The 144,179-nt window shown below is 44.7% G+C and overlaps 2 protein-coding genes across 2 annotated transcripts; one reads left to right on the forward strand and one right to left on the reverse strand.

Moving 5' to 3' along the window:
• The first annotated feature begins 696 nt into the window (after window positions 1-696).
• Window positions 697-68,062, forward strand: TFAP2E (transcription factor AP-2 epsilon). Its single transcript, XM_035118584.2, has 7 exons — window positions 697-990; window positions 2,090-2,545; window positions 6,193-6,244; window positions 54,176-54,404; window positions 55,610-55,728; window positions 62,135-62,276; window positions 64,454-68,062. The coding sequence occupies exons 1-7, from the start codon at window positions 964-966 to the stop codon at window positions 64,740-64,742; spliced, it is 1,314 nt and encodes a 437-aa protein (XP_034974475.1). The 5' UTR covers window positions 697-963; the 3' UTR covers window positions 64,743-68,062.
• Window positions 68,063-78,725: 10,663 nt separating this feature from the next.
• On the reverse strand, window positions 78,726-105,163 carry PSMB2 (proteasome 20S subunit beta 2). Its single transcript, XM_035120031.2, has 6 exons — window positions 104,957-105,163; window positions 100,616-100,738; window positions 99,154-99,224; window positions 82,789-82,951; window positions 79,947-79,996; window positions 78,726-78,876 (listed from the first exon to the last, which is right to left on the reverse strand). The coding sequence occupies exons 1-6, from the start codon at window positions 105,045-105,047 to the stop codon at window positions 78,769-78,771; spliced, it is 606 nt and encodes a 201-aa protein (XP_034975922.1). The 5' UTR covers window positions 105,048-105,163; the 3' UTR covers window positions 78,726-78,768.
• Between the last annotated feature and the right edge of the window lie 39,016 nt (window positions 105,164-144,179).

Raw genomic sequence — 144,179 nt, forward strand, 5'->3', positions numbered from 1 at the left:
CATGGAGGTGGGAATAAAAGCTAAGATCAACAATCAAAGCAGAATTTGAATTTCTGGCAAACAGTTGTGCCCAGAGATAAGCAGATCTACTAGCAGGGCAAGCCTATACAAGTCTACTCGGAAGCAAGCCCTACTGAGCTCCATGGGCCATGCTCTCAAGGAAGATTGTGCATAGGATTGCAGCCTTAGGTGATAATTAACTTAGCTTTACTGCTAAGGGATACGCTGCAACCCTAACGCTACTCGCCCGAAAGATGCGTCCCAATCAAAGTGTTTAGTGAGATTTACTTTTAAGTAATTATACCTAGACTAGGAATACAGATCCTATGTCTGTTACACTCTGAATTAAATTCCACTATATTCAGTATGGATCTATGTGCGCGTAGGATCGCAGCCGATCTTGAAATGATTCCTCGGAGATAAATCTCCACTCTGTTCAGCGAGGCTTATTCCTCCTCAAGCTCCCCGCTACTTATTTCCACTTGGGCTGCCATGCGCTGGGTCTCTCTTCCTCCGCGACCCCGCGCGTTCAGACGCCGTTTTGAAGTCTGCGGAAGCCGAATTCATCCTCGAAACACCCAAGGCGACGGCCGTGCGCTCTGTCTCTTTAACGCGCGCTCCCGGCGCTCTGGGCGCGCTCCCGCCTCTATAACTGGAGTCCATGGAGTTGCATTGGGCTCAGAGGGAGCAAGAACTCGGGAGCATAGGCTGTTAAAGGGAAAGGCTCGCGGGGAAAGAAGAAGCCACCATCCCACCGCGCCGCTCGCTGGGCTACCGGCGGGGGAGGCCATCCATGGCAGCGCAGATAACCACCAGATTTTGACGGATTCTTTCGCCAGGGTTGGGGGCTGCTTTCGTCGTTGTTATTCTCATCCACCTCCAACAACAAACACCGCTCGCCCACCGTGTTTGGGGACATTTTCCTAGAAGATTTTCGTTGTTGCTTTTTTGGCTGCTGTCCAGATGTTGGTTCACACATATTCCGCCATGGTGAGTTGGACTTTGTGTGTCTGCGCGCATTTGCGGGGGGGGGGGGGCGGACGGGGACGGTGGGAAGGAGGAAAAAGAGAAGAAAATACGCTTTCCGCTTTCTCTATCAAGCTCATTCGAAGAGAAAGTTAATTGAAGGAACCCTATACCTCCAAATTAAGAGAGATTTCACCCTTTAATGTCGGCCAGATGTCAGGGCTCCGCAGCGTCCCCAGTTGATGGTTTAATTCTTTCCTTTGGAGGATTGGGAGGAGGGGGACACACCGAGGCGGCGGAGTCGATTACAAAAGCAGGGGGAGAGAGGAGGAGAAGCCAAGGAGACCTTTCCGACGTGCTGCTTCTGGTAGTTTGCAACTAGCAAATAAAAGGCGCAATGTCTATGGAGAGAAGGCTTTTTAAAAATTAGTATTGTTTATGCAACGGCTGCGCATTGTTGGTTCTCTTCCCCCTCCCCGTTCGGATTTCACTATTTTTCTCCTTGCTGAAAGCAAAACGAGATGCCGGAGGGAAGGGGTTCAGTTGCTATTGGGGGGGGGAGATTACAGTAAACAAAGCAAGGACTGTCTCCCCAATCGGGAGCGAAAACGGCCGGGGATGCCTTTGCCGGACACCCTCAACAAACTCTCGTGCTTTTGTTGCGTCTAGGGTGCTTTCCCCCTCACAGTTAAAAAAGTTAAGTTTGTTTCTAAGCGAAAAAGTCAGAGCAGCTGCAAAGAGGAGATTGTTAGAGGGTGGTTTCCCCCGCTCGCCGTCGAATGCCCAAAGCGGTGCGCTTTTTGTCGAAGGCAGGAGCTGCGTTTTGGCGCAGAGGCTGCTCGGCTTGCCCTGGGGTGGGGTGGGGGGAGAAGGCGAGGAGGAGGAGGGCTCGACTGGCGGGAGATGCGCCTTGCCTGCGGCTCAGGTGTTTCTGAGGCAGGACGCCCTTGGGGAACTGCGATCTTAGGCCCGGTAACGCGCCCTTCCCCGGCGACGCTGCGTCCCCGGAGGAGCCATGCAAAGAGGGAGGGCAGGAGCAACAGAGTCCCTGGCAGCGTGGCTCTCTCCGGTGACCATTTTTCTTTCTTTCTTCCCTTCTTCCTTCCTCTGCTTGCGTGTCTAGGACCGCTCCGATGGACTGAACGGGAGCTCTACCGGAGGCCGCCTCTCACAGCTGTCGTCGCTCAACCAGGCGGCGGCGTACTCGTCGGCTCCCCCTCTGTGCCACACACCGGCCTCGGACTTCCAGCCGCCTTACTTCCCGCCGCCTTACCCGCAGCCGCCGCTGCCCTACTCACAGAGCCAGGAGACCGGCTACCCGCACCTAGGCGACCCCTACACCGCCATCAACCCCATCCACCAGCATCAGCAGAGCAGCTGGCACTCCCAGCGGGCGCGCCAAGAGGAAGCGGCCGCCGGCCTCCTCTCGCAGACGCACCGCGCGCTCGGCCTGGACCCGCGCAGGGACTACCCCGGCATGCCGCGCTTGCTCCACGGCCTGGCCGACGGGGCGCACGCCCTGAGCGACGGGCCGCTGGGACTACACGCCCTGGGCCACCACAGCATCGAGGACATTCAGGTAAGCACGCAGTTGGCTCGGGCGGCTCCCCAAAGGGGGGGATCTCCGGGAAGGGGAAGAAAATTCGGGTCCTGGTGGCGAGCGCTGTTGTCGAGGGACGCGCAGTAAAAGTGAAAGTGGCAACCACCTGGGGGGAGGGGTGCTTTCAAGCCCCTTCTCCAGCAAATATTGCGGGCTGCTCGGAACTGCAGCCGGAGCCTGTCTGTTGATGCAGAAAGAAGTCCCACCGAGTTCAAAGCCCTCCATCCTCCCCATGGGAATCTAGCGTGTGTGTCTGCTTACGTCGGTGGTTGGCCTGTCACTGACTTGGGAAGCCCCCCGGGAGAAAGTAAGGCAGGAGAAAGGGATGGGGTACTACAAGCAGCGGAGCCTCCCACTCCTCGTCCCACAGTTCAGGCCCGCCATCCCGTCCCCGCGCCTATCGAAGTCGAATTTCGATTAAACCTTTTCCGATTAAAAAGAAACAAACGCCGCTCCTCTGCCGAGACTTTCCCGAGCCGTCCCTCTTCACCGCCGGGAATTGTAAAACAGTGGCGAATATATCAAACGAGGGTTTGATGTCAGCTTTAAACTTTAAATGCCTCCTTAGGTGATCCCCCTCTTCTCTCCACCCCATCTAAAAAAAATCGTAATACATTGCCCCTTTCTTCCTCCCCAAATCACTGCCTGCTTCAAGAGAGGCCGATGCGTCTTTCACAATTCCTTTCTTTAAAAGTCATTTTACTAAATACCCCAAAGCGTTATTATTTTTAAAAGACGCAAGCTTCACTCCTGTCATTACCCAAAATCTGATCAGATGCGTTTTATTTATTTTAAAATGAAGTGATGGGACGTATATTTCCAACACTTTCAAGTAAGAAAACGGCGATAATAACTGTAGTTGACGAAGATGAAAACTAAACGCGGGAGGAGGGGGGACACAGAGAAAAAAATGCCTCCCTCAATGCTGAAGTCCTATCTATACCTACCGGAGAGTAAGTTCTATTGAAATCGGTGGGACTTATTTCCGATGAGATAATGGTCAGGATTCGTTAGCTTTCCGCAAGTGGACGGTTTTTCAGAATATTCGACCCTTCTTCCCTGGAAAAAATGGTTTCTAGAGTCAAACCCAGAAGTCTGTTGTTGGCCATTGCGAATCCTCCGCTCGCCTTTTCTGATTCTTTCTTTCTCTTTCTTTCTTTCTTTCTTTCCGCCCGTCGCACCATCGGATTTAAAACGGCCAAGAATCGTTGAAACGGCTAACAAAAAAGAAAAAAGGGTCTTGATCCGGTTTCAAGCAGAACACACCGCTGCAAAAACAACACAACACAATACAAAAAATACCGTTTCGGATTAGGCTGGACAGGACACATTAGAGTTAGACTGAGGGAAGCGTAGAAAAGGGGAATCCCGTTTTGGATTACGCAGGATCCCTGCTTCAAGAAGTGTCTTGAATTATTTTAATCCTTTCCACCTACTTTTTGCCCATCCCCAACCACCTACCTGGCCATGTTTGCTCCCAAGTAAGGGACTTTGGCTGCGATCCTAACCATGTCTACTCAGAAGTAAGTCATGCTGAATTCAGTGGGGCTCACTCGTAGATAAGTGGGGTTAGGATTGCAGGCTCAGGGTTTTTCCTTACTGCACAATACTTTGCATTGCTGCTCCTTCAGACCTAACAAAGGGCTCGATCTCTAGCCGGAGGAGTTTTGCATCCCGTGGATTTCCGTGGGAGGTTTAAATAAAAACTGGCTTTTGTTTTTTACTCTCTCCAGTTGAATTCAACTGGATTTTGAAACGCTTAATTCCGGATGGCTCAACACCCCCCCCCCCAACAATAAGAATATGTCCCTGTATTTTAAAAATACGCTTAAGGCTGAGAAGTTACTAAGGAATAAAAAATGAATAAAAATCCTTCCAGTAGCACCTTAGAGACCAACTAAGTTTGTCATAGGTATGAGCTTTCGTGTGCATGCACACTTCAGATACCTTCAGATACAATGAGAAGGAATCTCATTGAACTCGGTGGCACCTACTTCTGAGTAATCTTGCGCAGGATCGCGCTACTTCTGTGTATTCGTGTATGTGGACTTGAGGTCTTTTGCTGCTGCTGCCGGTAAATTTGGTTGCCTCCGACTAACTTATACCTAGAGTAGACGCATTTAAATCAATGGACCGAAGTTAGTCATGCCCATTCATTTCAATGGCTCTAAAGCAGTACACAACCCATAGCTCCCTGATTTATTTTTATTATTTTAATAAGTGAAACACTTAAAAATAATAATAATGGACCTTTCCCCAATCATCTGGTCGTTTTTGTCATTCTTATTTTCAACAATCTTTCCTCCCCGGGGCATTTTGCCATCTTTTTGTTGGCTACTACCAACTGAGTCTCTCAAAACTGTTTACAAGGAGAGATGACAATCAAGGTCCCGAGCAATTATTGGGCCGTTTTGGGTACATATCTACAGGCGGGGGTGGAGTTGTTGGCTTAGTCGAGGACTTTCTCTGCTAGGAACCAGTTTGAACAACTTGTCCAGAACCAAAAATAGGAAAATGACATTGTGGGGTGGCTTCTTAGTAAACCAAAACAAAAAACCTTTTAGGTTTAAAAACCAAACAAACGAAAGCCATAATTGCCCTATTGATGTTTCGCAGCAATCACTTTCTGAGTTTTGAAAAATACTCAAAGTGCAAGGAAGGGAACTCCCAGTAATAGTTAAGTAGAAGTAAGATGCCGGGAGGGAGCCCCTACTTGGATGTTTGTTTTCCTCCTGAACACAGCAATAATTTAGCTCCTGGTGCCAGCAAAAAAGTAAATAAGCAAATACAATTCATATGCTCTCCTGAGTTCAAGTTTATTCAAATAAGGGCTTGCTCCAAAGCTTGAATCGCAGGGTTGGGTCCCAGTTGTTTCCACGGGAGCTAAACAGATGAATAAATCTCTCCCTTTATGGGCTTAATGGGGGCTCAATGGGGTTTAGAAGTTACATGTAGGTAGCTGTGTTGGTCTGATATAGTCGAAACAAAAAATAAATAAAAAATCCTTCCAGTAGCACCTTAGAGACCAACTAAGTTTGTCATAGGTATGAGCTTTCATGTTCATGCACACTTCATTTAGCTGAATTATGCTATGTATCTGGATACATAGCATATATGTATGTTCTGGATTCTCTTGAGGTTTATTTCCCCCTAGAAACAAGGCCTTCGTGGTGTGTGTGTGTTTGTTTCTGGTTGCTTTTGAGTAATAAAAGGGGGAGGGCCTGCCAGGTTTCCCCCCCCCTTTCCTTCTCTCTCCCTCTGAATTATGAAACAAAGTTTCTCAAAATATGAAAAAGTTATTTAACGATTCCAACGCCTCTTTAAAACTCCTGTTTGAGAGAAATGTAAGATGTTGTAAGGAGATAGTTTCATTTCCTCTTACAGATATATATATATATTAAACCATGTTTAATTTCTCTAGGAAACCCCTATATTTGATGGAGATGTGGGTTGGCTTCTTCATCTCCCCCTATCCCACCCACCAAGCCCCACACAGCTTAAACTTTATATTCCCATCTAGTGTCTCGAATGTTAAAAACGCTTCATGTGGATACTTGCAGTAATCCTTGCACAACAACTCTGCATGCTAAGGCCACGTAAATAATCTTTGCCCGTTGTTCTTTCAGGCTGTGGATGAAACTGGCATGAATCTCTTGGACCAGTCTGTGATCAAGAAAGGTAAGGAAACTTGTCTCATTCGGGGATGGTTTCATGGTTTCACGAACAGGAGGGGGGGGGGTGCTTTGGCATAGCCAATTGGTGTTTGTTTGCATTTGGATGTAGTAGAATCCAGGCTATTGAGACGATCCCTAAGACTTTGGCCTCTCTTCAGATTCCCCATCTTTGCTCTTCAACGTAAGCCCATCCGGCTTACTGCTGTTTTCAGATCTGGGATTTGACGGAAGCTCTGCTTTTGTTGAGGGATACACGGGGACCCTAGTACTGCTCAATACTTTTTGGCACCTGAGGCAAACTTCACAATGGTGCCCAAGGAAGAAAGGGGTCAAGGGGGAGAAAGAAAGATTGGCATTGGGATCTGCTGCCCTGGTGGACCCTGCCACCCGAGGCAGTCGCCTCACCTTGCCTCATGGGCAGCCTGGCCCTGGGGGACCCCTGCCTTCCCCCCCTGAACATAAGTAATTAGTTCAGGGAGCCTTGACCCTGTGGCCCAATACATTATCTCATGCTTCTAGATGTATATGAAATAACAGTAACGTGTGGACTTGTAGTGGAAGAGAAAATGGGGGTGTGAGAGGAAGTGTACAAAATCCCCCCCTCTTTCTCTTCTCTCTGCCCATGTGTGCCATATCGATGCCAGTTTAGGCACTCCTAATGGGAATGCCAGTCTTCAGATTTGGGGGCACTCCAGAAGAGAACAGACCCTGAGAGCTATTGATTCACCCTTATCTCTGCTGCTGTGTGGGAGATAAGGGCTTCGTGGTGATGGTAGTGGCTTTTAAGGCTTGGGTCTCCCTGCTTCTTTACACGCACACCCCCAAGGCATTTTTGGCTGGCCTCTGTCTGAGTGTACCCACCACCGCTAGAGCTAAATGCACCACAGTTACTGAGGCAAAGACATTTGGATTTTGGAGTAGAAAGCAAGCAAGGAAGGAAGCAGAGCTTTCCAGTCTAGTCTGTGACTGTTTCCTTGGCTCTTCCTGAATTCTCCTCTCAGATATATTAAATACAGTATATTATTCCCTGGGCAAATTATTGATTTTGTTTATTTATGCAAAGGCTTGCTCATCTCCAAATTGTAGAAATAGCTGTAGACCTGAAATAGTTTTGGAGAAGTGAGGAAAGGACTTGTAAGGCCAGTGGGCAGTATTTTGTGTGTGTGTGTGTGTGTGTGTGTGTGTGTGTGTGTGTGTGTGTGTGTAAGTAAAGCTAGTGCATTTTGTACAGCACACCCTGTACACTGTCAAAATGATCATCGGAACAGATGCCACTTAATATCTCATGCAATAGTCTTCAATGTTTTTCAGACCATGGGACCCCCATTAGCCCAAACATGCATTTGGAGACCCACTTCCTAAATTTATTTTTATTTATCCTACCACACATTTGTATGATGTTGATGCTGCTGCTGCAGCAGCAATGCACTAGTGAAAACCAAATATCAAGAGGATAAAATTTGGTGACTTGAGACAGGGATAAGTCCACACCATATGTTTATAGCACATTAAAAGCATACATCTACCTCCAGAATTCTGGGAATTATAGTCTACCCTTAACAAACTACAGTTTCCAGGATTCTTGAAGTGTGGGGTGTGTTTTAAATCTATGGTGTGTACAGAGCCCAGGATGGGCCCTTTTGTATTTATTTCAGTCACACCTGCCTTGGGATGAAGCCCACTGGACAATAGTGGGACCTTTTGAGTAAACATGTCTGAAGTCAGGCTGCACAAACAACAAAATGAAAGAGGAAAGAGAGTGATAGGCTCGACATTTTCATCAGTAAATTTGTGTTGTTTGTTTGTTTTTCCCTGGGGTGGTGAGGGGAATTTGAATGCTTGCTTTTCTTGACTAGAAAACTCATTATTAAATCAAGCCATTGATTAATGTGCCCTGGTGCTTCTCTGAAGGCCTAAGATAAGGATCTGCTGTTCCCTACCTATAAACTCCTAGCACATGGCAGGGGCGGAACACGGCATTGTGTGTCTCATAGGCTGGAAAGTTTTATGTTCTAGGAAAGCATGATTAGTAAGCATAGTGATCTATGCAGTTTCTTAAGGTGCTCAACCTCCTGGAATGGTGTGGTTTGAGTGGGGTGGTGGGAGCAACAGTAGAGGGATCAGTTAATTCTCCAATTGAAATCTCATCAAAGCAGACCTGGAGTCGGCAAAAACTCTGCCCAGCTCTTCAGTAAAAGTGAGTGGGTGTGAGAAAGAACACCTGTAAGATCAGAATAGAGTTTTCAGGAGGTAGAATCTGGGTCCATATACTCACCCAGCTATTTGTCTCTGTTAGTGAACAGTTGTAATGTTATTTCACAAACATCTTCCAAACAGTGTATGTGTCTTTGTGTATTACTTTTTTTTAAATAACACTGATTCTTAGCTTGCTTTTTTATTAATCATTTGACCCCACAACTCTATGATCCTATGAATTCAGGCTGCTAAGAAGGCCAGCAATGCACAGCTTTGCATTAAAACAAATAGCGTAAAATTAAACCGGCAGACTACAGCGGTGTTGCAAATCACAAAAGGAGACATGGTGTTAAAGCTGGCTTTACAACCAAAGTCATTGCAATCTTTTGAACACTCTGAAAGGATCCAAACAGTCAAGAAGCAACCCCCCCCCCCAAAAAAGTCTTGCTTCTGGCAGGTGTCACTCTAAACTTCCTAGGTCAGGGTTTGCTAGGTTGGTCCTTACCAGATGTGTTGGACTGTAACTCATCAGCCCCAGGCAGCTGTTAGCTGTAATCGAAAACATTTGAAAATACCAGGTTGGGGGAAATGTTCTAGAATCTAAATGATGGCACAGTTGGTGGTACAGTATCATGGCTAAGAGAGCTAACTGGAAATCCCTTGTTCATACTGTATGTCTGCCACAAATCGCAGGCAACTGTCCTTTGGTAATATTGGAATAATAATACCAGCCAACAGACACCAGAGTGGTGTGGTGTACAGAGGACTGGATTTGGGTACAAATCCCGACTCACCTGTGAAATTCTGAGGATGCATTTGTCCATACTAACCTACCTCATAGGGTTGTTGTGAGGACAACATGAGGATAAGTCAACATATGATGCATTGAATACATTGGCAGAAGGACAGGGAAAAGAGGAGACAGTTTGTTCAATGTACATTGATATGGGGGGAAAGAACACTATAATTATTTAAAATTATCACATTTTGATAGGAAGACCCTAGTATAAAATTCCTGCATGTGACATAAATTTTGAAGGGCAGAGGTGTTTCCAGGCTGGATTTCCCTTTTAAAATACATGGAAGAAGTGGACTTACTGGTATACATTTCCTATTTTGTATAGGTTTGGTTCACATGTAACACTAAACAGTGGTTTGTTTAAGGCTAAGCCATGGTTTGTTGAACAAACCACGAGTTGTCCCACAGACAATCAAAGAAACCATGGACTGTTTGTTTTCCAGTTCCTCTAGCCTTGTGCCTTTGTGGTATTGCGAGTATGTCAGGTGGAGTGGTTAGGGAAACCATGGTTAAGGAAGGGTGCTGGGTTCGTACATAATGTAAACCATAGTTTAATAGCTTTCTCTGTGAATCAGGTCTGTGTACTTTAAAGCGGAAAGGTATGACCTTCATAATGTGGTTTATGATACATAGATGTATTCTTATCTGTGTCTGAGGACAAAATACCAGTAGCACGAGTCTCTTGTGTGTACATGTGTAGATAGCAGAAGGGAGACATTTTAAAAGCTGAATTCCCCACTCCAGCTGATGTTGTGATTTCATGTGAATTTCAGCAGCCCATGACTTTTAGTAATGGCGTAAGATTTAACAATTTAAGTCAGGGCGTTAATCAACTGGTAGAGTTACAGTTGATTGATTGGTTAGAACCTATTTGAATAAGTGGGGCTGAGAGGCATCCTTTGAAGATACTTGTTTTTGCGTTACTGTAGCATTGTACAGTGGTACCTCGGGTTACAAACACTTCAGGTTACAGACTCTGCTAACCCGGAAGTAATACCTTGGGTTAAGAACTTTACCTCAGGATGAGAACAGAAATTGTGTGGCGGTGGCGCGGCAGCAGCGGGAGCCCCCATTAGCTAAAGTTGTACCTCGGTTTAAGAACGGTTTCAGGTTAAGAATGGACCTCCGGAACAAATTAAGTTCGTAACCAGAGGTACCACTGTACAAGGAAATGGGGGTGAGGAGAAGAAAAGAAATGGACTTTCTGTCCAACAATGTGTAGCGGTTTTTGTTAACTTTCTCACATGTTTAGTGATAGGGAAATTTGTTTACATTTAATCAACTGGTTTAAAGGTAGATGACTAAGCGACTAAAAATGTTGTAAGTGGTGAAATGTTCCCCACTGCCCCCCAAAAGGCCCTAGGCTGATCTAACAGATCTTGTTGAGATAGGAGAGAAATGTACACAAGCCATGCAGAAAACTAGTCCTATACATGAGAATGTACAAGTACTTCAGTCCAATGTCTTTCTTTCTCCCAAATGTACCTAGTTTCTAAACTCCTAAACTGAACTTTCAGCCTAAGCCAGAATGATGGCAAAACACAGACATTCATCCTGCTACCCACAATTAAATAGCAGGGAACTGGAACTAGGTCTGTTTCCCAAATAAGCCAATATTTGCTGATTGATTAATCAATTTGCTAAAGTTGCACACTAGTCAATACAATAAGCCTGGAGAATAAAACCATACTACTTCTGTTTTGGATAATGCACAAGGTATTTCCTCTTGGGGGAAGGTGTAGGCTGCAATGGCCATGTACAGCTTTTAGAAGCAGTTGTATTTTAAAATAATAATTAAACTGCAGCTCAGTTAACCAAGGTACTTTTTAGTGGGTTGAAAGTGTTTCCCTTGCATCAGTTCATCTAATTGATTCAGTGCTGCAGCCCTAATTAAACCTATTTGCTGCCAAATCCGATTCTGCTATTCAAGAGTAGAGGCCAGGCATCTCCCAAAAGAATGACATGCAGTCCAGTCCGAATGAAGGAGAAATGCAATCCGTTGTCAAGAAGCAAATTATATATTTTGTGGGGTGGGGGGGGGCAGACGAAGAATATTGCTCACCAGAGATCAGAAGTCCAAGAAATGGAATGAGCTTGGCTTTAAAATGGTGGTTTGGGAAAACTCCAGTAAGCTTGGCTTTTGGCAGGCAGGCTCAAAACCAACACCCTTTTCCCAACCATGGGAGAAACTGTTTCCCCGCCCCTTTGGAGAGAAAATATGTTTCAGGCCTGAATAAGGAGAACCTGTGGCAGAGAAGGGGGAACCTCAGGTCTGGGGGCCAAATGCAGGCTTCTCTGGCCCTCAGGACACTACACAGATGAGCCACACCCCTGACCAGTCCTGCCTTGCAACCTCCTGGGGTGTTTTGGTCTAGTGAAAGGTGTCCTTGCGCTCCTAAAATGCTGCTTGCTTGCCTAGTTGGAGCATGGGTAGGTGAGGCCTGTGTGTGTGTGTGTGTGTGTAGATACTACTAGCTTCTTGTAGAAAGGTTAAAATGGGCATTCCTTGCTCTGTCCGCTCCTGCCTCCGGCCCCTCCTATCACCAACACATGGTTGTCCAGAAAAGAGTGTGGCCCTTGGGATGAAACAAGTTTCCCCATCTGGGGCTATGGGCCATCATAAGCCAGGCAGGTTCTTGAGTGGCAGGAACTGGAGCAAGCCAAGGCAAAGAAGTTTGTCACTGATTAAAAAAAACAAACCTGGCCTAAACTGTGTTTTTGCCACTTACTTCAGATACAACCTAGGTTGCACAGAGTGGTGCAGTCCACCCAAATATTGCAGTATTTATCCATCACATTCACACCCCACCTTTCTTTCATGACTTCAAGGTGCCTCACATGGTTCTCTCCCTCCCCATTTCATCCTCACATTAACCCTGGTTAGGCTGAGACCCAGACCGCCCAGTGACCTTCATCTCTGAGTGGGGATTCGAACCCGTGTCTCTGAGGTGGAGCTAGAAGCTCTTCCCCTCCTTTGCCTTCTGTCAATTGGTTGTGCTGGTGAAAGACAAATGCACTCTTTGCCTGTGCCAGCCTCCCCCAACCTGGCGCCCTTGAGATGGCTTCCACTACAACTCCCATCAGTCCCAGCCAGTACAGCTGTAGTCCGGAATATTTAGTTGGCACATGCTAAACACCACCTCACCACCATGACATTACTTGAGGCAGAATCCTCATATGGAAAGGTTCCTGAGGCGACTTAGCTCCAGCTCGAAACCCAGCTTGGAGTTGGGACATCTGCCTTCAGGTTCCTTGCTCTGCTCTGGCTTTCCCTGGTAGGCCTTGGTTCAGCTCCCTTTCTGTAAAATGGGTACGATGAGTGATGGACCTCATCAAGCTGAGATTATATTGATTACCATCTCTGGAACACGATGCCTTACAGCGCGTGCTAATTAACACCACAAGCCTGCTTCAGGTCCCTATTTCCAAAGATTTGACAGGTATGGGGTTCAAATGCTGCCGCCTCCGTTTGGCTGGATCGCGCTGCATCTTGTACAACAGTCAGCGAGGGAGAAGAGGGAGGAGGAGACTTTGTCCCCCGGCCTAGGACACCTTTCACATTGCCTTGTGCTAGGCAGGCAGGCAAACTGCTCGATCGCAGGCGAGGGCCTCCTTGGATGGAGTCGACTCATGGGACTCCCTCTTTCCCCCCCCGCCCAGATTTTTGCTATGGCTCTCCTCCCCCACACTTTTCAAAGTCCTAAAATGCCCCAGAAAAAAATACGCATCTGCCCCCTCCCCAAAATCTGTGAAGCAATTTCCTTGGCACGTCCAGGTGTTCGCCAAGCATTTGTAGCCCAAGGGGAGATGGGTTTCAAAAATAATAATCAAAGATGACAGGCAGTGCTTTTTAAACGTCTTCACCGCACGGGGAAAGGCGGGGGGGGGGGAGATCCCCTCGCTTCTATAAATAAAAGTTACACTCCAAAACGGTCTCTTTTCCTCCGCTTCTGCCCAAGCTTACTCCCGAGTAAATGTGCCCAGGATCGTGAGGTTTTTTTTTTTAAAAAAAATGTTTGTATTAAAATATTTTAATGGATGAGAGTTTTAAGGTTTCAACCGTAGGCACGCTTACCTGAGAGTAAGACTTGTTGCACTTGTCAGGACTTGCTTTAGAGTAGATATGTGTAGGAATTGTGCGGTGAGGCTGCGATTCTATTGAATTTGACACGTGTGTGAGTCGCGAGTGTCCGAAGAGAAAAGCTCAATACTATATTGTATCGGTTTGCTTGCATTTTCAGGAAGTCCAAAACTATTTGACTTTCGAAAACGTTGCGGAATTAAGCTGAAAACTCGCACCCCGTTTGGGGTGGTGGTGGTTTTGCTTTTTTTTTTTTGCTGGGGGAAATAGTTGGAGGGGTGTTTTCTCTTCTTTTCTTTTTACACAGGATGGTTGAAAAGATGACAGTTAAAAGTGTCATAGAGAATTTACATCTTTAGAGAAGTATTCGGAGACTTAGTGAAGAGTCACCGGTTAGTAGGAGACGCCCTGCAATCAAATGAGTGTCTCTTAGTTTACTCATCTCAACGAGTCTACTCGGAGTAGGGCTTTAATGGTGGCTGACACCCTTAAGGCAAGGAAGGAAAGGCATAAATTGCGAAATGCGATCGCCAAAATAGAAAATTCATAAAAAGTTCCTAGGTAACTATTAAATTCTCTCCAAAGAAAAAGAAAACGCACACATATTTTCCATAGAGAAACTGAGCCTTTCGGTTGCCCCCTAGGTTGACAGCCCGATGCTGCGCCCATTTGCTCTTGAAGTATTGGTTTATTTATTAAATTTGTCAGTCGCCTTATCTCGCCTAGGGCAACTTGCCTAGCGACTTACAAGTGTCCAAGTGATTTCAGTGGAGAATTCGCCATGGGGAATGTCGAGGGAGTGGCAGGCAGCCTCTGAATCTCCCTGTCTCTCTCTGCTGTGGGTTGTTGGATGTGTTAGAAGTGAATCAAACAAACCAGAGAAAATGGTAGAAGTGGAACGGATTTAAATACACGGTGAAATTTACCAGCAGTGTTCATAATCGTAGCGGCGAGACGCGCAGAGCGGGCAACCTCGGGTTTCTCCTCCTTGCATCCGGAGCGAAGCTGCTCTGCGTCTTTGAGCGCCCGGTGGCTGAGACTCTTTTCGGCCTCTTCTCTGCCAGGAGAAGCTCGAGGAGAAGCTGAACACCGGATCGGAGATGTAATAGAAAGAATCGCCGAATTGTAGAGCTGGAAGGGACTCATGTGCGTAGCCAGGGGTGTGGTGGGAGCAACTGCCCCCCTAAATCAAGTAAATAAATAAAAATACTTAACTAACTGACCAACTGCATCACAGATCACTCGCTTCTGTTCCCCCCCCCAAACATAAAGCCTGCCCCGCTAAAATAGATCCTAGCTACGCCCATGAAGGGACCCCCAAAGGTCATCTATTACAACCCCTTACAATGCAGGAATCACAGCCGAAGAATCCCTGGCAGATGGCCATCCAACTTCTTTTTAAAAACCTCCAAGGAAGGAGAGTCCCCGCGAGGGAGACCGTTTCTCTGTCGGATCAGGGCCATTTCCCCACCTCAACAGTCACTTTTACTCAGCCAGAGCAAAGTTCCACGGGGTTTACTCCCAAGGAAGTCTGAGATTTTAGTCTCGTTTATCTGGGATTCAGCCCCATGGAATACAGTGGGACTTCTTCATAGCCGTGACTAGGATTGGGCTCAAAGCGTGCCTAGGGGTTGTTTCCAGCACTGGTCATACCACTGAAATAAATGAATATCTTAGGTCCATTCATTTCAATGGGTTGTATCTAAGTTTTACTCAGAGTAAGCCCACCGAAATTAATGGAACAAAGTCAAACGTGTCTGTTAATTGCAATGGATCTGCTCTGCATTGGCTGCAACCCGTACAGTGTGTAACCCCTATACATGTGTACTCAGGAGTAAGTCTCATTAAGTTTTTCATTGGATACAGAATCCCAGCCTTAGAAGTATTTCTTTCTTTGCAGCAAATGCTTTCAAGGTCTCTCACTTTTCCAATCGGTATACCCGATTTGGGGTGGGGGAAAATCAGGATTAATTCTCCTTGGAACCAACCCCATATGGATCCTGATTCTCTGCAGTTCTACTCTAAAGCAAGTTGTCCCATTGACTTAAGTGAGGGATCGTTCCCATTTTATGATTGCACAGCCTACAAGTCTAGACACATTAACTTGGAATTTAAGTCCCAGTGAAACCAAGCAAGTTTACAGTTCTATACACACATATATCCAAGTCTTCAACCCTAATCTGTGGATAGGATTTTACTGTAAATGTGGTTAAACTCAGACTCCAGTACCCATGTGCATTAGTTTGGGGGTAAACTCAGCTGAAGAAAATGAGGCTTGCATGCGAGTATACAAACTTTGAATTGGGCTGTACAGCTCAGGTAACTGTTCCTGGATTCTGGTTACAGGTAGGTAGCCGTGTTGGTCTGAGTCGAAACAAAATTAAAAAATTCCTTCAGTAGCACCTTAAAGACCAACTAAGTTTTTATTTTGGAATGAGCTTTCGTGTGCAGGCACACTTCTTCAGATACACTGAAACAGAAGTAACCAGACCCTTATGTATATTCAGAGGGTGTGTGGGGTGGTGGTGATGGGCTGATAGGAGTGGTAAACCTGTTGATGACTGTTAACGACTGTTAGCTGTGCTTTAGTTTCCTCACCCTCCAGTCAAAGCCAGGCCCCACCTCCCTTCTTGAATAAGCAGTATTTTGCAGAAGTAATCCCTGGATGTATTGAGAGACAACTGTGTTGCAATCTTCCTTTCATCATTTCTTACCCTGGCCTCTCTTCTACAGGGTGCTTGAAAGAAGTCTCGATATCTTTGCTTTTTCCAAAAGAAAAAAAATAGATTCCAAACACCCTAAAACAGCCCTACCCAGACTGGGTGCAGCATAAAGTATCTATCTTCCTGCCCCCCCCCAGTAAATGGTAGTGAATAAACAGTGAGATGGGATGGAATGCGTGGGAAGATGAAAATTTTGGCTGAAAGATGTAACATAAATATATTTTAAATATATATATATTTAGGTGTGTGAGAGAAGAGAAAGTTTGTCTTCTTAGCTTGTTTGATGCTGTCTTCCTGCATCCATATAACCAAGAAACCCATCATGGGGAAATATTAATTGAAAATGGTCTGGACAACTAAAAGCGACACAACCCTGCAGTGGTTAACCACAAGAGGTTCATGTTTAATAGCTTTTTCAGAGCGGCTGGTTGCTTGACTCTTGGAAAGAAGCAACTCAGGGGTGTGTATCTCCAAGGCGGAGGGTGCCTATATTTGCAATACGACAGGCATAAGTGGTACTATCTTTTTTTAAAAAAAAATGGACACAAGCAATATTTGTCTATTTGTGCTATGTTTTAAAAATAACTTGCACGTGGGCAGTAAAAATTAGTCATGCTGTAGGACGGCCAGATTATAAAACTTGCAAAAAGCGGGGGGGGGGGGGAGGAGGGGAAAGAGAAAGTTCATACTATTTCATCTGTTGCACATCAGAGCCTGGGCTGCTCTCTCTTCTTGCTCATGATATTCTGCAAAGTGCCTTGTATACTGGGGCACTGCATGGGATCAGAATTGTAGAATGCGAAGAGTTCCCAAGGGTCATCTAGCCTAACCCCTTTCAACACAGGAATCACAGCTAACAAATCCCCAACAGATGACCATCCGACCTTTGTTTTAAAACCCTCCAGTGAAGGAGAGTCCACCACTTTCTGAGGTGGTCTGTTCCATGTTGAACAGCTCTTACCATCTGACAGTTCTCCCCTCTGTTTAGTCAGAACAATCTCCTTTCTTGTAATTTGAATCCATTGGTTTGGGTCCTACATCCTGCAACACAGGAAGAATTTGGCTTTCTGCTGCTTGCAAAGTGAATTGCAGTTTGGGTTGTCAAGAATCATTGCACAGTAATTTCTGTAAAAACGTGAACTTTCAGTCCCACCTTAACCAGCTTAATTGCACAGCTCGTTAATCTATGCATTGTGTCTGTAATAATAATAATAATAATAATAATAATAATAATAATAATAATAATAATTTATGCCCTGCCCATCTGGCCGGGTCTCCCCCACCACTCTGGGAGGCTTCCAACACACATCAAAATACATTAAAATATCACAGACTAAAAACTTCCCTAAACAGGGCTGCCTTTAGGTATTTTCTAAATGTCAGGTAGTTGTTTATCTCTCTGACCTCTGATGGGAGGGTGTTCCACAGGGCGGGTGCCACTACCGGGAAGGCCCTCTGCCTGGTTCCCTGTAGCTTTGCTTCTCGCAGTGAGAGAACCACCAGAAGGCCATCGGTGCTGGATCTGAACGATGGGGGTGGAGACGCTCCTTCAGGTATACAGCACTGTATTGAAGTTAAACCTGCTACCTGTCCAGTTCAGCTGTACATTAAAAAGAGGGAATGTGTGGCTTCACTATCTCAACTGCACTTTTGAACTTGTAAGCCTTTATCTTGTCTCCCCAATTCCCAGACCTGGGAACTGCCTCTAGACAGCACCTTCATGTTATCAGTATATGGGCCCTCATCTGGACAATGCCTGCTTCTAGGCACTGGTCCACAAACACATATCCTCTCCTGATTCAGGTGGAATGGAGAGCGAGTGAAGTGGGAGCCACCTGCATATATTGAAGACTCTGTACTCCAAATGCACAGGGCACAGTGCTCGCACCTTCAAACCCAGAGAGAGAGCCGCTAGGGGTGGCAGCACTGAGCACTACTGAGAGGTTGAGCAGAATTAGTAGGGTACCACTCCTCTTCTCTCCCAGTTAAGGTAATCTGTTAAGGTGGCCAGTGCTCCAGACTAGAGAATCCAGGTGCATTTGCAGTTGATAGCATTTGATTATGCAGGGCCACCTCCTCCCTGGCTGCAATCACTTGCACAATCCTTTTTACTACTGTTACTTCAGGCAGATGAAACGACAACTGTTTCACATCACACAATTGGAAGATGTACAAAGGCTGCTAGTGAAACATCTCCCATTGTATATAACAATGCAACTTGCATGTTGGATGTATGTGCAATATCCGTACCTGTGCATGCCAGATTCCCACAGTCATTCCAGCTCCGCCCCACCGCCCAACAAAAGTGTGGGAGGACCATAAGAATAAAGCACCCCTCTCATACAGGTGTGCACATCAAATGTGTGTATCAGAAGACAGAATGCACAGGGACATAAACCATTACATATACAGGTTTGCGTGCATCCTATGGTGTGTCCTGCATGAGCAGAAGAGATTTCCACTCATGCATTGAGCAATCACCTTCCTTTCTTGCCCTCTCCAGTCACCTGCACACCCTCAAACTCTGCTCTAGGAGGCTGGGGGACCCTCCAGAGCGTATTTTTGGGATGCACACAAACTGCACCAAGAGAAGAGGAAGCTACAGTTCAGTTGCACGACTGGAAGTTCTGCTCATGCATTGTTGGATTCTGCCCACCGTATTTCTGGCCATTTGGACCAGCATCAGGAAACGGGTGTGTGGGTGTGTGGGTGGGAGCCATGAGCATCTAATTGAGGTGGATTTCCAAGGCTGCATGCACACCAGACATTTTAAAACACAAAGCACTCCTCTGCCAAATTGTGGAAATTGTAGTTAAGGGTGCTGGAATTGCAGCTCTGCAAGGGACAAACCAGGATTTTGGGTGGGTGGGTGGCTTAAATGTATGGTGTGTACGCGGATCAAGCAACATTAAAATAGAGTGTATCTAATGGTGTAAAAAGTGCTGCTTAATGTTCACTTAAATGAAATCGAAAGATAGTGTGTTTGGTTATGTATATGCATCCCAGCACCAAGGTCCTCTGGGCAGCATCACATTGCAATGAAAACACAAACGCAACAAACAAACAAACAAAATAGGCATCAATAAACCCCACATAAATAAAGCCCACTAACTGAAACAGAGGAGCAATGAGATGAAAGCACAGAGCCTGATCACTTCAGAGGGGGGTGGGCATCTAGCTTATTCGTCCTTGGCATGAGAAAAGGGTTTTCTTTTAGGAAAGGTCAGGTGTATATATCACCTACTCTACATGCAGACGGTCCCTGCTAGCATCTCCAAGGAGGGCTGGGGAAGACCTAGGGATCTTCCCCTTGTTAGTGGTGTCACTTTAGTTGTATAACTTTAGCTATGATTTTATGGATTTTTGAATCTGTCTCTTGTATTTTCCCATGTCTTACCTTGCTTTTCTGGTACAGCCTTCCCCAACCTGGTGTCCTCCAGAGATTTTGTGCTGCAACACTCATCAGCCTCCAAACATTGGCCAGGCTGCCAGGTTACAGGAACTGTAACCCCAAATATTTGGGGAGCACCACTAGTGTCTTTAAGGAGTTACACTTGATATGGCCCCTGATGACCAAAGAGCAGGTGAAGGGGGGTGGGAAGGCACATGGGCTAAGCGCACACCCCACCATGGACGGGCGCCACAGCCATGCCTCTCATTGCCGACACACATGGCAGAAACACTTTCCCGCCATCCAAAGGTTTGGATGTTGTGGGGGAAAGGCACTCTCAGAGTACTGAAATCTGTGGGGAGAGTTCCTTCATGGGTCCCTCCCTACTTCTATTCACATATATCTGTAGCAAGGGAAAGCTGTTTCCTACATCATTCAAACACATGGATAATGAAGGGTTGCTTCCATGTGCCCATGTAGCTTGAGGCATGGCTGTGGGACACATTAGTGTTGTGGGAGGAGCTAGCCCACGCAGCCACATGACCATATCAGGTTATGTGCATGAGGGAACCTCCCCTTTGTTTTAGAGGTTTTTTCCAGCTCATCCTCGGACAAAAGGAGGCCTGCTGTGGTATTCACATGTCAGTGAAGAAGGATTTGTCCTTTTATTCATGGATGAACACATTTGTTATTTTTTATGTTTCATTTTGTGTTTTGGATTTTACATGTTTGATGAGTCGTTCGGTGTTCCCAAGTTTTGCAAGTTGAGGAGTTTTGTAAAAAGTGATGAAAGAATTCAGGGTGATATTCAATGAAGCATTACTCAGGGAAGGCATACTGAACTTTAACGGGCCTAACTTAGCCACGTTCCATAATGGCAATGGGTCTGCTATGAGTAAAACCAATATTATTATTATTTTTAAAAAATCCATAGGTGGGGGAAACTGACCCCCTCTCGAGGGATATTTCAGCCTCCTTGCCTAGTTTTTCTGCTTCCGTTTTAAGAAAGCAAATCTCTAACTTGTGGGGATATGACGAAAATCCTGCAAGGTGAATATGCCAATTTTGGTTTCCTATGGCTTCTCCTTTTTCCAGCCTTAAATTTGGTTCTCCTAATTTCTACATCGGTTTGCATCTTTCTTTAAAAAAAAAGTCCATGAAAATCCACTAGCCTTTTAGCACAATTTTCTCCTAATATACACATGTTTGTGTTCAATTTCATGGAATTTCTCAGTGAATTAATGCAGGAATTGTCTCCTTGCAAACCTACCACTCCTTTTCCACTAATACTTTCAAATGTGCTAGAAGCCAGCTGCCGCTTTTGAGCACTGTTTTGCCATTCCAAGCAAAAAAGCTCAGCGCTACAGCACCTGCTTGGCATGTAGAAGGTTCCAGGTTCAATTCACAGCATCACCAAGTAGGGCTGGGAAAGGAAGCCCCCTGTCTGAAAACCCCTGGGGTAGCCACCAACAGTCAGTGTAGACAGTGCTGAACTAGATGCTTTGACTCGGTATGAGGCAAGTTTCTATGTTCCTTTGTTCTCTTATTCATTCACATCGCCCTCACTTGCCCTCAATGATATCTTCATTCAGATTGGCTACTTAGCACTGTGATGTCATCCTGTTCACTACGTGGTCCCTGTTGGGGTGGGATCAGCCAGGATGTGACGAAAATGAGCAGCACCTGGGATAAAATGACACCGACACCACAACAGCAGCCCAGGACCAAAGTGGAGTGGGAGAAAAGTTGAGTATTTCACACAATCTCAGAAAATGCACTGTCCACAAGAACTGCTAGTTTCATCTCTCAAAAATGAAAACTGGGAATGTTGAACATGCAGCTGTACAACCTCAAGTACACCCAGCATGCATTGCTTCTCTCGTTTCGCTAATTTGCTTCCTGAGAAGCTCAGGAAAACTGACAGCGATGTCCATTTTCCAGTTAAGGGCAGGTTATAAATGTTTGCTGCTGTGCAAGAATTCTGAGAGATGACATGCTACATAGGCAGAGCAAGCAGGATGAACATCTGGGGCATGGCTGCATGCTCCTATTTACTCTCTGCTCTCTGGCGGCTACTTGTTTTGCAGCAATCTGCTTAAAGCGGTGCCAAGCCCCATCGTTGGAGCAGCCCAGCTCTCTGTAAAATATTTACCCAATTTCTAAAAAATAAAAATACTTTTATTGAACCATCATTGGGGAGGGAGTTAAGGTGGAGGATTGGTTTATGCTGCAGCACGAGGAGAATAGCAGGCCTGAAATATTCGAGCCCTGCCTTGGGTTTCCCATCAGTGGTTTTAAAGAGGGCAAATACACAAATATGTGCAGGGAGCCAGTGTGGTGTAGTGGTTAGAGTGCTGGACTACAGCCTGGGAGACCAGGGTTCAAATCCACTCTTGACCATGAAGCCCCCTGGGTGACCTTGGGCCAGTCACTGTTTCTAGTCCATTCTACTTTGTTAGGGTTCTTGTGAGGACGAGATGGAGAGAGGGAGAACCATGTATACCACTTGTGAGTTCATTGAGGGAAAGATGGGATATAAATGTGGGATACACACCCACACACTATACTCTTAAAGCTTCAAACAACACTTCAGACAAGTTTATGCGAGATCCCAGAAGGATGCAATTAATCACCATAACCATATATTTATGCCAATGACTAACATAACAGAAATATTAAAGTCTTCAAGCAAAACAAAATGTTTTGCTCTATGTCTCTCTCTTATGTTAGTCACTGTAATAAATACATGTGGGTATTAATATATATATAGCCACAGGCCGGCATAAATCACAGAACTGGGAACAATGTCCTGCAGATCACTTCATGCCCCCACAGGCTACCAGTTCACACTTTGTACATTAGATGTGTCTGTTGCGTGTAAGTGACATGTCTCCTAGTGAAAGGCATAATGTGTGAAGGGCAGAAGTGTGTGCAGTGGTAACTCAAGAGAACAGGTACAGAGTGTGCTCAGGGAGCCACCCTTGGTCACGGCTGCCTGGCATGGTATTGTTACAGATATGCATCTCCCCCCCCCCCCCGCAGTTTATTGTGTTGAAATACTGGTGCATATGCAGCAAAAATATTTGCCCCCTAAATTGTAGATTTGTCTGCTATCTCAGGCAGTTGTCTGCTATAAGCTCTGGAACCAACTGGTGCTTGGAGGTAAGATTCAAATTCTGTTGTGTGAGCTGGAAAGTCCCTCCCCTTACCTGGCCATCCCCTGGCAACACCTCCCCAGGCAGGATTGGACGCTGGGCAGGGGTAGGCGGAGACCCCTGACATCCTATCTGGGAAGGCGGTGTCAGCCCCGAACTACCAGGGAGTCGCCCTATGGGATCAGGGGCTGTGCGCGACCATGCAAAAGTCCCCCCCCCCCCGTTTGATGTGTGGAGTGGTCATTGTCTGCTATCTCAGGCAATTGTCTGCTATAAGGGTTGTGCCTACACCTTAACCCCCCCCCCCCAGTAATTACAATGCCATGCCAAGAAATCCTGAATCTCATCAGTTGTACAGATTTTGAAAATTGATTTTATTTGCGTCATTTATCATATTTTGAACAATTTATTCCAGCTTGGCTAGTTGAGTGGGGAGTAGGTGAGCAAGGAGCTCTGCAGGCCACTCTTTAGACTACTGGTTATCATGGTCAGAGGCCCCCTTTGACCTTGGAGGTTTCAGGTATACCCTTGCAGCCCTAAAGCCTAGAATCTTGTGCTTTTTGAAAGAGAGAAAATTGCTGAGGTTCTCAGAAGGGTGAAACCTGGACACCTTTTCCCGCCCTTCTCCTGCAAGGTAGTGACAGGCCTTCTACCGCTATGAGGCCCTGTCTATGATAGAAGCAATTCTGTGGCTCACCACAACAACCAGCTCCATTCTTGAACTGCTCTGCAGCTTGGAAGCTTCCACTTCCCCAACACTTAACCTCCCCAACACATCATCTTGTCATTTAAACCCCGGGCTCTGTGTCCTGCGATCCCCAGTGGATACCGTAAAAGATAGCCCTCTTTCTTCTTTCTGACATTCTTTTAAATATTTCATAGCTATCAACATGCCCCCTTCCCAAATTCCACCCCCTCCCTGGGCTGAACAGACTGATTTCTTCCACGTTTCCTCCTAGGACAATATCTTCCAGCCCTTTTAATCATCCTCCTCTGAGCGTTTTCCAATTTGTCTTAAGGCTTAGCAATCTCAAAGTGGACACACAAGATCTCTCAGAGGGAGTCTTGTCGAAGCTGAGTGAAATGGCTGTTTATCATACCAAGAGGTTGGCTTTATTTTTAAAATTTTCCTGTAATAATATTCATATACTGCTTAGCATTAATGAATCATCTCATAGAGGTTTACAAGATTAAAAATGGCAAAACTGATTCATAGGGGGAAAGGGGGCAAACTCCTCATATTAGCAATATTTTTTATTGCATTTATTAAACTTATACTGTACTCTTCTTCTTAAAGGAACCCTATACAGGGCAATCATGTTAGCTCTAATGATCAGGGGAAAGCTGATCAAACAGGTGGGTTTTTAATGAACAACAGAAATGGCCAGTGGTTGGTTGGTTATGATTAGATTCATGCTAATCAGCAGAAGTATTGCCCATTCAACCATAGATGGCTTTATAAGGAGATTAGACAAAATCATGGCGGCTATTGATGACTATTAGGCATGGTGACTATGTTGTACCTCTGCTGTTGGAGGCAGTATGTACGCTTTGGAATACCAGTTGCATCTTCCAAGCATATTCTGCATCCTGATTCAGATTCCAGAGTCCCAGGCCTTCAGCCTACTCCACAGGGCAGGTGGGGTGGGGAAGGCGCCCTAGAGAAGGTTGGGGAATTTTATAGCAGAAGGACCTCAAGCTAAGAGTGGTGAATGAGGGGGAGTCATTGTGGAGGCTGCTCAGGTTCTGTGATCCTTGCGGAGGGAGAGAAAGATGAGTTTAATACCGTGGATGTTCCAATAGAACTGGAGGGGGTCATACGTCACAAGCGCACATGCAAGAGTGACAATTTGGGAGGGTTTCTTCAGGAACCTGAGGAGAGATTGGCAGCAGCGCAACACTCTGTATGCCGGGAGGGGGGTACTTGGAGAGGAGGGGATTCTCCTCCTCCCCGATTCCCTTTTCAGCCCCACCAGTGCCTGGAGTTGCCCTCTGGCCGACCTCAAAACAACGTGGTGGGGGATGTTAGAACAAGGCCCTTGGGAGCAGGGTGTCGACAGCTCCTCCTGTCTGTGCAGTATCAAGCAATGCACTGGATTTCGTGGAGGAAAAGGCTGTCCATGGCTACTAGCTTGGATGGCTATGTTGCACCTGGTTGTTGGAGGCAGTAAGCCTCTACGGATACCACACAGTAATCAAAGTACTGGACTGAACATAGATTAGAATCTACTGTAAATCCGATGTGACTACAGTGGTGCCTCGCAAGACGAATTTAATTCGTTCCGCAAGTCAATTCATTTTGCAAAAAAATCGTCTTGCGAATTGCGGTTTCCCATAGGAATGCATTGAAATTTCTTTTTTTTTGCCCATAGGAAAGCATTAATTAACTTCCAATGCATTCCAATGGGAAACCGCGATTCGCAAGACGAATTTTTTGCAAAACGAATTCGTCTTGCGAGTCACCATCAGATCGCAAGATGCATTCGTCTTGCGAAAAATTTGTCTTGCAGGGCATTCGTCTTGCGAGGTACCACTGTACTAGAGTTTTGCATGCTGTATCTAGAAATAAAAGTGTTCAGAATGAGAAGAAAAAAGTAGCATTGGTCTGATAGTGGGCAGGCTGGCTTACCATAACTGATGTCCCTCCCTGAGGAACCCCCATATAAGTTTCTAAGGAGCTGCATTTTCCATGGAGCACAGCTTGAAAACCACAGTGTTCTGGTTGATTCAGGAAGGGAATATAACAACATTCAAATAAGATTAATTTGCATAATTTAGACAGGATGCAGACATCAGCCTAATCCACATGACTTTAGTGCAGAAGTTTGATGTCTGGGTTTTGTGACACAAGAAGGCGCCCTTCCTGCTTCATGCCGACTCCTTTTCCCTAGTTTGCACTGCAGTGTGCAAACTTGTTCCTCACCTGGAGTAAATTCACGAGCCCTCCAGGGGATATGTGGAGCAGGGCTGTCTCACCTGGGGATTTCTCGTTACCTACCTCAAACTTTGTTAGCAATGCTGACCTGCGAGGGGGAACCTTGCAGTAAAGGGAGTGTTCGAGAAAGTCCCAAGTTTATTGAGAACAGGATGGCAAATTTTCAGTGCTAATTTTGTGCATATTTCTAACTGTAGTGCATTCATACTTACACAAGCACGCTTTTTTGGGGGGGTGGGGAGCAGCACCAAGTGTAGCTTCTTAGTATTGCGTTGGGATGTGTGGAAATCTTTTGATATTCTTCACGGCCTCAAATGGGTCTTGTTGTTCTCTAGACCCAAAGTTCTTAGCAATCTTTATTCTGGGATTTTCTGTGGGTCGGGTTTCTGGGTTAGGAAATATCTTCCCATCCACTGAGTTAGTAAACCCCTCTCTAGCTGGTTATCACACAGATGGCTGCACCTTAGTACATAGTTGTTTCCCTGTGGTCACCATTGGCTCCTATTGACCGTTTGTTTGTGGTGTCCACTATCCTCGCATTCTAGCTGATGTCATTGGTTTCTTCACTGGCAGCGGAGCGACTCTTAACCTCTTTCCCTTTGGCCTTATTAAAGAAAAGAAAAACCCACAGACTTGCCAGTTCATACTCTCACTCTGTTTCTTTAATGCTATAATCGTTTTTCATGTGTCAACATCATTCCAGACCAACACCCGCCGATGATGCAGGAAACTTGCTGCTGTTGCATCCCTGCTAGGTGGCCATCCAGCCTGTGCTTAAAAACCTCCAAGGAAGGTAGGAGAGTCCGCCACCTTCCCAGGCAGCCTGCTCCACTCTCAAACATGTCATGCCACCAGGAAGTTCTTCCTCCTAACATTTAGTCAAAATCCCCTTTCTTGTAATAGGAACCCATTGCTTCCTGGTCCTCCTGCCCTCTGGAGCAACAGAAAAGAAATCTGCTCCATCATTTGTGTGTAACAACCCTTCAGATATTTAGATGAGGACCTGGCTAGCAGGTTCTGATTCACCATTGTTGTATTTATTAGAACCCACTGACTGGAGGCAGACAAAAAAATGGTGACTCAATGGGAAAGAGCCAGTTAGATACTGCACCGCATGAGGGATGTGCACTTGGGGTGACCAGCATATATACATCTATGTGTGAGTTCCTAGAGGTCAGGGATTCAAATGAGACACTCTAAAACTAGCCAGTCAAGCTGCCCAAGGAATGAGGTTGCTGTAACCTGCTTATTGTGTGTTATCGTCCTGATTTTTTTTGCACAAAAAGTTTTTGGAGAAGTTAGATGATGTCTGCTATTTATTATTTGCAGGGAGGTTATATGACATTGCATCAATCTAGTGTTACCTTGCCAGTGCATTTCCCTGTCACTTTCCTTATTGCAAAAATTTCCGTTTTTCAAAGAGAAGTGTTTTTGTTGTGCAAGACTGCCAAATCCCCATTTTATTTGCGCCACCTGAATTGGCCGGATATGTGATTAAATCCCATCTGAAAACAGCGACTTGAGTGAAAGGCAAGTGATGAAAACTCAGAATTAAGGGACAGGGTATCTCCGAGTATTGGTGAAAATAACATACGAGATGGAAATTGCTTTACAAAAATACTAGAAGAAATTTGCAAACTGATGTAGAAATGTGGAAGAGAAAGTCAGACTGGAAAAAATGAGAAATCGAAATTGGCCTCTGCCCATTCCTAGTCCCAGAGCTGAGCTGATCATCTTTCTTTGGCCACTTCAAGACTGTCACTATTTGAAAACAGTCAAGTATGACAGCATGATTAATTCATATGCCAGTAAATTTAATGCTGATTTTAGCGTTCTGATACAACAAGCCCACTTCCAAAACAAACAAACAAACAAACAGACAACATTTTTGTGGTAAGAAAATTGATGGGAAAATGTCCTGGAAAGTGTGGGATAATGACAGCATAATATATCCTTCTTATGAACAAATCAGAATGGATGCTCAAGAAACAGCAACATGCAATAGCCTCAGTGCAATTTTTGTGCAAACACATCAGGATGAATAACTCATCTGGAAGCACCCTTCATTTCAGCAGATGCTGCGTATTTGTGTGTGTGTGTGTGTGTGTGTGTCAGAAACTTCTGCTGTTCTGCTGCATATCATCCAGTAGATCTTGATCTGCCCCTGTACTGCTTCAGATGTTTGCAGGAAAAGTGGGTATCCCCTGCTTCTCCAGTTCTCCACAAGGAACTGGAGTGAGGCAAACCTTCCATAACTCCAGAGAACAGCTGTGAAAGATCAGGCTGAAATCCATTTAGCCCAGAAAACACTTTCTAGAGGCTCACTAGTAAGACATGAAGATGATGTCCTCCTTGTTTGTCCCCAGTGCACTGCTTCTCTCTATGAAGTGGTACTCAACAACCTGGATGGCTTCAAAAGAGGACCAGACAAATTCATGGAGGATAAGGCTATGATTCTAAGATCTCCAGTCTGCTTAAGCCAGCACCTTCACCCTCCAACCTTAGACATTTTCACACTAGGAAGGGAAAACCCCTAAAAAACTTAAAAAACAAGGTAGAAATATGACAGTGGATGTTGGAGGCACAGAGAAATAAGATGAAATTGCTGTTGTCATTTTGCTTAGCCTTTTCTGGTTACACAGGGAAATTGTTTTTCTTGCAGATTAAAAAAACAAACCATTATGTTACATTAAAAAAAAGACCAGAAAAGGAAAAAAGCAAGCTGAGTGCTAACAACCGTAATGATTTTTGCTTTAATTAGAACATAACAGGCTTTTTATTAAATACCGCTGAATAAGAAATGCTTTACCAGCCGGGTACACAATGTGGGTTTTTGTGCATTCATTACATGCCACCGTTTGCTTGTTTCTGCATGTGTGCCAAGCGAGCAAGAGATAATATGTAGAAAATGTGCTCCAGCAATATATTTATTTTTTATTACGAGGCTGGAAAATTTGGCTGTAATCACAATGTTGGGGTTTGTCTTTTGGTTCAAATCCTTGTCAAAATTTGCAATTTTGTAGAAAATCAACACGCCCATTATTCCATCAGATGAGGCTATGATCCATTATCACATGTCTCGAGGATTTATTTATTTTTTGGCACAGTCTTTGTTTAAAGAACTGTATGTTTAGCGAGCCCAGGGATAAGTGCCTGTTTGGTTTCTCTGCCATTTCTGCGTGTTTTTAAACATTCACTATTTTTAGACTAAGTAAGTTCTCAACAGGAGGGATTCTGTCAATTTCTTTTTCTCTCCGTTTCTCATTTTTCCAGCCTTAAGTTCAATTCTTCAACTTTCAGAATCAGTTTGGGGATTATTATTCTTTTAATTCTCATGAAAATTTATCCTAATTTTAGTGCATAGTACTAAAAATTTTATGAATATAATGTATTTTATATATTTTCATCAACAGTTTTATGTACAATTTTCCCCAATGGGATTTTAGCTGCGTTCTTTCCACACTTTCTGTTGCGTGTCATTTAGAGAGCAGTTTGATCAAGCAGTTTATAAATCTTATATTTATTTCAGAAAATTTATATGCTGCTTGGTTGTAAAAAGAAAACCTGAAAAGAGGGTATTAAATTTATACTGATATAATATATACTGCTTTATATATTGTATTGATCAACAAATGTATTATATAATTACACCCCCATGACCCCTCTATGAGATTTTGGTGGATGGAAATGGTGGAATCCTCCTATGTTTTTGTCAAGTCTCTCTCCACCCCGCATTCCATGGCAGTAGAAAGAGATCTGTCCCAGTCGAGTTACATTTATATCAAGAGAAAACACAGTTCTCACTTCTGACCAAATCTGGGGTGCCTTTTGTCTAGGCTGCTGTAAAAGGGCCGAGATTCCTATTTATGCTGTACTTCCAGCCAAGCCCTCCAGAAAACGTGAACAGAGAGACGGAGCCTTAATTGGCAGTGTGCAGAATTAATTCCCTTGCAGTCACGTTTATTTGGGTGTAGGATATTGCATCATTCTTCCCTCCCTTGCTCATCTCCACCTACACATTAGAAGCGTTGTCCAAAAGAGCTGCTGCTACACTTTCCCTAAGGAGATGGAATCCAATTCTGGAAGGGATTTGGGGTGGGAATGGGGTCAGAAGCAGGCACATGGGAAATTAACTGAGGATGACTACAGCCCAGTGGGGCTGCTGCCCGTCAGACTCTAGTAAACCAGCCACTTTGTGCTGGTGGGTCGAGCGGCTGGTTGTGTCCGCAGGTGAGGAAAAGCTTGATGGTGGACTGACTTTTGTGCTTGGCTGGCTCACATTCGAAGCCAGAAAGCAAAACTGAAGTGTTTGCAAATTTACTCCTTGGCCATTGGGAGTTCAGCGACACCTGGAGGTTCCCCCGCCTTGCTCATCCTTAGTCTTCTCCAATTTTGACAGCGACATCAGGGCAGGCAGCTGATCCTTGACAATGATGGGAATTGAGACATGGTGCAATCCTCTTCCTAGCTCTATAAAATGTTGGAGGGTTTGCAAAGTAGGAGGGTTCTGCAGTCCCCACACAGGAGCATTTCAGCAGGTGAATTATTACAATTGCATTTTTATAACTTTTGATTTTTATGTTGTATAGATATTGTGTTATGTATTGGCATTTAAGTTCTATGCCCTGTGGTCTTTTGACAAAGGACACTATACAAATTCAATAAAATAAATACATAAATGGCTGCAGAAGAGGTTGCAGTGTGTGCATGGCAAGGAGAGAGAGGCTCGGAACTTGCTGTCCCAGCCAATTTATAGCCCCGACATTCCAATTACAGATGTGGAGAATGTACAAAACGAGTTGGAGTCACGTTTGAAAAGTGTTCGTCTTTCCTCCCTCACTACAGCTCCATCTTCTCTGTTGCCGATTGCTGATGGTTGAAATCTCCCTTCCTGCCCATCCCTGTTCCTCCCTTTGTCAAGCAAGCCTAGCTGAGGACTTTTATTTTAAAGGGTGGATAAATATCTGCCAGGGCTGAATTATGTATAATTAATTAATTCTGTTTCTGCATAAGAAGGAGGAGGAGGCAGGCGATGTCATGAGAGCACTGCACTCTGAGCAGGTCTCCAAAATGAGAGAGGAACCAAGGGAGAAGGGGGGTCTGTATCGGTTTAGTCACAATCTTGCACTCTTTTGAGCCAGCCTTGCAAATTAGAATTGCTGACTCTGGACTCCAGAGGCTTTTTTATTATTATTTTAAAGAAAAGGTTATGACTGTCACCTCCCTAGTAACTGAGGTACCTGAAAGATGGCTGCCTTTCAAGCCAGAGAGGCATTTATTGCAGCAACAGCAGACCATAGCTAGGAAGAATGGGAACTCTCATTTACTGACCTCTGAGCAAGCTTGTAAACAAGAAGACCTGCCTGGCTGCGAGTCCCCGGGGTATATTATTCCCCATCTCTTTAGTACAGCGCTGTAATTATAGATCTGGTTGGAGCGGATCCATATTCCCATTGCACAAATTGATACTTACACTGAGTCAGTGAGTATTTAACACAATCTGTTTAGCAATGGAGTAATTGAACTGCGAGGCAGCCATGGAAGGCTGGAGAGGTGGAGCTGCCAGCAACTTGCTTAAAGACCTTGTAACAGAAAAGTCAGTTCCAGGCCTTGCAGTAAGCCCGGCAGTCTATTGTAGATCACTGTCACAACTTCCCCCAGGTTCCTAGTTATGGTGCCTGTTCTCTCAGCTTTTCATACAGGCTGCTGGCCTGCGCATTCTTGACCTTGTGCCTAATACTGGAGCATCTTCTAACCTACAGCAATACCTACTTGGACCCTGCTAGACTTTCCAAACTGAAATGCATTTTCACAGCAATCTGTAATTTTGTAATCCCATCCCCACCTCAGACATGGGATTTCATAATCTTCCATGTTTTGTTCAGTTAGCTTTAATCGTTTAGCCCGTGGCCATTACAAAACTCCTCACCTTCTGAAAAATTTCACAGATCTTTGCTACCAAAAAACCTGAGTTAAATGGGAGGTAAGGAAACGGTGCCTTTTGAAGCTTTCTTTCATGGGTTCTGTGGTTTGTAACAAGACGCCCTTGGCAGGAGTTTGGTGAAGCAATAGAGCGGAAGAGGTGTAGCTCAGTGGCAAGGCATCTGCTTAACATGCAGAACATCCCAGGTTCAATCTCTGGCATCTCCAGTTACGGTTGGGAGGGAACCCTGCCTGAAGCCCTGGACAGCTGCTGCCAGTCAGCAACACCAAGGTAGATGGATCAGTGCTCTGGCTCTGTATAAGGCTGGTTCCTGTGTGCAGCTTGCTTGCTACCCCCTTGTGAGTTAATTCTTCCATGCAGGCTCAAACAAGACGAGGCATAGTTGTGGGTAAAGCAAGGACTTCTTGGTAGTGGAGGGAAGGTGGCGGTCTCATTTCAAGGCTAGAACTATCACACCCCACAACTTCCTTCTTGCAGTCTGTATTTTCCCTTGAATTTAAGACTGAAAAATGAGAAACCAAAATCATCAGATCCCACCCACCCTTGGTTCAGAATTAAGGAATTTGAGCATCAGACTGTCAGGAAGTAAGCCACAAAATGGGAAACCCTTTGCCCTCTTTGTGCTTAAAATTCAGCCTTTGTCTAAAAGAAAATGCTACTTCTTTAAATTTGTCAGGTATTGGAGGGTATCTCGCACTCTTGGGTTGTTTAATTCTCTGAGGGTTTCCCAAGACAAAATAGAGACTATGACCATCTTGTGCCTTATACTGGGTTCCTTTAACATTCCCCACACCACAAAATATAGTGGTTTGTTATTTACTGCTGAAACATGAGAAAATGTGGCTTCTTAGAGATCCAAAAAGTTTGCAGTTATAATATAATAAACTATTGTACTTTAGCTATACTCTTTTGCAGGATCTGACACCAAGGTGGAATCTACACACACATTAAAAACACTGTGAAAATGCTTTTTTAAAAAACGTTTCGAAAAAAAATATATTGAATTTGCCATAGCTCACCATCACCATCTAGTGTCACATTTGCATATTGCACTTTATGGATGCAACACGGAAGCGACCACTGTACAGCGCTTCCGCTTCTGCCAGGGAACAGACGAAATCCTGGACATTTTCTATTAAATTGAAAATTCCCGCCGGGGACTAATTTAGCCTCCCCCCCCCCGACATTACTGGAATTTTCCAATATATATGGCGACCCTACTTATTCAAAACAACAAATGAATTTGTTACAATTTCCCCCTCATTTTACAGTTAAGGAGACTGAAATGTAAGAACAATGATCAAGGCAGCAAATAGAAAACAGAAGCTATGTCTTCTCACCCAAACCATGTGCAAACCACTCCACTCCACTCCACTGTACCACACCACACACCACACGCCACACCACACCACACCACACCAACTTGCCACCGAATTATTCGTCCTCCACAGAGCTACAATTCTCAGAGTTCCCTGGGAAGATTGTTACACTACTCTGAGAATTGTTCTGTGAGGGGAACAGGGCCTCCTACCTACTCTCAGCACTCTTAACAAACCAACCACAGTCCCCATGATTCTTTGGTGGAAGCCATGGCTCTTTAAAGTGGTATGATACTGCTTTAAATGCATGGTGCAGATGGGGCTCTGTCTCAAGATTTAGCCACCTACAACTTGAAGGGATGTGGGTGAGGGGTGTTAAAGGGCTTTATTGCGAGTTGTCCTGTTTCCATTCAAAACTGAGCACTGTTCCATATGTAACGCAACTCTCTTCATCTCCCTCTCGTGTATATTTCGCTGCAGTAACTCTGTATAAAATTACCTAATCAGCAAAACAAAGGAAAAACTTAAAAGAGAGTTTACTGCCCCAGGGCTAAGCCCCAACAGCAGTCCCTTTCTTTAAAATGATATTTATAATGCTTAATTAAGGAGAGTGTAGAATTAAGGTGTGTGAGTGTGTGTGATAAAGCACTCTGGGCCATGTGGAAGGCTGTGAGCTTTTCCTCTGCCCTCGCCACGCCTGCAAGGCACCAGTTATCGCAAAGTTCCACATACTTTGTTACGACTTGCCTAATTAGAGGTGTGTGTGTGTCAATGAATCTGGGTTGTTGGTTTTTTGTTTTTGTGTTTTTGCTGCAGTTACAGCAGATTTTTTTTAAACAGTTCTGCTTTTGGGGCGCAGACTCTCATTTGCTTTCCTTTGTGCAATGCAGGCGATTCTCATCTGTTTGGCAAAATGGGGTCTCTGGTGTTGTGGTGCTTCAGGGGGAGCAGAACATGTTTTCTTTGTGAGGGGCAAAAATCCCGACAGGTCGGTTCTCGCCTCTTGCGTGCGTCTGCATTTCTCCAGTGAACTTGTGTGTGTGCATGACAACTTTGGGCCAAATTCGTTAGAGCATCAGAATCCCTTCTCAGGTTCGTTACTGTGAGTGTTGGTGGTTGTGGGGGAGCCAGCAAGCGGTCACAGAGGAGCTCCGTACAAATTTTCCAGTGCAAAGGTTGAGGGCAAAGCACGCTGCAACACCCTCACACCCCTCCAAGTGTGTGTGTGCATTGTATCCTAATGAAAGGATATGTTTTGGTTCTCTGTTTCTCATTTTTGCAATCTTAAATACAGTTCTCCACATTCTGCAGCAATTTGCACAAAAAGGGTGTGTGTGTTTTAAATCCCCATGAAAATCCATCAGCATTTTGGTTAGAATTTCTCCTAATAAACACATTTTTATAACCAATTCCCCGTAACATAATGCATTTTCCGAGTGTTAGCTTCACTAATACTTTCATTTTTATGCACATGTTCTCCTAATGTGTGCATTTTTATAAACCTTGGTTGGAGAACTGCATTGCAGAATGCGGATAAAAGCATATTTTGAAAAACATCTGCGTTATGCATACTGTTTGGGAAAGTGCATATTTGATCGATTTGGCTTCAGATGTGAACTGAATCGAATTTCTCCCCCATCCCTACTTGAAAGTCAGACTTATAAGGATTTCTAACCTACATGATTTTACTTAGAACTCAAAAGTTAGGGTCAAGCCTTTGGAAGTTGTTCTTCCTGGATGGCGGAAATTGCAGCTGTTATGGGAGTTGTGCTGTTGCAGCCACATCTTGCTTGTGGGCTTCCCATCGGGAATCTGGTTGGACACTGTGAAAAAGAATATCAGACTAGATGGGCCTTTGGCTGTTTTAATGACTAATAGCAATGCTGGGGAGCAGATAATTTTGCCAGAATTGTGGCAGAAAGTTTGAGTTAACTGTTAGTGCTGTCCCAATCCTGCCCCCGGCATCCATTTTTCTAGAAAAATAGCAGTTTAGGATTATTAGGGGCCTAATCCTGATCCTCCTCTGGTTTCACTTCTGATTCTACTGTACTCATTTGCCATTAATGCAATGCTTTTCTTTTGCAAACTGTTATTATCTTTATTGCGTTTGCCCTCAAAACAACCCTACGATTTAGATGACTGTTGTTGCCATTTTGCAGATAAGAACAGCCTGAGGTCTTGGTTTAAATGTGAGCCCTGATTTAAATGTGACCCTGCGGCGTGAGTAGAAAAAGGTATCCGTGCAGAGCAACATGTGCCTGGCATCACATCTAAACCAAGTTGCTGGCTGCTGCAATCGTGTACAAAGTTGGCACACTAGTAGTACACCTGCCTAGGGATGGGCAAATCTCTCTGTTTCAGTTTCTCATTCTTCCAATCTTACCCTTAGTTCTTCACATTTCCACGTCACTTTGTGATTTATCTTCATGGAAATTCATCAGCATTTCAGTGCAAATTTCTTTTACACGTCTGTGTACAATTCCATCTAATATACACATTTTTGCAAAGCAATTTCCCCTAATATAACCCATTTTTATGCACATTATCCTAGTAATGTGTATCTTTTTATGCACACTCTGTCTTAATAATCTGCATCTTTTACACGTTACTTGGGTGGAGAACAGATTGCAAAATTTGGAGGAGTGTGAATTTCAAAAGATGGCTGTGTGTTTTAGAAACTGCAAATTAGGTACCGTAGGTTTGCCTTTAAATGTGAACTGAATTAAATTTTCGCCTCATTGCTTAAATCTGCTCACAACACAAACCTGTGTCTCAGGCAGTATCCAAAAACCTGGTTTAGACATGACACTGAGAATTCAGGACTCTGCATGGGTAGGTTTCTTTGCACATACCCAGCATTATTAGCTATGATTGGGTTTTTTAAAAGAAGTTTTAATTTGTTTTTTTGATGTGTTTATCACCCTGGGTTCCTTTGGAAGGAAGGGAGAGTAGGAAATCAATTAATTAATATTTTATGAATGTTAAAAATTCACCCAGGGTTGCCATATTTCAAAAAGTGAAAATCCGGACACAAAAATTGTCGAGCCATTATCTTCCGACATTGGGCACAGCACACCAACTTCTTTTGAATAGCAGAATTCCCAAACTTCCCTGTTGTTGTTGTTGTTGTCATGGCAGCCTTAGGGCCAAGGAACTCCTGCCATAAGGATATATGTCCCATCTGTCTCTGCATCTTGTTTCCACCAAGAAAAGGCAAAATATATACAGTAAAGGCAAAAGCCCTCTCCCACTGTTGCTGCCCAGCACCTGGCATTTGGTGATATCCTGCTTCTGAAAATGGAGGCTCCGTTTATCTATCACGCCTACTAGCCATGTACAGACCCATCTTTTCACAGATTGGGCGAATTCCCTATTAAAGCCAGATATCCCACAAAGTATCTAATTCTAAACCCTCATTGTAGCCGCAGGAGGCATGGCTGGCTCCCAGCCTCTGGGGAATGAGATTCGTCCAGAAATACACTTCATCCCAGGAAACTCCCTTCAGCTACTCAAAGCCACCTTGCATGCCCTTTGACATACCTGTTTGCCTTTGGTGTCAGACTGTCTGAACTAGCCCTCCCTGCCACTGCTTACCATTTTTAATTTGCCAAGTGTTTGCAAGTCTCCGTGCATCTGCCTCACCTCTGTGGCTCCCATTTCACAGGCACAGACCTGGAAGCTGCAAGACTCTTGTCTAGGGCCAGACTGTGAGTCCTAGTAGCAAAGCTGAGTGTTGTTCTGTAGGAGGGTAAGAAGAGCCCTGCGGGAATCAGGCCAAAAGGGGCCTATCTAGTCCAGCATCCTGTTCTCAGAGAGGCCAACCAAATGACTCTGGGAAGCCTGCAAGCAGGACCTGAATGCGAAGGCAATTCTCCCCACTCAGGCTCCCCAACAACTTGTATCTAGAAACATACCGACACTGGAGATAGTAACAGCCACCATACTAGCATCCACTGATGGTGCTATCCTCTGTGAATTTATCCAATCCTCTTTGAAAAGCATCCAGGCTGATGACCACAATTACGTTTTGTGGTAGTACATTTCTTGTACATATTTCTTGTACATTTGTATCTTGCTTTTCCTTCCAAGGCTGTGTACATTGCCTTTCCCTCCCCCCCACTTTATCTTCACGACAACCCTTTGAGGTAAGCTAGGCTGAGAGTTGTGAAACTGCACCTATTTATAGTATTTATTGCTTGTTGCTATTTATCAGAGTTAGCACATTTTTGCTGGTGTTTTGGCTTAAATATCAGGACTCTGAAAAATTGCTGTTAAAGCAATTTCTGGCATTTCCTAGCTTGGTGCATGTTTGTCCATGCTTTTCATATGGGAGTTGTTCCAGCTCCATGTTTGTTTTGGTTGCCCTTTTCTGAAACTTTCCCAGCTCTACAGGAGCCTTTTTGGCAACCAAAACCGTACACAGATTTCCTGGTGTGGTCACACCATAGATTTGTGCAAAGAAATTATGATAATGGCTCTTTTATTTTCAACCCCTTTCCTAAAGATATCTAACATGGGATTGGCTTTTTCACAGCTAAACACATTGGATCAATATTTTCATTGAGCTATAATAATAATAAATAATAATAATAATAATAATAATATATTACTGTTTTATGCATTAACTATGATATCCGATGACTGTGCACAGTTGACCTTGCATTAGTATGCATTCTCCTTTCAATTTACATTTACTCCAGCATATGATCTACAAATCAGAACTGATCCATGGTTTGAAAACAAACTTTGATGTAAACAAGGCTCTGGATTACACTCCTCCCAAACTGCTTCCTCCAGAGTAATCGCACTGAAGTCATTAGGGATAACTAGGGCGCAGTCCTGGAAAAAGAAAGTTATGGATTGCAGTTCAGATGGTTTTGCAACTTCTACCCAAGGTCTTTTGCCTGGAGTTAATTTCAGCCAAGAATTTCCAAAATGGCAGGTGGAAATTCGCATTTTGCATTCTGCCCGCAGAAAAGTATTGTTATGATTGCTGCCATTATTATTCGCCAAGCATAATCTCTGCTGTAGGGCCTCTTGGCCCCAACAAATCGAAATATGTTTGAACAAATGGAGAGTGACACTAGCATGGCTTGTGCAGAATACAGAGCCTCCCCCAAAGAACAGCGGGACTTTGTTCCCTGCTGTCGCGGTTCATGTACACCCAAAGCCGAACAAATCTAGGCCTTTCTGCAAAGAAAACAGAATGTCTCAAGCACACGATTTGTAAAATGGATTATACTGTTGAACAGCCACATAAAGAGTCCTCCTATATACCTTGCCAAGAGGCACCTGGTGCTTTTGCAAGACTGAATGACTCAGCTAGGCAAACTGGAAGCTCTTGGAGAGAAATGTAGGAAGAGCTTGGCTGCTGGATCAGACCGGAAGCCCATCTAGTCCTGCATCTTGTTCCCCCAGTGGCCAAAGATGGGTGCCTTTGTAAAACCCACAAGCAGTCCCTGCTCACATTCCCCAGCAATTAGCACACCAGGGTAAGAAATTATAGCCAGGTTTAATGCTCTGTGTGGGGCTACCCTTGGGCCTCCAGCTGGTACAAAATGCTGCAGCTAAACCATTGATGGGGTTGCTAGCATATAGCCCTGGCGCTTGAAAGCTTGCACAGCCCTCCCATAGCCTACGGGGCCAGGTTCAAGGTACTTGCCTTAATTTCCAAGGCACTTAACAATTTGGGTCCAGGATACCTCAAGGACCACCTGAATCATTATAATCCTGCCCAGTCTAAAGTAGGACGCAGGGCCACCCTGAAACTGATAATCTGCAGGCTTTATTGATTACTTGTGCCTCTAGCCTGCCTTTCAATGAATAGCGCTAGGTCTTTGTTTTGAAAGCAAAAAACCACAACTGAAACAGGCTTTGCTTGAGAGTTTTAAGCTTTGTTCTGTGTTGGATGACTCAGGGTTGAAACAACGAAAATTGAGTGGCTAAGGGGGCTTCCAGTCTGTTTTTGAGTGGGATTCATTCTACCACATACTGGCAAATTCGGATGCTGCTGTTATAGTTGATTGGGAGGTCTTGCGTAGCAAGCCCACTTTCCCTCAAGATCATACTTCTAGCAAGAAGGGAAGTAACAGGAATCTTGTGAAGTGCCATTTGTTATGATGACTGGTAACTGTAGCTTTGTGAGGAGTCAACTACAGTTTCCATGATTGTTTGGGGGAAGCCGCACACTGTAAATGTGCTTTAAATGTATGGTCTGTGCATACATTGCTTTGATGCAGTCATATCATCTCCCCATAGTCGGGGTGAATGCTCAGTTCACAGGTTGGCTGGAAGTGCCCTGACTGGCTCCAAAAGAGCTATGGGGCAGCCACCCTTGAGGCTGCGTAGCACTTTCCTGTCACCTCAGGAGTGTATAGTGAGGGAGGATCATGGGAAATAGATATTCCTTTTCTTTGCGGTTGTAGGTTTTTATAAAAAAAAATGTTATACAAAATGAAAACACACATTTAGCCCTGATCTAAAAATGAAACAAAAAGATATGTATGTTTGTAAAGGGAATAATTAAGTAAGACAGTAAATAAATGTTTAAATGATTAATAATTAAATAAACGAATAAGCAACAGCAAAAACATTTTACTTAAATAACTACTTAATTAAGAAAAATGTCTATAGGCATGCTTTCTACACATACTCACAAAACGGAACGACAAAGAGAGGCAGGGGAGGTGAATAATGTGGAAAGAATTGTAAAGTAGCTCTTATAACTTGTGTTCGATATTACACATTTGGGAAATGGGATTAGTGGGGGTTAGCAGTTGTGGGAGGGGGGTTGACGTTTCCTTTATACATACAATGTTATGGTCTGGGTAGTTTATGCTCATCTTCTGGGTATATATTTGGGTTTGTTTTCATTTGGTTCTGTTTATGAATGCAACTTTTAGAAAAAATCAATGTACAGTGGTACCTTGGTTTAAGAACAGCTTAGTTTATGAACAACTTGGATTAAGAATGCTGCACACCCGGATGTAGGTGTTTTGGTTTGTGAACTTTGCCTTGGAATAAGAACATGTTCTGCTTCCTGATGAGTGTGTTCCATTTGTAAATTGAGTCCCCCGCTGCCAAGGGAAAGCACGCCTTGGTTTAAGAACGCTTTGGTTTAAGAACAGACTTCCAGAATGGATTAAGTTCGTAAACCAAGGTACCACTGTATAATAGGGGGAATTGGAAGAAAAAGCTGTATTTTCCCTTGCATTACAATTGGCACAAGGGAAGGGAGGAGGGGTCTTGTGTGGCAGCTGGGCCCTTCAAAAGATCCCAGTGCATCACTTCAGCAGCTAAGGTCTATGTCAACCTTCCCCAACCTGGTGCCCTCCAGATAGTTTGGATGACAACTCCTGTCAGCCCCAGTCAGCAAAGAGTTACAAAAACATTACAACCAAATTGTCAGTCAGTCAATTTATCTTTTTTGTTTCAGCCACACGTCACAACAAAGAACAAAAGTAGTAATAATTGCAACAGAAGGAAATATTCACAATAGCAATATAGTCTAACTTTATCTGAAGAAGTGTGCAGTGCGCATGCACACGAAAGCTCATACCAATGACAAACTTAGTTGGTCTCTAAGGTGCTACTGGAAGGAATTTTTTTTATTTTTTTTATCTCATGACTGAGAATTTTAAAGTGCTGCAAAGGCGAATCCTGCAACAGCTAAAAGGGTAACCCTTTCATGAGAATCCAGCAGGAAATGATTTTTATATATTGTATTTACCTGAATTTTTATATAGTAAAAAGAAGATAGATTAAACACTCCAGCGGGGGAAATGTGCTACAGAGGCAGGAAAAAGCAGCTTCATAGCACACTTGCTGGCCATCTTGAGCTCAGGTCATTGGAGAAAGACAAGATGGAAACATACGGTAGTTCAGTAAATAAATGGACAGCTTGACCTCAGGGGAAATTCCTCCTCAACCCCAAACAGAGTAATCAGTTAGCCCTAAACATTGTAGCAAAACTTGTTTGACAAGGTTCTCCCCTCTGCAAAGGAAAATTCCCCCTGATCTTTTACCCAAGTCTTCTTCATCTGATAACCTTGTGATCAGACCAGCTGTGATTATTCCTGGTGTCAAATAAAAGAACCAAACTCCTATACCTGTCTACTTAAAAGTAAGTCCCACTGATTTCAATGGGACTACCAGGCAAATGTGTATAGGATTGCAATCCTAATTTATTAATCGTTTTAACTCTCTTGTTGTTGATTTGGGAAGCTGCTCTGAGGATGTTTGTTCTGGTGAGGATGCTAAATCTACCTGCCTATAATATATACAGTATTTCCTGGGCTGGTCCTGCTAGTAGGCAGAATGAGGCAGCTGCCTCAGGTGGCAGATGTTGTGGGGCAGGAAGCAGCAGTGAAATGTCGGATGGAGCTTTATGTTTGTCACATGGCCTGACCTGAACTGCCTGAGCTAGCAGGATTTTTTATTTTTTTATTTTTATTTGTCAATATTTATATACCACTTAATCAACAAGTGGTTTAGCATAAAACAATACCAAGTAGGGACCCAGGTGGCGCTGTGGTTAAACCACTGAGCCTAGGGCTTGCTGATCAGAAGGTCGGCGGTTTGAATCCCTGTGACGGGGTGAGCTCCCGTTGCTTGGTCCCAGCTCCTGCCAACCTAGCAGTTCGAAAGCACGTCAAAATGCAAGTAGATAAATAGGAACCGCTACAGCGGGAAGGTAAACGGCGTTTCCATGTGCTGCTCTGGTTTGCCAGAAGCGGCTTTGTCATGCTGGCCACATGACCTGGAAGCTGTACGCCGGCTCCCTCGGCCAATAATGCGAGATGAGCGCGCAACCCCAGAGTCGGTCACGACTGGACCTAATGGTCAGGGGTCCCTTTACCTTAATCAACAAGTGGTTTAACATAAAACAATACCAAGTGTAGTGGCAAACACTGTCCTTTCACCAACATGGATGGAGCCTCTGTAATTTGCACTTTACAAAACATTATGTGAAGTGAAACACAGACAATCCTTTGAAATTCACACTTCTTCAGATTTTGCAGTACAGTTCTCTAGCCAGGCAAGGCATACAAAAATGGACATACTAGGATACGGTGCATATGCATGTATTAGTGAAAATAACACACTAGGCAAAAATCCCACTAAAATGCTGGTGAATGTTCATGAAGTAAAATGAATAAATCTGAAAATTAATGTGGAGGACTGTACTTAAGATGGAAAAATGAGAAGCTGAGAGGAACCAAAAGTGACAGATTTGCAAATCCCCAGTCACCCGTATTGAAATAAGATTCAATGGCTGGTCCAGTCATCCTCTATACATGGAATCTGAAGGTGGGGGATGGGGGTGTCTCATCTTGCCCTTCTCAGGCAGCAAAATGCCTTGGGCCAGCCACGATATTTAGGAACAGAATTTTGAAAACAGTCCAGGCTGCACCAACTGCAGTTTCTCTGCATTTTGTACACTCACAATTTGCACACCTGTGGAGTCACCGCTTTTCATTACCTGAATGCGTGCTACAACTTAATTCGTTACTCAGGAGCAATTGTTATGGAGGAATTTTGTAACGTGTCATGAAGCAAGCTGCGTCACACACTTCCTCCTTCACCTGGTGACATTTGTCTTATATTTTGTTTTCCCTCCTCCGTGCACCTGAATGACAGAGCAGAATCTGGGGTGATTTTAAAGATTCTGGAAGAATCTAAGCAGCCCCTTCCATTTCAAAGGCTTGTGGTACCTGAGAGATCTCTTTGACACAAAGGCCTTGCTCAGGTTGCACATTCAAGATAAGACAGAATACCTGAGAAATCCCCTCAGGGAACAAAGCTAATGACAGAGGACACCTTTGAAATATAGCTGAGGGTTCTGACCTCCTCTGCGGGTGCTGCCATAAATACCTTCTAACCTGGATCACAATTTGAACTTTGAAGCACCTTTGGATTGAAAAAAAGAAGCTACTGGAGTTATTGAGAGGAGTATATGCCTGCGGGGAAACCCTTGGCACCTTCCTACAACACTTCTGTAATAGTTCTGGCTAGTCCCCCAACCTGCCCTTTTGCCTCAGTTGTCTATGGAGTGGCTTTGTGCAGGGGGCGTTTTCTTTAAGGGCAGAATATTAGCAACTGAGGGGCTAACTATACATAAATATGGCATGAAAGAAAGTCACTCTGTGGGTTTTGGTTTTAAATGAGAAACTCTTTCGGGAGAAGGAAATTTTGAACTGAGAAGCAGCACCAGGCTGTGTGTGAGAGAGGTAATACTTATAACTTTCCTGTCACTTATGGCCAGAATCGGCCCCTGGCAGCTTTGGCCAGCTGCCAGAGTGCCAACTTCCTGGCAGGGCCAGGAATTTTTACATAATTTTTACATATTTTGTTCCAACTTAAGAGCTCTGAGTGGTGCCAAGCAGCTGGATCTAACAGCATTTTTAATTTCCCACAATGCCCCTACACAATGCCCACCTGAAGCATTGTGGGAAATAAAAAACCACAGTTAGGCCCAACTGCCTGACATTGCCTGGAGCATTGTGGTTCTTTGCTCAGATAAACCCAGCGGGACCCACCCAAGGAAGGAGGGGGCCCACCAGATAGCCCCCATTTTGCCAATGACCATCTCAAACTTGGAACCACTGCTGGTGCTGGCCCTGCCTGGCCCTTAAAACTGAGCTCCCCCTCAGAGGAGCGGGACCAGGTCCAGAGTTAGCCCCACAGAGAGCATGTTGAAACTATGGAGCCTTGAGGTTACCGATGCATGAATCATTGCAGCCAGACTGTCACTGCCCAAGAATGTAATCGGCATACCAGCCATAGCTGGTAAAAGTATCTGGCTGGTGACACATGATGCTAGATGGGAAGGAGGGGAGAATGTATGGCTGACAGCCAGGCAGGGTTAGACCCTCCAGAGCCTATGTTAGTACCCAGTCTGATCAGCTGAGTTAGCAGTTCTTATCCCAGTTCCAAGCTCCAGCCACCCCGACTTAGTGAAAGAGACACTCACCCACTGGCCTACTCCATGTTGCCCACCAAGGGACTATTATACAGGAACATAGGAATGTGCCTTAGATTGAGTCAGGCTATTGGTTCACCTAGTATTGTCTACAATTACTGGCTGTGGCTCTCTGGGTTTCAGGCAGGGGTTCTGGAGACGTCAGGGATTGAACCTGGGACCTTCTGGGTGGTAAAGCAGATGCTCTACCACTGAGCTACAGCCACAGCCGCTCCAGAGGGAGATTTGGAGTGGAGAAGTGGTGTGGGCAGAGGAAAGGTGACTTGCTGCCATCCATGCAGAATCTCTGTGTTCCACATTCTCCTCTCCCAAAGCACTTTCTCATTTTGTAAAATGGCACTGAGGCTCTCTGACGTTTTGGCATGTGACATGTCACTAGTCCCCTTAGGACGTCTTTGTTAAAAGAAACAAGGGCTTATTTGCAAATTGGATGTGAACAAAGATGTCTAGCACCAAGAACAGTCATGCAAGTGAAGGAATGATGTCATAGTGGCAAAATTCTGTCAGTTATGTACTGGTAAGGAAGGCAGACAGAAAAGAAATAATATATATTTACTTTTAAAAAGGGGTTTATGGGGATTGTACTGACATTCCAAGAAACTGAAGTTTTCTACAATTGAAACTGAAGAGTGTAAGGCTCTTGTACCGGTATGTATGTATGTATGTATGTATGTATGTATGTATGTATGTATGTATGTATGTATGCTTGTTTAGTTGGTTAGGTTCTTTTGTTTTTGTTTTTTTGAAAGAAAATTCAGTCCAAAACCAGTAATTTTGCAGAGAATTGGGGTTAACTGATGGAATTTTCAATACAGAAAACTGTTGAGCTAAACTACTGTTGTTGTTTATTGTTAATATTTCTTGTATCTCTGCTTAGAGGTGTTGTTGTTTTTACAACCAAGTAGCTTAAAAAAATTGCTGAATAAACAAACAAATTTGTATCCCCCAGAGCAGCTTGCAAATAGCAATGGGAAGACAGTCCCTGCCCTCAGGCTTACAATATAAAAGTCACAATACAAAAGGAAAAGTAATAGGGAGGGAGGAGGAAAAAAGAAAACCCCAGACACTATTTCTTAGTTATGCATTTTCTTATCATGGTCAGCAGGAATGGAAATATTTCAAGGAGAGATGGAGCCAAAAATTGCTGGTCTTTTAGCAGAGCTGATGGAAAGACCCTGCAGTCCCATCTTATTGACTCTCCTATGGCTGGAGAGTCAAGGCCCCACAAATAGGGTAGGTCCTGACATCAGAAGTATTGCACCATTAGCAATCCCACTCGCCACCATTATTTAATCATTATTTTCAATTGGTCTTAAAAATTAAGTTGGAGAAAGATTGGGATTTGGGAAAGAGGAAGACAGACCAAGACTGCATTCACACAGCAGTTTATTCTTTTTCTGTGACATTTGCCTAACTGTTAATTTCTGCGTTGTATTTGAGCTTTCATGTGACATAAAAGCCCATTCCATAAATACAGGATTAGGGTACAATTGGATCAAGTTAAATATACTCTGTTTCAGAAAGCTGTCTGTTCACCTCTTAAGATAGCATAAACAACTACAGTATAGCATGTTGGTTTGTGACATCAAGGAGCAGGTTTTTTTTTGTCTCTGTCTGTATACAATTGGATGCCATTTTGAATCAAGCTGGTGGACTGAACCTTTTGAAACCAGTTTTGAAACTGCAGCGATTTGGGGGTTCCTTGGACTTCCCAAGCAATGCCAAGTATGAGGCTGCTGGTAATAAATAAAATAAATAACAGTGGTGGGAAGACTATGCCCCTCCAGATGTTTTTGGACTCCCATCAAGTCTAGGCAGCATCACCAATGGTTAGGGTCAAGGATCTGGAAAGCCAAAGTTTCCCTATCTTTATTATATAAAGAACTGATGCGGTGGAGTTTAAAGCTGACAACTGTAAAACCAGAGAGGCAGATCAGCTCCCTATTGTATCCTTCAAATGAAGCCACCACTATGGCCATTGCAGCCTGGGGCCCCAGTGACAGAGAAGGAAGCATAGCTTTGCATGTCAGAGGCTCCATGTTAATTGCCCACCTTTCCAGCTAGCTGTACTGCAAAAGACCCCTCCTTCAGACCTTGGTCTATACCAGATGGACCAGTGGTCTGATTCAGGAATAAACAGCTTCAGAAGTCCACTGAGTGAAATGTGTTTGATGCTCTGGACTGCTTTAGCTCATGCAGGAAAAGGCTAGGACACAGGGATGACCTGTATCATATGCATGTTAAGTAAGCTGGGTAAGGGCATGAAACTTGTTTAGATTAGATTAGATTAGATTAGATTAGTAAAGTTCATTTTTAATAACACTAAGTATAGGAAAATGCAAGCCAATGCAGGCAGTGCTTCCTAGTGTCAGGACTGAATCAGTGCAGATTCTGAAGTCCCACAACCTCCGAACACTCTAGACCAGGGGTCAGCAACCTTTTCCAGCCGTGGGCCAGTCCACCGTCCCTCAGACCATGTGGGGGGGCTGGACTATATTTGGGGGGTGGGACAAATTCCTATGCCCCACAAATAACCCAGAGATGCATTTTAAATAAAAGCACACGTTCTACTCATGTGAAAACACGTTGATTCCCAGCCCATCCGTGGGCTGGATTTAGAAGGCGATTGGGCCGCATCTGGCCCACGGGCCTTAGGTTATCTCCCCCTGCTCTAGACTGCCTTTCTCAAGCCTCTCTTTCCTGCATTTAAAATAGTAAAAAAAAACAGCAACTCCCTTTGGCTCCCACCACAACTGCCTGGGACCTTGGGGTCCTCCAAACTGGTGGTTTTTTGGTGGGTGTGTTCTGCAACATGTCATTGACGCGATAAAAGTGCCATTAGTGGTGGATTTAAAGTGGACCATCCATGCATCATTCGGCTTTATTAGTTGTTCTGTGATGGTTCCCCAAATGCTACCCTTTCAAAACTGCTTCCGGGAAGTGACTGAACATGTTAACTTGCTGTGTCTTTTGGGGGGACTCTGCAAGCAGAAAAAGATGGCCACCCCACGCAGGCCCATCTTCAGCATATCCAATGCTGTGGTGCAAAGATCCCTCCGGCGCCCCCCGCCGTTTCCCAAAGTTGCAGACCTTTTTTAGGGAGGACGGCACTGCTGGCAATGCGCCCAGCTTTGCAGGACTGGAGGAGGTGGGCAGCGGCTGGAGGGCAGCTCCTTTGGCGGGGAAGAGGTGGAGGCTGGACGCGGCGGCTCCCGGCTCAGCTGGCCGCTTCATGCCGTGTTGGCCACGGCAGGCGGAGGCTCCAGGTGCAGCGCTGCTTCGGCGCGGCATGGTGGAGGCAGGCAAGGGCAGCGAGCTGGTGCCGGGAGGCGCCTCTTCTCTGGCGCCCTCCAGAACCTGGCGCCCTGCGCCACTAGCCTCTATGGGTAAGACGTCCCTGATCCCACGTACCTGTGGTAGCAGTCATCTTTGGGCTAACGTAAGGGCTAAGATTGAAGAAGTGTGCATGCACACGAAAGCTCATACCAATGACAAACTTAGTTGGTCTCTAAGGTGCTACTGGAAGCAATTTTTTTATTTTGTTTCGTAAGGGCTAAGAGAATGAGTAACAAATAAGGAAATATTATGTCTGTCATAAGTTTACTAGGTGGCCTTAGGCAAATTACTCCTGTATTCAGTAGTCCCTCCATTATCTATTTATATGATAATAGTATATTATAATAAATATTATTTATTTATTTATTTATTTATTTATACATACATACATACATACATACATACATACATACATACATACATACTCTACCATTCCATTTGTTACCATCTACAAAGTGGCTTAACAGAAGCACAAAATGATATAATTAAAATCATGACAAGGCAAAATCGTCATAAGAAGTACTGTACAGGAATAAACAGCACTGCAGAGCCAAACAGGACACAGGGATGATTGGTTATCAGATATTGTTCCCAAATGCTCTCTGACTAAGCAGAGTCTAAAACTTACTTTTGATGTTACTTAATGAAAGAGACAGCCATGGTCCCCTTGAAGTTTCAATAGTTCAATATAAAGAAGTCATCTCTCAATGGTTTTGCTATTATGGTCTCTTTTGTTTTAAATGTATTTCAGTATATTGCATGTTGTCAGTCTTGTTGTATATTTTGTTTTGCGTTCTGTGATTTTTAACGAAGGGTGGGATATTAATTAATTGTGGACATTCAAGTTTATCCATTGCTAACAGTTGCTATCCCAGAGGCATATGCAACCATTTAAAAAGCTGTTTCAGTTCAGTCCAACCTTAGAATGGCAACCTAATCTACTGAGCATTAGTAAGATTTTAGTCTCTTCCCTTTTCCAGTAAAAAGTCAGGGAAGGATGACAGCTCAGTGGTAGTGCACCAGTGATTTGCATGCAGATGGTCTCAGGTTCAGTCCCCAGCATAGAGTTGGAAGGAACCACAAGGCTCACCAAGTCCAACCTCCTGCAATGCAGGAATCTTTTGCACCAGCTTGCTTCTTTGCATTAGGAATATTTTCCGTTTCAGTTCTTTGAGACCCTATATGCCCATTCATTTTTTGCATCTCATTTCTATGTCATTATGAAAGAGGGCCCATCCAACTTAGCATCTTCTTTCTTTTGATATAGAAAAGGAGGGTGATTCCTGACCCTGGACTTCGTTTAATTTGCTTAGACAACTTAAGGCAGAAACAAAAGAAGTTCCCAATGCTCTCTGGCAACACGTGATGTGCAGGCATCCAATCACCCATGACAAAAACAACTTACACAACTCAGATGTTCATAGATAGCAACTAGCAACTGATGAGTTCGTGACTAACCAGAATTGCCCATTTGCAGCTACCAAAGTAGTCAATTGTGAATTCATGAGCACCTAATGAATAGTGATTTATGAATTAAGAATTCAGGGAGGACCCCGCCTGCACAATGCCATTTTCCATTTCTTTTTTATTAAGATTGATTACATTAGTAGTAGTGAATGAGTCATAACAGCAACCCTGGACTCTTCTTCATAGCGATGCCTGACCTTTCCAGCTCAACTACCGGTATCTGTGGATGTGATTTCTGGATGGGCTCACATACCGTACCTGTTATAACAATTTGGTGGCTCGAATCAGATTATCTTGGATTAAGTTATCATTAGCATCAGAAAACAGTTTGGGTGCTTAACCAGAGCTAATCTGAATCAATTCAAACCCCATTGCTCCTCTGATCCATGCAATCTGGTTCAGGGGCAGAGGAAGTCGCTCTGGCACCTGGAGCGGCACCAGGGGTGTGCACCTGGGGGCGGGACGTTGCCATGCAGCATGCATGTGTCATACACAGCGGCACCCCACATGCACGCTATGCAATGGCAGCGGCAAACCGCCCCAGCGCCGCACAGGGATGGGACCGGGATCCTCCGCTCGCAAGTGCAGTATTTCCCCATGTGCCGCTGCTGGCAATCCGCAAGCAATCCGCGGAGCGAGGTTTGTTACCGGGCGGCTTGGGAGGCGCCGTTGCCCTGCCGCCTGGTAAAAAGCCTCACTCCGCAGCTTGCTCGCTCACCTGCTCGGCATGCGCTTTTCTTCTTCCAGCTCGGGCGGAGGTGAGAGGCGGGCCAGGGAGGGGCGTCAGTAGCTGCCGCTGCCGCCCCTCTCTGGCCCACCCCTTGTCTCCGCCCGAGCAGGGAGAAGCAAAGCGCGTGCCAACCGAGAAAGTAAGTGAGCAGCCAGCCGCCGAGCAAGGCTTTTTACCAGGCGGCGGCTTGCTCGCGGGGAGTGGGCGAGTGTCACCCCCCTCCAGGGTGGAACCCGGGGCAACCCACCCCCTACACCCCCTTGCTACACCCCTGATTTGGTGTGATTCATACTGCCTTTCCAGCCGGTAAGCAGCCAGCCCCCCAAACCTCCCTCCCTTCCCACCCAGTTACCTTCTGCTACTCCATAGAAAGTAAGTGTGAGAGAGGAAAGAAGGAAGGGGACTTCATTTGCTCTCTCCTTTGGAAAGTAGACCTGGGAAATGTAATTTCCCAATGGGCTTCTAGAGGTTCATAACCCTTTGGCATATTGCATTTTCCAAGTTTCATGCTCGCTACACTGCACCAATTCTTTGGGCATAGCTATGGGCCCCTTCCCCCTCTTCTGCACCCATTGGCCAGATGAAGTAGAAAAGTATGCCTCATAGTCCTTGAATCTGGAAGTGTGACCTGTGGCCACCAGCTGCTTTTGAACCACTCTGCCAGCTCTACCCTTTGGTGAGATCTCAAGCTGAGTAAGAGCTCCGTACTTAGGGATCTGAACAAAGTTTGCATTTTAAAAAATTTAGTACGAAGTACCACATAATTAGCTATGTTGTGCCCTCATCGAAGTGAGTGCACATTGAGCACAATTCTGTGACTGTTGGCGGGATTACAATGGCCTGGACTGTATTTAAAAAATATATTGATAAACTTTTTTGCAATAACAAACCCTGCTAACATTAGCTTCACTTTACACAAGTACCACAATCTCCTTTCCACATACACATCTATTACAGGTCTGTGGAAAAATTACATGAACCAAAACCTGTTATTGGTTATGTGGCTGGAATCCATGCCACATAGCAAAGTTTTTGAAAACAATCATGAAATCTTAAGAAACAGCATCAAAATACCAAGAGTGAAGAAGCTGCAAAATGGGGTCGGCTCAACAATGCACAAAAAAATGAATGAAGTGGGACGACATCACCAGTTACATCACTTCTGCCTGCCCCTCAGCTGACTTGCATTCATCTCTTTGCCCTGAAAGCATTTGCCCGTTTTTATGTAACATGTGCTGGCTTTTTATAGTTCTGCTAACAAGTTGGGGAGCTGCTGGTTCACAATGTACCGATTGTCATGGCCCCCTTAATGGGTTCCCGCTGCTTTGCCTTTTCCAGTTGAGTTTTGAGGCTACTCTTTCCAATTTGAGCATTTGCATTTCCCTTATTAAATGTGGTGATTGTGGTTGATCTGCCCATTAAGCTTGGCAATGTTCTGGAGCTTAACAAACTGGAATGAATGCCAAGACTTCGATGATCAGGAGCAGCTACCAGAGGCATAGCGTTTGGGGTGCTGTGAGGGCTATGGCTGTGGCCGCAACTTTCAGAGAGGGTGCAAACAGGCACCCCCACAGCAGGCTCTGTCCCTGGTGCAGCTCTGCCACCCTGGGTCACATCTGAACCCAGGCAGAGAGCAGCCCTCCTCCGCTGCCAGGTCAGGCCTGACCCGGTTGGTGTGCCACTGGCAGCTACGTTTACAGCTAGCAAGGATGCTTTTGGAAACCTGCACTGAAATTAGGCCTGATTTCCAAACAGATCCTGGCATCAATTTTCCATTCTGGCTTTAACTAACTTTTCTGGGTAGTGCCTGAAAAGGCTTAAAAAACCCAAAACAAAACACAAAAGGGGAGAAAGAAATGAGCTGGTGTCACTACACATGCAACATTCAGCTGCCAAATCTTTCGATTTAATTGCAAGTCTTGTGATTTTAGGAGTTTCTCAAAAGTGAAAACCACAAGGGTCAAAGACAGAAGTGTGAGAAAGTTAAAACGGTGGTTGAAGAAAAGCGATCCAGTGTTTGGCCCACCTGGGAGGGCTGGATTTTCATTTCATTCTCCCTTTCCCCATTTGTAAATTGGGAATTAAACCAACCTACCTTATAAGGTTCTTGTTAGGATGAATGTGAGATAAGATGGTAAAGCTAAAATGAAAAGAGCTATGTAATTGTTGTTAGTACTAAAAATTATGTGTTTTGGAGGGAAGTGGGGGTGTAAGCGTAATAATAAAATAAGATAAAAAGAAGAGTACTGATATAAGCATGTTGAAGCCCTCCACATACTGGCCAAATGGGTGCTGCACAAAACATCATAATAACCCCCTTCACGTGCTCTTTGAATGCACAGGAAAGTGATGAAACCCACCTGCTCCTGCTGCTGTTAGAATACTTGGGAATACTTTTGTTTGTATCATGTAATTCAACTTGGTTCTATTCTAGTATTAATTTACATTTATAGACTGCTACCGTAAGCATTTAACAATGCCATAGCCAGGTACAAAATTAAAAGAAAATACAGTACAACAAAATGCATAAAATACAGTTCTCATAAAACAGTATCAACAAATACTGTTAGTGAATAGACTTCTCTCTCCAGGAAAGCCTGCAGAAAAATCTCAAAGTCTTTAACTAACCGATGGCAAAAACTCATGACTTTCAGTGCCTGTTTGATTGTGATACGGACGTGGTTGCTGTGTTTTGAATTGTATAGTAGCAATTCTGATTCTGCCCATCCGCAATTGTTTAGGCATTGTGATTTTGCATATTAGTGTGTCATACCACAATAAAATGTTGCAGTCCCTTGTCACATCCAAACATTGGTGACTGGTGCCCAGTGGAACTGGGAGGGAAGAAGACCCAACAGGAGAGGAGGCGAAGCCAAAGACAGGCAGGTCCACCTGCTAAGGGATCGTAAGAAAGAAGGCAGGCATAGGGGGGTTGGCTAAGGACAGAGTGACGGTGGGGCAGTGCCCCATTCATCCTAATGGATCAACCTCTACTGCGTTCAGCCATTCAGTGCAAGCTCGTCATTCTACCCGTTTTCTGTTTCTAATGAATGTGCAGCATTATGTGGTTACTGATCAAGCTCAGTCATCATCAGGCTGTTTGTGTGTCTGTGTTTGGATGGTGGTTGTGTGTGTGTGTGTGTTTTAAATTAATAAACAAGTACTTGAGTAAACTTTTGGATATACCTCCCTCATGTTTGTGAATAGCCAAGTGTTGTCTCCAGTCCCATTGGCTGGAATGCACCACCTGAGTTCGCTATTAGAAATGATGCTACGCTAGAGGCTATTTATCCACCAACAGTTTCTCCTCACGTTTCCCTATAAAACCTCTCTTAAGTCCCCCTTCCCCCACCATCACCTCTCGGTAGGCTTAATTAGAAGTTCAGTCAATGTTATGTCTTGTTTTGATAATCGTAAACACCTTCCCCCAACACTCCTTGATTATTTTTCAGCGTCACCACATCTGTAAGAGCCAGATTTCTTGTGGCATCTTAAAGACTAACCATTTTTCTGGCAGAACCTTTTCTTTGGACTAGAGCCCACTGTGTCAGATGCATGAAGTCTCATTCTCAGTTGGCAGATATACCTTTGCATTTCATGATGTTTTGGTCCCATGGTTTAGAATTCTTTATGCCCATCTGCTAACCAAAAACAAGGCTTCATGATGCATCTGACCAAGTAGACTCTAGCTCACAAAAGTTTCCTTCGCAATAAATTTGTTAGTCTTTGTGACTTCTTGTTTTTGCTTCAGCACAAACCAGGGTTGACTCCGGGTTTTAGCATCCCTCCCAACCTGGCAAAATGTCCTTCCCACAATTCCCCTGGGTGGGCTTAACTGCTGCTAGCAGCAGCAAACAACAGCATTGTGATATGTGATGAGCAGCTGTGAGTTGCCCACCATTTCCCCTTCCCACAATGCCCTCAGCTTAGTGTGGCTCCAGTGCATTGTGGATAATTAAAATGGAAGACTTGATGCCCGGGTGTTAATACTGGCCCTGATGGCTGCTCCTCTGGAACTGGTCACATATATATATATATACATGAGATAGTTGTTTATTTCCTTGACATCTGATGGGAGGGTGTTCCACAGGGCGGGTGCCACTACCGAGAAGGCCCTCTGCCTGGTTAGGCAGAAAGTGAATAAAAGCCCTCCATGTGGAACACCCTCCCATCAGATGTCAAGGAAATAAACAACTATCTGACTTTTAGAAGACATCTGAAGGCAGCCCTGTTTAGGGAAGTTTTTAATGTCTGATGTTTTATTGTATTTTAATATTTTGTTGGAAGCTACCCAGAGTGGGCGGGGCATAAGTAATATTTTTTTTCTTTTTTATTTATTTATTGAAAAATAACATATAGAATCCATTTGGGGGGGAAACTGTTTTCAAAAATGTGTACAGTGGTGCCTCGCTAGACGAATTTAATTCGTTCCACGGGTCTTTTCTTATAACGAAAATTTCGTCTAGTGAATCCCATAGGAATGCATTGAAAAAAAATTTCAATTCCCCCCCATAGGAACACATTAATTGAATTTCAATGCATTCCTATGGGAAACTGCGATTCGCTAGATGAATTTTTCGTAAAACGGATTCGTCTAGCAAGGCAACCTCCGCTAGAAAAAACCTTTCGTTAAGCAGAAATTTAGTTAAGAGGGCATTCGTTAAGTGAGGCACCACTGTACATTAATCAAAATGGATTTTTCTTTTCTTTTTTAAATAAAAATGCTTCATAAATTTGGAGAAACGATTTGAAGATTGGGAAACTGCAGAAAACAGAAATTCACAGATACTTTCATCCCTACTCTTGAGATACAATATTGTTTTGTGGTTTCACGCCTCTTCACTCTCTCATGAGTGTGCTTTTCTTCCTTCCTTCTAGTGCCCATCCCTTCGAAAGCCAATGGCACCACCATCTCCGCCCTTTCTATGAACAAAGACACCCTGATTGGAGGGGTGACAAACCCCAATGAAGTCTTCTGCTCTGTGCCTGGCCGCCTGTCTCTCCTCAGCTCCACCTCAAAGTACAAAGTGACGGTTGGTGAGGTCCAGAGGCGGCTCTCGCCCCCTGAATGCCTCAACGCTTCTCTTCTTGGCGGAGTCCTCCGGAGGTGAGAAACCAAGAAAACTGATCCAGTTCATTATGGATCTGGAACGAGTTCACTCATTCTGTAACTCCATTCATTTTTGTTTATTGTTGATTGCCATAGCAGACCCCACCCATATCTTGCTGCCTGTAATATCAGTATGTCGCAACCTACCAGTATGGATTTTTTTCAGATCACCTTTTTATGGGCAGTTTAAGAAAGATCTATATCCCATAAGCTTCCCAATGCTGTTAGTGGGAAAACCAGCTCTCTGATGGCATTTGAATACTTTTCGTAAGTCTCTGCCCCTTGAACTATGTGAGGAAAGCCTGGGGAGAAATATTTTAACAAAATAAGAAGGAAAACAACAACCCATCTCACTGTCAGTCCCAAGTGGGGCTTGGACTCTTCACAGGATCCAGCTCCTGACTCCCTTGATCATGGCCCCCCTCCTCTGGCTCAGACATTTATTGGGGCTCCAATCCTGCTAGGTGTCATCTAAGCTCCAACGGCCTGATCTCTTCCCAGTCCTCAGGATCTGAACATCCCCTCCACAGCATCTCCACAAGACTTATAACAGTGGTTTACATAATTATTAGTACAAGGATCAGCATTACTTTTATTTCTTTTTTAAAGTTACAATGGAAATGTTGGCTTTAAAAGGCTACTACGGCTTGCTTCTTCTCACTCCCCTCAGGGCAAGAGGGTCTTCAGGCTCCCCTGTGGTGGCAGTTGGAGGAGGGAAGGACCACTGTGGGAGGTGGATGGTGGCAATTCAAGGAATTGCTTATTCTCCCCTCCCCTCTCAGGGCAAGAGTTGCAACCCAAAACATCTGGAGGGCAACAAGCCGGGGGAGGTAGGGATAGGGTGAGTGGTGGTTTCGGCATGTGAGAACAGCTGCAGAACTTACATCCACGCTGTACATTTAAGGCATGTTTAAAGCCATGGCTTCCCCCAAAGAATCATGGGAGCTGCCATTTTATTTCTCACAGAACTACAGTTCCCAGCACCCTTAAAAACTACAGTTCCCAGAATTCTTTGGGAGAGGCCATGTGCTTTAAATGTATGGTGTGGCCTTTAAGTGTCTTTGGCTCTCAAAATAGACTTCTGAATTGTGGTTGTCGAACATTAATTAATAATAATAAATGGTTTCTCCCCATATGCCCACACCACTATTTTTATTTCCCATCCACTCAAGTTGTCTTATCTCTCTGCTTTCCTCTTCTAGGGCAAAATCTAAAAATGGTGGAAGGTGTTTAAGGGAAAGGTTGGAGAAGATAGGATTAAATCTACCTGCTGGGAGGCGTAAAGCAGCTAATGTTACCTTGCTAACATCATTGGTGGAAGGTAAGGTTCCTTCAGTTGGGGAGCACGGTGGATTTTTTGGAGGATGCATGGAGTGTTTAGTGCTCAAAATATCCTCTCCTGTTAGAAACTACCGTAGAGGGCTTCATATTATTTGCCTTCGATACCCTGTCTATGGGATTTGCAGGGTGCTGCATTTATATGCTTCTTTAAAACACATGTTGTGCCTTAGCCGTTAAAACTCCCCCAAGGTGGCTTATAACAAGATTTAAAATCTAATAAAAAACCAGCAGTAAATATTATTGGCTGTAGCTACCTAAGTTCTACTCAATGGGTCTGTCCTGAGTAAGAATAGCATTGGAGACAACTCTAAAAATGAAAGCACAAAAGTAACAAATACAGAGGATAAAGCCTCAAACAGCAGGAGAGAAACTCAGTTGAGGTCAAAGACCTGGCAAAATAAAAATTTAAATTTGCTGGCCCAAAGGCCAGCAAAAAGGGAGTCAAGTGAGTCTCTCTAGAGAGGGAATTCCATATTCTGGGTGCCACAGCTCAAAAAGCCATGTCACACATGTCTGTGCAGCTGTGCTCTTACGAGCAAGGCCTTGGAAGATGAATATGCAATTGGTAGCTGTTCTTGTGGTCCCTCGGATATCCTGTCAGAAGTCTGAATTGAGCCTGGAAGCGAGTTTCAAAGTCCACCTGAAATACAGTAGCTCGATTCTGAAATGGGCCTGAAAAGGTCATAAAAGACCCAGGACCTTATTTGAGGCCTCTTGGCTCCTGCACATCTCCTCCACCCAAGTTAGGGGGTGGTACCAAGATCCAGAGGCCTGTGAGCTGACTGCATCTCTCTCCCAGTGAAGATCAGCTTCTCCCCAGCATCATTTTCCCTAGGAAGATTTCCTGGGATGGGGATGGGCCGCTAGGCAGTGGGGGAGGACCTGATGTATCCCAGGGAGGCTGCAGCAGCTTTGAAGGCTTTTGGGCCCTGGTGTGACCCCAGCGACATCATTGGAATAATGTTGAGGCCTAGAGCTGTCTATTCTAGGATTTGGGACTGATGGGAGCTGTAGTTCAAAACATCTGTAAGGCTTGGCAAATGCTATTGGCAAATGCTACTCTGTACATCCACTGTCTCTCCAAACATGGGCAGAATCCTGGCTGCAAGGAGGATGCCACACATCTTTTCTTTACAGAGGGCAGTTCTCTAGAAGAAGAGACACCAGAGGACGGTTCTCTACTTGTCAGGCCGAAGTCCTGTTTAAAGACAAAGGCCACATCAACACCGTACATGTAAAGGACCTTTAAGGCAGATGACTTCACCCAATGAATTCTGGGAACTGTAATTTACACCTCACAGAGCTACAATTCTAAGCAAGCTTAACAAACAGCAGTTCCCAGGATTCCTTGGGGAAAGCCATGTGCTTTAAATGTGTGTTAGGTGTATGATGTGCCTCAACAGCAAACTGAACAGGCACAGAGATCACCTGGTCACAGTCTTTCTCATTACAGTGAGATGTATTGGATTCCTATTTGAGTTAAAGACATTTCCCCCTAAATCTGCACCTATACATTAGCTTATGTCAGTGTTAATGCAAATACGTGTCCTCCCCTGCTTCACACACCTTACCAGATATAAGTAGAGGTAGGGTGGGGGAGAAGCCTTTGACATCATCACCCTGCACAGAAATGGGCCCTGAGGCCAAGCCCATTTGTGATTAATATGGACAAAAGATTAACTATCAGGCACCTGAAGGGGACTGAGGAGGCAGGATAGGGTTATTCTCTGGCCTTCATGGTAAACGAAAGAGGTTGTCATCCCAGCAACCTCCACACACACACACACACACACACACACACACGCACACGGTGACAGGAGTTTTTGGATGGCGCATTTGCTTTGCTCTGAAATCCATTGTGGCCCAAAAGGCAGCTGCCAAGGAGGAATAGCCCATCTCTTTTGTTGGCAGCAAATGAAACGAACAGGTCTGTGAGGCAGTGGTTGTTCCCCAGGCAGTTGGGCCTGGCTCCTTTGAATGGTTGATTACCATCAGAAGAAAAGGAGGACAGGGAAAGACACATTTTTGACTCAGCCCAGACAGCTGGGAGCTGTCACTGGCTGCAGTTCAGGGGGTCGGAGTAAATTACAGATGATGGCATGTTTGACCAAGGAACAAGGGTAGCCGTACATATAGAAATGGTTTACGTTTCAACCAAGCCTTGACAGCCCCTGGGTCCTGGCTGTTCTTCTTCTTCACATTTGTTACTCACTTTCCTCCCCACGAAAACTTACCCAAAGCGACTTACAAAGTGCAGAGTCTGTCCTTTGATTTTTTTTTTTGTGAATTTCTGGTTTTGGCTCCTCTCCTTCCAGTTGAGGTGGGTTCCACTAAGGGTGCCTCATTCTCACCACGACACACTCTAAAAATAAATCCTATTTTCGCTGTGAAAGCCAAGGATACCCCTCCCCCCCCCGTTTTAAATGAGAGAAAACAAGCAGAATAAAAATTTAAGAAATCTAACTATATCTCAATTTCTCCTTTGATATATTGCTGTTCTAAATAATACTAATGTATGGGTGACCGTGGGACTCACAGGCCAGTTGTATCTTACAGAGCTTTTGGGTCTGGTCCATGGTCTCCCCTCCTTGCCCCCTATCCCACCCAACATCCATCCTTAGCAGGAAAAGGTCCCATTCATGCATATAAGACATTTCTCCTAGGCCTGTCTGACATGTACAGAGGATAGGTTTTCAAAGGGGGCAGCTGGGGAAGAAAGGCACAAACCTCTCACATGCTGCCACCCTCTCCATTGCAGTCCCTATGTGGCAATTTGACATTCTAAAAAGGCCACCTTCACACAAATGGGTCCTTTCTTTAAGCTTACTTGTGACAGGGGAGGATAAGGCCAAAGAGGGAGAGAAAGAAGTGGGGGCAAGTGAAGAGGAGGTGAGATTTAAATAAGAGTAGCAGGTGTATGTTTGTCTGATTCCACCCACTTGGCTTTGGCCTCTCCTACTGCTGGCATGCACACCAGACCCCAAAGGTCACCCTCATATAGGAATCTCATCCTCAGCCAAAAAAGAAGCTGTTCCCCAACCATTATTACAGATACAATAATAGCAAAGCTGTTTGGGAGCAAAGCTGGGCCACTCAACAATAACGAAGAGCTTTCGACATATTAAGAATTAGGGGGGTCCTTAGGCAGAATTTAGGAATTTCTATATTAAAAGAGGAATAAATTTGTAAACCCCCTATAAAACATCCTGGCGATGACCTGTGAGACAGCAGGATAGGGTTGGGGAACAGATAAACCTCTGTTTAAAGTATAGCCATTATTTCTCTGTTTGCAGCTATACATGCAAATTAGCATGTGCATAAATATGCAGTGCTATTTTTCTAGAAAAAGAGGTGCTGGAACTCACTGTGAACACCTCCCTTGTTCTCTTATCATGACAATGGTGCCCACCTGAGAGGTGCTGGAACTGAGTTCTGGCTTTAAAAAAGCCCTGCATGTATGTTTGTAATCTATATCATTTTTCTCTTGGTTTTAATGTGGAGATTTTGTCTGTTTGGTTGGTTATAAGTTGCTTTGGGTTGCCCTGGGCAAGACAAAGCAACTAACAAATTCAATAAATAATAATAATAATATGCAAAGGTTCTGCAAATCCTCTCTTTGGGTTATGCATTTCCTCTGTTTGGGTTGGCATCTACTCCACCCCCTTTTCCAGCTGTGTAGCAACCCCAGATCAACCATAGAGTAATGTGTTTTTCTTTTTGCTGGGGTTGGGTAGGAGGGTCCACATCTGATGGCTTTTCACATGGAAGGCAAGAGGAGTAAGAGAAAGAGATGGCCCTGTTTGTGTTGTCTGTGATGAGCACTGAGACTTCCTTAGGGCATGGCGCTCAGGCTGGGGTATTCCATCATTCCATGGAAATGCCCTCTCATCGGTGAAATTGATCCATCTTCAGGCATCCCTGCGGAAGTAATCAGAGCTGATGGCAATTGATCATGCTCGGCTTCTGAAACCCTGGTTAGACAGAGTGAGTTAATTCATCTCCGCTCCCCTGCTGATTGCTGGATTAGGCCACCCATCCCAAGTGCATTAACCTAGTTGCCAGAGCATTGCTTTCACCCTGCTTGTGGTGGGAAGTCAGGCTGCTCTTTAGCTGTTCTAAGCAGAATCTGCTCTTGGATACCCAAGCAGAACCAGCTTTTTTAAGTTGCTTAAAAACTTTCTCAAGTTTCTAGTCCTCATGGCTGTGTGCACATTTGAACCAAAAGAGGACGCCTGGCAGTTCTGTCCTATACTTTAGGAATTTTGCATTGTTTCATCATTCAGTTTTATGCCTTGTACCCTGCTCTGATATTCTTATGGATTAGAAGTGGGTTATAAATGTTCAAAAAAATAAAATGTACTCCACTGTACAGAGAGAAGTGCCCAAGCGACACAATAGGGAACCATCTGTATCAGTTCTGGGACCTAAGTGCTCCTCTGCAGTGGGGCAGTGGGCATGGGGCTGTGGTCAGGGTTCCAGACACTCCTTTCTTTTCTACACCCCCTGGTTTCCCCTATGCTTAGTGAGCATACTCAGTTGTCAGTGGGCCCTCTTACAGTCATGCCCCTGTAGATTTTCTGTACTTCTGCAAACCTTGGAGTTCGTTCGTTCGTTCATTTATTTATTTATTATTAACTGCCCTTCATCTAAGGATCATAGGGTGTTTCTATAGCATAACACCACAACGTACATAATATAATAACAAGGAAAACAATTACCCCGGGCTCCCACGAGAGGTGGTGGATTCTCCTTCCTCAGAGGTTGTTAAGCAGAAGTTGGATGGCCATCTGTTACGTATGATCTAGTTGACATCCCTGCATTGCAGGGGGTTGGACTAGATGACCCTCTGAGTCCCTTCCAACTCTACAATTCTATGATTCTCTCCCTGTGCTGATGCTTCCCATGTGTGTGCGCGCCATTATTAATTAATTAAATTTGTATACTGCCCTTCATCTGAAGATCACAGGGCGGTTCACAACATAAAAATACAAAATGAGAAACACAAAAACATAACATGAACAAGAAAAAAACCACACCAAACCAATAACCCCCTTCCCACAAACACATTTAAAAGGACATAGAATGTTAATCAGCCAAAGACCTGGTTAAAGAGAAATGTTTTTGCCTGGCAACTTAAAGATATGTAATGAAGGCATCAGGCAAGTTTCCTGAGGAGAGCATTCCCAAAACAGGAAGCCACTGCAGAAAAGGACCATTTTTGTGTTGCCACCTTCCAGACTTTTCATTGATGAGGCACACAAAGGGCCTCAGATGACGAGCACAGGATTTGGGCCGGTTCATATGGGGAGAGGCAGTCCTGAGCCGTTTAAGGCTTTATAGGTCAAAGCCACCACTTTGACCTATACTTTGTGTGTGTGTATACAGTATACTGCTGTTTTGACAACACAAGAACCAGCAATATATATATACTATTAGTATATCTGCTTTTAAACATTAAAACATTGTTTTAAAACATAAAAACATTAAAAAATAACTAACAATAAGCAGCAGTTTTTGTTTTCTAAATGGTGACCTTATTTACTAAATTTTGGCACCTATATTGAGGCTTTTCGTAATACATCAATTGCTTTGTTCAGTCAGATCAATCAAAGGGCAGGAGATTTATACTTGGTTGATAGCCCTGCTTATTCATGCTGTTGAAAAGACCAGAGACCCACACATAGGGATGGGCAGAAATTAAATTCGGTTCACATTTTAAGGCAAACTTACCTAATCTGCACTTTCCAAAACAAGATGTGAACTGAAACACAGGCATCCTTCGAAGTTCACGCTTCTCCAGATTTTGCAATGCAGTTTTCCATCCAAGTAATGTGTGCAAAAATGCATCTTCTTGTTAAGTGTGCATAAAAATGCATGTTTTAGTGAACATAACATAAAAAATGAATTTATGTAGGGAAGAATTGCTTTTCGAAAAATGTGTACAATGGGCAAAACTGTATCCAGGCGTGTATATTAGGATAAAAACGCACTAAACTGCTGGTGTATTTTCAAGAGGACTTTCTTTAAAACAACAACCAAGTGATGTGAAAATTTGGAGAACTGAGCTTCAGAGTGGAAAAACAAGAAACCGAGAGAAACTGAAATTAACATATTTCACCCATGCTTTAAGAGCCTGCCTCTCCAAAGGTTACTCTGCTTTATACAAAACTCTCCTAATCACAAGTAAAATATACAAATATAGATACTGTCAAGCAACTTTGACTTTATCAACCATGAGATAGTGATAAGTTGGGAGTTTGGCTTAGAAAAATCAGAAACTGAGAGAAACTGAAATTGACATCCCTATGAGCTCCACCCCATGCAGAGTTGATTATGCTCAGTAGCAGACAAGACCATACATGCTCACGAATATATTCCTTTTGCAGGTGAGGCTGTTCACCTCGCCCGAGATTTCGGTTATGTGTGCGAAACAGAGTTTCCAGCTAAGGCTGCAGCAGAGTACCTCTGCCGCCAGCACTCCGACCCTGGTGAGCTTCATGCCCGGAAGAACATGCTATTAGCGACCAAGTGAGTATAGAGTCCATACAATTACCCTTCCCCCTTTTGCCTTAAAAGGGAGAGTCTCCAAAAAAGTACACTTAAACCAACTTTTGCCAACCTGGCATCCACCAGATGTTTTGCATGACAACTTGCACCAGCACAATTGTGAAAATTAATTTTGGACTACAGCTGGGGCTGTTGGGAACTCTAGTTTAGGACACTTGGAAGGTTGGTGAAGTCTGGCTTAAACAAACATTTCCCTGGCACAATGTCAGAATTCAAATGTGACGTTCTTATGGAAATAGAATTTTTAAATGTGGAATTCAACTCTGTGAAGGATAATGTTAATCTAAAGCCATGCAGAGAGATTTTAAGGTAATAATTTTAAACATTAGCTTTGAACATTTAATACTTGAAACAGCATCCCTAACTGAAAATGTCAGGAAATTATTCAAATGTAGCAGTATTGGCTTCCAAATTCTCCCTGGAATCTTTTGCAGCTCTTATGTTTATTTATTTAAAAATTATTTACAATTCCCTGGTGTCTATTTTTGTTTGCAGTTCTGTTATGATGGTTGTGAACTGTTTAGGCTGCAGCTACAAACAGTTATCTGAGAGTAGGCCCTATTGAACTTAGTGGGACATACTTCTGAATAGACATTTATATATAGGTTTGTACTGTTAACTAGTTAGTAGCTGAGGGCTGGGGAACCTTTGACTCTCCAGATGTTGCTCTACCGCAACTCCCATCATCCCTCACCATTGCTTACGCTGGCTGGGGCTGATGGGACTGGAGTCCTACAACTCCAAAGGTTCCCCTGCCCTGCAGTAGTTGATGTAACTTGTATTATCCTGATGTACCAAGTTAGCAATCAGCTAAAGCCAACATCCAGTAAAAGTATAAAATAAAATGTTGGATCACTGCTCAAGCCTGGTCCAAAGAAAATTTTACAATGCGTTAAAAAGCATTTGAGACAGAATCTGGTGGAGTCTCCTGGGGAAGAAGCTTTGTAGTTCTCACACACAGACATACCAAACATACCATAACTCTTTATCTGGCCTTCATTGTATACAGCTTCCCAGGTGGAAAGATCCCCAAATGTGCTGAACAATTTTCTGGGCATGCCTATATTTCAGTGTTTTGCTTGGTGGTCCAAATTCTGTAAGACAGAGCCCACCACAAGACAGTTGCCAGGCAATTTCTCTGCCCACCAAACTCTCAAAACCAATCAGAAAATTGTTGTTTCATAAAATCACCAAATGAATTGTAGGCTGCAAATTATAAATTTGCAGAATCTCCTATTGGAGAGGTCAGATTACCAGCTATGAATTATATTGGTTACAAGTAAAAGGTAAAGGGACCCCTGACCATTAGGTCCAGTCGTGACCAACTCTGGGGTTGCGGCGCTCATCTCGTGTTATTGGCCGAGGGAGCTGGCGTACAGCTTCCAGGTCATGTGGCCAGTACACACACACAAAAATACTCTGTGAAGAGTCCAAGCTGTTGGTTCTCAAAGGCAGGGGGGGCAGACTTTAGCCTTGTGGGATCTAATTTGTTTTTCACTGGTACCCCAACATCCGCCAACTGAAGGCAGAGGAGTTATCAGAGCTGGGCAAATTCCAGCTAGGCAAAAGTTATTGGCTGTGAAGCAGGGCCAGGAGAGTGTTTTGAGGGGCCAAACAGAGAGGTCTGGAGGGCCACATTCAGCCTTTGGTACCCCACCCCTGCCCTAAGGTTTATTGATTTCAGCAGCCTCATTTCAGTGGGGCTTTTTGGAATTGCTATCAATGAACCACTGGGAATCAGAAACACTTGTTAATTTGCTACAATCCCTAAAAACATAGGAAGAATATTGCTGGGTCAGGCCAATGGCCCATCTGGTCCAGTTTCCTGTTTTCACAGTGGCCGACCAGATAGCTGTGGGAAACCGGTAAGCAGGACCCGAGCAATTTCTGCTCCTGCAGTTTCTATCTGTAGAGCCTTCTACTCACCTCTGTTCTTAAGGCACAATTGAGCTAAAATGTAAACATGTTGCAATGTGTAGATGTGATGCTGCCGTGTGAGCCTGGGGCATGGCGCCTCCTCCTGCTACAGAGGGGAAGCAATCCCCAGCCCATGGCAACGGAGCTGCCAAGCTACGTCTGCTTGTGTCATTTTTTGTCTTGTTTTGTTTAAGGCTATGTCTCCCCTTCTCTCATTCTAGGCAAATCTGCAAAGAGTTTGCTGATTTGATGGCCCAAGATCGCTCTCCACTTGGAAACAGCCGCCCATCCCTCATTCTGGAACCTGGAGTTCAGAGTTGCTTGACCCACTTCAGTTTAATAACTCATGGTTTTGGGGGGCCGGCAATCTGCGCGGCACTTACAGCGTTCCAAAACTACTTGGTAGAGTCGCTCAAAGGGCTCGATAAAATGTTCATGAACAGCACAGGCAACGGCCACCCGGTCGGCGACTCCAAAACATCAGAAAAGGAAGTGAAACATCGGAAATGACGCCACAGTTCCCCAGCCTGCCCAGTAAGAGGGTTCTTCCCCTTTCCCAGTTCATGAGATAAGAGGCTTGGGTCTTATCAATGTTGGGAAAAGAAAGGCAGCAACAGCGAAGATACCCCCCCCCCTCCTTTTCTCTTCCATGTTTTCTGAACTGTGACAGATGCATCTCTGAAACCAATTCAACAAAAAGTGACTGGAGGAGGAACATCCACATGGGCCTCACAGAGATGGAAGTAAATCAAGAGCAGTGGGTGGTTGCTGTTGACACTTTTGGTATTCAGTAGTGGATACCAAAAGCCAGGTTACATGTGCAATTACTTTTTCTTAAAAAACAAACAAACATTGACTTTGAAAAGGCCATAATCATGAAATGTTGAGCTGTTCCAAGAGAGAAGTGAGCAATGTAAAATGAAGAGGTCTTAGTGGGATCAAGAAGGGCAGGGGGATGTTTTTAATTTGCCTCGTGGGACAGGCCCAGAGAGATGAGGCAGAAAGAGCAAGCGAGGTGACTGCTGATGTTCACCTCTGATGCAGACTTATGGGTCAAGGAAGAAGGAACCTCACCTGTTCCACTGCCACTGAGCAGCTCTGCGACTTCATTTGCACATTTCGACCAATTGGAAATCACAGTGGGGTTTGTCTGATTTAGACCAGACGCACCAATATACTCATTTCAGCAGTTTCCCCCGTAAAAGGAACAGAGTCCCCTGCAAACGCTCTGTTCTGTCGAGTTGTCATTCAGCTGACCTGGACCCAGGATGAGCAAGATTACACCACCAGCCTCCACTCGAGTTTTCAAATTTTTTAGTAATATTAAATAATGAATAAATGATACTTATAATAAATTAATAAACGATTAAAGCACAAGAAAGAACTTGAAGGAGGCCAAACCGAACTGTTTTGAAATCTGTATATATTTATTTATGTGTAATTAAATCAAAGTTTTAAAATGTCCAGTGCACGTTATTTATATCCAATTAAGTTGGGACTTATTTTAAAAAAAACTTTTTGAAAACTAAGTCAGTCTTTGGAATTTTCTGGAATGAAGTTTTGGATACAGAACCTGGTAGCATGGACAATAGCCTGTGACGCTAATGATTAGAGACATTTAGCCCGGTTTGGTTTTTTCTTTTTCTTTTGTACTTGCTGTTGTTTCTCTTAAAAAGCTGCAATAGATGTACAATGCCACCACCACAACAAACAAAAAAATGTCAGTCATTATCTTAATAAAACCTCTTTTTATTTGGAAACAAGCCCCTCCATCCCTGTGTTTGTACTGTTGACAATGGAATAGTCAGAGTTGGATCTATGAGAACAAAAATGAAAAGCCCAAAAGCAAGCACACTGGGATGAGTTGACATATTTGGGGAAAATGTTTACTGTATTGATTTCATCATCATTGTAAAAGATTATATATATATATTCTCTGGGCCCAAATCTCTATGGTGATACCCGAGTTATCCATCCACCTCATCCTTCTGCTGAACAGTTCCATTGGAGCCCACAGGAAAGGGAGGAAAAGAGGGATAGCCCAATCCTGTTACAAACAGCAGTAAAGAAAAGGCTTTCTCAATGCAGTGTGTTAAGGAGCTGCTGTCACATCAGCAGTGATGGGGAAGAAATGTGATTTCGACTGCAATTAAATGAGAAACTACCTAATTCACACTTCGCAAACCGAAATTCATATTTATCCAAATTTTGTGATGCAGTTCTCTAATCAACTTGCATGTACAAAGATGCATATAATAGGGAAATTGTGCATACAATTTTGGGCAAAACATAAAAAAATCCATTATTTTGAGGGGGAATTACTTGTGTGAATTAGTCAGAACTGCAAACAAATGTTTTATTAGGAGAAATTTGCACTAAAATGCTGGTAAATTTTCATGAGGATTTTTTAATATATATAGTTACAAATTGCTGTGGAAATGTGAAGAAGTGACTTTAAGACTGGAATAATAGGATACAGAGAAGCCACAATTGACATCAGGAATCCTCTCACTCTGTCCTTGCCTGGTTTGCATGGTCTAAAACGCTGCAATATCTTGCTTCTGAATTCAAAATTTCTACCATTTAGTGGATCTCCCACTAGCAACACAGCCAGTACATGGGCATTAATACTGCTATGGTTACAAAACCATAGAGAAGCAACGTGGAGTGGTAAGTTAACAACTTCAGCCCTTTATTGTGAAATAATCTATTCCTTTCCATTTTCACAGATACCATCTTCAATCTAACTGTATGTCATTTCCCCAGAAAATTACGCCCAAAATGGCTCACAACATATGAAATAAACAGTAAGCATAACAATTCAAAACATATTGAAACAGTTATAATCATAATACTGTACCAGTAAAAAAAAATATCAATCCACACAACATTGTTGCAAACTATGGGCCAGATTCAACCAAGTTGCCATACCAGCAGGGACCAGTGCAACCAGTCCTGCTAGTGCAATGGGACTTCCTCCCTTCTCTTTTCCCTGTGCCCCCATCCCCCAGTTCCTTGTGAGGGTTGGATAATCCCCCCACAACAGAGCATGGGGGGTGGGGAAGAGGGGAAATTGTTCCACCAGGCAAATGTAAATGCTTGCACTGATGAAACAATTGGAAGAAAGCACCGTGGAATCCCTCCCAATACAAATAAGCTAACCTAATTTAACAGCTCAAACTAAATGTATAAAGCAAGACAAATAAGCCAACATCATTAGGTAACTGAGACTAAACAGGTGGTAAGATACCACTTCAAAAATGGAATAATCAAGTACAGAACATCACTCTGCTCCAAAAGACGAACCAGTGGTTTGCTTCTGAGGCTCAATTGTTAATGTCAGGGGGACTTCCCTACAGGGAGCCTCCCCCCATTCATCCTTACCAGCACTTCGCCCAGCGACAGCGCTAGCAGCGGGTCAGGGGGAAGCGGAATGGAGGAGGGAAGGCTCAGCGAGGCATCAGAGCCCCTGCACCACTCTGACCAACAAGTGGAGGAGGGACGGCTCAGGGAGTAGTCTGAGCCCAGGCACTGCCCCCCCCAGCTGGCCAGGGGAAGAAGGGGCACAGCTCCTTCCGGTGCCCAAATTGAGGCACGCGCCCAAAAGCAGGGCAAAGGGACGGCATTTCAGGGTGCCCAGGTTATTATGTTGGCCCCAAAGCCGGCGGACACCATTGCCGGGTTCTGAGAGTGACTAGGAGGTCATGTTTTCTGCTATCTCTGCACTGTAAATAGCATGCACAATAAAACCTTTAAAGACAGAACGGGCTGGAGCGTCTTACTCAGGAGTAGCCGCAACAACCCTCTGACAGTTAACATCAAAGAACTCCACCAGGGGTATAGCAGGCTCTCGCCTAGAGGAGCCTTATGTCTGCCATTACTGTGGGCTCTCAAGTGGTCTCACAATAGTTTAGATATGTCTGGAGGGAACCACTTAAGGGAAGGGGAACTGTATCAGCTGTCATTGAGTGCTATCTTCTCATGCATGACATCTATGTGTACAACCACCACAGCTCTTGTGTTGAGGTAATCACACCTTGCAAGACTAGTTCATTATGGTGTCCACAAGATTGAATTTGAAGACATCAGTTGAACACACTTGAAAGAACAACTTATTGTCTTCCCAGGTCATGAGCATAAAATTGGCAGCCTTTTGTTTTGTTCACACACACACACACACACACACACACCACATAAAATACCTCTTGGTTTAATTGTCTTAATATTTTTTGGAAGCAAATGAGATATGGAAGGCGACTAGGGGCGCAGCTGCCTTACTAAAACCATTGGCAGTGGTTAACCTCAAATCTTTAGCCAGCTGAAGCAAATATTTAGGGCATTTATCCATTCAGTGATTCATCCCAGTCACATTTTCACAGCCAATTTGCCTGCTGTTCCCTCAAAGGAAAGGAAACACTGAGGTAAATATGAATGCTCAAATGCAGGAATATCATATATACTCAAATACAAAGAAACTAAGCTGGGGTAGGTGGGGGCCTACATTTTTCTTTTACCTGTAAAAACAGGTTTTGTACTTTGTAAAGAAAACAGGTCTAATTGGCCTTTAAGGGAGCCCCCCCCTAATACCATTGAATCCTCTCATTAATTGGAAAGCAACATTAAACACCTTGTTAGAAATTTGCAGCATTTGTAACCACTAAAAATTTCAAACGCATGGCCATATAAACTAGAAATATTTTTGTTTCCACCATGCATTTTCCCCTCCTTAATTTGGTAATAGCTACCCCAAACCTAAATTGGTTTGCCCATTTTCCTTTCAGAGAGTTGTACCACCTCCTCTCAAATAGTGGTGGTGGCAAAAGCATGTCTAAAATCATGTGAGAAAAGGGTAGAGATATTTTAGTCAAAACAGAAATGTCATACTTTTTTGGGGGGGGAGGGGGACATTATTTCAGAGGCATATAAAGAATGATTAAGGGCTGAGCTAGACATTATCTCAGCAGCTCAAGTGGATTTTCCCATCCAACACCTGCTTTGAAACATTTGCGTCGACTACCCATTTGCTTTGACTACCATTGCTTCACAATGCAGGGCATACCCTTTTAAAGCAGTGGTGGCTTGCCTGTGGTCCTGCAGACGTTGTTGGATTCTGTCAACCTGCAGTTCCAGGATTCTTCGGGAGAAGCCAGGACTGTTTAAAGTGGTGTGATACTGCTTAAAATGTGTAGAGCAGATGGGGCCTAAAAGAAGCAGTCTTGTGCTATTGGGAGCCACGTGTTCAGCACCATCGTGTTTGCTTTTATGTGTTTACGTTCACAATTGGGCACCCTGAGCGTTGCCCCAGTGTGGCAGGAGCGCCGATTTAAATGTGTGCGCGTATCGGTGGGGAGGGAAGACCTACAGATGTCTGCCTATATTAAGTTTGCCAGAATCTGAGGGCTTCCCTCCCCTTCCTGTAAGTTCCTTACCTCAGCTGCTCCTGCTGCTGCGCTCCTGTCAGAGCCGGCAAGTAGCTATTTAGCAATTAGCTTGGCTTATTTACCTGCTTCTCCCCTGGTATGAGGCACCTGTCTGGAAAACAGACTGAGCCTTATTAAGGGATCTTTTACACAACAGGAGGGAGAGGAATCCAAGCAGCCTCAGTTGCACAGACTGCACCAGGCCCCAACTTCTCACCCCTGCTACGAAGTTTTTATTACTGATGCAGAAGAGGGGTTTGCTTTCCCAGCCGCAATGCGAGATGACACAGGGCCGAGATTCCCTCCTCCACAGCATAAAAGATAGCAGCTCCCCAGTCCTCAGTATCTGGCCCTCAAAACTCTCCCCCCCCAGGCCACTCCCCATCTCCACAACAGCATCTTAAATTAAATAACCAAGCCAAAAATGTGTCTGAGTTACAGGAGGTCCAAGTTTCTTCAAGCAAGTGTTAATAAAGGAAATAAATACAAACGAATCAGCACTGCAAGTATATTTTTGTAAGTCTTGTTAGTCAAAGCCATATCATTCCATTTGCAGATAGTGTATCTGCCTGGGTCTTTCGCAGCTGCCACAAGAATTTGATTTATCAGATTATTACAAGAGATGCTTGCTGCACCCTTTGAATAGTGAGAGCAAAGCTAATCCTGGTTCCATTTCAATATCTCTGGGAAGGATGGGTGCATCCATCCAAGACTCTTGCAACTTACTAAGAGTAAACCTACTAAAATCAATGGGCAGGACACAGAGACATCAGAAGCTGCCGTATAGAGAGTCATAACTTTGGTCCATCTAGCTCAGTATTGTCTGCACTGACCAGAAGTGGCTCTCCAGGATTTCAGCTCTGCCTGGAGATGCCAAGGATTGGACCTGGGACCTAAGCCTTCTCAGTGGTGACTTTAGGGTCTCAAATTTGGCAGCACACCATGCAATGCCAAAATTTGCAACACGAGTTCCAGCCATGTAAGTGATGACACATTTTGGTTTACAGAATTTTACTGCAAAAATATTTGTGTATGTGGAAAGCGGATTACTTGCATAACTGAAGCTAACATAGGATTTATTACAATTCCCCCCAAAAAATTATTATTTCATAATTAATATGGCCCAGAGCATCATAATCCTGAGACCACTCATGGAATCTCAATCCATGTGCACTCACCTCAACGAGGGCATGAAATAGCAAATTACGTGATATTTTGTAAGCAACTTTGAAAGACACAAACTTCATTCACATCCCTATACTCTGTTTAAAACATGAAGTGGAGCAGTCCATTATTTTAATTTGTTGAGATCTAGCTCCTGGTTCTGAGTGCTGCCCACACAATTGGACCACTGTTAACCATTAAAACAAATGTAGCCGTCTTCCAAAATGGGAACTGACATTTTAAGGCATTTGGTTCGGTGCTAATGTGCCATTAGGTAGTTATCCAATAAGTGCATTCATGTCGCTTAACTCGAGCCAGCTGTCTGTGGAGCAGAGGAAACTCTTGAACGTGCTAGCTTTATTTATTTATTTTTTCCTTGCTCGTTTTAAAAAGTAAAAACAACACAAAAACAAAGCAGAAACCTATACTGAAATTACGGGTATTTGCTACTTCCCAAGCAACCACTTTTCTTAACAGAAATCTGGACAAGACAGGACCGTTGTTCATGATGCAAATCAAAAACCTTTTTGACCCATGCAAATCCAGGCAGGAAGGCTGCAGCCACAGGGGGCTGATGGGGGCTTGAAGCCCCCAGGGGAAATCAGACCCCCTCCTGGAAAGATCTGGTTTCATTAATAAAGATCCTTCTAAGCCTTTTACTTGTGGAAACTTAAGGGAAAGCATGCAAATGTTCTACTCCAGCCTCCATTGGTCTGGTGACCTCCATATGGTTTGAACTACAACTCCCATACGCTTCAGCCAGCACAGCTGCAGGCCACGGAGCCACCATTTGCACTAAGGTATGCAGCCCCCGTCACCTAGCCCCATATATTGTGGTTGTTTGAATTATGTTTGGGGCACAAAGCACAGCCCCCGCCTTGCCAGAGGAGGGGATATACAGTCCCTCTGACTTCTGAGCTTTCATCACACACTTTCAAGCTCGTGCCTATGGCCATAAGGACTAGAAACTATTTTTAGAAAACAAAAACAGCTGGTTTTCAGATGCTGAATGCTGAACCCAACACTAAATCTCATGCTCAGGCTTCTCAACAAGTGGAAGTAGAAGGATCTGGGCAAGGGGGAACAGGAAGGAGTTGAGCTATAGTTTTGGGGCTTATAGGGCTGCACCCACCCCTCAGTCCTAGGACTCCACTGCTGCCAAGCTACATATTGAAATTATACACCAGGGGAAGCTGTGGTCCTCTAGATCAGGGTAACCCAACTTTTCATCCAAAGTGGGTTGCTAGAGTACTTGGACATGGAGCCTGCAGGCCGCAAACTGCCTTGTCAAGGAGGGAAGCGAGGCCAAACTTTGATGCCCCTCCCAGCCCTCCTACTGCCTTCCCAAAGCCAGCTAAGAGGCGCATCAGGCTATGGGAAGGAGGCGTGAGGGCCCTGACAGGGTCCTAGAGCCCTTCCATCTCCATCCCAAAGCTGGGAAAGTGCTAACTAGGCTTTGAGAAGCAGGTAGGAAGTCTCTGTCACCCTGTCAGAGTCCTCATGCCTCCTTCCCAAAGTCCAGCACCTCACTTACCCCAGGCTTTTATAAGGGCTGGGAGGGATGTAAAATGGTGCCAAGGGCTGCTAGAAAAGGCCTCAAGGCCCCGCTAGCTGGAGCTTATGGGAGTTGGGAGTCCAACAATATTGAGGGGGGGGCACAGGTTCCACAGGACTATTTTGTTGTTGTTTAGTCGTTTAGTCGTGTCCGACTCTTCGTGACCCCATGGACCAGAGCATGCCAGGCACTCCTGTCTTGCACTGCCTCCCGCAGTTTGGTCAAACTCATGTTCCCTAGCTTCGAGAACACTGTCCAACCATCTCGTCCTCTGTCGTCCCCTTCTCCTAGTGCCCTCCATCTTTCCCAACATCAAGGTCTTTTCCAAGAATGGGAGGGACAGGGACAGGACTATTTTACATGTCATTTATTTTATCAATAAAATCAACCTATGGTCTTTATTTTTCATTTTCTTCCCCCTTTTATAAACTTATTGTTTATTGAGGGGGTTTATAAACTTATCTATATATATATAAATGTAGGCATCATAGCTGTCAACTTTCGGATTTGAAAATAAGGGATCAGCGACCAAGCCGAAGGGAATGCTATAACCGCCAAAATGGTCGTTACCCCTCAAAGCCAGACGTCGGTAGATACGCCGAGTACAACAAATGCCACAAACACACTAGCCAACCCACACCCCTGCCGCCAACCCCACAAACCTGACCTCCACCCCACACCCCACTAAACAACCCCCCTAGCCAACCCCACAACCTGCACCTCGCCGTCCAAACAAAAATTCCTCAAGGCAGGCCAGACCCCACGGCCCCCGCTGTCGCTGCCAACACGGCTCAGACCCCACCCCCTACAAACCAACCCAGCGCCGCTTGCCGACACCACCAAAAAAACTACCTCGCCACCGCCTAAAAAAGAATGTCAGTCAGGGGCAGGACCCGCTACCGCCGCTACCGCCGCTACCGCCACCCCCACCGCTGCTTGAAGCAGGACCTCGCCTCCAAAGCAGCAATCCCAAGGCAGGCCATGACCCGCACCCGCCGCTGCCATAAGCTGGACCTCCCCGCCAAGCCACCAACCCCGCGGCAGGCCAGGACACGCTCCCAGTGCTGCCCCCGCTGCCGCCAAAAGCCGAACCTTGTTGCCTCACCAACAGCCCCACGAGGCAGGCGAAACCCCAAAGGCACCACCACAATAACACCCAAAACACACACCCCAAAAATACAAAAAGCATACAGGAATTCATTCCTTCACCAACCCCCCCAACCAATTTGTCCCCTGCCTTAAACAAACAATAATATCCCTTACTCAATTATTTTAAAAAAGTTTGTTTAAAACTCTGCATTTCTCCAGTGACATGAAACCAGAAACACCACAGGACACGCCAATCTCTGCCTCCGCCGCCAACGTCAAAACAAAACAGACCCCACCACCATCATACTAACCCTGCCAGTAAAAAAAAACTCACAACCACCACAATAAAAAATAAAATCCAACATTCCAAACACCACCACCAAAATTAGATAATCCAGATAACAAAAAAAAACACAAAACACACAACGCCCAAATCATACACTACCCACCAAAATAAATGACAACCCCAAAATTAAAATTAAACAATAATAACTTCTCCTTTTCATGATCATATTTCAACATATTTCAATCCAAATATATAAAAATGTACACGATGAGTGCACGGGGGCCAAGGTATGGAGATACAGGGGGGAGGGGACAACACTCCCCTGGGACAACAGAGGACTCAGATGGGGGGTGGGGCGAGGAGGGGGCTCGATAGCTCATGGGTCAGGACAGGGTGGGGCCAGTCACATGGATGTGCCGGGGGTGGGGGGGAGAGGACAGGAGAAGTCATCTGTCCGGACAGAGTGGGGGGAATCACAGGAAAGAACCACAGCAACGCATGGCCGGGTCAGCTAGTTGTTTATAAAAACACCACCACCACTGAAAGCTAATCAGTCTGGGGTGGGGCGGAATGGATGAGAAAACCCAGGTACTGTACTTCATTTGAATTCTTCCTAAAAATACAAATATAAAACAACAAATGAATAAGCTCCTAGAAAAAATGAAGTGTCCCACTGACTCTGTTTTGAGAGCCCCACCCCCTCAGCAAACTCTTTTGTTCTGAGGCTTAAAGTGGGACCCCTTTTCATTTTATTCCGAGAGGCTGCCACTCTGCCCTCTTCCAACACAGCCTCTCCTATCTCCCCTGCCAGTGGGGGATTCAGTGCTTGTTCCTGTGCCCCGAGGCACAACATATGCTCCCTTCTAACCCAACTCCAACCAGTCTGTTTGGGGGCGGAATCATTAATAAACATACAACTATCACCTGCCTGTGGAGGAGGGCTAAGCATCAAAAACATATATGTATTCCACGCACATCCATTCTGCTGGTGATAGTTTCCAGTGTAAAAACCATCCTAGGGTTTTCATTTATATGTACAGTATGTGGTAGGGATGACTGAATCTGTCAATTTCAGTTTCTCCTTTTTAAACTCTTAAGTTATCCATGTTTGCAATTTTTTTAAAAGGAAGTCCTCGTAATAATCAAGCAGCATTTTAGTGCAGATTTCTTAGTACAGGTACCGGTATGCAATTTTGTCTATGCACATTTTTGCAATGCAATTTCCCCTTACATAATACATTTTTGAATTGTGTTTTTACATAACATGCAGTTTTATGCACACTTAATCCTGGTATATACAATTTTGTTCACATTTCTAGGCTAGAGAACTGCATCGCAACATTCAGAGAAGTGTGAATTTCAAAGGGTGGCTGTGATTTGATGCACGTGTTGTCTCAGAAAGTGCGAATTAGGGAGGTTCACCTCTAAATGCAAACGGAATCAAATTTGGGGTCAAGGCCCAGCTCCCCCAAGCTGCAGGTGGCAGGAACAGAGCCAGGGACCTCAAGCACACTGTGGGTCCTCCCCTAAGACGAGGGCTCCATTTGAGCACATAGGCTCCTCTGGGAATCGAGTCCTGACCAGAAACCAGAGATGGGCAGTTGCCAAATCAGGGCCAGACCTGTCCCATGTGTTATGGACCACCAGTGTCCACTTTCTGCCCTGTCCTGTTTGGACTGTTTCCTTGTCTGATGCAACTTTCAGGCAGGACACAGCACTTTACAATGATAGGCAGTAAATTCAAGAAAGGCGAAAGACATCTCTCTTCGCACAGTTCATAGCTAACCTATGGATGTAGAGCTGGCTACCACTAGCTCAGATGTCTTTAAAACAGAACTAGACAAATTCATGGAGAGAGACTCTCAAGTTCTGAGAAATTGGACCAGGTTGGACTTTGGTTTGTTCAGGTTTGCACTTTCTTATGCAAGACACTAAAAATACAAAATGCATATGCAGTACTAAAGTATCTCGCTCACTTGGTACCCGACATGGGGGAGATGTACAGGTGAGTAGGTGGCCTAGGGAAGTTAAGGATACCTTAGGGTTCCAACGTCAGCCAGCATCTTCACAGTTCAGGGTCTCCATCTGTAGATATCCTACAGATTTCACAAAGGAAAGGCAGTTCTGATCAGACAGGCGTCCTGCTGTCTACTCATAAGCACATCAAACCTTATACTAAATCAGATCATTGATCCATCTAGCCCAGGATTGTCAGTAGTGACTGACAGCAGCTCACCAGGATATCAGACATCACTAGCTCTTACCTAGAGATGCCTGTGACTTTCTGCTTGCCTTTCGCCAATGAAAAGGTTCTGTTTACACATCTCAAATTCCCATGTGGCTCTTAGCTCTCAGGTTGGCTCCACCCTGTCTTTGGCCAAGTGTCCTTGGCTCCTGTCACATTCTATCAGCCATGCTGGTCTTCTGCTCTATGGGCAGAGAGTTCTCATTAACGCTGAAGCCACTGGTACATCTCTCAATCAAGAGGTGAGATGACTTTGGCTGCACTCAATGCAACCCAAGCACCACAAAAGAGCCCATCACAGCTAGTCCTAAGGAACTAATTGAACATATGCCCCAGATTCATAAGGAACCAGGTCACTGCCCCTTTCAGCCCTGTATTTGCCCACTCAGATTGGAAGCAGCTTCCCACACTTTCAGACCGATGTCTTTTCTGCCTACCTGCTTGCCCCAATAAACACTTCAAATACTCCCAGCGGCTGATCTGGTAACATGCTTTGGCCAGCCTTCAGGGGGCAGCACTCCATAAAATTGCCAAGACACCCAACCAACCCAGTCCACTCTCTCCCTTCCCTCTCCATCCTGGTTTTATGTGTTGCTAAGGTTGTATTTGTTGTACTGATTTAAGCAAACAAACAAAAACCCCAACAAACTGCAATAAAATGATTTTTAAAAGTGGGAAATAAAGTTTTTTAAAATGAACTTGAGCCCAAGCAGTATCATAGGAAGCTGCCTTTTAGTTAAGACCACTGAGCCCACCTACTCTAGTATTGCTTCCAATGTCTGGATGTTGCTCTTACCCTGCCCTACCTCGAGATTTCACATTTCCCCAGTTTTCCAACACTAATTTGAACCAGCACTGGGGTGGATCTAAAAAAACAAACCAGTAACTGCTGAAATCTTGCAACACACCATCCACCTGGTGTGGTGGCTTCTATTATTCTTGGGCTTAAACAACACTGAATGGGACCCTTTGCCATCCACCTTCCTAGATTTTACCCTTCATTGTGATAAAGTCTTCCAGGAGCACCACCTCAGGTTGGGGAGCTGTATGTTTGAATGCTCCCTCTTAGAAAACTAATGAAGTTATCTCTGCATGCAGAAAATCTAGAACAAAGACTTTTCCCTGAAGCTGCTGGTACATACTACATATAGGAGGGGTGGGAAACTTGTGGCCCTACAGCCCAACCAGGCCAGTTCATCCGGGATAAGGAGAGTTTGTTTCCTGAACCCCTGGCCTACCTGGCAGCAAGTCAGTCCACCAAGCCCAAAGGTCTGGAAACGAGGTTTAGGGTCAATCCAAGTAGCCCAAAGTCCCGCAGTCATGATACAGTCCAGAGTCAAACCTGAAGCACTGTCCCACAGAGGTCCATCAACATGGACAGTTGAGCAGAAACAGCACCTCAGCTCTGTTTCCCTTTTGTACTTTGCCTGCTGATTGTAGCACCTGGGCTTGATGAGGCAGCTGACCCTCACCTGTTCCTACTCCAGCTGAGAAATAACAGCCCTTCTCCCAGAGCTAGAGAGCCCCACCTGGCCAGCTAGGGAGTTGGGCTGTGGGCCCTTGCCTGCCTCAGCCTCCTAGAGCACTGTTCTCTACACCTCATAGCCCACCGTGTTCAGTTCATGGATACAGGGGCCTCTGGCTCTGGGTCCTGCGCACTGACCCCCATCTTCTCATCATCCTCCATCCCTCCATGAGTACTTCCTACACCAACCTCTCCTTCCCCATCCCCAACTTGTCCCAGTGTGTCCAAGTGCTGGCTACACCCCTCACCACGATCCTCTTCCCCCTCCCCGTTTTCCTGCCAGTTCATGACTACTTGAGTCCAATACTGACTTAGATGGATCAATGGTCTGATGTGGCGCAAGGCAGATTCTTCTTGTTCCTATTCTCCGAAGACGGGAAAAGGGAGAACCAAGCTCTCAATAATATCCATTTTGAAAACACTGCAAGCCAGCCTTCCCCAAACTGGCATCCTCCAGAGGTTTGGGACCTCAGCATGCTGGCTGGGCCTGATGGGAGTTGTAGTCAAAAAACTATGGAGGGCACTAGGTTGGGGAAGGCTGATGTAAGGGAGCAACTGAGGAGCATTTTTGCCTACAGTGTTTTAAAAAATGATGTTTTAGGAAACCTAAAAGGAATGTCTGTTCTGGCCAAAACAAGTTGGGAATTAATAAAAAGTCACAATATTCCTTTCTTTGGCATCTTGAGATTGGTCCGTCCCCCTCGTTTTGTATTTTTCACCTGATGCTGCCCATTTTGTGTGTATGAACATGTATCTGCCTTTTGCGTAACATGGAGCACCATCAACACTTCGGTTTGCACTGAATAAAATAAAGTTTTGGAAAATATTTTTTTCCAAAAAGCAAGCAAGCAAGCCAAGCCTGTGAACTCTCTCTCTCTCTCTCACTCACTCACTCCAGATACAACCTTCTATAGTGGGTGGAGAAGGGAAACTGTACCATGGAACCTTGCAAAAGAGCCATTTGAATGGCATGCCTGAATGAAACTCATCTGCTGCCAGGTAAAATCCGCAACCTGTGGCTCAAGCCGTGGGCAGACAGCACAGCCAAGACCGGTGATGGGAGGAGGAGATAAAAAGGTAGTATTCACTGAAGAGGTATCTTGCCCCTCAATTTGTTGGTTTCGGAGAATGAAGAGAGAATTATAACAGAAGATCTTTATTTGTATTTGCAAAAGTGCAGTAAATGAACTCTGGATTTCAAACAAGTAAAAAAAAAAGCCAAATGGAGGCAGGAAGAGGAAAGTTTGGGCATTTAGGCCTCTGCTGTCAAGAGTGGTATATTAGTTACATCGTGGATGCCATCTTTATCGATGAATCGAGCATTGAATGAAGGCAAGTTCAGGATGAAGCGTTTCTGAAGCTGTGGGAAACAAGAGTCATGTTTACGTTAAATGTTTTTAGAAAGTCACCTGAATGTTTGCAAGAACTCTCAGCAGCCCGGCACTGTCTCATTTCCTCTGTGAGCAGCTGGCAATAACCAAGCACCCAACTACGAAATCCAAGAGGTTTGAGCAAAATGTTCCCTGTGAAAGTTTACCCCTATTCTCAGGGAGCTATCATCTATTGCGGGGAGAGGCAGAAGGCAGGCAGAGATCTACTGTTAGATCACCATGTGATTTGCAGTAGACTGCAAGGGTTTCTGACTTACAAGAGTTAAAGCATTAACAAGTAAATAAATAGAAATTTTATTACAACAAATTTGTATTTAGAGCCATTAACATTGGCTCCTGTCCCCATCTTCTCTCTTCTCCCTCAGCCACTCAGGCAAACAACAGGTATCAAAATTGTCCATTCCCAACCCTTACATGAATGTCACCCAAACGAATTTTATTTTGCTGGGGGAGGGGGAGGGAGGGATCCGTGACATTGTTCACCTTACACTAATCACTTATCTTCAGTGTTCCTCACCTGTAAAATATGGGTACTAGTTGCCTGCCTTTGTGCATCTTTTACATCAAGAGTTGCATGTTAGAATCAATGATCTATATAGTAACTCTAATGCAGATCTGTCGCCCCTGGAAGGTTGTTCAGAAGGAAATGTGGCCCTCAGGCTAATAAAAGTTTCCTTCCTCTAATGATGATACCATTAAATGTATGAATTGGACAAAGAGCTAACCCCCCCAAAAAAGGGGGGGCAGAAGGATGGGTTATCAATATTAATTGTGGAAGAACCAGAAATTTAAAATGTCAACAATTCTAAACTTTACTACCTAAACATGAAGTAAACTAAGATGGTTGGGGTGGGGAGAGCAAGGAATGCTTATTCTCCAGTAACCAATTTCACATCTGGCTGCTCTGTATTTATTTCCCCTTGTGGCAAGAATAATTTTTTTTTAGCGGGGGAGATGTAGCAGGAGAAGTAAGGGGGGAAATCACTGGCCAAACAAAGGCAACCAAACATTAGTCTCCTGGGCAAGGCAGGTCACTCACCTCCTCAAGACATTTCTTGAGAATCTCCAATGCTTCTTCACGGGTGATACCTGCGGGAGGAAAAGAGAGCACCACAGACAGCTTTAATTAGCCACCAAGACTCCTGGCCTCCTAAAAATCTCTCTGATGAAGTCCGAACAGCTTTTCAGTTGTGCACAAAGGAACGAAAGGCTCTTTCCCAGCTCTGAGAAAACTCGTTCCACATGTATGAAGGATCACCTGTGGCCCAGCTCCCTTGCCCAACGAGCCGTCAAAAATCAATTTGTTCCACCCTAACGGGAAGCCGGGCAGAATCCTGCCTCCCACGGCCAGGGGCTCAGGCGCTGGAAGAGCTGGGCCACCTCAGCCTTCTTGAGCTTATTACCACATTAAATCAGCTCCATCTGTCCACAGCCGGTTGCAAATCACTCAAAGGAGTGTGTGTGTATGTGTAAGGGGGGGGTGGTGGTCGGGAGGGCTGGGCTTTAAGTACTACGTTCCCTGTTGGGTACTGATTTTTAACAATGGAAATGGCGCGTGTGAGAAGTGCCCCAGCTCTACTCACACATTAGAAGAAAAGGTTTACCCATGCTTTTGGGTGGGGTGTGCAGGCAGCAAATTGTCAAAATATTAGGCTGGGGGACATAATTCTGCTGCCACCAATCATGGGGGGGTAAGTGGGAGGAGACCCGTTTAAAATGAAATTTTAAGGAAGCAGAGAATCAAAAGGCAGAATTTGCACACTACCTGCTTCTTCAAGGTTGGTCTCCAATCAACAAATATTATTTATTAAATTTGTATCCCACCCTTCTTCCCAAAGGAGCCCAAGGTGGCAAACATCAACATATTAAGCCAAGGCAATTTAAAATACAATAAAAAACATATTTAAAAATATATAAAATATAAAAATATTAGCAAACATTTTAAAAGTTTGTCAGAATTTCTATTTTGCCCTCTAAAGTTTGAAGACAAAGCTGCCTCTGCTGTCAGAGGAAGTAAGTAATTGTCAGTTGCTGGGAACTGCAGAGGGGAGAGTTGCTGCTGCAATCACATCCCGCTTGCAAACTTCCCATAAAGGCATCTGGCTGGCCGTTGTAAGGATCGGATGCTGGAGCAGATAGGCCTTTGGGCTTGATCCCGCAGGACTCTTCTTATCTTCAAACTATAGCATGAATGCAAAATTCTAACTCAAAACTTTGGAATTAAGAGTGCATTAAACTTGCTGCCTTTACAGGCATCAGCTATGTGTCAACTCTCACACACATTCCGCGCTACTGCAGGTAAACCACTAGTTAAATGGCCATTCTCTTTCCCATTTCAGATGTTGCAGAGATCAGTGACAATGATCTCCAGGGCAATCTGTTGGTCTTCAGCGCTGTGCAATTGGGTTTTTTTGTTCGTTTGAAATGAGAGCTTGATTTTGTTAGGTTGCCTTGAGCTTTTTGGGAGGAAAGGCTCAAGAGTACAAATGCTTTAAATGAAATAAATAAATAAATAAATAAAGTCAGATACTAAATACCACTGCATGTCAACAATCAAACACTATCAAATACTAAAAGCAAACATCTTAAGATATCAAGTGGAAATAACAAATATTCAACATCAAAAGTTGTAGTAAAGTGGTGTTAAATTGGGGGAGCAGATTATTATCAGAACTACTCAAATTCTATTAACTGCCAAGGAGGAGATACTGAAACCCTCATCAAAAGATTGTATGTGTTTGTGCATCTGCACACTCATCACAGAAGTACCTGATATCTGGATATTAGAAAATCTGAGCTTCTAGCCCTCATGCAGTTTGGAAATAAACACTGGTAGAGTCCGTAGAAGACTGAAAAGCCAGGGAGGGAGCTAGGAAAGGGTTTTGGCTGTTAGGAAGATCTGACCATTGCATCTCTTCCTGCCTCCTTATAAAGACTGATCCAAAGATTTTTGGTGTTCCAGGCAAATTCAAATTTTGCCACTACCTACCCAAACAAATCTCATTGCATGCCTGATAATCAAGAGTCAACAGAAGATTTGTAAAATTTCTGTACGTTGTTGCTGGGGTGATGCTGCAAAGGTGCCCTTGCAACACCAGTGCTGCCACAACTTACTGGGATGGCACTGGGGGGGTGGCAAAGTCAGGACTGTGTGGGCACACTGGCAGGAGCACTAGATTGGCTCCTCCAAAGCTCCAGCACTGGGCTGACCTTGCTACTGCCCTGCATCTTCACTGTTATTGGGAGCAATGCTGGTGCTAGGAGGACAGCTCTGCACTACCACTCTACTGCACCAGCTGTTCCTATCATATTGTGGCCATATTATTATTATTTTAATACTGTAAACTGCTCTGTGACACCCATATGAAGGGTAATATTTCAGCAACAGCAGCAGCAGCAGCAACAACAACAACACATCATTCCCCAGATTCTTGGACACCAGAAATCTGAACTTGGGTTACAATCTTCATTTGAGCTATGAGCTGAAAAAGCAAATAAATCTCTCTTTCCTCATGGTGCTTCCCTAGCTAAGGCAGGCTGCCTCATTTGCTTGTACCACCAAGGATGGCCACACTGCGAGTGATGAGGTTCCTATTACTGTATAGTGTTCGGGGGTTGTTCCTTACTCCCATTGGTATCTGAAGGGACTTAGGTTTGTCATAGCTAGTTTTTCATATTGACTGTATTGATTATAAAGGCATTGTCTACAATGGTATTTCATGATATGGTCAATCCGTGTTTGATTATATGGTACGTAACTTGCTGCATCTTATATTGGGTACACAGTTTTGTGAAAGCTACACCCTAAAAGGCAGCCTAGAAATACAACCATGGGTGGGTATACTACCAACCCCAATAATTTACGATTTTGATGTGCTTACCTGGTCTATAGTAGCGATCAAGAATGCTGAGTGTCAAGAAGGCCCCATAACCGTGGGCTGCAAAGGGAGCTTTAGCCAAAGAGGCAAGGTAATCCATGTAGTATAGGGCAGGCCCATCTTGCTCATCAAAGCCTGCCAGCAGGAGGTTGACATGATAAGGAGTCTGTAAAAGAAGCAAAAGAAGCTGTTAGAACACAGATCTGGTTATCATCTGAAGAAGTGTGCATGCACACAAAAGCTTATACCTATGACAAACTTAGTTGGTCTCTAAGATGCTACTGGAAGGATTTTATTCCCCCCCCCCCCCCGACTACGTCAGACCAACACAGCTACCTACCTGTAACTGGTTATCATAGAATGACTTCCCAATATACCCCATTTTTTCAAAGCATGAAAGAGAGTGCCACAAAGGGCTAACTATATTGTGACCAAACTGTGTTTATGATGTTATTCAACTCTCTGCAGTCATCAGACCAAACATTTATGAATGTGCACTAGTCATTGGTTTTAGTTTTTTAAAAACAACAAACAACGACAACAACAACAATGTATAAGGATGAATACATTAGCTAAGTAGGCTGTGTCAAGAGTAACATCACAGGCAAAAGAGCTGCAAACACCATAGCGTCTTATTCACTACCCCCCCCCCCGGAATGCAACCATAATATTTTCTGTTGTACGCGATTTAGAAACTAAGGCATTAAGTAATACAAAACTATTAAATCAAACATATAAAATCAAGGACAAGACCTTCACCGACAACCACAAACTGCTGTTGAGCTGTCACAGAGAAAGTTTGTGGGCCCCACCCACCACAAATTGTCCAAGTCAGTTCTTAAATACTGTCTTAAGACAAAGTTGGAACAGTAGACAGAGATATATAAAATAAAAGGGATCAATTTAATTGCTTTAGAATTCAGGAACAGAGCAGGCAAGTAATAATGATTCAGGCTTTTCCTATTGAAACTGTGTTTTTATTGTGTGTTCAACCTTGCGATATATATGAAAGCATGTTTTATAAATATTCAAATAAATAAATAAAGTTGAGGAAAAGAATGACTGGGATTCCCTTCCAAGATGGCAAATCACAGCTTTTGATTGTTCTGTTCTACTTCCCGTTCCCAGCCTGCACACTAGCAGATGGACACTTATAAAAGTATCAGGCAAGAAACCTCCAAATAAGCAAAGGAATTTTTTAAAAGAAGAATATGGAAGAATGTCAGAAGGGTTTCCGAGATTGCAAGTTGCTCCCCAGCTCCAGCAACATTGATTTAATTAGCCCATGTTAACACCCTTTATTTACGCCTAAGCATGTTGCACATGCAGAAGCTGGCAAATCAAAGCTACCTCATAATTGGAGAGTCGGGTTCCGGGCCACAAACGTGGCTTTTAAACACCGACTTCTACCAGAGTCTGTGTCAGATGTCAAAGCATACATACATAAATGATGTGCAAACTAATTAGACCCGGACAGCTGTGCAGCACTTTTCTGGGGAATGCTTTTTTGACACAGGCAACTGCAGAAGACATTTCAAGCCCCTTGCCTTAAAAAGTCATATTCTCTCTTCCCTTACTTTTGTTGGGGGGGGGGGAGAGCTGTGAGTGTATGCAGGGGAACTACACACTGCAAGGGAGAGATCAGTCACTGAATGTAGTGGCATCACACTCCAAATACAAGCTCAATTTACCCAAGGTCCTGCTATTATGCTGTCTGCCTTTCCACGCACCCACTGTTAAGGCACAAATGTGCGAGTCACTCCTGAATGATGTGCTGGGGCACACTAACAACACTTGCAAGGAAACGTAGCCTGCTGCTAGGTAAAGTTAGTTGCTATGGACACAAGAGCAGCCTTGATGGATGAGGCACATGGCCCATCTAGTCCAGCATCCGGTTCTCACAGGGGTTAACCGGATGCCTGTGGGAAGCCTGCAAGCATGACCTGAGCACAACATTGTCCCCCAGCAACTGGTGTTCAGAGGTAGACTGCCTCAAATAGTAGGTGGAGTACAATACACAGCAATTATGGCTACGGTAGCAGACACTGATAGCCTTATCCTCCATGAATTTGCCTCATCCTCTTTTAAAACCCAAAGGCTTTCAAAGAGCAAAATCAGCATGCTGTCTTTATAAAATGGGAAGGAAACACACCACTGCATTTACCCAGAAACAAAGTGCAGATAAATAGAAGCAGCTTCATCAAGGATCCAACAAGCACAAAGTACTGAGACATTGAGACAGGGCAACCTGCGACATCTCTGTATGATTTGACACCACAGCCAGGCCTCCCTTTCCTGGGTGTGGAGCAGGAACTGTGGTATGATCTTTGACTCATTTGGTACACACAATGGCCCTGTGAGATGGGCAAGACCACAGCTGTTTCAGCAAGTGTTGTGACAGAGCATGAATTTGAACATGGGCACCTCGCACAAAACATTCCAAGGCTCACGTGGATTTTAGATTCAAGGTAGTCAACCTGTTGTGGAGGACAACTCCCATCATCACATCAGCTACCCCCGTTGCAGACTCCCCCCTCCAATAAAACATTGCCTTTTTTTGCTTCTTTTCTTAAAAGTACACTTCAGAAACTTCAGCTTAAAGGAAGGCTGGTTAAGAGTCAAACAAGAGTGCAAAAAAAGCAACAACAATGCCAACTTGGAGGAGTGGGATTTTTGCCTCTCTACTGCTCGATTTAAAATAACTGCAGTGATTAGGAAGAGCGTGAAATCCTTCAGAATTTACAGCTGAAGGGAACAGTGGTGACAACCACACCAAAACACGCACGCACACACAACACAAAATCAGCAATGAGAGGTTGGGGCGGGAGTGGCGGTGTGACATCTGGCGGAAGCCAAAGTCACCGTGGAAGGGAGGGAGACGCAGTGGGCGCGAGGAAGGCATCCTACTAAGCGTGGACAACGAGAGAGGAACTGACAGCCTCTCTTTGGACCCAGGCCAGGCAGTGCCACCTATAATTAAATGTATCATCGTACGGAGCAGCACTTTAACGGGGAAGTGTATAAATGCCTGCCTGCGGGTGGAGGGAGAGAGGCTTTCATTCTGTGCACAAACATAGCAAGCAGTCTTTGCATTCCCAGAAGGTGAAGGGGAGGGGGGTGGCAAAGAAAGGATCAAGAAACCTTGTTCCGTTATCATGTAAAATGGCAGCATTATGTCCTAGAGCTCCCTTGGCCCTTGGAAGCACCCTTCTGGTTTGAGGCCAGACGCCCCGCAGCAGCCTGGTGCACAAAGCTGTGGCCTTTAGTTTCCCTATGCTCAAAGCGGGAACTGGACTCAGTTGAAGAACCCTGCATTTTGAGATGAGGTGAGGTGAAGTGTTCGCTTGGTGGTGGCCCACTGGTACATGCAAAAGCATCAAGTGACTGCACACGCTGAAGAAGGCAACAGTGTCCTGTGACCAACGGCAGCCAGCCAGGCACCTCCATGTTCTGGGAGCCTCTAGAGGCAAGAACCTTTCCCTTTGACCTGCCCTCCAGCCAACTGGCATTCGGAGCAACACAGCCTCCTATCTGGAGTTGCAGATAAGCTGTCATGGGACAAGCACAGGGTCAAATGCATCCCTCGGGATTCATGGAGTTGTATCTTATGCTAGCTTTACTCAGAGTAGACCTGATGAAGCTAATGGACATTACTAAGATAGGTCTGTTAATGTCAATGGGTTTCCTCTGCTGCGGGAGACTGATCAAATCCAGTAGAGATTAGTTTCTCTGTCTGGTTCTTGAGACCCTCTCAGGGTCACACCCCTCAACCATTCTGCTTTGCATCCTCCATTAGTCCCTGCTTGACAGGAAATGGGTCCTTGAAATTTTGAGGCCTCTTGCTTGCCTGGATGGAGTTTAGGGCGGACTGTGTGAGCTTGTATAGAAACTAGCCTACTGTATAAAATTTATGTTTGTTGCTCCACTCACTTTTGCCTCTGCCCCCCCCCCCGCCAATGGCAAGGTAAACAGCAGGCTGAAAACAGTTCCTTACCCCTGCCATAAACCATCACTTACTATGCCCAAGCGTATTGTGCACTTCACTCCTCTGAGCTCGTAGTGGGAAGAAACAACTGTGGTTTGTTTCACTACCAACAAACTGATTTGTAGCCAAGGCTTATTCTTGGCTTACTGATTATGGTTTGTCATGAGATGCTAGTTACAGTAGGGTAATGAAGTGTAACATGATGCACACTGCAGCAAAAGTTCCCAATTTCACATATATAAACACTGACAGGGTTTAAACTAGCAACTAATCTGAAAACTGATTTGGATAGCTCAACAGAAAATACGAAGTGTCAGTCCTTTAATTTGAATGTCACATTTTTCTTTGCTTATAAAAGAGAGCTACATTTCTTCACATCTCTCTCTCTCTTCCTCAGAAAGCTATTTGCCTTTACCTTGTCATGTCAAGTATAGAGTTTCATTCCTTGTCCCTGGAATTATTATTTTTTTGGGGGGGGGGCGGGCAGGGGGAGAGAATTTGGCATGCTAAACCTGTGGATTATGAAGCAAGCTACGTGCACAAATGTGAGCCTTCGTTTCACTTTGAGGGAAGCCATAATGTGGTGTAGATCAGCCTTCCCCAACCCAGCACCCTCCAGATGTTTAGACCGGCTGTATGGAATGAAGCAGTTGCCCAAAACATCCGGAGGGCACCAGGTTGGGGAAGGCTGATGTAGGTTTCATTCTCTTAATCTTTTGCACAACTTGTGAAAGAGACAACCCACTTGCTCTGACATTTCAGCTATAGAAATGCCTTGCTGGATGAGATCATAAAGAAATATCCCTGGAAGCTCGTAAGTCAAATCTTACATCATCTGTCCCAGCGACTGGTATAAGAAGATTTAGACCTCTTTGTTTCTCATCATTGACAGACCTACCCTCCACAAATTTGTTTAACTCCCTTTTAAATGTGCAATCACATCCTGTGGCAGTGAATTCTGGACTGTAAGGAAGAGCTGTGGAAAACTACCTCCTTTTGTCATGCCAGAACCTTTAAGCCCAGGGTATGGAGAACCTTTCACAGCCTGAGGTCACATTTCCTCCTGGGCAACCTCCTGAGGGCCACCCAGTGGTGGATGGGACCAGAGGCAAAAGTCAGCAGAGTAACAAGTGTAAATGCTATCTTTGTATAGTAGCCAACACACCCCTCTCTATCTTCCATTTAGACAAGCAACAGGTGTTATCAGGGTTCAAGGACACATTCCAGCTAGGCAAGAAGAAAGAAAGGGTGCAATGCAGGGCCTGGGACAGTTGCAGGCAGCAGGCAAAGAGGCCTAGAGGGCTGCATTTGGCCCCAAGGCCGGAAGTCCCATTCCCTTGCTGCATCTGACCAATGTCACTGGATGACCCAAAATTGTAGAATGAGAGAGGGTGAAACCATTCTCTGTCCATAGCACACATTGCCTGGTAAGCCTCTCTCATGCCCTTCCTTTTAATCATCTCTCTCTCTTTTTTTCAAGCTAAAAAAAAAAGCCACAAACACTTTGGATTTTCCTCGTTGGGAATGCGCTCCAATCTGCCGAACGTTCCCACTCCCTGGCATCAGCTCCAGATTGCTCTCTGTTCTTCTCATTAGAGCAGCAGTTGCCCGCTGTAATTAAAACCACTTCCAAATTTAATGACTTAAGCGGCAACATGACACAGATGCCTTATTATACCAGATAGTTAACACAGTATTCATTTTCCCAGCCAATTTCACTTGCTAATCTAAAACATTGCCACTACCTTATAATCAAGGTGCTGCAAGGGGGCACGCAGTGGTGCCGTCAGGGCAGGACTTTGGGACAGATGTCCAGCCCCCCCCCCTAGGTAGAATGAGCAGGAGGGTTCCCCAAATGCAGCAGGGCTGGCTTACCACATTTTGAAGTAATACACATTACGATCTAAAGAGGAGGCAATTAAGTCCAGGTTTAAGGGTACCTCAAACTTTTCCCTAATGGGTTATCACAAACACCTGTGTGCCCCCTTGCTTGCTGGTGGGCAGCCAATGTAATGTTCACAGTGCAGTAACACAGCCACAGGACCACAGGACCCAGCAGCACCGTGGGTTGTGTTATAATGGCAGGCTCATCGCAGTGCAGCCTTGGTCAGGTGGTGGTGGTTTTTTTAAATAGGCTCCTACTCCCAAAGCTTAATGTTCTATTCAACAGCTTCATATTATTCAGCAGCAGGAACATGGGAAGCTGCCACATACAGAGTCATATCATTAATCCTGGCTCAGTATTGTCTACACCCGTGGTTCTCAAAGGGTGTGGCACACTACAATGGTGTGGTAGGAGAGGATGGCAAGTGTGGCAGGAAGATTCAAGGACAGTCAAAGAAACATTAAAACATTTCAGTGTGGTAGAGTATAGTATCAATATATATATATATATATTATTTGCAGAATATGGATATTTTGGGAACAATTCATGTTTGCATGTAACTGCATTGCTTTATATTTTCTGGATGTCCGGTGAGCATATTATAAAGTATTTGAATTATATACCAGCCTTCATCACAAGATATCAGGGAAGTTCACAAGATAAAAATACAAGGTAAAAAGCACAAACGAATGGTTAAAACAGAAACAACAAAATAATAACCCCCCTCACAAACACATTTAAAAAGCCGTAGAATGTTAATCAGCCAAAGGTCTGGTTGAAGAGAAACGTTTTCACCTGGCCCCCAGAGATTTATATTGAAGGTACCAGACAAACCTCCTCACAGTAGTTGAGTTCTATGTTATAAATCAAGCACTGCTAGTTGTTGTTTGTTCCCAAGGTATTTCTTACCAATTTTAAAAAATGGTGTGGCACAAGCAAATTTTTATTCAGAGAAAAAGGTGTGAGAACCACTGGTCTACAATCAAGGGTGGGAAATCTGTGGTCCTCCAGACGTTGCTAGACTACAACTCCCATCATGCTCTCTGGGGCCAACAGGCATTGGAATCCAACATCTGGAGGGCTCCACGTTTCCCCACCCTTCTCCATCTACACTGAAAGGCAGCAGTTCTTCAGGGTTTCAGACAGGAGTCTTTCCAGTCGTACCTGATCCTGGGACGCCTGCCGGCAAAGCAGCTGTTTTACCACTGAGCTGCGGCCCCTCCCCATTTCCCAACCTCTGCGTGCAGCTTTGCTTCTTTGGCAAACTCAACCCTGCAGGGCCAAAATGGCTCCAGGTTTCACAGAACAAAAGCAGCTGTGTTCATATTTTAAAATATTAGTGCGTGTTTTTTAAAGGAGCGATCAACTGAGCCCAACTTAGGAGACAAATTCTAACCCAGCCCCCAAATTTGGCGATTTTATGCCTGCAGGAATTGAAGCGTAACATGTGCCTCCCCCTCCCCAAGAGGCAAACACTGCTAGGGTTTATGCAGCCCCATGTCATCAGAGACCCCATATCTTGTGGGGCCCATCTCTTTCGACTTGTGCACAAAGGAAGAAAATAGGACATTGCCCTTCTGACTGCTGAGCCCTGAGGGCAAACGTTTGTGAGCCCATTTTAAAATGTCTTCTGATTTGAATCACACGATTAGAGAGGGGTCTGATCAGCAGCAGGAAAAAGGGGGGAAGGGGAGAACAGGGTGTCATTGATCCATGGCAGCTAGCAGAGCCAGCAATGCCACTGGATGGGATAGGCCTGCCCACCCAGAACACTAGCCACTGCTCTTTCATCCTAGAGAGTCAGATGTGTGCAAACTCGGCGTGTGTGTGCACACTATAACAGCATTTATACAAACCTTTCCCAGGCACTGTTGTTTCAGAGAGCTTTTGGCACACATAGTCACTATATGATTATCTGGCTCAAGAATTGTTGAGATGGAAGGGACCCCGAGGGTCATCTAGCCCAATCCCCTGCAATGCAGGAATCACAACTAGATCATACATGACAGGTAGCCATCCAACCACTGCTTAAAACCTCCAAGGAAGGAGAGTCCACCACCTCTTGTGGGAGTTTGTTCTACTGTCGAACAGCTCTTACTTTTGGAATATTTAGTCGGAATATCCTTTCTTGCAGCAATTTTCTGCTTTGGGGGCCATATTTGTTTGATTAAAACTTTGTTTTATCCATTTGCAACTGGTGTATATTATTATTATTATTGTCAGAGGGTCGTCGTGGCTACTCTAGAGTAACTCCGCTTGAGTCCAGTTTGCCTTTAAAGACTTTTATTGTGCAAAGTATTTACAGTGCAGAGATAGCTTAAAATATGGCCTCTCAGTCCGAATCAGAATCCGGCAATGACGTACGTCTGTTCCTACGCCAGCAAAGTAGTCGGGGCACCCCAAAACACCTCCCCCTTGACCTGCGTCGCGGTGCTCTCCTTAACTCTTGCGCCGGAAGGAGCGATGCCCTCTCAGCCTCCTGCTGCTCAAGGCGGTGGAATGGCTCTCCAGCATCCTGGAGCTCTTGCCTACATCTCTCCACCTCTGAGCTTTCCCATCTTTCTGCATGCTGGTTTCTCTCTCCCTCCGAGTCTCCCCCCTCCCCCCTGGCTGCTTCAGACCCACTGCTGCTCCCTGCGCTTGGTGAGGTAGACGTTAGGATGATGGGGGCTGGCTCCCTGTAGGGAGTCACCCTTACATTTATTATTATTATTATTATTATTATTATTATTATTAATACCCCGCCCATCTGGCTGGGTTTCCCCAGCCACTCTGGGCGGCTCTCAACAGAATTAAAAACACAACAAACCACCAAACATTAAAAACTTCCCTAAACAGGGTTGCCTTCAGATGTCTTCTAAAAGTCAGATAGCTGTTTGTTTCCTTGACATCTGATGGGAGGGCGTTCCACTGGGCGGGCGCCACTACCAATGATAAGATGGAATGGTGGATGTACGTATTTTGAAGCACGCAAGCAAGCACTTCCTAAAGTACAAGAGGAAATGGCTAGAAAAACTGTTTGCCACCCCATACTGAAAGAGCAGAATAAGAAAAGCGGCCCAGAAATGAAAGCATGTTCCTCAAAGTGACCAGGAGTTCTCGCTCTGATGCCAAGAGCTGCAGAGTCCCATTGAAAGACTGCTTGCCTTTCATGCAAAAGAAGGGTAGGGAAATAATTCAGAAAGCAAGGAGTCACCCCCCCTTACCCCCCTGCCCGAAGTGGCACAACCGCGGTGTCAAAGTGCACTGTTTGCTGGAAGGCACTGCCATCTGCAAGAGCGCAACATTTCATCTCCGGTAAATAAACACATCTGCTTCTGCCAGTGTCCTCCCTGCTGTGTGGCCCATCTGGAGCAGGTAAGCTGGGAGGCAAGCGTGGGCACAGAGGGAGAGGAACAGGCAGGATCAGGCCTCAAGGGACCTGGCACGCAGAGGAAGGAGGCAGAGTCCCACCCTGTCGCATCCTGCTACCGCCTCTTCGCCAAGTGGCATGTTAAATTGCCCTCGTTAGTGAGGATGCTCCAAGCCAGTGTCACCTGGGCCATCTGTTCCAAAGGTCACATGACCTTGCAGAGCAATGCAATAAGGGAACACTCAGTAACCAGGACAGTTTGGGAAAGAAAATCCAGTAATTGCGGTGTATGTTTCTTTCTCTCAAGGAGTCCTCTACAGGCTGGTACGGGAAAGCTAGAAATCCATATACAGTGGTACCTCGGGTTACGAACTTAATTCGTTCTGGTGGTCCGTTCTTAACCTGAACCCGTTGTTAACCTGAGGCACGCTTTCGCTAATGGGGTCTCCCGCTGCCACCATGCGATTTCCGTTCTCATCCTGGGGCAAAGTTCTCAACCCGAGGTACTACTTCCGGGGTAGCGGAGTTTGTAACCCAAAAGATTTGTAACCCGAGGTATGTATATGTGATGTGTATATATTTATTTGTGTGTGTGTGTGTGTGTGTGTGTGTGTGTACACACACACACACACACACGGGAACTGGCCCACAAACATTCCCTATTTCACCCCCCTATACTCAATATCCAAATAATGCTATTATTTTGCAAACTGGTTTTCTACATGCTTGTGCAGACAATATCACTCCACATTAACCAGGGTTAACTGCTCATTCAAGAGCCAGGAGGTTGCCCAGGATGGTGGGGAAGGATGGGAGAAAGTCTAGTCAGCTGACCAGCCAAATACTGTCAAAATAAAGGTCATGCATTAATTCAAGTATTAACTCTGTAAAACTGTAACACAGACAGAAAGATCTACCTAGTAGTGTAACACAGGAAGATTTATACAATGGACAAAAATAGCGATGAAACAATGAAATAAAACACTATTATAAACCATCAATGCTATGTACATTTAAATACACATCAACAATATTCAAGAGACTGGGTGGCTTTGGGGGCTTTTATTAAGAACCCCCAAAACAACACATCTAATTGAAGGGAGACAGCAGTGAAAGTTGCACCCATCCCAAGGCCCAGTTCTGACATACTAGTGAAGCCATGGAATGGCAGTCACAAATGGTCTTTGCATTCACATGCTCCCTTCTCACCACATGCACTCCACCTCCCCAGGTTTGAGCGAGCTGTCTCAAAACCAGAAATGGAGTTCTAATCTGGATGGCCTAAACCTGAGAAAGTGCATGACCCTGACACAGTGCAGACAGCCAGACCATGGTTTCCCCAGGTGGTATGAGTCAGGTGATGGTTCAGGGCAGTGCCCAGGAGCCTGGAGTGCTGGGAAGCAAGAAGGCCCCACTGTTTCCTTTGTGAGTAGAGACACAAGAAAAGGCTGCCTCCCACCTAAGAATGTCATTCTTACCTTCCTAAAAATATCTCACCATAGTCACAATATTATACAACCAATTCACAAGGTGTCCCACCAGGGCCCTAAGAACCTAAGAAAAGCCTGCTGGATGATTTCAGTTGTCCATCTAGCCCTGTGTCCTGTTCTCATAATGGCCAACCAGATGCCCCTGTGAAGCCCATGAGCAGAACCTAAAATCAAGAACACCGCTCTCCTCCTGCCGTTTCCAGCAAATGGTATTTAGAGGTGTACAACGAGGAATAACATAGCCGTCAGGGCTAGTAGCTATTGATAGCCTTCTCCTCCATGAATTTTCTAGTCCTCCTTTAAAGCCATCCAAGTTGGTGGCCATCGTTACCTCTTGTGGAGTGAATTCCATAGCTTAACTATGAACCGTGTCTTCTGTCTTTCATGAACCTTTCAACGTTCAGCTTCATCGGGAGTCCATGAGTTCTGTTCTAGTGGTATGAAAAAATTCTCTGGCTACTTTCTCCATACCATGCCTAGTCTTTTCCATCATGTCCCCTCTTTGTAGCCTTTTATCTAAACTAAAAAGCCCCCAATGCTGCAACCTTTCCTCCATCCCAATCATCATTCTGGTTGTCCTTTTTCTGAACCCTTTCCAACTCTACAATATCATTTTTCAGGTCAGACCAGAATTGTACACAGTATTCCAATTGCAGCCGCACCATAGATTGGTATAATGGCATTAGGATAGCAACATGTTTTCTCTGATGGCCAGGAAACAGAAGAAGGAGATAACAAGCAGAAGCGATAGGAGGAGGGAACTGTGTTCATGTTCCTGTGCTGAAAACGACAGCTGAGGAAGGAGAACCTTCTTCAGTTTCTTGCAAAAGGACCATGAAAAGCTCAGTAATGGAATTAGAGGGAGAGAGAGAGAGAATGTGCACATGTGCACACACAGTTCAGCTTCATATGATATTTGCTAAAAGCTTCATGTTCAGTTTTGACAAACAGCACTTGTTTGGCTCAGCACATCAAACAGCTTTGCTCCATTAATCTTTCTCTCAAAACAATTTAAACAGAATCTGTGCATTTGCATGAGAAGTGAAGTCCTTATCAGTAGGTTGTTTAATTTTTAAAGGGCTTAATTCCTTTCTGCTGTCTGTGGCTGCTTGAGAGAAAAACAATTCTTCACTCTGGAAGCTGAAAAAGTTAACACCACGACCGTTGCAAAGAACTGCCTATCACAAGTCTGTCCAACTTGCAATTCTCAAAGCCAAATGCACTAAGTCTCCTGGAGTTTGCTTCTTAAGTAGGACTGGAGGATGGGAAGGCACTTGGCAGGAGACAATTCATAATTTATGCGTTTGTGTTACATTTGGCTCACTAGATTACAAATTGTGCAGACCTGGCCTATTAATCAGTATTTTGTTATAGTCTGTCAATCTCTTCAACTCAATCTGGGCCAAGCCTCTTGCTTGTCAGGATGGAAGGTGGAGCCTTGCATGGGGTGTTTGTACATGTAGAACAGGCATCCCCAAACTGCGGCCCTCCAGATGTTTCGGCCTACAACTCCCATGATCCCTAGCTAAAAGGACCAGTGGTCAGGGAAGATGGGAATTGTAGTCCAAAACATCTGGAGGGCCGAAGTTTGGGGATGCCTGATGTAGAAACTGATTTTGCCATGTCTGAACATCGCCTACTGAACGAACAAAGATAAAAGCAACATTTATTGCTCCACCCACTTTTGCTTCTGGCTCTGCCCACCACTGGTATGTGGCCCCCAGGTAAGCCTTATGGTATAATACTTAGTTTGATCCAGCATCTGAGTCCCAAGTTCTGAAAGGAAAGGTTCGTGCCATTCCATAGTTTACACTGAGAACACCCCAGCTAAACCAATAGCATCCGGGTGCTACAAACCCTCTAGTTGAGGAATGAAATCAAGGGATCTCAGGCACATTGGGCTGTATGTAGCCAATGTTAGTCCTACTTGGAGTAGATCCATTGAAATTAATGGACATGGGTAACTCAGGCCCATTAATTGAAATGGGTCTACTCTGAGTGGGAAATGCACAACCCACTAAAGCTACATGACTTCTAGTACAGTAAGCCAATTTTACTTCTGAAGATGTCTACTGCACTAAGTCACACATTTTCCCAAAAATTCAATGCAGGACGTCTCAACAACCTTCCTACTTATATCTTTTGTCACTAAAAGGCGCTCTCGCTCTCTCTCAACTCTGAGCTCAGACTTCCGTGAAAATGTACTTTCAGATTTGGTGCAATAACTGGAATAAGTGCAGGCAAAGGTGTCTGCCTCACTTGTGAGTATCCAGGTATCAAGTGGTATCTGGATGGTTGCAGTTAGAACAGGCATCCCCAAACTTCTGCCCTCCAGATATTTGGGACTACAATTCCCATATTCCCTGACCACTGGTCCTCTTAGCTAGGGATCATGGGAGTTGTAGGCCAAAACACCTGGAGGGCTGCAGTTTGGGGATGCCTGAGTTAGAACAAAATGCTAGAATAAACAGAGTACAGTCAGATCCAGCAACAGTGTTCCTACTTACTAGTTGATGTTCAAGGTGTTACAATTAATATATAAAGCCCTTAACAGCTTAGAACCAGTTTACTTGCAGATTGCCTTACCCCATTTGTGCCCACTAGACCGCTGTGATCTGTGGAACTGGCGCTGTTACAGTTCCAGAAAATACTCACACCGCAGTAAGAAATAAATCTTTTATCATGACAGCACCTACACTTTGGAACTCTCTGCCTTCGCTGCATTCTTTTTGGCACCTGTTTAAAAACATTTTTGTTTAGGCAAGTCTATACTGACAAGTTGTAGTACACCTACCTTATTTTTTAACAACAGCAACCATTTTATTTGTACCCCACCTATCTGACTGGGTTTTTAGCTACTGTTGATTCTAAAATTCTTTCAGATGTTTTAAAATACCTGTTTATAACTGTATTTTATGAAGAGTCTTAATATTTTATTTTATATATTTTAAAGTTTTCCCCCAAGTGATATATAATTTTTGTTGAATAAATAATGTTCGAGGTAGATGTAATTCTGTTATCTGCATTACTACGGTCACAGATATGGTTTCAGCTCTTGTAAGACACCTTTTTGTGAAATGCCTTTCCCCCTAGCAAAAAGATACCAAAGCCAGTTTGCAGAACACTCAGTTATTAACTGCTTGCTGCTACCCCAACAACCATGCTGAAAAAAGCAGCTGCCTGTTTCTAAAGAAGAGGCTGGTCACATGCAATCTCCATTTTTATGTGGTGCACATTCTGCCCTGCAGCACTCAGTCATGAGTAGGCACATGCCTGCAATTTTACTTTTTTTTTAAAGCAAAGAACAAATGTCATATTAGAAAGACCTGGAAAATAAATACTGCAATGATAAAGAGCTGCAACAGAAGAAAAAGGAAAAACAGAAATGATTTCTTTGCTTTTCTGAGGAGACCTGAGTAACCTTAATGCTCATTGGCTCACAGCAGGTGTAGAGTAGTAGCTACAAGTCAGGATATGCAGGTCTGAATCATGCCTCTGCTATCATCTCACTAGGCAGGCATAAGATAATCATCTGCATTATGAGTATACTACTGTCCTACCTTACAGGGCTGTTGTGAAAATGTACAAGGTGATGATGATGAATTTCATTTATGAATTGTGTCCTATACTATTACAACAGTGTAAGAAGGTTGCATATATAAACAGTTTTAAACACTGCATATATAAAACAGTTTGAAAGTACAGCAGCACACACGTAAAATCAATTCAAATGTAATATAGATACCAAGCAGATGTCACAACAAACTGAGCACAAGGGAAGGAAAGTACAAGTTTCTGTTCATAGTTAGGAACAAATCAAGTTTCCCTTGTTTGGAGCATGGCTTGTTGATACATTTGGATGTAGCTCACTGCATGTTAAGAGCTTTGAAAATTCAAAAGCATTGTATAAATACTAAGTATAATGCAGTTTCATGTGAGCTGTCTCTGGGGTACAGCCCTTCCTCTATTACCCTTGGCATAGGGTTTCAAATTTAGATAGGGGTCCAAACAGCCTCCCTTTGGGAAGCTTTCACATATGACACCAAATAAACATTTTGGCACTTGTGTTTGCAAATAGGTAGCACACTGGTCTTCAGCTGGCAGGCTGGCACCTACTAGTGGGTTGAGGCCTGATCCAAGGTGGGTCACAGCAGGACCACTACCACCATGCATATAAAAGGCAAAGGATTAAGATAGGGATCCTCAAATGCATACAGTATTTGGTTAACAAGTGGGTCATAGCACATAAATGAGGAGAAAGGCTATTTTCAATTAAAATATATCACTCAGTACTGTAACCATTTAAGAACAACTTGAAATTGCTCATGCTTTCCCATCCCTGTGAAGCAACACAGACTCAGCAATGCCTGCTATCCGTTCCCAACCGCCACCTTCACTAAAAGGTAAACGCGGCACTCAAAAGTTCCTCTTAGGAATTCCTATTAATAGTCATTACAAAAACATCAGTAGAAGTTAGTTGATTTTTTTTATTAAAAACAACAACAACATTCTAATATCCTGATTATATTCGCCTTATTCCCTGGTTCATTGCCTGTATGGCAGTGGCATGTTCAGGGCCGTGCTATTAGATTGGCTCCCAACTTTGCACCTGCTTTTCCCAGAGCAACTGTATGTACTATGTGCCATTGTCTGTAAGGGAAAGTCAAGATGCAAGCGTGGTCCCACGGCATAGCTGACAGGGTGGATTTGATTTAATCAAATCGATTTAAATCACTAGTCAGTAAGACTTTATTTAAATCATTTTTTACAGAAAGACTCATTCTTGCTGGTATCATCTTAATATTTACAACTAGATGAAGGTTTCATTTTTGGAATAATAAATTTTCAGAGTAGTTTTTACAGTTATATCAAAAATTACTGATTTGGTTATATTATTAGAAATACAATGACAGATAATTGTGAAATTGTTGTGAGGTTTAATAAGTTAACTGTTTATATTTGGAAAACTTTTCTGCTGTACTTTATTGGAAGGAGAAAAATTATCATTTCCTTAACAATAACAATAACATTATAGCGTATGTTTGTTAACTGATATGGTTAAACGATTAAAAACACACACACCTTAGACTGAGTTTTAGCTCACATGAAAAACTTTAAACAAATCATTATTACCTAATGAATAGCCTATATTGGACTATAATGTAACTTAAATAGAAAACTATGTTTAGAAATATTTTTCCTCCAAAAGCATTTTATTTTAAAAATCCGTTTTAAAAAAATCAATTTAAATAAAAAACTGATTTATTTTTTATTTATTTTAATCATTGACTTTTATCCACCCTGATAGCTGACATGTGACTGCCCTACAAGTAATACATGAGCAGCATTCAACAAAATCTGGCACCGCCAATAGAATTGAGGCAACTATGTTTGCTACTTTGTAATCATTATTTAATGAAATCAATGGACTAGACTAGAGCTTATGTCTGCAGAAGGAAAAACCCCAATCTCCTGCTCTCCCCTTCACCACTCTGAACATGGGGCAGGGGCTGCTGGTGGAGAGGAGTGCTACCCAACCTTGCCGTGGACAATTCTCCCCTATTCCATAAGCCCCCATGACCCCATCGCACACTGAAAGGTCAAGGGACCTCCTGAACAGAGAGATAGCACAACTTCTGAAAGCTGCCTTACTTACTCTACTCCGCAGATAGTCAGCCAGATTTCGGCGTGTGAAATTGGCAGCTGCAGTCGGAGACAATTCATACCCTGTTAAGAAAAGGAAATAATCATCTACTATATACAGTATTTGGGCAATTTGTTTGCTGTTCATTTGGACACCTCTTGAGATATCACAGAGGCTTTCAGCTGTTTGGATACAAGTGGAAGGCATTTTGAATCAAGATGGCAAACTGAACTTTTCAAAACTACACTGATTTTAACCACTGATTTCAAAGCTGCACTGATATTTTGATTTCTTGGAATTCCTGAGTGCCAGGTACAAGGCTGCTAGTAAACAGAAGGTGAGTGGAAATTCATTCTAGGAGAATACCTAACATTTGTGCAGCAACATCTTCAGCTGGTTTGCAAAGAAAAGAACAATATTTGTTTTTAAAAAATCATTGAACAAGTATTAAAGTGGAGCAATGATGCTCCAACCTCTTTTAAGTCAGGCCAGAAGCCTTTCTCAACAGATGAGTTGGGGCGGAGAATGTCATCAGCCTTGTCACTTGGGCATCTCATGTTACTTCCTTTCCAGGTCTATGGAGGGAGAGAACAGCTAGAATTGTAGATAGAAGGGACCCAAAGGGTCATCGAGTCCAACCCCCTGCAATGCAGGAATCACAGCTTGCATGCAGCAACTTATAGACAGTTGCTGGTTTCAGGTGAAATTCAATTATATAACAGCAAATTCCACTTTTGTGCAATTGTAGTTGATTAGGAGGTCTGTGATCACAGATAGAAGTGAGGGAGCATGGGAACCAAGGGTATATGAAAGACTTATGAGTTAATCCAAGGATTCAGAATTATCTAGTACCACTCTGTTAGGACAATCCCACCCCAAACTGTGGGTGGGTGGATAGGAAATGAATATTTTGAATGAATCTTCAAGCAAAAAAACTCCCTCCCCTTAGAAAATGTGTGTATTCATCCTACTCTTTTCTATTCTTGAAGTACTAGTCTCCTAAGGACAGAGAGTTTGCTTGCCCTTTGAATACAGATGGAGGAAATTAACTATGGGATCCCACCCCAACCCTTGACCTTGAAGTAATACACCCCAGTTATGCTGTTGTTCCGGATGTGCAGACTGACTCTTAAGAGTCCAAAAGAACTGCAAGCATGTAAATTTTCCCCAAAGCTGGCAGAAATGCTGTGTACTCTCAGCAGTGTCATTCATGAGAAGTGGGGAAAGAAGACTGCTAGAGTTACAGATTTAAGACATGGAGGGGAGGGGGGCACAGATCCATTCTCTGCAACTGAGCCAAATCAAGGTGCATGCCAAATCTGGGGTGAGAGAATTATCAGCCTGGATCTAACATAATCATATGCCTTGTGGTTTTGTCTGCAGTGTTTAGAAAGCATACAGCTTACCAGTGCAGATCCTAGACTTCTTTATTCTACTCTATACATGCAGTGGCACAGCACCACACAGTACTCACCATTCCTCATCTTGTAGAGCTGAACATTTTTCTGGATATACTCTGCAAACTGGACAGTGTCCCCAGCCTCCCCAACACATAGAAGCAAGATTTTCTCACTCATCTTGAACATCTTGTCATGATCTAAATCAAGAGGATGGAGGAAAAACACACCAGTCAGAAATAAGGGCAAGCTACAGTGAAGTGTTTCATTTTGAGAGACAGAGTGAGAGAAAAATGAGCAGAGTCTTCTGATTAATAAAAGGGCTATTTTCCCCTTCGTGGGCAAAGTTAAAACATTAGTAACTTATTGAATAAACAAGACTTGCACACTTGTGGATCATAATATAAATGTTTACAATTACTAGATCAATCAGTGACAGACAGATGATTTATTTGTTGGCAGCAGTAAAAAACAATAAGGAAAAGAAGTCTGAAAGCACTAGGTAGAGTTTAGGAGAGGGGTAGAAAGTCATGAAAATCATTGAGATGCGTTTTCCTCTGGAAATAAAATTTTGAAAAAATAAGTGGTTTTTTTTAAAAAAAAGAAAGAAAAAGACTTAACTACAACCAATCAGAGGAAGAATGCTTTCATATGCCACTAATGGTTCTGCAATCTCATCTTACCCTCAGCCTGCATTAACTAGATGATAGATAAATGTATTAAACTCATTTCCCCAGAAGCCCCTTGTGTTGTTGGGAAAAGCAACATTCTATGTACAGTATTTAGGATCCCCTCCACAGAACAGTCTAAATCTCCGTATCAGAACCTCTCCATCATTTGCTGTTTACTGCTGAATAATCTTCCCTGGAGGACATGTTTAAGAGTTTCTGATATGTTCCATCCTTTAACAGGATTAGCAGAGTATTTTGCAGTTGTTAAAATAGGTAGTTTATACAGAGAGAGAGAGAGAGAGAGAGAGAGAGAGAGAGAGAGAGAGAGAGAGGGAGAGAGACTGACTTCTGCACATGGGAGTTTAGGAACACTAACTGCAGAATTTCCCCTGGGATCTGAATGGGATGGGAAGGAAAGCTAACAAAATGCCAAGAGAGTCTTTGTCACCAGTTCTCAAAAGTGAAAGGTGGCAAAGGCTCAATGTGTGGTGCCCTCCTGATGTGTTGGGCTATGAGCCCCATCATCCTCAGCCAGTACAGCTGGCCTGATAGGAGTTGTGGTTCAACACATCTGAAGAGTGCCAGGTTGGCGAAGGCTGCTCTGCATAATGCTAACAAAGAAAGTTGCCCATCGGGCTACTGAGGTACAAACAAATCACTCCAGCATTCGAAATTCACTGGGTCCAAGGAGGGTGGACCTCCTGGAAAAACCTTTGACTTCTGAGCATGCTCAGTGGCCATTGAATGCTGGCTGACAGGGTTTTGTTTTTTTAAGGATGGGGTATAATTGAAAAGGAATGTAGTACTGTATATGGGAAGCTGAAATCTTGAACAGAAGCACTACACAATGCAACATTTGGTGGCAGATTCCACCTGCAACAATAAACGTAATCTATAGAAGAGTGCGAAAGTGCAAAACTCCAGATGTTGCTGGACTTATCATCTCTAACCATTGGCCATGCTGGCTGGGGTGGTTGGGAGTTGACTAGAGCACTGGTATCCAACTTTTGGGTTGAGACTTTACTTGGAACAGCAACTCAATAGCACACACTTCCATAGAACCATAGAATTGTAGAGCTGGAAGGGACCCTGAGTTCCCTTCCAGTAAAGTCTTGAATTTGTTTTAATGCACCATTTTAAACCGTACTACGGTAAGTGCACTTTTTCATTTTTTCCACATTATTTCAGTACTTCCAGCTACATTTAGCTATTGGAAAAACTTTTTTGAGAGCTATATAGCATATAAAACTAATGTAACATGTTGTTGTTTAGTCATTTAGTCGTGTCCGACTCTTCGTCACCCCATGGACCATAGCACGCCAGGCACTCCTGTCTTCCACTGCCTCCCGCAGTTTGGTCAAACTCATGTTTGTAGCTTCGAGAACACTGTCCAACCATCTCATCCTCTGTCGTCCCCTTCTCCTAGTGCCTTCAATCTTTCCCAACATCAGGGTCTTTTCCAGGGAGTCTTCTCTTCTCATGGACTCTCATGTAACATACTACTTACAATCAGAGCACTATACCTTTATGGCAATTGGTGTTTTTTTTAATTTATTCTTTATTGGAAAACTCATCACTTGTAAGTCTCGACCCTAAAGTTGGATACCAGTGCTCTAGGTCAACTCCCAACCGTGCCAGCCAGCATGGCTAATGGTTAGAGATGATAAGTCCAGCAACATCCCTTACATTATTTAAACTTTGGGGTGAGGGAAATGAAAGTCCTACAAGCTATTAACATACCTATTTTACCACACTTGAATTGCTGCACGTACAAATACTTGTGCTTTGTAGCGATAGTCACTGGACAAAGTTAATTACAGCTTGGATTATACGTTAGTACTGTATTGTATTCATTCCTGTTGCTCAATTTAACTTGCATCACATTAATTACACTGCGGACGGACAGTGTCCCTCCGCCCAGCCTTCCTGGCCTCCACTCTGCTGCTCCGCTGAGAAGCACCACAGTGCACCTGTGAAGCAGCTGTAGTCAGTGGACAACCCCAAAGTGGCATGTTTTGGGGGCAGCATAGAAATAGCTGGATCCTGAGCTGCTGGGCCTCTTTGTTGCACCAGCCTTGGAGCTGGCACAGTAAAGAGGCATTTTTAATGCCCTCTCCCCTTTCAACATGAACACTAGGGCTGTGGATGTAGTAGTGGTGGTCATCCCACTCCATCAAGCCCTGCCACTGCAGGCCAGGCATTTGGACTGCCCTCTCATTTTATGAAACTATGCATTTCTAAATAAAATATACAGGAAAATAAGGCATTAGAATTTTTTCTACTCCACATAACTAGCTCTAATTGAAGGTGATATACAGCAATGTCATCACTTGTTTTCTATTTTATTCAGGGCTTGTTTATAGAAAGAGAATGACCAAATGCAAAGGAGGTCATGGCTCCCACGTCTTTTAATACGGTAGTTGTGAAGAAGGAATTCTGATAAATGCATGTTTGCTCATCCTCACCATTACAAACTGTTCCATCAACACTTCTATGCAACAGTTCAAGTTAACAGAGCCCACTTAACCCCACTTTGGACATGGACAGCCTATGGGCATTTAAATAAGAAATGGATCTCATGTTGTACCATACAGTTAAAGTTTGGCACAAGTGTCAGTGGATTTTTCTGTAGCAAGACAGCTCAACTCTGGTGCTCAACAAATATTATTCAACTCAAAATCCATTCATTTTAAGTGGAAATATAGGAAGCTGCCTTATGCAGAGTTTGACCATTGGGCCATCGGGCCCAGCACTGTCTACCAAGAACTCACCAGGATATGAGACAGAGCCTGCAAACGTCTACATGCAGAGCCCATACTCTGCCACTGAGCTAAAGGCCTTGCATGTGTTTTGCACAAGCTTATGGCTGGTGAATAAAAAAGCGGATCCTGGAAGTCCACCCCAATCTAACTGCTAGGAATATAGGAAGCAAGATCAGCCAAGTTGCCTTTCTAACCCAGTACTGTCTGACAGGAGGTCTCCAAGATAAAGGAACTTTCCCATCACTTGCTACATGGACCTTTTAACTGAATATTGAACCTCAGAACTTCTGCATGCAAAGCATGTGCTCTTCCACTGAGCTATACCCATTCCCATGAAATAATACAGGAAGAAAGGGAGCTGCTTTATACCTAGACCCACAAGCACAACTGTATGGCCAGTTGTGACTTTCCGGGATTTCCCAGACCCCTCCTGCATACCCATCTATATTCTACAGAGATGGTTTTGCATCATCTTTCTCCTTAAAGTGAAGATGACAAAACCCGAACCTGGTACTCCCTGCACAGAAAGCACATGCTCTGGTACTGAGCTGCCCTAAGTTGTGGAATCACCTTCACACCGAAGTGCGCCTGGGATCTTCATTACACATCTTTCGAGAAGCCGCACCTCTTCACCTTGGGGTGCCCACCGTATTATTGCAACTATCATCTGTTTCAAACTATTTGCAATGCTGTAACCCGCTTTGGGGCCTTATGGCGAAGGAAACCGAACGCGTGGTCCTGCGTGGAAAGTTAACTACAGTACTGTACTGCTAGGCCAAATCCCACCGATTCCACCAACGGGAACTCGAATGAGACTAACTTAGCCTGGATTCAGTTTCGTTTTCGAAGAAGCGGAGATGCCAGGGATAGATCTCATCAACACTACGCGTGCGACCGCTCTGACGGGCCCCTGCCCTCCCTTTTCTCCCACCCCACCGCCAGCCCCAGTCGCCCCCCACTACCTAGCCGAAGCCCAGGGACTGACCGCGCTTCATCTGGACGACGCTGGAGGCGGCGATGGTGTCAGCAGCCACCAGCACGAAGTCGGGCCCTTGAATGCCGATGAGGTACTCCATCGGGCCTGGCCGGCAGCGACTAAAGCAGGAGCGGGCAACTGAACTTAGGCTGCCGAAGGGAGAGAGCGCGGAACAGTGACACAGCGAGACGACGGGAAAAGAGCCGGCGCGCCGCGGCGCAGGGAAATGACGTCCACGGAGTGGTTTTTAAGCTTCTCGCGATAAACGGGTGCCTCTAGGCATTTAAGACTCTATGGTTCCTGCTCGCTCATCTTTCTCCCTCTCTCTGACGCGCGCAGACGGGCCCCGCCCACGGAGTCCCCTTCGAGCCCACGTGAGGTCTGCCGCGCTCCTTTCCCTTGATCCGCCTGTCCGCTTTAGCGTTCTAGTGGGCGGCGGCTCAGGGAACACCTGTCCTGCAAAGCGCTTTCAAAACGGTCCAGTTTATTAAAACGCGCTGGTTTTTGTAGATGTCGGAGAAAGCCACAAGGGAGGGAGATCACTTTATAAGCAGCTGTTTAGTAGTCTTAAGGGCCGAATAGAGCCTCCACTTGCAGGAACAGTATACCTGATACCGAGGACAAACCGGGTAGGTGGGTAAAGGGGCGTTACTTCGTTTCTGTGCTTTGTGGGCTTCCTAGAGGTATCTTGCTCTGTGGGAAACAGAGTCCCAGACTACTAGGTGCAAGTACTCAATTATTTTGTTACTAAAGGTAAAGGGACCCCTGACCATTAGGTCCAGTCGTGACCGACTCTGGGGTTGCGCACTCATCTCGCATTATTGGCCGAGGGAGCCAGCGTACAGCTTCCAGGTCATGTGGCCAGCATGACAAAGCCGCTTCTGGCAAACCAGAGCAGCACATGGAAACGCCGTTTACCTTCCCGCTGTAGCGGTTCCTATTTATCTACTTGCATTTTGACGTGCTTTCGAACTGTTAGGTTGGCAGGAGCTGGGACCAAGCAACGGGAGCTCACCCCGTCACAGGGATTCGAACCGCCGACCTTCTGATCAGCAAGCCCTAGGCTCAGTGGTTTAACCACAGCGCCACCTGGGTCCACCTGGCTCAATTATTTTGTTACTAATACTCTTAAATTGCATCTTTTCATTTTTGTTTCCTACTACGCTGTTAGCTACACTGGGAACACAAATGTATGCTGAAGGTGTGGATTATAAATAATGTAAATAGAATATCACTAGCAAAGCCTTTCCTGTGGTTCTTAAACTGGCTACCATTCCAACAGGTATCTAGTTAGTTCCAGAGATACCAAAGAAAAACCAATGCCCATCTTTGATCCCTTTTTGCATCTTCAAGTGTCTCTGTACAGTATGTATTTTGGGCATTCCACTTCCATATTCTAGTACAGGGTCATTAAACTTTTTCAGCAGGGGGCCGGTCCACTATCCCTCAGACCTTGTGGGGGGCCGGACTATATTTTTTTGGGGGGGGGGGGAAATGAACGAATTCCTACACCCCACAAATAGCCCAGGGATGCATTTTTTTAAAAAAGGACACATTCTACTCATGTAAAAACACGCTGATTCCCAGACCGTCCATGAGCCGGATTTAGAAGATGATTGGGCCCGATTCGTCCCCCAGGCCTTAGTTTGCCTACCTATGTTCCAGTACTTCTGCCTCCTTTAAAGCATCCTGGGACCTGAGGGAAAACTACAATACATAACAGCCACTGTCTCTTGGACACCTCTCATGAACTGTAATTGACTCACCTTTGGCAAACCCACACAAAAACCCACACAAGGATATCAGAAGAGGGACCAGTGGCTCCCACTTCCCTGTGTGTTTACTTAGTCTCCTGCTTTCTCCACCTCTATCCTGGAGAGTTTCAGGATTCTCAGAAATGAGAGTGGTTTCTACCTGTAGCCTAAGCAGATCTGTAGGCAGGAGTCTGCAATTGCACCAACTACTCACCATGGTGAGTGAAATTCTCTTTTGGTAGCATGACAAGCCAGCCTAACCTACCTCACAGGGCTGTTGTGAGAATAAGGTTGCTGAACTGAACTTTTGATCTTATGGTTTTAGCTGTTGTTGAACTGGTTTAGTTGTCAGATTCAGGTAGGTAGCTGTGCTGGTCTGACGCAGTTGAAATCAAAATAATAATGAATAAAAAATTGTCCAATAGCACCTTATAGACCAACTAAGTTTGTTCTGGTATAAGCTTTCCTGTGCATGCACACAAATCTGAAGAAGTGCATGCACACGAAAGCTTATACCAGAACACATTTAGTTAGTCTATAAGGTGCTACTGGACATTTTTTTTTTTTTTTTTTTTTTGGTTTAGTTGTTATGCTTCTTCACTAGCTTGTTTTATTGCATATTTTAATTAACAACTTTGAATGCCCTAGTGGAATTGCTATTGTTTATTTTAATTTAATGTGGATTTTACCATTGATTTTATAGTTGCAAACTACTTAGAAGCCATTTTGGCATATATGCAATATATAAATAAATAATAAAATAGTGGAGGAGATCTGAGTTTCTTGGGGGAAGGGTGGAATATAAATGTAATAAATAAAAATATATAATAAAGATAATCTGAAAATGCTGTCCTCTGACCTACCCTGATGGCCCCCTTAATTTCTTGTTCCCTCTTCATCCCTTCTCTAGCACCCACTGCTCTATTGTGTTTTCATCTCACCTGTTCCCCACCCCCCGGGATTATAATAACCCAGGGGAGACAATCCTGGCACCCATGGGGACCCGCTTGAGGTCTTTCCCTGGTGTCTGCAAAGTCACTGCGTGCTGCTCCAGCTGTCATGAAGTCGGTTTAGAGTTGAAGGAGGAAGTTGGAAGAATGGTGCTTTCCCCCACTTCCTATTTCAGCTTAATGAGCTTCTCAAGGGTCGAATTAATTCTATGGGATACAACTTTTACCCAGGTCCTTTGGAAAAAGTAAAATGCATGTGAATGGGTACACACACACTCTCTTCATGTCTCGGAGAAGGGTAGCTCACCCGGGAGAGGGAAGTGACCAGAGGGGGTGGCACGCCCGCAACAGTCGTTCAAAAATCCAAGTGTGCCCACAGATCTAAAAAGACTGGTGACCTCTGATATAACCTACCTGCCTTGTGTTACTTGTTAGTGGATTGCACTTGGATTACATATATGTCTAGGCCTGCAAAATACACCAGGCAAGAGGCAGGCAGGCCTGTAGCTTTAAAAACATGCCAGGAGAATGAGTGATGGGGGTGGGAGGTGGGGGGCCCACAACAGCAACAAATTGTCTTTAAGAAACTGTATAAATGAGAGTAAGGCGCGTATTCACCATTTTGACTGTTTTCCAATCGCCCACAGCTACACTTGTTAAATTGAGCACCGCATGTGTAAATCAAAACAGGATGTTTTCCTTTACTGAACAATGGCAGAGCCCCATGCCAGTTTTTTAAGTGTGTGGATCCAATTTGGATTTTTAAAATAGGTTTTCCCTGTAGATTGTGAAGCGTAGTGCTCTCTGCACACAAACCCAGGCTGCCTAACTTAGGGATTTGCATTATTTTATTTCCAAAAGAAGTTAACCAAAACCGGGGGGGGGGGGGACACCAACCAGCAGCTATCATCTTTGCCGATTTTTTTTTGTGCCCTAGGGTACAATTAAATGCTAAGGTTGTTATTGAATTGTCTTGACAGATTGAATTTTCAAAAGAGAGGAGAATCGGAAAGAAGGTAGGGAAAACATATAGACTGAATTTTCAAAAGGAAGGAAGAAAAATAAAGATTTATACGTACTAAGCCCTGTATGTCAGGAAGCTCAGTCCAAAGCTGATTATGTATTACCAAACAGGACTGGGAAATTCTGAGGCGCCAATTTGACCTGGTGTCTTTAGGATATGATATTAGTGCACCTGGGAATTTGAACTACAGGCGGCAACTGCTTTGTGGTCATTCAATTGATGTGCAGCTGCCAATGCACGGGTTGTTTTGGACCTGGAAGAGCGTGGAATGGGGCAGAATGGGCTTATGTGTGCTCCACCGGCATGCACGAATGCCTGGAACGGAAGTGGGGAGTTGCCTTATTTTGTCAGCTTTGTGCAGAGCTCAGAGCCAGTGCCACACTTCTCAATATTTTGCAATGCTGTTCTCCAGCCAAGTAATGTGTACCAAAATTTCTATACTAGGATAAAGTGTGCATAAATACACATATCACTGAAAATAACACACACAATGATAAGGAAAAAATGCTTTCAAAAATGGGTACCGGTATGTTAGGCAAAATTTACCCAACAACGTTGCAGTGAGCTTCTAAAAAAGCAGGGATTAGACCAGATAGTATTTTAGTTCCTTCCTTTGGAAGGTAGTATGGGGACAGAAATATCCATGGCTTCTACGTCTTAACACCTTCCACAGTGGCACCCAACGGGTTAATGGAGCCAGCTTCTTTCCTGGGAATGGTTGCCTTTTGCCTCTCACCAATCATCAGAAATGGTGTTTACTCTCCACCTGAGATGGGGGAATCGATTGATGTGCACAGGTGAAAATGGATTGCAGCCCACTTGTCCAGTAGTGTCAATGGAGGTGATTAGCACTTGTGTCCATTTCCAGCTGATTGATAGTGTAGGTGAGACTTTGCCTGAATTCGGGACAGTCAGAAGTCTGGGCACAGTAAGTTCAGTTCAGAGAGACCAAAGAAAGTACTTCAGCTAATAAATAATTAGCTGTGAAATAACTCTGAATAGATGAAGTTAAGACTTTTCAGATTCCTGGACTACATATGAAAAAACCTTGAGGCTTTGGTAGATGAAGGGTAGGATTCAGCTGATTCCATCTACTGGAAGCCAATGGAAGATCTACCTCTAGCACAATAGGGCTTACTCTCTCTTCTACCCCGATGCACCCCCTACAGCTCCTGAAATTGGCCCAGCGAGGTTAGAAGTCCTAGAACAGCATGCTAGTGGTGGAACCATTGCCACGTGTGTTCAGTAGTGTAGCTAAAAAGGCCAGTGCAGTTCCATCAACAAAAGAACCTAGTGCTAGACTACAACTCCCATCAACCCTGATCTGGCTGTGCCAGATGGGAGTTGAAGTCCCAGCAACATCTGGTGAACCACAGATTCCCCCCTCCTGCTTTGGACACGTCCTCTGCTCACTACAGTTCCTCCAGGTCTTGGCTTGTGTTCAGGAGATAGGAGCTCTAGAGTCATGTGGAGTGATGCAAGGTGACTGGCAGGAAAGCGTGGTTTGGGGGAAATGATCTAATGGGGCAAATTTTACTTCCGGTGGGCCAAACTTAGCTCATGAGCCAAGTTCTTATGCTCCTGCTTTAGTGCCTGATAATAGATGTGGCTCAGCCAAAGCCTCTTCTGCTGTCCACACTGGGAGAGAAAGGTTTAAAACCCTTTGCTGACCTTGGGATAAAGTAGGTGTGGTCTACATAATACTGGTAGGGAGGTGTGTCTACTGCAGAGGTGGGGAGCCTGTGACCCTCCAGATATTGTTGGGACTCCAGCTCCCATCAACTGTAGCCCAGTGGTCAGGGATGATAGGGGTTGTGATCCAGCAACATCTGGATGGCCACATGTTCTTCATCTTTGGCCTTTTTTCTTGTTGATAATCTGTAGTTTAATTTGCACCAAGGCTCTATTGCCTTATTACTAAAAACAGTTTTAAACAGTAGGAGTGTTAGAGCAAACTGGGGTGTGGGGAGATAAACATTTTGATAACATAGCTTCTGGGAAAGCTGCAGAGTGCAATTGGATGGGGCTTTCAGTCCTTTATTAAATTAGCAATCTAACACTTTTTCCACTAGAACAGTTACTGTATGAACATTTTCCTATTTATTTAAAAATACTGCCCCAAAAGTGTATTTGCCCTAATTAAAAGATCATTAAACTGAAAAGGAAATGTCAACAAAGTAGCACGATCAGAATGATAATAGGGAAAGTAGGCTGAGTGACAGACAGAGTCTTCTGCCCAGGACTTCACTGTACATGTCAAATCCATGACGGCTTCTAGGCTGCCGCTACTTTGCAGGAATGAATCAATCATATACCAGCAAATTTAGGTTGCGTAGTTCAAAGTGGATTTTGGTGCTCTTGCGCAATAAGCGTGCCCCCCCCACCTTTTGGGGGGAAAGAAAGTGAGAGTAGAATGCACTGGAAAGTTGAATGCAAACAAATCAGAATGTATGCTTAATAAATCTCCATACGTTTTTTGTGTGAAAAGAAATCAGGATGAATCCCCAATAAGGAGATCGTCTGGATGAGCCCCAGGCCCTTTGAAAAAGGTGGAAGAGTAGCGTAAATACTTTCTACACCTCCAAAGATTGTGCTGCTTCTGTATATTTAAAGAAAGAAAAGGAGGTGGATTTTCTGTGGTCTGAGAAAAGATAGAAGAGCCACAGAGAAAACATAGGATGACAACACTTGGGTGAAGTTGATTGTATGTAGTAGATGCCCCCATGAAAGTGACTGAATGAAGCATAAGAACATATCACAGCTTGCCAGATCAGGCCATAGACCCATCTAGTCCAACATCCTGTTCTGACAGTGGCCAACCAGATACCAATGGGAAATCTGAAGGCAGGACCCAAGCAGAAGAGCACGGCCCCTTCCTGCGGTTTCCAGCAACTGGCATTCAGAAGCATTACTGCCTTTGACAATGGAGGCCGAGTGTAGCCATCATGGCTAGTAGCTACCGATAGCCTTATTCTCCATGAATCTTGTCATCCAATTTGACTCTTGTCATCCAATTTGACAGCTGTCACCACCTTCTGTAGGAGTGAGCGCCATAGTTCAGCTATGCTCTGTGTAGAAGCAGCCCTAACAGGGGGAAAACATTGGGGGCTGGCTTTGCTCCCAACTTCCAGTGACTTATCCCTAGACCAGAAATGGGGAACCTGTGGCCCTCAGCTCCCACCTTCCCTGACCATTGACCATGCTGGCTAGAGCTAATGGGAGTTGGAGTTAAACATCAGGTCCTCCACCCCTTCCTTAGACGGGAAGGAGATAAACTGGGGGGGGGGGAGTTAATGGGGTATTTTTAGAACTGGTGGCGGCACACGTCAGTCCATGCGGAAAAAAGAAATGCTGTGCTCCACAGGTCATGGGATGCCTGTAATCATGACCCTGAGTGGATGGAAACGCCACGTCTTGAAACAAATCCTATCTGACAGTTTTTACAGTACGTTCGTTCAGAGCAAAAATGCCCTGTCCCCTGTCACCCAGATTGAAATTATTAAGGAAGACAGACATTTCACTGACAACGCTAGCCCCAGGCGAGAAAATATTCCTTCTGTTCCTCTCTGAAGGTCAGAGCTCACATCATGCAAAACACTTAAAAACACACACGCACAGGCACACTCATGCATGCACTTATACATGCAGGGCCAAAACTTCTTCACTGCGGACAGGCTTAGATTTATTTATTTATTTTAAGAAGCAAGGGATTTATTTAATATTTAGCAAATCATTCTATCAATGGGATTCTATTCCCTGATTTATTTTTAGGGGCTGTTCCCCCCCCTACCCAATATATAATGTCCTTCTTACTTCAGGCTTCTCTGTCCATCTATCTACCTCACCCACACTCACTCACTCACTCACTCATCCATCCACCCAATCTCTTCCCCTCCAACTCAGGATGGGCAAATCTGTCCATTTCAGTTTCTCATTTTCCCAATCTTGAGTTCAGTTCTCTACATTTTTATATCAGCTTGCAGATTTGTTTGTTTTTTAAGTGCTCTCAGAAATTCATCCACATCTTAGTGTGAATTTCTTTTAATATAAGTACACTCTTTGGGGTGGGGAAGGCAGTTTTGTCTCATATACATATTTTTGCAAAGCGATTCCCTCTAAAATAATGCACGCTTGTATGTTATTTTCACAGATATATGTATTTTTATGGACACTTAAAAATACTCATGAAAATTAATCAGCTTTTTAGTGTCTTTCTCCTAATATACATATTCATATACAATTTTGTCTAATACAGTCGTACCTCTACTCATGTAAACTTCAGAATATGTAAGCGGCAAACCTATTTTTGGGTTTTTGTTGTGTGTACGTACACAGAAGCAGTCCCTCAAGTTGCAGAAACCTCAGGATCCAACCGGAGCTCCAGAACGGATCCCGTCTGCAACTGGAGGTACCACTGTAAATACATTTTTTGCACAATGCAAAAACGTGAGAACCAATCTCAAGATGTTGACAAAAGAGTCATGCACTTTTCGTGAATGCTGTCTCCCAAGCCATTTCCAGATATCCCTCATTCTCTCTTGGTATAGTGAGTCATTGGCATTTCCCCCTTTACCCTTTAAAAATATATAATTTAAAATTTTGGAATTGCCCACCTGGCCACATACTGTGGCTTTACTATGGTGGGGAAATGGCAAATCACTGCAGCACTGGAAAAGAGAAGTCCACACTCTCCATCCAACAATGGGCTAAGGAACTACACTGTCCCTTTTTGAACTCGCAGTATTCTGGCAAGATGGCAGGACGACTCACATCTGGAGATCTGGGCTGCCTTCACAGACAGACACATGCAATACAATCAATGTAGCGGGGTGACTTACACATCCACTGAATCAGTCCCCTTCAGGCCAACACTGGGACCCAGGGGCAGAGGATATTCTCCTAGCTGAACCACATCTACTTTGGGTTCTGTTGTTATGTATTGTTTTGAAATAGAAAAGGCGCCTGAAAAAATATATTATGGAAAGGCTTCAAAAGAAATATTCTACACTGCCCTTCATCTGAGGACCACAGGGCTGTTTACAATATAAAAAGGTAAAGGGGCCCCTGACAATTAGGTCCAGTCGTGACCGACTCTGGGGTTGCAGCGCTCATTTCACGTTATTGCCTGAGGGAGCCCGGCGTACAGCTTCCAGGTCATGTGGCCACCATGACAAAGCCGCTTCTGGCGAACCAGAGCAGCACAAGGAAACATCGTTTACCTTCCCGCTGTAGCGGTACCTATTTATCTACTTGCACTTTGACGTGCTTTTGAACTGCTAGGTTGGCAGGAGCAGGGACCGAGCAATGGGAGCTCACCCTATCACAGGGATTCGAACCGCCGACCTTCTGATCGGCAAGCCCTAGGCTCTGTGGTTTAACCCACAGCGCCACCTGCGTCCCCGTTTACAATATAAAACCACAAAAATATAAATATAAAAACACAAAAATACATAATGTAGCAACAAACAAAATCAATACCCCCCACCAAGTTTGAAAGGCCAAAGGAAGGCCTGGGAGAAGAGAAATATTTTTGCCTGATGCCTAAATATATACAACGAAGGTGCCAGGCAGCTTACCTGGGGAAGGTATTCCACAAGGGGGGGAGCCACCACAGAAAAGGCCTATTCTCACATTGCCACCCCCTGCACTTCTCATAGAGGAGGCACCTGAAGAAGAGCCTTAGATGATGATTTCAGGGTCCAGGGCGTATGGGGAGAGGCAGTTCTTTGGTTGCTGGATCACTATGTTGCATTATCCTCTTCAGTTAGGGGTGCCTTATGTCTGGATTTCCCCGTACATGTCCTCTTTTTTTGGGGGGGGTAAAATTTGGGTCCTGGGGGATTTTTTAAACTTGGCAAATTGTCCTGGTCTTTTTTGTTTGGTAGCAGGCGAGCGGCGGGAGCCTTTGTGTGGCTCAGCTGGGGAGCAGGAAGACTCCAGCCTCGGTGCTCCCCCTGCACCCCATTGAGGACATCTATCTATCTATCTATCTATCTATCTATCTATCTATCTATCTATCTATCTATCTATCTATCTATCTAATGTCCTCTTTTTAGCCCTTCAAAATATGGCAACCCTTTCTTAAGATATCTTATCCAAGTTTTGCTTGATGGTTCCTTAGATCAAGGGTGAGGTTTTCATTTATGTTTGGATACAACTGGACACATTTTTCGATCGAGAGGGCCGTCTGAACCTTTCAAAATTGCACAGATTTTTACCAGATTTTGCATGGTAGTTCCTGAAATCAATAAGTGTGCATCTCATATTATGTATTTTAGGAAATGGCTTGTTCAAAGAGTCTCCTGGATCAGGCCATCGTGTTTTCGCAGTGGTCTATCACATGTGAAGCCCGCAAGAAGGACCTGAGTGTATCAGTGGTCCCCGTCAGGTGTGATTCCCAGCAACTGGCGTTCAGAAGCCGATTGCCTCTCGTAGTGGAAGTGAAGCATGGCCACGATGCTTTGAAGGTGGACTAGATGCTGGACATTGATGCTGGACCAGATAACCTTGATCTGATTGAGTAGGGTTCTCTTAGGTTCAAGTCCAGTGTTGCCTAGCATTGTCTGCCAAACAACATTGTCTGCCAGCAGCTCTCCTGGGTCTCAGGCAGGGGTGTCTTCCAGCTGTGTCCTTTCTGTGGGGTGGGGAGAGATGCATGTCCTCAGTTTTACCTATTGCTCCCATGCAAAACAGGCTACTTCTCGCTTAAACAGGCCATTGAGCTTCCATCACACATGTTTAGACCCTAGGAAACAAAACTCTACGGACTAGTAACCTTGGAAGCAAAGGGGAGTTTTAACTGGGAATCCTGCTGATCATGGATCTTTTCTCCATCTCCTGCTTTAAACTTTCCCTTTCTTTCTTTCTTTCTTTCTTTCTTTCTTTCTTTCTTTCTTTCTTTCTTTCTTTCTTTTTCGAATTTCAATTTCCATTCAAAGTTGAAAACTTTCCCCTCCTTTCTTTTTCCCTCTCTTCCACACTTCCTTTACTCCCACTCCTCCACCCCCTAAGTTTAATTCTGAACAGCCGGCTGCGTTCAGCCTGACTGGTTTGTTATGGCTTATAATTTGTGTTAGGATTAATTAACTAATTACCGACAAATGTCCGTTGGCAAGATTCTGCTTCTGCTTGTCAACTTGAAGTATTTAATTATTTTAATCATTTACTTTCATCTTTAGAATTTATGCTCTTCGAAGAGCGTTTCTAGGCATCTTTTAATTATTATTCTAGGGGTTTTTTTTTTTACCCCTCCCTGAGATGGCAGTCCGGGTAGGGGGCTGGGAGCAGAGGCTGATATAATTTCACATTAACTATTTCAGCTAATCAACTTGCTGCAATGTTGGGAAATTGTGTTGGATTTCCAAACCTTTTGATGCATTGAGTTTCATTGTGGGTTTCCCCATTTTGTTTTCCTTTTTTTGTATTAGCAAATAAAATGGGTGAGCTTAATGGGCAAGGGAGGGAGGGTAGAAATCTAGACTCACTTCAAAGTATCCAAAATATGAAGTCAAATACTAGCCGTTCTTCCATCAATGGGTTATATATTCCACCACAACCATCCAATGATTAGAATGGTGGTGAATGTTGTTTCCTGTAGACTCCATTTTGCAGGGGCACAGTGCATTTTTGCAATCAGCACTAATAACATATTTAAGGTTGGAATCCTAAACTCTAGTGAATATGCCCCATTTAATACCGTGGGACTTACTTCTTACCTTGTGTGTCTCTGTAGGGATGAGGTAGAAATTAAATTCACTGCTCATTTAAAGACAGATCTATATAATTTGCTCTCTCCAAAACAATACATGAACCATAACACAGCCATGTTTTGAAATTTGCACTTCTCTTAATTTTTCGGTGCAGTTCTCCAACCAAGAGCTGTGTACAAATACGCATATTTTAGGGTAAATTGTGCATAAAAACACAAACATTTGTGAAAACAAGAAAGAAGAGCCATATTAGGGGATACTGGTTTGGAAAAAATGTGCATTTTAGGCAAAATTGCATATAAACATGTACATACCGGTAGTTTTTTGCAAGCTGCTTTGAGGGGTTTTTATTTTACAATCAAGCTGTGTATCAGTTTTATGGACTACATAAATACTAAAAGAAGGTTGTACTAAAATGCTGATGAATTTCCATTAAGACAACCCCCAGACCGATGTGGAAATGTAGAGAATTGAATTTAAAATTGGGAAGCTGAGAAGCTGCAATTGGTGCAGATTCACCCATCCTTATTGAGATCTCAGATTGGCTGGAGGTTGCCAGAGGATGGCTCACTTTCTGCAGGAGTCTTCTGTTTGAAGGGCTGCCTGGCCCAAGTCCCTAAAACAGTTGCCCATCCTTGAAAGAAAGATGCCTCCACATTAAAGATCTGATTCCTACATTGTGAGTAGGGAGGGATGGATGGACCTCTCCGGTTCTCTCTTTGTCATTCTTAAATTCAGTTCTCCACATTTCTGCAGCGATTTGCAATTTTTTTAAAAAAAAAAAACCTCTTGAAAATTAACCAGCGTCTTAGTGTGAATATCCCTTAAAAATTATTTTTGTATGTAGTTGTAATGAATGTACCTATTTTGCAAGCAATGTCCCTTACTATAACACATTTTTGTACATTATTTTCAGCAATATATTCATTGACACACACACACACACACACACACACACATGTTTGTAAACACTGGAGAACTGCATTGTAAAATTAAACGAAGTGCGAGTTTTGAAGGAGGGCTATGTTTCTGTTCTTGTTTTGGAAAATTTGAATTGAGTAGCTTCCCTTTTAAATGCAAACCGAATTGAATTTCTCCCGCATTCCTAATTGTAAGGAATGTAAGGAACAGACTTCCGGACGAGGAAGTAACTCTGGAAACTCATTGGGGAATTAGCCAGCCTCCAGAGAATCTTGCTTAAAATGCTACTTTACGGAACGTTTTATGAGAAAACTTATAAAGCCTCTGTTTTCTGTCTCCTTTCTTTAAGGCTTGCCATTTTTGCAAGTTTGGCCATTTGCAGCCAGTGGGATCCTAACGTGGATGAAAACTATCTTATAGCACCTGGAGATGAGACATTATTCTCTAAGAGGATACGGAAACTATGCAGCTCCTGTTTACACTTTGAACCAGGCATCCCTCCTCTTTTCCCTTATTCTTTGCAAAGTTAAAACTCCTGGATCTGGTTGCAAGTGTTTAGTTTTGTGGTTTTGGGCTGGTTTCTTAGGAGCATTTATTTATTTATTTATTTTATTACATTCACACCCCACCTTTCTTCCAATGAACTCCATTGTTCCCCTGCTCCCCAATTTAGCCTCACAACAACTCTGTAAGGTAGGTTTAGGCTGAGACACAATGACTGGGCCAAGTGAATTTCATGGCTGAGTTGGGACTTGAACTTTGCCCACCCCTACCCTAGTGCTAGTCCAATACTCTAACCACTGCACCACACCGACTTTTCTCATAAGGGCATTGAAACGGATTACTTTTGAGCAGCGTGTCAAGAAGCAAGTGAGTATGTTTCTGTGGCCTACAAGAAAAGGCTCTTTTCCCACCTATTAGAGATTTTTGTACCATAATTAAGCCGTATATAAACTGTTGAAATAAATGAATAGTTTAAATAGCTTTCTTTCTGTTGTTTTGACTTGAAAATGAGTTTTTAAAACAGTAATGCCATATAATTGCTTTTCGAAAGCTTTCTAGCATCTTTGACAGATATATATCTATTTTTCCTTCACATCGCCAAAAAGCACCGCAGCAACGTTATACACCATTGATAAGTATCTGAGAACTGAAAAGAAATGAAACATCGTTTTTGCTTCTCAGCGAAGTTTCCTAGTTTTTCCTGCCTTACATTAGCTACAAAGAGACATGTTTGCTTAGAGAAAAGTCCACCCCTCTTTTTCCTTCTCCAAAGTAAGTGGCTAGAAAGAATCTGGCAACAAAAACTCCCTAACATTCAGAAGCACAAATGAATCCCTCAGATTAAATAGCAGACGAGGCTTCACTATTTAAAAGATTTCTCCGGGGTATGTAACTAGAGAGGAGCTAATTAGGGACAAAGCAGCAGTATTATTACGACTGATCATATCACTCTCAGTGTAATCTGGAGTGATGTCTAAGAAGAGCCAGGGAGGCTAGCCTTTTGTAGCAAAAGGTACTCCATATTGCTATCATACTGATACTCAGCAACAACTGGGCAAGCTTTTTATTGGGTAGAATTTCCCCATGAACCATAGTTGGTATCCAAAAAGCTACATGTGGGTGTGTCCACCTGAATATTTTACCTGAATGCCAGGTGGTGACACACAGGCTAAATGCATGATTAACAAGTACCCAATTTGTAGGTATTCCTTCATCTCTCTCCTCTAAATATACTGTGGGACATAGCTGGATTACCTTTACAGCAAGGTTGAATTATATGGGACTGCCTTCAAAAAGTGTCTAAAAAAGCTTCATCTGGTACAAAATGTGCTTTGACCAGAAAGGACATTGTTTCTGGAGCACATGACTCCTCAGTTTGAAGTACTGGGGAAGGTCATAAGTTACAGAGCCAGACTATGAGTGGTAGAACACCTGCTTTGCATGCAAAAGGTTCCAGGTTCAATCCCTGGCATCTCCAGGCAGGGCTGGGGAAGAACCCCATCTGAACTCCTTGAGAGCTGCTGCCAGTCAGTGCAGACAAAACTGGGCTAGATGGGTCAATAACCTGACTCAGTATAAGACAGTTTCTCATTTTCCTTTGCTTGTTCTTGCCTTTAAATCCCCCCAAACCTTGGGACCAATATGTTTAAAGGACCAGCTTAGCAGCCTTGTACCTGGCATTGCTTTGGAATTTTAAGAAACCCTGTTTGGAAATCAGTGGTTAAAACCAGTGCAGTTTTGAAAGGTTGAGCCTGCCATCTTGATTCAAGATAGCATTTGATTGTATCCAAACATAGACAAAACTCTGCTCTTTGAAATCAACGATCATGCAACATGTACTTACGGTATCCTAAGAGGTGTCCCAATGCATAGCAAACAAACACTTCCAAAATATATACTTTATATAATAAATGATTTATAAACCACATGATGAAAAAACTGTGGGATATCCAGCCTCATATAACTTAATTTGCTTAAGTCTAATTCATATAGGAAGGTGTTAATACCATAAAGCAGGGGTCCCCAGACTTACCGCGCGGCGGGCCGGAGGGTAGGGGAGTGCGCACGCAGCGGGCCGGAGGGCGGGGGAGTGCGCGCCCGTGCGCATGCGCACACGCACACGGTCGGGGAAAAATCGCCGAAAATCGCTTGTGCGCATGCGTATGGGCCTCCCCCGACCCGGAAGTGCATCGGAAATGACCTCTTCTGGGTCGGGAGAGGCCCATACGCATGCGCACAAAGGATTTTCGGCGATTTTTTGCCGATTTTTAAGATCGTCGCCGCGCCGTGCGCCGTAAGGGCAGGCGGCGGCAGCGGGCGGCGGGGGTCGTCGCGGGCCGGATTGGGAGGCCGATTGGGCCGCATCCGGCCCGGGGGCCGTAGTTTGGGGACCCCTGCCATAAAGTGAGCTGTCCTGCTATGCTTAACTATGTCACATCCCCTCACCTTAGAAGAAAATAGGTAATCAAGCCTATTGTTGTACCTACAGGTAGTATACCTGAGATGCTCTGTGTGTGAAGAGGTTGGACTGGCTGCACCAGCTTAGCCACATGGCTCTCACTAGCCACTCTTGAGTTCCAATACCAATAATTTAGAAACTTTGTAACTACTTTGTAACCACTTTGTAACTAAGCTAAGTTTTACTGCCTGTGCAATTTTTCTGACTGGTGTATGGGAAAGCACATGAACCTGACCTTTGATGAGTTTGTAAATAAACAAATTTTAACTTGCCAAACATGTGGTCTTTTCCCATGCTTGGGGAAGAGGAAAATTTTGGAATTCACTTGGAAGGACATATTTTAAAGTTCTTACAGCCTATATATCCATGCTTTGCTGGCATATTCTGTGACTTTAAAACTCTGCTGGGGTTCTCTCACCAAAGAGTACTTGCTCCAAACTTGTATCTTGGTATCCAGGAATTCTTATATATGTACAGCCTCAAGCAGACTGTTATTCTTTCTTCCACAACTGGCCTTGCCCTGCCAGCAAGTCTTGGGGTGAACTATTTGGTGATTAACCCAGGGCATTCTGAAATGCTGGCCTGGACTAAGGAATGGATCTGTCACAAACATTACAGCCCTGCCCCATAAATCTATGATTCAGACTCCCTCCTTCATGGTGTTTCCACATTGGCTGAAGGCCTTTTTGTCTCAGCAGCCCTTTGAGCTGTCTGGTGTTTGAATGCTTTATGCATGGTTCCCAGTATTTGTTACTGGTTTTATCTGCTGCTTCTTTTGCTATTCCACATTTAGCTTTAAAGTCGAAGGTTTAACATTTTTTGATGTTAGCTAATTTAGGCTTCTGAACGTGCAACTTTAAGAACTCCCCCCACCCTTCCCTTTGCATTCCCTTTTCCTTTTGTGTCCTTAGCCTAAGGGCAGGTATTACATTAGAAACACTTTTTGTAAGCTGCTCTGAGAGCCTTTTTGTCTACAGAGCAGGGTGGGAAAGGCTATAAATAAATAATAAATACAATAAACAAAATCTATTCATAAAATAATAAAAGTAAATAACTGGAAAGGTGGGGCATAAATGCTCATCTGTATCCATTACTAGATCTTGGATTTGTGGAAGAGGCACTTTGTGTCATTAAAATTAATCAGCAACTTCTAAGCATTGACAGACAAACATTTCCAAAAGGCGAACATTTGGAAAGGGTTCCAAATGAGAAAAGTCCAATTTGGATTTGGACATTATGTGGGATGTCAGATTTGTGTGGATTTTCATTTCAGTTCTCCTGAAGGTGCAGATGGCATTGGATGTGTAAGCAAGCAGAAGCTGCGTCTTGCCAATCTTATGAAAGTGTGCCTTGATTTGATCTCCCTTCTTGAGTCATTACAGGCTCTTGCACCTTGTGTTTCTTTCAGTGAACAGCTACTTCACAGTAGCTCACCAAAAGCGACGTACATTGCCCTAACAGGGAGATCTAAATGAGATTGGAAAGATCGTCTTAATTAGCTTCGAAATCCTGCTAATTAGAGGCCTCGCTACATTAAAACATTGCTTCAGTGACCAGACCGGGTCACGGCTACAAATGAACCCTGATGAAGAAAAAAGTGCTTTGCTACGGCAAGCAGCTGGATCCAATCCACCTCCAGGGGTTTGTGAAGGGAAAGGATGTTTTAAGTTTGACTTCAGTGTCTCCTGAGGATAACTTGGGACTCCCCCTTGCCAGCACATGTGACATTAGGGCCCCCACAGCCTTTCAGCCTAAGGCCTTCAAGACAAGTTTCATTGCCACCACAACAAGACATGTCCCCTTAAAGGGAATAGGACAAGACAGATGTGCTGGAAAGCAAGACTTTGTACTTGTGTGTGTATGTAGAAGGCCTAGACTGGACAGATCAGCTCGTCCTTTTGATAGACAGAACATTCGTCCTAGACCTCTGTCACTGTGGTAGGGCAGCATTCCTGTTCATTGCACTGTTTTCATCTTCATCCCATGGGTCTATTCAGGGGACTGGGAGATGGGCATATATTTGTGGGAAAGTAGTAGAGCATAGTACGAATGGACAAACCTATCAGTTCCGGTTTCTCTCAGTTTCTAATTTTTACAGTCTTAAGTTCACCAAATTTCTGCATCATTCTGCTTTTTTTCTTTCCATTTTTAAGGGCCTCACAAAAATTCACCAGCATGTTAATGTGCATTTCTCCTCATAAATTTACTGCATATTTTGGATATACTACTGTATATAAGTTGTTTGTGTGTCTGTTTTCCAGTGCTCTTTTTGTAACAGTAGTCACCAACATGGAATACCATCACCGTTTGTTTGTTTTTAACCACCCATGGCAGCTGTTTTGTGTTGGCAACCCTGGTATTTTTACCATGATACGCATGCCAGCACTTCATGTTTTAACAACAACAGCAATCCCAACCCAAACCCATTGCTGTTTGCTGTACATTTGGACACCTCTATTGGAGATAACTGGACACCATTTTGAATCAAAACAGCCAACTGAGCCTTTCAAAGCTACTGTACACTGGTTTCTTAGATTTTCCCAGCAATGCCAGGCACAAGTCTAAAAAGTTAAAAACTTAAAGCGGCTTAAAATCCATATGAAACAACAGGTAAAATGTAGCTAAAAATTATTTGTATCTGGTAAGATGCTAAAAGGCTTGTGGAAATAAAAAGGGCTTTAGCAGCTGAATAGATGTTAATATGTTAAGATGTTAATATGGGTGTCAGGTAAGCCTGACTAGAAAAGGCAATCCAAAATTAGGAAGTCACCAGAAAAAGTCCTTCTCCTTTGGTACCTGTTATGTACTGAGCGGAATCCTAGAACAATAGGATTCAGAATCAGCGGGAGCTACCCAATCCAACTCCAGGTGGAAGTGAATCCGCAACCTGATTGGCCTGCTGGAGCAGCCAATCAGGCGGCTGGCAGAAGTGAATCTGCTACCTGATTGGCCTGTAGGAGCAGCCAATCAGGCTGCAGGCAGAAGTCAATCCACAATATAATTGGCCCACAGGTGTAGCCCTGAAGTAGCCAATCACGCAAGGCCCATTGTGTAAATAATGTATATAAGCAGATGGTTTTGGGAAAAGAGCCATTCGTCTTCTCTTCTTCTCCTTGATGAATATGAGCTGAATAAAGAGCATGAAATTCACTCTCGACTCCGAGTATATTTCACTGGCGACGAAGGTGGGATCCTGCTGAGCTGACCGCCACCACGCACTGCACCGCAGCACTGCCACCTGCTGCACCGCTGCATCGCACCGTGCATCCAGGCTTCAGCTCCAGGACCCAAGGAACCCAGAATGGCAACCGACAGCAGCTTCTTGCCATTCAAACCAGCATCAGGAGACTGGGAAGGGTACGCCGCCCGTTTCAACTTCCTCCTGCAAGCGAAAGAAGTCACCAACGATGCCATGAAGAGGGCGACATTCTTCAGCGTCTGTGGAGAGGAGACGTTTGAAATCGCCCGGGCTCTCCTTGCACCTAGAGATGTCGCTACCGTCTCTTACAAAACAATAATGGAACGGCTGAAGGAGCACTTTTCACCACAGCCCTCGGAGGTAGCTTGCCGAAATGCCTTCTACGCAAAGCGGCAAGCCCCGGGGGAAACCATAACTGGGTTTGTGACCTCCCTCCGCCAAGCCGCCCGGTTATGCAACTTCTCAGAGTTGGAGAACATGCTTCGTGACCGCCTCGTCGGTGGCCTGAGGGACGAGATGTTGCAACGACGCCTCTACGCCAAAAAAGACCTCACGTTCCAGATTGCTCTGGAGGAAGCCCTGGCAACCGAAGCCGCCGAGAGGTCAACGCAAGAGGCACGACCGGCCCCGCCATCCCAACCGAGGGTCTACCACGAAGACCTCACCGACGAATCTGAATCTGACAGGGAGGAAGTACACCGAGTACAGCGGCGCACTCAAGCAGCACACACACCACAGCAGCCTCGACGAGAAGGAGGGAACTGTGCAAGCTGCGGGGAGAACCACGAGAGGAGGACCTGTCGTTTCCGCAACGCAGAGTGCAGGCAGTGCAGAAAATTGGGACACATCGCCCGGGTGTGTCGGGCTCGACTCACCCGTCGACAAGCATCAGATGACCGACCCAGGAGCCCCAGGTCACACGGCACCATGCACCAAGGCAACTCGACGGAGATCACGGACTACCAGGTATTCCAGTTGCCCCATCCCAGCACAGAGAAAATTTATATAGAGGTACAGATAGAGGGAGCCCCATGCCGCATGGAGCTGGACACGGGTTCAACTCTATCCATAATCTCGGCCCGAACATTAAGGGAACTGTGCCCTAATGGGGGTCCCAAACTAAGGCCGGCCCCATTCACCCTCCGGGACTTCCAGAAACGTAAGGTCCCTACAATGGGGGTGGGGACCTTCAGGGTGCAATATCGAGGGCGAAAGCAACAATTGGACTTGCTGGTAGTTAAGGGCCCCTACGTTAGCTTACTGGGACTGGCATGGTTTGGACCTCTGGGGCTAGCCATTACCGGGGTGAACCGCACTAGCTTACAAGTGGACGTGGACGCCATATGCAAAGAGTTTCCAGGGGTTTTCGATGGGGCATTGGGACGATATACAGGACCCCCCATTGCCCTACAGCTAGACCCCGCTGTACGACCCATCAGGCACAAGGCCCGCCGGGTCCCGTTCGCCCTGAAACCCCGCATAGACGAGGAATTGGACCGGCTCGTGGAGCAAGGAGTGCTGGAGCCGGTGCCCAACGCCCCCTGGGAAACTCCAATTGTCACACCCGTCAAGCCTAACGGTTCGGTCCGCATCTGTGCAGACTACAAATGCACCATAAACAAGGCTCTCACGGCTCATGCATACCCAGTGCCAGTGGTCAGCCATGTCCTCGCCACCCTGGCTGGGTCAAAAATCTTTGGCAAACTGGACTTGGCCCAAGCGTATCAACAGTTGCCTGTGGACGAAGCCACAGCAGAGGCTCAGACGATTGTGACGCACAGAGGGGCATTCAGAGTAAAGCGGCTGCAATTTGGCGTTAGCGTGGCACCAGGCATATTCCAGAATCTAATGGACTCTCTCCTTAAAGGGATTCCTGGCGTCACCCCCTTCTTCGATGATGTACTGATCGCCGGGCCCACACCAGAGGAATTTGAGGACCGCCTCCGCTCCGTCCTGCACCGTTTCCAGACGGCGGGCCTCAAGGTGAAGCGGGAAAAGTGTTTACTGGGAGTGCCGCAGGTGGACTTTCTGGGATTTAAGGTGGACGCAGAAGGGGTCCATCCAACCGGTGACAAGGTACGGGCCATTTGTGAGGCCCCAGCGCCCAAGAGCAAGCCCGAACTTCAGTCATTCTTGGGACTATTGAACTTTTACCATGCCTTCCTTCCCCATAAGGCAGCGGTAGCGGAGCCCCTACACAGACTCCTAGATAAAAGGGCCCCTTGGGTGTGGGGCCAGCGACAAAGGGCCGCATTCCAGGCAGTCAAGGACTTGCTCGTCTCGAACTCGGTCTTGGCACACTTCGACGAGAGGCTGCCAGTGGTGCTGGCATGCGACGCCTCTCCCTATGGCATCGGCGCTGTCCTGGGACACCAACTCCCGGATGGAAGAGAGGTGCCGGTGGCATACTTCTCCCAGACGCTTGCTGCAGCCGAACGAAACTACTCACAGATTGACAAGGAGGGTCTGGCAATCGTGAAGGGCGTAAAAAAATTCCATGATTTCTTGTACGGGCGGCCCTTTACCATAGTGACTGACCACAAGCCGTTGCTTGGCCTGTTTGCCCCCGAGAAGCAGACCCCCCAAGTGTTGTCTCCACGTGTCCTCAGGTGGTCAATTTTCCTTGCCGGCTACCAGTATGCACTAATCCACCGCCCTGGGAAGGCGATGGGCCACGCAGACGCACTCAGCAGGCTACCACTACCAGAAACAGGCCCCGACCCAGCGCCTGCGCAAGAGGTTATGACCCTGGAGCTGCTTCCCGACCGACCCATTCAGGCACAAGAAGTTGCGCACCATTCCACAAAAGATAGGGTCATCTCCCGGGTCCTGGACTGGGTGTGGCGAGGATGGCCCAGCAGCAGCCCCGGGCCAGAATTCGCTGGCTACACAAACCGCAAACATGAATTGTCGGCCCACAAGGGGTGCCTGTTATGGGGAAGCAGGGTTGTTGTTCCCCAGCCCCTCCGCAAAAGGGTCCTCACAGCCCTACACGAGACACACCCAGGGGTAGTGAGGATGAAGGCCCTTGCCAGGAGTTATGTGTGGTGGCCGGGGATTGACAGAGAGATAGAGGCCTGGGTCCAACACTGCCAGACCTGCCAAGAATCCCGCCCGGATCCCCCAAGGGCCCCAGTCCAGCCCTGGGAGTCCGCCCGACATCCATGGTCATGCTTGCACGTGGACTTCGCTGGCCCCTTCCAGGGAAAAACATTCTTCATAGTGGTGGATTCCTACACCAAATGGCTGGAGGTCGCACTGGTACCGTCCACTTCTACGGCGGCAGCCATCCGGGTACTACGTAAGCTGTTTGCAACCCACGGGCTCCCTGACACCCTCGTCTCGGACAATGGAACCGCATTCACGTCAGAGGAGTTCCAGACCTTCACAGCGCAGAACGCCATCCGCCACATCCGCTCAGCACCATTCCACCCTGCCACCAATGGCCAAGCGGAGCGCATGGTGCGGACCACCAAGGACAGCCTCCGCCGCATAACACAAGGGGACTGGGAATACCGCCTTGCCGCATTTCTTCTAGCACAGCACAGCACCCCAAGCACAACGACGGGCCGGAGCCCAGCTGAACTACTCATGGGCCGGCGCCTTGCAACTAGACTGGACCGACTTCACCCCGACAGAGCTCAGGATGAGGTAGTGGTGGGGAAAGGCAGGAACCCCCGGACATTTGTGGCCCAGGACCCAGTGTATGCGAAGAATTTTGGGGCAGGCCCAGCATGGGTACCCGCCACAGTCACCAAGGTGACCGGTCCCGTGTCGTACGAGGTACTAACGGAAGGGGGGCAATGTTGGCGCCGCCACTGCGACCAGCTACGGCGACGATTCCCAGGAGGAACCCGGGAGGAGAGCGGGACAGAGGGGTCCCAAGGGGACAGCTGGGCAGTGAGGCCTGTAGAGCGAGAGGGGTGGGCAGGGGAAGCAGAAGCAGTAGGCACAGAGGGGCGCCCCGAGGCTGGAAGGACACCGGAACCAGAGTCACAACCTAGTGGTTCAGTGGCGCCAGACCAGACAGCCCCGGCACAGCCAGCAGCCTCGGAACACGAGCCAGAACCAGAACCCCTGACCAAGGAACACCCCAGGCCACAACGCACACGGAGGCGGCCAGCAGACCTTGGGGACTACGAATGCAACTTCCCAGGCAGGACTGGAACTTAGAGGGGAGGGGTGTTATGTACTGAGCGGAATCCTAGAACAATAGGATTCAGAATCAGCGGGAGCTACCCAATCCAACTCCAGGTGGAAGTGAATCCGCAACCTGATTGGCCTGCTGGAGCAGCCAATCAGGCGGCTGGCAGAAGTGAATCTGCTACCTGATTGGCCTGTAGGAGCAGCCAATCAGGCTGCAGGCAGAAGTCAATCCACAATATAATTGGCCCACAGGTGTAGCCCTGAAGTAGCCAATCACGCAAGGCCCATTGTGTAAATAATGTATATAAGCAGATGGTTTTGGGAAAAGAGCCATTCGTCTTCTCTTCTTCTCCTTGATGAATATGAGCTGAATAAAGAGCATGAAATTCACTCTCGACTCCGAGTATATTTCAGTACCTCATCTGTTTAGACTAAACAAGGGTTCAGGGGAAGCCTGAGGAGAGTTCCAAGGGCCACATAGAGAAGCCTGGAGGACCACATTTTGGCCCTGAGCCTGCCCTACCCTAGCTCCTGGGAATTAACATGGACTCATGGGATGCCCCAGCAGGTCCCTTGGAAAGACAGTTGGGATGAGCATGCTGGGATTTGCAATCCCCATCTGTGGGGGATGGAGTCGAGTGGAAGAGAAGTGACTGAAGTTACAAAAACGTGAACTGTACTACGGAAGGTAAACATCTTTTTTTAAACCATGGCCATCTCCCACCCTAAAAGGGCACTTCATAGTTTGGTTTATCCAAATGCACCTCCATAGGAACATATTTTGCTGCATCCCATTTGTCCATCTGGCCCAGTATTGTCTGCTCTGACTGGCAGCTGCTCTCCAGGGCCCAGGCAAAGTGAGGCCCCACAAACAGGGTCTGCCAACCCTTTTGGGCCAGTCAGCCTTTTTGGAATGTTGCGAAAGTACCGGTCACAAAATGGCTGCCGGGGGGGGGGGCATGGCATAATGCAAACCGGCCGCCATAAAGCGTGGTTTAATAGCTGCCACATCTCAACTATAAAAGAGAAAGTACTGCTAAATTGTGTAGATATGGTCTCCTGCCCACTTTGCCCAATGTACATTGGCCACTGCTGGTATGGGAGAAGCCAAGCCAGTGCAAACAGGAAGTGAGCAAGAACAGCAAACACTCTCTGGTGCATTTTGGGGATTTTTAGAGGACAGTTCCCAAGAGCTTTCATAGGTGCCACAGGGGATACTGGCAGGCACACTGGTGCCCACAGGCATCACATTGGTGACCCCTGTGCTACCTGATCATTTATACAGGGACTGAACCTGCGACCTTCTGCAGGCAAGCCATGGGCTCTACCCCTGATTGGTGGTCCTGTCCCCCCATTGTTAGACGGGTGCAAAGGATGCAAAAAGATTCCAATCGCTCCCCCTAAAAAACACACCAAGCAAATCTATTCTCTTCCTCTTTGAGGTCTTGCTACGATTGCCCCAGTTCTGCAAAACACGAGATTCACATTGGATCAGAAAGGTGTATAAATGTGGGGCTGCTTTCCGGAGCACTGAGGCTCGCCCTATTGCAGGCTGACAGAATGAACTTCAGTTGACGCCCCCGGCTGTTCCTTTCCAGTTCAGCTGTTCCATTTCAGGCTGCAGAGCCAGTGGAAGGAAGCTAAAAGATCGCTTCACTGACCAGCCAGTACATTAACTGCCCTGTTGCCCTGATCAGATGCGGTTTTACAGACAATGGCCACCGGCTGTTTAGGCAATGTATAAATTAACATAGGCTACACATACTAGGAACATATTTAAATGAGAGGCGAAGGACCATTTATTTGTCAATCACTTCGAGCTCACATTTGCTTATTTCTTCAGAAGCTTTTTATGTGTGTGTGTGTGGTTGGGGGGGGGGTCATTAATACCTCCTGCTGTTTGCCACCACAGAATGAGGAAGGGGAAGACAGGAGGTGTAACTTAAATGATCCAGCATTCGCTTTGCCCACTGCTCCTCTCCAATTTAATTAATACAATAATAAACAGATCCCTTTGAATTTGCTTCTCTCTCTCATAGTCTGGCTCTGTAACTTATGACCTCCAAGTCAAAACACCTGTAATAGGCCTGGCACAGAGGGATCCAGAATCTCAACTCTCACATGAGCAGCTTGGAAAACAGGAATCTTATGTAATAGTTTCCCTAAAAGCTCAAAGGGATTACCCACCATAGTCATTCTTTTACAACAGCGCTGTAAGGTAGGCTGTCATAGCACAGTGGCTAAACTGGAGCTGCAACCCTGCCCCCAGTTCAAAAATCTCCCCTTCCATATGACATCTTGCTGTTGGGAGTTTTCCACTTTAAAATGTGTCTGTTTTAGAAGCATTTTTGTATTTGGGTTGTTGGTGTCAAATTCTGCAAGCCACCTCAAGTATTTTGTAAAGAAAGGCAAGTCCAATAAAACAGAGAAAAGTCACTGAACATGTGTCCCTCACCGGCAGTCTACAGTGATACAGTCCAGCAAGACCTGCAATAGCCAAGCTCTGTTAACAGACTAGGGTCCTCCTGGAGCATACCACTTTAGAACTGAGGGAACCACTGACCAAATGACAGAGAGCTAGAGAAGAGCACTGCAGCTTTAGGGGACACCAGGAGGCCGCCTAAGTCCAGAACTGATCTGCATCCAAAGTAAACAAATAAGCACTAATTTATATCCCACGCTTTTGCAGTTGCATTTCTCTTTGGTACTTTCACTTATATATCCACTTTTATGCACATTTCCCCTTAATATATTCATTTTTGTAAACATTTAGTTGGAGAACTGCATGACAACATTTGTAAAAATGTGTGAATTTTGAAGGATGGCTGTTTAATTTCTCATACAGTTTGAGCTGTTGTTGTTGTTGTTGTTGTTGTTGTTGTTGTTGTTGTTGTTGTTGTTGTTATAGCTGTCAGTCTGCTAGATTCTGCTTTAAATGTGAACTGAATCAAATTCTGCTCCCTTTCCTACTGGCAACACAGCAACATCTGCAGCAGGTGCTTAAGTAGAGGTTAAGCAGAGACCTGTCAAGGATGCAGCAGACTAGAAGACCACCAAGTCCCATTCCAAAGCTAAAAATTGTAAGATTCTGTGGTGTGAGGTGGATATGATCCCACATGATTTTGTGCCTCATGTGGTTTGGCTCTCACCAGGAGCAGCGAGTGTGGTGGGGAAGAGCAGTGAAGCCGCTATTGTTACAGCCTCCTTGGATGTGGATGGATCGGGCAGAGCAGCGATGACATCAGGGCCGCACAGATATGACGGCAGAGGCAGCCAGGCACTCCCACTGCTGTATTTGAGCATCCCTGACCTCACTGCGACCCCACACCTTCCAGGTAAGCTGCAGGGCTCTGCCCTGCCACACTGGATGCTACTGGCTCTCACTTCTCCTCAGTGCAATGGGCACAGAGAGGCCTTTGGTAGTTGATGCTTTTGAAGCCCCAGTAACAGAGATCTAGGGCTACAAATTTCTGCCATCTGTAGAAATCAAATGATGTTTTCCTTGGAAGCACTCAGAAGTGGGGGAAGCACCAAGTTAATGGGACTCATATGTCTTAGTTTTTTTATTTAAATAAATGCTTCTAAAACAAGAGTGGACGATGCAGGACGAAGCAAGAATTGAAGGGGGAAGCGCCGGGAACAGAACAAGATGAGAGTTCCTGGAAGGATGCTTGGTGGCAGGCAGACTGTTTCCAGAAATTTGTTTGTTGTGCTGCTGCTGCTGCTGCTGCTAACATTCGATACCATCATTTTTCTTCATGTCATATTCCTTGAGGACCAAACACTATATTCCTCTAGCCTTCTACCCAATATTTTGAACTTTATACAGTGGTACCTCGGTTTATGAACACAATTGGTTCCGGAAGTCTGTTCATAAACTGAAGCGAACTTTCCCATTGAAAGTAATGGAAAGTAAATTAATCCGTTCCAGACGGTCCGCGGAGTAAGCGTTCATAAACTGAAGCGAACTTTCCCATTGAAAGTAATGGAAAGTGGATTAATCCGTTCCAGACGGGTCTGCGGAGTACTTAAACTGAAGCGTTCATAAACTGAAGCATGGGTGTAATTGGTTCCGGAAGTCTGTTCATAAACTGAAGCGTTCATAAACTGAAGCAAACTTTCCCATTGAAAGTAATGGAAAATGAATTAATCCGTTCCAGATGGGTCCGCGGCGTTCATAAACCGAAAATTAATAAACCGAGGTTCCACTGTATTTAATTGCAAAGTGACTTGAGCCAGAAAGAATTGAAATAAAACTTTGCACGTGTATTCAGCATCTGATTGTTGCTGTTGTTGTTGTTTGCTCTGAAAATCAACTTTGCGAGTTTCAGGGTTGGGTCACTAGCAGCAGAGTGAGGTAAGCAAGAAGCCAGGAACCAGGAGCTTGTTGGGGAAGCCAGCATTCTAGGCCAAAGGATCAGTCAGGGCTGAAGGGCAATCCAGATGGCAGGGTGAAGGGGTACGATGAAAGTCAGGACCAAAGAATATGTCGGAACCAAAGGCTTGTGCCCCAGGGGAGGTCCCTTTGGTGCTGCTATTGCAGCAGTTTGACTTCACTCCTGGAGGTGCACTCCATTGTCTCTCAAGACAGACAGGTGCCAACAACTTGGGCTCCATAGAACTGCATTTCAAAATTCAGAGAAGTATGTTTTGGTTTGCATATTTTTTCGGAACATGCAAGTTAGGTAAGTTTGCCTTTAAATGCCAACTGAATATACCATATTTTTCTGTGTATAAGACTAGGTTCCCCCCTTAAAATGTCAAAAATTAGGGGGCGTCTTATACATGGATACATCTTCTCCCATTTTCTTAAATCTGAGTCCCCCAAAATAGATGGAAAAATATAGTAATTTCTCTCCCATCCCTACTTCCTATCTAGGAAGATTCAGTGGCCAGTCAATCCAGTGCTGGAAGGTTCTTCTCTAAGATGTTCAGTGGTTCACCATATAGGGTAGTTGTTCCTGGCAGACAGGGACCCTTTTGGAAACTCTATGACACCATAATTCCCTTCCCGCATATGAAAAAAACTTCCAACTCCCAACCTAGTGGGCTGCTGCTGTGCCCAGTGCAACATGACATGTTCAGCCATCATGGATAATAATTGCAACCAATTTTTCCTAACATAACACATTTCATACACTATTTTCACTAATATATGCATTTTTAGGCACACTTTATCCCAACACATGCATTTTTGTACATATTATGTAGCTGGAGAACTGCATAACAAAATTCAGAAAAGTGTGAATTTCTAAGGATTGCTGCGTTTTGGTTTGCATATTGCTTTGGAAAGTGTGAATTAGACAAGTATGCCTTTCAATGAGAAATGAACCCAATTTTCCTCCCTCTCCCCCAAATTCCTACTGGAAGCCCAAATCCAGGAGCAGAAACCTGTCTCTGAGTCTTCATAGCTCAGAGCTTCATAGCTTCATAGCTTGACTCTCCACCCATGCATTTGGGTCCTGCTTGCTTTGCAGCGCTGCAGACTGGAGCAGTCAGAAGTACAGGAGCAGAAAAGCCCCTCAGGCAACCTGTGCCCAGTGAGCCTCTCATCGCGAAGAGGTGATGAATGCCCTTCTGCTCATGTGCCTTGCCTTGAGTGCCTTCCTCCATTCCCCTCTGCAAAGTTGGTGCTGCAGGTTTCCTGCAGGTGGGGAGACTCTGGACAGAACTGCTTTTTTGAAACAAAAACCAGAGGAGGATGAAGTAAGCAAGAAAAAAGAATGAGTGCCATTACAGCAGAAGGCCAGAGGGCATGTCCCACAGATCAACTTATCCCTTAGTTTGCAGGAAACAAAGTTGTGGAGGATCATAAGAAGAGCCAGGCTAGATCAGGCTGAAAGCCCATCTAGACCAGCACCGTTTCTCACAGTGGCCAACCAAATGTCTCTGGGAAGCTCACAAGCAGAATGTAAGCACAACAACACTCTCGCACTCTTGTACCCCAGCAACTGATATTCAGAAGCATATTGCACAACTGAAGGGGGTGGAATGCAGCCTTTCCAGACCCTTCAGGGTGCAGGAAAGTAGCAGCAACCCCCAAATGGCACTCACTGTTTGATGAAACTGCAACTGGATGGCAAGGCTGGAGGCAAACAGGATGAGAGGCTTTTCCCATAGGCATTTTAGTCCACATTTTCAGTTGAGAGGGAAACTTCAAAACTAGCCCCTTGCACAGCGTGAGCTAAACAAACTTGGAAGGTTTACAAAGGAGCAGCAGTTTATAAGGTGTTTTTAATTTGTGTTTTATATATGAAGGGACTTCCTCAGCGAGGCTTTTTATGAGAGGCCTCTCTTGCCCTAAGATATCGACTAGAAACCCTATTGTGCATGCTTTGGCTCTAGGTCCTTAACTAACTAGTGTTTATTATCTAAACAATAATAGTAAAACAGAGGGAAATGGTGGGAGGGGGCTCGGGGCAAATTGTCAAATGGCTGGAAGCCTGCTCAAGTGTATATCAATTGCCATCTCCTGGGTTGTTGTAAATTCTTTGGGTCCCCTCCCCCCCAAAAAAAGTCTGCTGACAGCATCCTAAGCATTTTATTCCAAAAGATCCTGATTGATGAGGATATAGACCTTATGTTAATACATTACTGGCGTGCTTGTGAGGTGTCTGTCTTTGGCCACAAGAAATAGATGTAAGAGGGCAAACTTTGTCATTGCTCTTTGTTTTTCCATTCCACCCATCCCCTTAAACATAATTTAGTATAATTATGCTTCAAATTTTGCACTTCTTAGAATTTTACAATACAATTTTACAATAAAAGTTGGATCAAAATGTACCAAAAGTTGTTTTTTTCAGTCATGTATAAAATATAGTTAGAAATGCATGGATTGAGTTAAAAATACATATTGTAATGCCTGCTTTGTGAGAAAATATGTAATGAGATCTAGATTTAAATACAGATTTTTGTGGTAATAATAATAATAATAATAATAATAATAATAATATGCGGATAAGTGTGGAAAAGTGATGGGACAGAATTATGAATGAATTTAGACATCACATTTCCTAATGTGGGGGAGAAAAGCACATTTGAAGCTCATTGCATTTTGTAGGACTAGATATCACTGTGTTGAAGGGGAGAGGGTAGTAGCAGCCAGTCCAATGCTCCCAATGCTGTGCCTTCACTGCATCGACCTCCTCACTGCCTCATCCTCCCCCCCCCCCCCAGTTACCAGCAAGGATTTCCAAATCGGTAAGAAAATACGCCCCCTACTACTTTGCCAGCTGTTACTGGGAGAGGGAGAGGGAGGGCTGCTCTTTTTAGCAGAAGTTCCATATTATTTACAACCCCTCGTTCCAGGCTAAGGCTCTGGATAATTTGAGGACTTAGCTTATGTATAATTGTCTGGGAGCTCATGAGACCCAGCTCTCAGAGCTCCCTGGTGATAATGTCCTTGGGCCTGGGTCATCGTCCCAAGAGGCCTCATGTATTCAGAGAAGGAACTTCCTGTAGACTTCAGGGATGGGGAACCTGTAGCCTCCTAGATGTTGTTGGGACTCCCAGCTCCCATCAGCCGCAGCCAGAATGGCCAGTGGTCCAGGATGTTGTAGTGCAACAACATTTGGAGGGCCACAAGTTCCCCGTCCCTGTGTTACTGAATCCTTTTAACTGAAGATGCCAGGGGCTGATCAAGATATCTTCTGCACACATGAAGCATCTGCTCAGCTGCAGGCCTAATGTCCTTCCTCTGGAATTAGCCATGGAGGCCAGGGGACCTAAAATGAAAAGGCCATTTTCATTTCTCTCTTCAACCTGCCTCCACCTGACCAGTTTTTCTATACTTTATTTAAAGTTTACAAATGTGCTGAAGAGGGGAGAGAAAGTGGCACATCCCCTTTGTGAAATGGTGTATGTATGTGTGTGTGTGTATATATATATATATATATATATATATATATATATATATATATATATCCCCATCCCCGTTAAGTTCCTGTACATGCTGACAGTTTTACAATTTACATGACAGCTGGCTTGCTCGGAGGAGGGCTCCGTTAATTAAAATAACACAAAGAGGGAGAGAAGCGAAATCGTGTCAGCGGATAATTAATTCGGAGCAGGGCAACCGGGGCCGTGTGCTGCTCCTGCGAACAAAACTCGGCAGGAATTCACAGCATTGCAGGGCACCGAGATGTTTACACCTCCTGGAACCGCCCTGGCCTCGGGGGCTCTGCATCGTGGCACACTATGCAGTGTTGCCAGGATGCACAGCGAGGTGTTTTCTATGCACGCCTTTCTACGTTGGACGCTGAGCAGGAGGGCATGATACCTTTGGTTGTTGTTGATATTCAAGTGTACCCTTGGCCGGTCTCCCTTCTCGTGTTGCATCCTTCTTTCAGAAATAGATGAGAGATGGCCAAGTGCTTCATTTGCAGGGCCCACTATATTTTAAGAATATAAGAAGAGGCCTGCTGGATCAGGCCAAAGGCCCATCTCGTCCAGCACCCTGTTCTCACAGTAGCCAGATAGATGCCCCTATGGGAAACCTGCAAGCAACAGCCTCTCTCCTCACTCTTGCCTTCCTTTACACAAGAACCTCACTGGGACAGACCAATGTGACCTATCTTGTCCGGAATCTTGGTCTCCACATTGACCAGCTATGGATGCTTAAGAACGTAACAACAGCCTGGTGGATCAGGCCAAGGTCCCATCTAGTTCAGCATCCTCTTCTCACAGTGGCCAACCAAATGCCTGTGGGAAAGCGGGACATGACTGCAACAGCCCTCTTCCCCAGGTGTGATGTCCAGCAACTGGTATTTAGAGGAATACTTCCTCCAACAGTGGAGGTACAACACAGTTATCGTGGTTAGATAGCCTTATGCTCCATGAATTTCCCTAATCTTCTTTTTAAAGTCTTTCAGGTTAGTCTCCTCTTGGGGGGGGGGGATTCTACAGTTTTAACTACAGCACTTTCCAGATAGTGGTCTAGAGGTTGGGTGTGTATTTTGCCACATCGTCCAATCCATTCATTGACTATCTCCAGAATCAAAGTCGATATGCTGAAGAACATGAGCAGCAGAGTGCTAATGTGTCTTGCTTGCAAGGCTCCCGGCAGGCATCTGTTTGGCCACTGTGAGAATAGGATGCTGCACTAGATGAGCTTTGCTTTGATCCAGAATGGCTCTTCTAAGGTTTATGTATTTATTTTAAGAAATTAGTAGACTTACATCAAAAGGTCACAACATAGTAAATAATAAACAACACTATGTAAATATGTAACATAATATCAGTAAAATACAAAAAACCCACACCATTTATATAAATACATTTCATCATAATCAACAATACATAATAGTACATGTTACATGGTAAGCAGTGCATAGCCAATCCAGCAATAAAGAACCCAATGATATATGAAGTCCTACTCAGAGTAGACCCATTAAAATGAATGAACCTTACTCAGTCAAGTCTCCTAAGTAGGACTGGCATTGAATATCATCCCCCGTTTTTCTGGCCAGGCTTTGTAATAAATTCAACATAACAGAACAGTGAGGATTATTCACAGTCAATAACCTGTGCAGGACTTGAAGGCAACAGTCATCGGCATCCCTGGGAATTTTTCTGGTGAGGCATATACTACAAATGAACAAACATATGTAAAAGGCATCACATATCAGACTCCACTTCTCGTAGATCTGTGACTAAGGCTGTGCTCATACTATGCCTTTAAATCACATTCAAAGCACATTGTAGCTCTGTGCCCAGGATTATTCGAGGGAATGCGATTTAAAGGCATAGTGTGTTTGCAGCCTTCTCAGAAACCTGAATTCTAGGCCCCTGTTATTATTACTCAATGACTAGACCTGTTGTGGACAGACCTGGCATCCAAACATATTTACTCATCACTGAAACCCGCAGTTCTTTCTCTGGTTCCTTTCATTCCCTCCACCTCTTAACTAATTGTCCTGCTGCTACAGTCAACTCCAAATCCCCCCACCAACTGCATTTCCCTAAAAACCCCAGTACAGAAGGGTAACAACACTTTCGTCTTTTGTCCAACACCACTCTAATTCCCACCACTCCCTCCAGCAAAATAGGTGTCACAGGACTCATGTAACCAGGCTTTCAGACAGGGGATGGGGAAATCTGTCCATTTCAGTTTCTCTCAGTTTCTCATTTTTACAGGCTTAAGTTCAGTTCTCCACATTTCCATTCTTGAAGATGAATCAGCATTTTGATACAAATTACTCCTAATAGACACTTTTTTGTATTCAGTTTTGCCTTCTATAGACATTCATGCAAAGCAATTTCCCCCAATATTTTCCTACACATTACTTGGCTGGAGGATTTCATTGCAAAATTCAGAGAAGTGCAAATTTCAGAGGATGGCTGTCTTTTGGATCTCATGCAAATCAGGTGAGTACACCTTTAAATGTGTATTGAATCTGACTTACCCCTCCATTCCTACTCGCAGCCACCACCACCTTGGGTTTTTGTGTGTGTGTGATAAAACCGGTCTATCCCTAGTGACACCACACAACCAGAGGCCCAGCTTGGAGCCTCTAGTCAATCGCTTTCATTGCTCTCTGGACACTCGATCCTCCACCATCCTCCCTACAGCCAAATAGCTTCCAGGCTGAGGACCAGCTGCAGTAGAGGCTCTTAGGATGCTTATTTATCTCACTGACACAGCTCTCATCATCCCATTGCATGATAAGCTATTAAAAGCAGGGCCAACAGAAGTCAAAGCAAGGCATGGCACCCTTCTTGCATTCCCCCACCCATATGTAGTGGGGTTTTTTATGTTGGTCTTGCCAATATATGCATTTTAGGCATGTTTTACCCTAGTATGTGCATTTTTCTATGCATTACCGTACTTGGCTGGATAGCTGCACTGAAAATTCATAGATGTATGAATCTTGAAGGATGGTGGTGTTTTGGTTCACATGTTGTTTTGCGAATTGTAAATTAGGTCTGTTTTTCTTTAAATGGGAATTAACCGGATTTCTCCTCCGTCTTTAGGAGCAAGCCAACTGACCCTTGGATAAAGTTGAGAAGCATGGGTCAAATTATTTCTTTTCCATATCAATTTCACATGTCTTCATTCATAATTCTGCCCCATCACTTTTTCACACATATCTGCATATTATTATTATTATTATTATTATTATTATTATTATTATTATTATATTACCACAAAAATCTGTATTTAAATCTATATCTCATTACATATTTTCTCACAAAGCAAGCATTACAATATGTATTTTTAACTCAATCCATGCATTTGTAATTATATTTTATACGATTGAAAAAACAACTTTTGGTACATTTTGATCCAACTTGTATTGTAAAATTCTAAGAAGTGCAAAATTTGAAGCATAATTATATTCTGATCTGCACATTTGTTCAGCAGATACAAATCAGCAGTTGTATCCAACTGACTCATAGTTGAGTGTAAGACTTGATCCATTGAAATTAATGGGCCCAAGTTAGTCATATCCATTTTTTTAAGTGGATCTACTCTACATAGGATTAGCAATGTGGATAAAACCTGAAATCGCTTATGCTTTGGATTGCATTGTTACTGTATGACCCTTGGGGTTCCTTGGAAACTTTTTGGGGAATCCTCATGAGAAGATAAGTAACAGTGGAGCAGTAACAAGTTTCTTGAAAGATAGTATGCTCTGCATTATTTATTTCCTCCTGCAATGTGCAACTACAGGAGAGGATCGTGTAAGTCACTTTTCAAGTTCAGTAGTGAAGAGACCTGATCTGTGCACTGCACCATGAACTGTGTGTGCACCCTAAAAATATGCACCCCGGAAATCACTGCAACATGCTGGAGTTCCACAGCAGGATTTCAATATTCCTTGGCAGATGGGTTAACATGAAAGTTCTCCAGAGGCAGAAAGAATGAAAAACCAGTGCTCAGTTCAACTGGCCTCCTCTCCTCCCAACTTACCTAGCTCATACCTGAAGTGTTTTAATTTCTGGGGTGGGTAGGGACTAGGTGGGATAAGAGTTAAGAGATGTGCATTATACAAAGTGAAACATGAACACCTCTGTGCATACCCTCTTGAGATGCTGCAATACTCTTGCTTGGATTCGACATCTAACAACTGCATCGAGATGGGACGCGGGTGGTGCTGTGGTCTAAACCACAGAGCCTAGGGCTTGCCGATCACAAGGTTGGTGGTTCAAATCCCCGTGACAGAGTGAGCTCCCGTTGTTTGGTCCCTGCTCCTGCCAACCTAGCAGTTCGAAAACACGTCAAAGGGCAAGTAGATAAATAGGTACCATTCCGGCGGGAAGGTAAACGGCGTTTCCATGCGCTGCTCTGGTTTCGCCAGAAGTGGCTTATTCCTGCTGGCCACATGACCCGGAAGCTGTCTGTGGACAAACGCCGGCTCCCTCGACCTTAAAGCGAGATGAGTAGCGCAATCCCAGAGTCATCCATGACTGGACTTAATGGTCAGAGATCCCTTTACCTTTACCTTTAACTGCATTGAGGGTCAAGCTGGAGGGTCTGTGAAGGCTGCCTCTTGCCACGTTCACCCCCTTTGCCAGAGCCTGTATACTTCTCCTGTTCTATAAACCCCCACAGACCTCATTCCCATAGTGATATGCAAGCAGGCCCAGATGGGTTTTCGCCAAGCATCAGCAAAGTAAGCTTCCTTCATGTGGGAAGATCGAGCCAAAAGGCCGGGAACCCCTCCAGAGCCCCAGATCTGAGTAAACCGGAGCTGGTATGCGCCAGGAGCACCAGCTGTGGCATTACCAAGAGACAAAGAGCTCCTCCACGGCAGGACAAATAAACAGGATTTTCTTTGGGCTGAACTAAACCCTATCGCTTGTGACCTCCGGCTGCCAGCTGGAGTGACAGACGAGCCAAGCACACCTCCTGCAGAAGAGCTCAAGAGCCCCATGCTGCCAAGAGAGCTTACCCTTTACACTTTCATCATGGGCCTGAACAGAGGAACACAGGAAGCTGCCTTAAACTTAGGCCATTGGCCCATCTGCCTCAATATTGCCTACACTGACTGGCAGTAGCAGCTCTCCAGGGTTTCAGGCAGGAGTTGTTCCCAACCTTACTTGGATGGGTTGGAGGTTAAACCTGGTCCACCAAGACTCTCAACAATTTTCACATGGCCCGGGGCGGGGGCGGGGGGGAGTTTGGGAGCCACTGGTGTAGACAATACTGAACCAGATGGACCAACGAGGCAGCTTCCTATGTTCAAGACCCCCACAAGTATCCCTTCTTCTGGGTTTCTATCCTGAAATTGGACTCGGACAAGGCAGCCCTCCAAATTGAGGCCTTTCCTCTGACAGTCTTCCTTATTATTATTATTATTATTATTATTATTATTATTATTATCCCACCCTTCTGGTCCTCTTGTGACCACCTATGCAGCACCATAGCTGCCAAGTTATCCCTTTTTTAAAGGGATTTTCCCTTATGCTGAATAGGCTTCCTCGCGAGAAAAGGGAAAACTTGGCAGCTATGTGCAGCACTTGGAGTGGGAAAGAACTTTAAACTGCATTATATTCCAAAGAATAAATTAATTTACAGTGCAATCCAATATATCTAAAGGCTTGTATATATCTAAGTAAGTTCTACTCAGAACAGACAGTAACCTACTTTACAGGATTTCTGGGAGAAAGTATGTGATATGCTAAAAAGGTGGGGGTTTTTAATGTCTTGAGAGTCAGTGTGATTAGGAATGGGGAGGGAAGTTAAACATGAATCTACTTAAGTCACACTTTTTGAAAGAGCAACAAACCAAAACACAACCATCCTTCAAAATTCTCACTTCTCTGAATTTTACAGTGCAGTTCTCCAGCCAAGTAATGTGTACAAAAATGGAATATACAAGGCTAAAATGCGCATAAAAATGCATAATTAGTGAAAATTGCGGGATGATTTTAATGGGTAGGAGAGGATATATTAAACACAATTTATCCTTCCAGGAGCCCACACGTGTGGGTTGAACAGTTTCAGAACCCTATCCTTGGCAGCAAAATTAAATGCATCGGAATTATGCTGTTAAACCTTGTTTAGAGCAAGTCCAGCTGGCTTTCCCCTTCTTACACCACTTAATAAAGAATCAGACAACAACCTGTGTAATTTAACAATAAGATTTTCTTACTTATAATCATGCATTGGTTCATAGCAATAGGAAAAAAACTAAGCAGGCAAGTACATATATTTACAGTATAACCAGCTTCAGGCATGTGCCTAAAGCCGGAGTAAGCAGAGGCATGTCTGCCTCCAACGCTGGTCAAAGAATGACATCACACAGAGACCTCTCTATGAATTGCATTTCTATGGTCTGAGTTTCTGCCTTTCAGAAATACAGCTCCGTGGGCTTTGCTCCATCTCATGCTAACTAGCAGGAATATGCATTTGTTAGGTTTGGCTGCTAATAAAAATGCACTATATAGGGGAAAAAGGGACCCAGGTGGCGCTGTGGTTAAACCACTGAGCCTAGGGCTTGCTGATCAGAAGGTCGGCAGTTCGAATCCCTGTGACGGGGTGAGCTCCCGTTGCTTGGTCCCAGCTCCTGCCAACCTAGCAGTTCGAAAGCACGTCAAAATGCAAGTAGATAAATAGGAACTGCTACAGCGGGAAGGTAAACGGCGTTTCCGTGTGCTGCTCTGGTTTGCCAGAAGCGGCTTTGTCATGCTGGCCACATTTCCTGGAAGCTATACGCCGGCTCCCTCGGCCAATAATGCGAGATGAGCGCGCAACCCCAGAGTCGGTCACGACTGGACCTAATGGTCAGGGGTCCCTTTACCTTTATATAGGGGAAAACACATGCCTATAGGGAGAAATTCACCGATTAATTTTCATGAGGACGTTTTTAAAAACTGATTTGGAAGTGTGGAGAGCTGAACTTAAGATGGGAAGAATGAGAAGTGAGTGTTGGGTCATGAGTTCAAACCCCACTTAGCCATGAAGCTCAATGAGTGACCTTGGGTGGCTCACTCTTTCTCAGGCTCAACCACCTTGCAGGGGTATTGTGAGTATATAATGATACAAATAAATGGCAGGCAATATTATTTAACTAGGCTTCAACATGGGGATGACAGGCATGGAAAGAATGTACCTGACTCTGTGCTAAGAAATCCTGAATCATAATGAACTGTAAGCAACCCGGGGTAAAGAAAATGATCTGTGCCACACAGAGGAATCATTCAGTCTCCAAAGTGTGCACTGAAGATGATCTGCATAGAGGCACTGCTTCACTGTTCTCACACTCCACCCTCTCTAAACCCAGGGAGCCGATAAATAAACAAATACCCCACCACACACACCTTGCTCTTTCTAAGGTTCTTAAAATAACCTCGTGCCTCACAGGGGCGGACTGAGATCGCACCCGCAGTCATCACTTGCTTCTCTCCTTCACTCAGAAATGTTTCATGCCTTGGAAAGTCACACCCAACAGGGACTGGGGAGGGTGGGGGGAAATGATGTGGTGCCATGGGGGGAGGGAATACGGTAATAAATTAAATAATAGCAGAGAGGAATCCTTTTGTATGTGGGTGGGTGTTGCATGCACATACATCTCCACTTGCATCTGCAAGTGCGGTCGCTCATCTCTCTTGCACAGATATGCAAAACACAACTCTCTCCCTCTCTCTCGGACGCACACACACAGCACCTACTGATGACACACAATTATGATTCCAATTTGGACCTTAGGCCAATGTAACTGCATTGAATAGAGCAACAGTAGCACACTGGCAATCTGGGAGGCAAAAGAGGAGGCACTTCACAGCAGAGGTACCTATCATTGGATGGGGTTGAAGTGAGCGTCGCTGGGAAGATGCAGGGGTTGCTATTCACGGCCCCATGCTGAATCTGCTAGTACAGAGGCGTCAAACATATATGCCGTGGATTCTCTTTAAGGGCTTACAATGCAACCAACACCTCTTTTATCACACTCTACAATTTTTTGAAAGATGGCGGTGTTTCACCAATGGCTTACCAGTGTGTGCTGTATGTCAGGGGCTGCCAGTGTGGTGCCCTCCAGATGTGGTTGTACTGCAGCTCCCACCAGCCCCATTCAGCAATGACCAGTGGGTGAGGGTGGAGGGAGTTGTAATCCACCAACCTCTGAAGGGCGCCAAGGGGGTGACCCCTGCCAAATACTGAGTTGCATCAGCAGTGTCTCCTACAGTTCAGCAACATAGGGAGCATAGCAATTAAGCACAACACTGAATACTCAGCTGCAACCCATTTTAGGGTGGAAATGTGATCTGGGGAAGGCCAAACCCAACCACTCATTCTTCCCATCATGGTGTACTGGCCATGCCCCCTACCCCGTGGTCCATGCTTGAGAAGTTGTTTAACCAACATAAGGCTGGGCTTCTCCATTGGAGCAGAAACCCAGACTGCAAAAAATTTTTGGGGAGGAGGCAACATAGTAGCCAGATCAGGAGGAAGTGGGCTAGCCTGCAAAGCCCTGCATGCATATATATGGGTTATTCGTTTTTGCAATATGCCCAGTGTGTTTAGGCCACAAATGCCTTTGGCAAGGGCTTATTTCCCTGTTTCTTAATGAACTTAATGCATTCTTAATCAAACCATTTGCCCTAACAGTCCTTAATAATAGAA

Source organism: Zootoca vivipara, chromosome 6 (genome assembly GCF_963506605.1).
Source record: "Zootoca vivipara chromosome 6, rZooViv1.1, whole genome shotgun sequence".
NCBI classification, from domain to species: Eukaryota; Metazoa; Chordata; class Lepidosauria; order Squamata; family Lacertidae; genus Zootoca; species Zootoca vivipara.

Bases quoted from the DNA above. Each gene is read 5' to 3' on its own strand.
- TFAP2E (XM_035118584.2), top strand. From the start codon at position 964: ATGTTGGTTCACACATATTCCGCCATG. The intron at 6,245-54,175 runs GTAAGGAAACTT...CCTTCCTTCTAG, and splicing joins CCAGTCTGTGATCAAGAAAG to TGCCCATCCCTTCGAAAGCC. The intron at 54,405-55,609 runs GTGAGAAACCAA...TTCCTCTTCTAG, and splicing joins CTTGGCGGAGTCCTCCGGAG to GGCAAAATCTAAAAATGGTG.
- PSMB2 (XM_035120031.2), bottom strand. From the start codon at position 105,047: ATGGAGTACCTCATCGGCATTCAAGGGCCCGACTTCGTGCTGGTGGCT. The intron at 79,997-82,788 runs GTAAGCACATCA...TTCCTCCCGCAG, and splicing joins TGATCGCTACTATAGACCAG to GTATCACCCGTGAAGAAGCA. The intron at 78,877-79,946 runs GTGAGTGACCTG...TGTTTCCCACAG, and splicing joins TCAAGAAATGTCTTGAGGAG to CTTCAGAAACGCTTCATCCT.